This window comes from Eretmochelys imbricata, chromosome 5, assembly GCF_965152235.1.
Source record: "Eretmochelys imbricata isolate rEreImb1 chromosome 5, rEreImb1.hap1, whole genome shotgun sequence".
Taxonomy (NCBI): domain Eukaryota; kingdom Metazoa; phylum Chordata; order Testudines; family Cheloniidae; genus Eretmochelys; species Eretmochelys imbricata.
Genome location: NC_135576.1, coordinates 57,679,038 through 57,801,775, shown reverse-complemented (window position 1 = coordinate 57,801,775; position 122,738 = coordinate 57,679,038). Strand labels below are relative to the sequence as shown.

The 122,738-nt window shown below is 41.3% G+C and overlaps 3 protein-coding genes, 1 long non-coding RNA gene and 1 pseudogene across 5 annotated transcripts; 3 read left to right on the top strand and 2 right to left on the bottom strand.

The window, feature by feature from the left end:
- Nucleotides 1–2,585: 2,585 nt before the first annotated feature.
- POLR3G (RNA polymerase III subunit G) lies at nucleotides 2,586–17,769 on the bottom strand. The gene is made up of 7 exons (XM_077816329.1): nucleotides 17,650–17,769; nucleotides 16,584–16,713; nucleotides 12,019–12,081; nucleotides 9,566–9,616; nucleotides 5,280–5,350; nucleotides 3,463–3,594; nucleotides 2,586–2,672 (listed from the first exon to the last, which is right to left on the bottom strand). Exons 1-7 carry the CDS (start codon nucleotides 17,767–17,769, stop codon nucleotides 2,586–2,588), a joined length of 654 nt encoding a protein of 217 aa, XP_077672455.1.
- A 334-nt stretch (nucleotides 17,770–18,103) lies between these two features.
- MBLAC2 (metallo-beta-lactamase domain containing 2) lies at nucleotides 18,104–27,960 on the top strand. The gene is made up of 2 exons (XM_077817180.1): nucleotides 18,104–18,615; nucleotides 25,257–27,960. The coding sequence occupies exons 1-2, from the start codon at nucleotides 18,153–18,155 to the stop codon at nucleotides 25,640–25,642; spliced, it is 849 nt and encodes a 282-aa protein (XP_077673306.1). The 5' UTR covers nucleotides 18,104–18,152; the 3' UTR covers nucleotides 25,643–27,960.
- An 887-nt stretch (nucleotides 27,961–28,847) lies between these two features.
- Nucleotides 28,848–44,334, bottom strand: LOC144265039 (uncharacterized). Of its 2 annotated transcripts, XR_013346157.1 has the most exons (4): nucleotides 44,007–44,334; nucleotides 39,582–39,675; nucleotides 30,365–30,446; nucleotides 28,848–29,930 (listed from the first exon to the last, which is right to left on the bottom strand). It is a non-coding gene; the product is annotated as an uncharacterized LOC144265039 (long non-coding RNA). The 2 variants fall into 2 exon arrangements; XR_013346156.1 differs by having other exon boundaries at nucleotides 28,848–30,446.
- Nucleotides 44,335–44,692: 358 nt separating this feature from the next.
- CETN3 (centrin 3) lies at nucleotides 44,693–70,914 on the top strand. The gene is made up of 5 exons (XM_077817179.1): nucleotides 44,693–44,848; nucleotides 51,037–51,172; nucleotides 52,901–53,015; nucleotides 56,408–56,599; nucleotides 70,493–70,914. The coding sequence occupies exons 1-5, from the start codon at nucleotides 44,832–44,834 to the stop codon at nucleotides 70,534–70,536; spliced, it is 504 nt and encodes a 167-aa protein (XP_077673305.1). The 5' UTR covers nucleotides 44,693–44,831; the 3' UTR covers nucleotides 70,537–70,914.
- Nucleotides 70,915–86,013: 15,099 nt separating this feature from the next.
- LOC144264632 (uncharacterized) lies at nucleotides 86,014–87,965 on the top strand (annotated as a pseudogene).
- The last annotated feature ends 34,773 nt before the right edge of the window (nucleotides 87,966–122,738 follow it).

Sequence of the window (122,738 nt, the reverse complement as noted above, 5' to 3'; positions counted from 1 at the left end):
CTTCTCTCTTCCTGAGTTGGAGCAGGAGCCCACATGCAAGGATGGGCAGAGAAATAACTGGACATGCTATGGCCATGTAGAGGCAGCCTATTTGCATAAATGCAGTTTGGGTGCACGCCATACTATAAAAAAATTTAAAACCCACAAACTTTAGTCCTAAACTCTTCATTATTAGTTATAAAAAAATTAACTTCAACACAAAGTCCTAATTAGTGACCAGAGTAAATTTCTGTTGCAATATAGCATAGTATTTAATACAGAAATAAGTTGTTTTACATTGTTTTGCTGTATCTTCCTACATAGCAATTTAACATTTAAAAATAATCAAGTTAAAATATACATTTAAAGTGTGCCCTGTATTGCATTTAGTTTTCTCATCCTTTGGAATTGCTTCACATTTTGTTTATCAGAGCATTTTAATTAACACAGGGAAAAAAAATACAGCCAGGCCTCAAGTTATACAATCATTAGTATATGTAAATAGTTTTTTGTTGATTTTATCTCTCTATTGTTTCAGAGTTAGCACTGAGGTAAAGTATTGTTTGGCAAACGTGTTCCCCAACCATCGAGAAACAAACTTTAAAAGCTTATAAGATTTAAAAAAAAAACAAATAACCAGTTTCTCACTAGATGAGAACACATTTTTTAGTTCTCAACAGCTAAAGAGCGAAAAGAAAGAGGACCAATCTGATCAACTAACACAGGTTCCAATTTGTGCAGAGGAACAACAAAAGCATAGGTTAGAGCCTTTTAGTGACATTTCTGAGCTTAATAATTCTAGAGGAAAAAGTTTATTTTCAATTTTTCATTCATTTTTATTAAATTTTAAATTAAATTTAAAAATCTGAAGCCCCCCACAATCCTCAAGTCAGCTAAAATGGTTTCTATTGATTTTGCTTTAAATTTATCCTCAGCATCTCCGTCTTTGAGAGTAGTTATGGGTCCAGCTGGGAATACTTCAGAGAAAAACAGCAGCATAAAGGAAACAAAAAACAATAAGAAGAATAAGCTTTAAGTTTCCTTGAAGATTGTCAGAAAGGAAATTTAAAGCCTATTCTATAAAACCACATGCTTCTCCTTTTATGAAGACAGCTCCTGTGGCTACTTCAAAAAGACATCTAAGGCCATAATTGAAACAGTGACATTTCAGATGATGCTGAGATTTTAGGATCCAGTGCTTTCTATTCATTTTGAGTGAATTTAAGCAAAACAAACAGTTTTTAAAAAAATAAGACCTATTTTAAATTGCTTAGAAACACAAAAATATTAGAGATACATTTGAATGTTGTACCTACCAACTATTGTTATAAATAACTCCTAGGATTACTGTAATAGAAAGATTAGAGTCACAATATATTCAGCCACAAATATAGAATATTTATAGCATTTACGGTATTGTTTTCACCACCCTCACAGTTTACCATAGCATATTACTCTTTTAGTATATGTACCTTTATTTTACAGTCTGATTTTTTGGCTGTGCTGGGAAGTAAATTAAATAAAAACAATATTTCACATTTATATAGCTAGTATTTTTTTACAAACATCAACTCTCACAACAGTACTATGAGGTAGGAAGTAGTATTTTCCCCATTTAACAGCTGGAGAAACTGATGCAGAGATGTTGAGGACTTGTCCAAGGCCACAGAGAAGAGCCAAACCGAGAAATCAGGATTTCCTGGTTTCCCACTGCCTTGCTCAAACCTCAGCCACAAACCCTCTCTAAATGAAACTACTAATTAGCCCCAGACCTCACTTCCAGTAAACAGGAATTCATAAAACACAATCTAATCTCATTTATTAAGTCTCCTTACACCCAACAAGCACTGGTTTGAAAGATGCTCCCTATTCGTCAAAGTGCTGAATTATGAAAGTCTGTTGATTAGAATGCAAGAGCCTTTCAAAATTATCTCCTTACTTTTTAGTCCACAGTACCAAAGTACTTTTAGGCTACTTTGTTCACGAAAGTGCTCAGTGTTCAGTTAGATTTCAATCCCCTGATTACAGAAATTATATAAATTCCTTTAAAATGTCAGCAGCTAAGTAAGAACAGCTTGTGTTCAGAAAGGACCAAATCCTGGTTCGCTTAAGTTAATACAAGCTTTGCTACTGACTTCAGTATCCTCTGAAATATGACTTCACATCCGGAACAGGATTTGATCCCTCCCATGCATAGAGAAGTGCAAATGCTTAGGCACAATTCAGTCAAAATGTATATTCTTTTCCAGTGCAGCAGAAGCAATACAAAGGCATATATGTTCTTCCCAAATGCTTTGAAGACAGATATTTATCACTGCAAGGTTCTCTAGAACTCCCAGATACAGAGTTCTAGAGAACCTTGCAGTGATAAATATCTGTCTTCAAAGCATTTGGGAAGAACAGTAATATGGCAGCTAGGTCTCCCATTTTTCAACTCAGTTAAATAAACCAGAAAAAAATGCCCTTTCATCTGAGGGTGAACTCAGCGCTCCAACTTCAAGTAGCTGCATCAAGAGTTGCGGGTGCTCAGCCCATCTACAACTGGGTCCAAATGGTTTAGTGGATGTCTTAGAAAGCCAGGATAGGACACAATCTAATATAAATAACTAATAGGTTGCTTCATCCATATTGTCATCACTGCCAGCACCAAAGTCATCGCCATCTTCAAAATATGAAGCAATATAGTCGTTTTCCTAAATGAAAATACATTATAGATCAAAATACTTTAAGTTACTGATGTAGATGAAACAATTAAATGCACCGTTATTAAACGAGGCACATTGCCTCATAATCCTAATCAGGAGAATACAGTATGATTTTGAAAGAAGAATATACAGGGATACATCCTCCTTTCCTAGTTTGATGAGAGAGGAAAAGACCTACATTTTGGGATGTTTAAAGTTTGATTGTCTATACATGGACACACTCATGGTGCCTTGAATGCTTTCTTTGCTGGAGGAGCTACAGTTACCTAAGGTCATGAGCCATTTGGATCACACTCCAATGCAGCCTGAGATATAATCTGGATCTTTTTTTTTTTTCTTTTTTTTAAAATCTTCTGTTGTTTTCAGATGCCAACAGCCACCATAACATTGGGGAACTAAGACAAATAGTTTGAAAGCATGTTATGAAAAACTGTCTTAGATCTTTGTAAAAGTATCACTATAAACTTGCTGCACTTTATCAGTGATACAAATAAATAATGACATCCACTCTTAGTGCCAGGACTCACTTCTAACTGCTGAAACAAGATTTTGGTGATACTAACATATCTAACAGAACCTCTTAAAATCAATCACGGCACTAAGCAGCATAATGTGCAGCTAGTCCACGTAATAGTGCCTTTCTCATACCAACTTTTCCTCTAATGCAGAACAGCTAACAACTTTGTTGGTACACGTGGTTTCAGTCATCATTCCTGTCACCATATTTACCTCTAACAAATAGGGTCTGTTTTGTTAGAGCTAGAAAAGGAACCAGTACCTCTTCATGTTCCTCTTCATCATATTCTTCTTGTTCATTTGCTGCTGCTTCTTCTTCCTCTTCACCCTCTTTGCCTTTTTCTTTCTCCTTTTCCTCATCAGATTTTTCTTCGTCACCTTTCTTTTCCAACTCCTGTCACAAGTTAGAACATGTTAAGGAGTCTATCAACAACATATCCTCCACGCTATCAAAATGCAGAGTTTAGTTTTGTTGTATTGCAACTAATAATAATAATAATAATGCAACTAACCAAACAATGGTGTAAAAATAACAGGCAATTATGTTGCTTACCAAAATGCCAGGATTTTCCTAGGACTTATTAGATCGAATACTAGCCATTATGTTTTTAGCACATTTGGTGTAGTACTCCAGTGCTGAATTCCCTTCCCCGTTATCTTAGGATAAAGTAGTAATTATTTGTGCAGGCACACATGGTGCTTTATAAGACAAAGAACACCACATAACATCTGCTCCAATATGCGTACGTACTAAATCAGACAAAGACACACAGGGCAACTCTGCCTCTCAACCTCTTAATACCATTGTGTGCAACACATACGTCTACAATTATGATCAAAATTTCCTCCCAATTTGCCTAGCCATTGCCTCCAAATGTCCCCTTCTCACTCCCTCTCTTCTCAACTCACTACATGGGTTTATTTGCAACACTGGTAGGTTGAGAGGGCACTGATAGATCTCTCCTTCCCATGTCTTCAGACACCATACAGTCATGTGTCACCAAGGCACGGCAAAACAAGACCAGACCTGACCAGAGAAATGGCTAAAATGTGAGAAGTCCCACCCAATGTAGGATGATTGAGATGTAACAGCTATTGAATTCTCTTTCTGCAGCTTTATTCCTGGGGGAATTCTGTGTCACTGCACATGCACACAATTCATGTCCCTCGCAGATTTCTTTGCTTCCCTGCAGCAAAATGACTTCCAATGGGGAAGCAAAGGGAAGCCACACCTCTCCAGAGCGGTGCAGGGAGGTCAGTTCAGGCACCTGGAGCAGCCACTAGAGACGTAAATCACCTCTGGGAGCAGGGCGGGATCTGGCCAGTCATGAGTGTGAGAGTGGCACACTGTCCCTCTTGCTTGCTATTGCGCCATGCTCAGTGTGGAGGGGCAGGGCTTTGGGGTGTTTCTGAGGAGGTAAGCATGGGGCAGACTCTCTCTACTCAGGCAGAGCAGAATGTAGCAGCCTGCCTGCTTAGTGAATTGTTGCCATTGTCCTGTGAATTCCCCCAGGAGTATAAAAGAAGTGTAAAAGTTGTAAGGCTCCTTTACATTGCCAGACTGGTGTAAAGGACAATATGGCTTATAAATGCTTATGGTGCTTTAGTGATTAGAACTGGTGTAAATGGACTGAAAAAATTTCCTATTAAAATGTGCTCCATGAACTGTTTATTACTGACCTTTCTGGAGTTTGATTCCCCAGCTTCACTTGCTCTTTAGTTGCCTATGATGTAACACTGAGCATATGACTGCATATATTTGTTGACTAATAACTAGAAATAAAGGATCAAACTTAGCTGCATTACTATTAGGCAAGGGGGGTTGGGGATTTTCTTCAATGCTCCCCACGCCAAATCTCCATCCATGGTATTGTAGTTTAAATAAATTGCCTAAATAATTGAAACCAGAGTGTTTATATTGCATTATTTTGACAAATAAAACATGCAGAATTTTAAAATTTTAAAATACTGTGCACAGCATTTTTTATTTTTGGTGCAGAATTCCCCCGGGAGTAAGCATGTATTGCACAACGGAGGCTATACAGAGAAACTGCATCTTTTGCATCAAGTATGTCTTACCTCAATTTTTTTCAACACATCCACATGACTTGTGGGTGTGGCAACTTTTGCCTTTTTCGTTTTTTCACCTGCTGAAGTAAAATAATAAGTTACTTAATTTACCTTCTTAATTCCTACATGGAAAATACACATTACTCACTGTTAGAGATTACAGCACTGTTAACATCTGTCATGGCAAATTAATGTAATGTCTGTGCTATATCCTTGCTTTACAGTTGCAAATCCTTTACCCTGCACTGAATTGCAATAGCCCAATTTATGTAAATGCTGCACTTTTCCCTAATTCGGGCAGATCTGAAACTCAACTTTGAATAGGCATTTGTCCAAATTGTGATATTAAGCTTCAGTCAAATAATTTTCAAACATATATTCAAAGCTGAATACAGTACAGAAGAAAATACGTATTATTGTCATTTTCCATCATCTTAAATATATTAGAAACCCCCTGAATATCATTTTAATTCTTGTTCAGCATATGTAGGTTCAAGATCATAGTAGGTGTTTGTAGTAGGCTGGCAGTCCTCACTTTCAAACATCCTGCCATCTTAACAGCTGTTGATCCAGCTGAGAAAGGGCTAAGTTGCTTCTGCTGACTCCAGGTTGCTTATTACATGGATGTAAGTGAAGTAGATCTATCTCTTCAGGGAGAAATAACCTAGGGTGTTGGCTAAGCAATCTTGACATCCTGTAGAATCCTGTAGAAAAGCAATCCTGTAGAAAAGGCTTGAGATGAGCTTTACTTTATTTCATTCTTTGTTAATAAAACCAAACCCCACAAAGGAATGAGCTTTTAATTTTACGTAGGTACGTGCACTTTGTTTAAAACCACGCTATTTAAGGGTCTTGCCTACAGTATAACTGTAAAATAATGACTCCCAAGAGGCAGCTCCATTTTTGGAATGACAAAGTAGACACCGAGCACTTTAGGCCCTAATTTTCAAAAATGTCAAGTCCCATCTGACTATCAAAAAGTAATAAGTCGTCAATGGAAAAGCCAAGAATAGAACTCAGATCTTTAGATCCCAAGTCCTCTACTTTACCCACTAGACAAGGATTTCTCAAATGGGGATATAGCATTTATGTGATAACCTATAAACTGCAAAATTATAGAGATGGCAGTCATAATGCCATAGTAGAAAAGGAGCTGAGATTTGCACTTGTAGTTGGGATTCAACTTCTTTGTCTTGTAAGAAGAATGCAACATAACCTCCCTAGAATTACAAGACTTACTCTTCACTTATTGAACAATGAGGATAGGAACTTATAGAAAGTGTTGGAAGCTGTGTGCAGCTACACTAGAACACAACCTAATTGTGTTTTATCTGGACTAGCTTTTGAGAAAAGACTAAAGACTGACAGAAAGATATAGATTCTACTATGCAGGAAGCATTTGTTATTGACAGTGTTGATGTTCACTTGAATATTTTATCTAGATAGGGATGCTGTGGCAACGAGGAAATATTTTTAGCATACGTCTAACAATCCAACACAGTACATCTTTGATGCAAGTGGAGCTACTATGTAATAATTTATTAACTGTATGTTGACCTGATTGTGAGGATGCTTGTTTCTGAATATACTGGTTTAGTTTTATAGAGAGCTATAAGGAAAGCAAACAGGAAGGAAACAGAATGGCTTAAGATAAGCCACTTCTCCAAAAACATTTGAGGGTTGTTAAAAAACAATGTCACTAAGGAAAAGGCCTGGGAAGCAGAAGATATATAGCAGTTTAAAAAGAAACTCTCAGGAGAGGGTTGGGTTTTTTTTTTTGTTTTTTTGGAGGTGGGTGGGGGAGAAGAGTTGTTCAGGAGAACCAGGTTGATATACAGACACTTAATGGGGGGGGAGGGGAACGGGGGGCGGACGGGTGGTCTGAAGCAGTTAGGCCTTCCTAGGTCACCATCACAGGACGGCAGGGTTTTAGGCATGTAAAACTATTATCTTACAATCCTTTTTCTCTAAACACTTTGTTCTTTCTGTTAAAATAAATAATATGTTGGTTCTAAGGCGACTGGTCACTACATACACCTGGTCAGTTTCTCGAAGGGCAGAACCAAAGATGCCAAACACAGTTGCACCTGCTGGGTACGCATGGTTGAAATACATCATGATGTAGCGAAGGGCATGGTCTCAGAGAGGCAGAACTGCAGAATTCCACCCCTGGGAGGTAAAGGCATGAATCCTAAAACATGACGGGGTGCACTCAGAGACCAGAAAATAGACAGAGGTGCAACTAGCCCTTTAACCATGGCAATGTCATTATCCAGAAGTAAAAGTCACTCTCAGCAACATATATAGTTAGAATGGGCAAAGCAAGTTGGGTTGGATTCCAAGATAGAAAAACTGACTTGCGCTAAGAGGGGAAAACCCAAAACTCACCCTCTTCTAAAAACACACACATTTGACTTGATTATAATGTGTTATCTAGATAAGTGAGGCTCAAACAGGTGTCCTTACTCCAGCAGATCCGTGAGTCATGTCCGGGGGGGCCTCCACCCTCGCTGATCAACTCCTCCCCTTTCCCTCCTAGTGCCTCTTGCACATCACAGAACAGCCGTTCAGTGGCGTACAGGAGGGGCTGGGAGGGGGAGCAGGGACAGGGTGCGCTCAGGGAAGGAAAGAGGCGGGGTAGAGGAATGGCAGGAAGAGGTGGGGCCTTGGGAAAGCAGTGGAGTGGGGGAAGGGCCTGGGGCAGAGCAGGGGCTGAGCACCCCTATGGAAAATTAGAAGCTGGCTTGTGGGTCCGCAAAACTTTTTAAATCAAAATGGGGGTCCTGCTGAAGTCTGAGAACCACTGATCTAGATTATTGTTCTCAGAGTACGCCAGAATGATGTAATGGCCACCTTTCTACAAACCTCTGCAGACTATGTTTTCTGAAAGGCTTATATACATATATTTTGTAAAGGAATCTGTATCTTTCTTATGTTCACAGAAGTTAAACTGTTCAGTTGATTTTTGTTGTTGATATTAAAGAGAAAAATGGTCACTTTTGGTGTGAGATCAAATTAATAAAAATATATCTTAAAGGCAGTGACTTTGAGCCTATGTTTATGGTCATCATTTAATGTCACTCGAGCAAAGGGACAAATCAGCAGCTGATTTTCTTAGGATCTGGGAGAGCCAATTACTGGCTCAAAGTCTGTGTAAATACAGCACTAATTACACTTTTGAACAACAGCTATATACTGGTTATTCTTCTTTGGCGATCTTGACAATAAGAATTTAATTTCCAGGAGAATACTTGCACTCTACTTTTAGTACCATGCTTCTCAGTGAGGCTCTTAAAAGGAACAAAGCTTCCAGATGAGCCAGTCTCCATGACTACTGCACATTCACTTTTCTGTGTTCTATTTTATCCTTGAACTGAAAGATGACTCACTACAGACTTGGACAAGGGGTAATGAAAGTAAATAATTATACGTAACAGACATCTAGGTATCAGTCAAAGGGTTGCTTCACATCAACAAAACAATAGTTCTCCAGAGAAAATCGGAATAACGGTCATGCATGCTGGGGAACACTGAAAAATAAATACATTTTATGACATTTTGTAGTGAAAATTAAACTGCTTTCTCTTTCAGAGCAACCAATACCAGCTCTAACTGCTGTTGAAGGATCTGGTTCACAATTCTGTCAAAGAGAGCTGAAAATAAACAGAAAAAGGAAAAATAGGGAAAAGCAGAAGTTACATTTATTCACACACAAAAACTAAAACAAACAGAAGAGCCAACCAAATCACAAGCAGGAACACAAATCATGGAGTATGGGAAAACAGCGGTTAAAGATGTTTGCAAACTTCTGAAAGCAACAGCAAAAGAATACAAGTATTTTTTAAATAACTCAGTGCTACCCCATCAGCATTCAAAGACATATTGGTATGCAAAGCAGGAAATGCAGATACACCAGCTCCAATAACAGGTTTCAGAGTAACAGCCGTGTTAGTCTGTATTCACAAAAAGAAAAGGAGTACTTGTGGCACCCTAGAGACTAACCAATTTATTTGAGCATAAGCTTTCGTGAGCTACAGCTCACTTCATCCGATGCAACAATAAGCTCCAATAAGTTCACTATTATTTTCTTTAAAATATCAAAATTTAGTTTTTGGTAGTTCTGAAAACATCCTATAAAACAATAAACAGACCAGTCAAATAACGTTTAAAAAAAAATCCTAGTCAAAATGTTTCAAAAATTATTACCACTGTTTTATTTTCAACCGGCTCTAACAATTGTCTCTCTCACATATAATTGCTAGGCACTGAATGCTCCTTAAAACTACAACAGCTACCTTTTTTGGTCTTTTTCCTTGGCTTCATCTCTCTTGGGAGCCTTCTCCAATCTGCATAAGAAATAATTTTAATATATAGGAACTATTATTTATTTGTATTACATTAGTGCCCAAAGGACCCAAGGAGGGTTGGGGTCCTATTGTTCTCGGTGCAGTACAAATACAGACCCTGATACTGAAAACAGGCTCAAATTTTTGGTATCCAACTAGTCCCACTAAAGTAAACACAGTACCTGAAGTGTACTTGAAGTTTAGCCCTAGTATAAAGATTTACAGAATCAGGCCCATAGAACAAAAAAGAGTTTCTTCCCCAAAGAAGCAACCGAAGTTCAGACATAAGTGAACCTAATAACCTTTAATTTACATGTAATAATGAGCAGTAGTGAAGCTATATAGATAAAGCTGAGGCGGCCTTTCCATTCCAAACCCCAAATCTTCAGATCACTGACACCACAAATTTTCATTGATTAAATTTCTCATGTTAATCCTCAGCTCAAGCTTGAATTTTTTGGGGAAAATGTGATGCAAGTCTGAGACACTAAGTTGCAAGCAAAGGTGGAAAAAATCAGATTTATTTTTTCAGGCAGCTCAAATACAGGTTTGTCAAGTTTGCAGTGGTAAAACATGTGTCTGCACCTCCACAAGGAATACACGATTTAGAAAGGTTGCAAATGCCATTTGACTGGCATTGTTTTAAAATGGAGAAACTGGGTGTGACGCATGACCATTCTTTGCAGTTCACCCTAATTGAGTGACCTCAGTTGGCTCTCCTGGGACTCTGGTCACAGTGGCGTAGTCTGTCTTGGATACACATTGCCACAGGTTAATTGGGTTTCTGGATCAGAACCACACGCTTGTCAAAAATTAATTTTGATATTGGAGAGTTTAAGGATTAAAAATCAGTTACAAAGAGTGAGCCATGATCATATGAAGATCTTGACAGAAAAACCCTTGAAGAATTGTGCTTACAGAGGGGGCTGGGAGCTGTGCTGATTCAGGATGGGGAAGTGGGTAAAAGGCATCCCATTGCATATCTAAGAGAAAAATTGACACCCACTGAACAACACTATGCTATGCTGTGCAACTGTGTGAGCAGTAAAGCAACTCAAACCCTATTTGTATAACAAGATGTTTACCATGTTCAGTGATCATGCTCCCTTGGTGTGGTTACACAAAGCAAAAGAAACCAATTCTAGGTTACTCCGTTGCAGGAGTTTGATATGGACATAATTCATATCAAAGGAAACAGAATCTTGTGGCTGATGCCTTGTCAAGGTTGGGAGATCCTTGAGGTTTATGCAGGAGCTCTAATTAGCTCTCTTCGACATCAATCTCGCATTGGGGCATGACCAGAAAGCGATAAGAATCCTACAAGATAAATGACTCAAATTCAACCTTTAAAAACATATAGGTGGATAATGTTTGTGTTTTTACATATATATTGGTAGAGATCAACAATATAATCAGAGTCCCTGTCTATGCTGTATTCTGTTAATTCAGAGATCAAAAGAACATCTTAACATTTAAATGAACTGTAAACATAGGATATCACTGTATTCATCTCTCTTTGAAACGTATAGCAAATCATCTGTGAATGGTGGAAAAACAGGCAATTGCCTTACGTTAATCTGTGTGAATAATTACCGGTAATGCTTAGGAAATGGGTCCACTTCAAAGTCCACATGAGTGTCTATTGTTTGCCAAAGAACTACAAGCTGTCACAAGAAGGCCTGAAACTGTATAAAGATGTTTGGGTTCCAATCCTTTTTATCTCAGATCTGCCTGAGGCTTCATGCAGGGGAAGCCTGAGCCATAAGAACTGAGATCCCAGTCCTGACTAGACCACCCTGAATATAAACATTAGACTATAACCTATGAACTATTTCTGAAAGAACTCTTTGCATCTACAAAGCTCACCATCTCTGCTATGAATCTGAATCTTAAGATTGACTCATGTCTTTATGTATACTGATCTCTTAACCAATCCTCTCTCTTTTCTTTTTAAATAAATTGTAGGTTAGTTAATAAGAATTGGCTGTAAGCATGTATTTGGGTAAGATCTGGAATATTTATTAACCTGGGAGGTAATGTGTCCGATCCTTTGGGATTGGTAGAACTTTTTTATATGATGAATAAGATTTTCAGTAATCCTTGTCATATTTGACTTGCGTGTCTGGGTGGAGGCCTAAGGCTGAGTTACTTCAAGGGAACTGTGTTGTTGGCTTCTGGTAACCAGTGAGGTATTATAGAAGCTGTTTTGTGCTGGCTTGTTAAATCTAAGTAGTGGAATATCCATCACCTTTGGGGATTGCCTGCCCCATTCTTTGCAGTTCACCCTAATTGAATGACCTCAGTAGACTTCCCTTGGACTCTGGTCACACTGGGCATTTAAGAAAACTGGCAGATTACTCAAGATCCATGCAGAATTTCACTGTTGTAATTTACATTATTACCTGGGGTCCATTCCATGGATTCTTTTTTCATCTGCAGGTACTTTTTACTATATTTTTCAATTCCTAGAGAACAAGAAAAACCTGCAGTTATTGAATTCTATTTCATTTACATGCTATTAACCAAGGCAATCCAAACACTGTATTATATGCTTCCCTTGACCCAAATATACATACACACACACACACACACCCCTTCCTTTTATACAGATGCACTTTCCATTGTGGTGATGATGAACATGTTTAACTGTACTACTGTGAGCAGTTCCCTTGAAATCAATGGGACTACTAACATGCATAAAGACTTGTCTACACTTAAACCGCTACAGCAGCACAACTGCACCCTGGTAGCACATCCGTGAAGACACTACCTACACCGATGGGAAGGTTCTCCCATTGGCGTAGGTAATCCACCTTCCCGAGAGACAGTAGCTAAGTCGACGAGAGAATTCTCCCGTCAACCTAGCGCAGTCTACACTGGGGGTTAGGTCAGTTTAACAGCATCACTCAAGTGTGGGGATTTTTCACTGAATACTTACCTACTTTCCTTGTATAGACCAGGCCCCAGCGTAGATGAGGATTTAGTCAGTTAGACCTTACCTACATGGGAAAGTTTTACCATTTATACTGATCTAGTATACAGGTTGGCAAAAGCTCTACTGTCGACACAGTTATACGAGCAAAAAAAGTCCTTTTGCCAGTATAGCTTATTTTATTTAGGGAACCAGTATAAGCTATATCTACATTATGCCTCCATTAAGAAGGTTTGCTGGTATATTTATACTATGACCCCTGTCTAGTGTAGACAAAGTCTTATTCTGGTATGTGGCTTTTTTCAGTATGGCTTAATCCCTTTCCCAAGCAACATAAACTTAACTGAAAAAATGCACTCATATTGAAAAAAAAAAGAGTGTCTACATGAAGAGTTATACCATTTTAAATCCACACCTTAGATTATAATGAAAAACCTTCCCATGTAGACAAGCCATCCCTCAGTAAAAAAAAACACTGAGACTGGAACTTAGGCATTCTTGAGTGTTAGTCCTTCTTTATTACTATAAACCATAATGCCTCAAAACAAAAAAAAATAAATAAAATTACAAAATTATTAATTTCTACTGCAGTAATGCCTAATGATTCCCAAAAAGGAAGAGGGCCCCTGTATACTAGGCACTGTACTAACAAACCACCCCAGAGAGCTCAGAGTCTAAGATTTACACAAGACACAGAGTAAAATAATGAGACAAATTAGGATGATGGGAGGTGGAAAGGTAACAGTACATTCAACTCTAAATCAATTACATATATGACTCCTCATCACTTGGGCTTCCAGTCTGTTACCAGGGCAAATGTAAGCACAAGAGCCAAGAATATAGTGGAACAAAAGCTTATGTTTAAAACGATGGTGCCTCAAGGGCACCTAAAGTAACTGGTGTTGGGTGTTTTTTGTATGAACTGTCAATGTCAGGAGAGGAAAAACCAGTGGCTTTGATTTCAAGATGAAGCCCATTATGGAGGAACATTATTGCAACTGCTAACATCAGGGTAGATTTGATTTAAAACACTAGTCAGGAAGACTTGATTTAATCATGGTTTTCTACATAAAAGTGCATTCTTGTTGGTTGTTATAACCTTAATACATATTTTTTACAACTCAGAGATAGATGTAGGTTTCGTTTTTAGAAGGTACACACTATACATTTTTAAACAGTGATTTATTTTGAAAACTTTTCAGATTACTTTTACAGCTATATCAGAAAATGAATGATTGTTTGTTTTTTTCATTTACTAAAGGTAACTGAAGCAGATATATGAAGTCATTGGGAGGTGAACTATCTCCAATTTAACAGGTTAATCATTAATATTTGGAGGATTTTCTTGCCATGCTGTATTAGGAGGAGAACATCACCAGACAGACATTTAAATTGTTTTATTTAACTAAAACAACAACGTTAAGTATTCTGGATATTTTTCTTCAACTGCAAACATATAATATTTTAACAAAACAAGCATATGTTCCTTGCTTCTCACATTTATCTCCAGACTTCTTCTCCTTGTCCAGATCTATTCCGCCCCCAACAATCTTCTGTTCATTGAACTTTTTGAAACTTTGCACTTTTAGAGAGAGGTAAGGGATTGACTCTGTGTACACAAATTTGCAGAGGGACAACAGAGTTGAGGTCTGTTATTTCTCACCTCTGTATATTATTTATTTATTTAAAAACATTTTTGCCGTTAACAAGCATGTTACCTCTGGAGACACAAATCCATAGTTTGAGAACTGCAAAACTAAGCATATCTGATGGTATCTTCTAGACTGAGCACTGAGTTCCATTGGGTAGATAGAAAGATTAACCTAAATAATCTACACAGAAGCCTGTGGAACCCATAAAATTGGGTCCTTAATCCATGAACTATTGGAGCTCATTTACAAAACTTTGCTTAAACATTACATGAATATATTGTCTCATACTACAGAATTAGAATTTATAATCCCTATTCCATGATAAGATATCTTTGAGCTATAATGTATCTTTGTATAGGTTTTTTCCTCAAAAAGCATTTTATCAAAAAAGTCCAATTTTATTTTTTTAAATCATTGATTTTTATCCACCCTGGCTAACATATGTAGTAAAATCTGTGTGCAACAGTAACTGATCTTAATCAACCATAGGTACCCGGCAAATCCAAACCCAGCAGCACAGCTTCTCTTATGCCACTGTAGCATAGACACTTACTACAGTGATGAAAGGGGATTTTCCATTATTGTAGTAATCCACCCCCACAAGAGGCAGTAGGTAGGTCAATGGGGTTTGGGTTGGCTTAACTACTGTTTTTCATATCTCTGAGCAACCTAGTTAGGTTGACCTAAGTTTTAGCTGTAGACCAGGCCTTCATAGTTTGTAAAGGCACCTCTCTTCAAGCTAATTAAAATGTTTCAAAAGTTATCATTCATTTTCATTCAGGAGAAAGCAGGATGGACAATATTTTTCAGCATGACTGATAGTAACGATAAGTAGCAGGCAACAGAATACACTTGTGTTTAAATAATATCTTCTCAGTTCAGTTGATGGATGTTACCCCAGTACCCACACATAATTTCCCACCATATCCCAAATAATCAAGAATTAAAATTAAGCTCCTGAATCCAACAGATCAAATCATGTATTCCACAGCCTAAAATGTATATTAACATTATAAAAAATAAAAATCATACTACAAAATATTATCCACGAGTGATATTGCCAAGATGCAATATTCTCTCCCACATCTTTCTTTTGCCACCTTTGCCATTTTAAAGCATTTCATAAGAGCATTTGGTCATTTTAATCCAAGAAAACAAAAAAGGAGTGAAATACTTCTTTCACCAGTTGACTACTTAATGACTGTGTATTTGATAATCAGGGTCAGGTGTGCTGATGGGTCTAACTTCTGGAAGGAGAAACAGAGATTAGATCATCTGCTACTGCAGGATTCTTATAGCTTTGTCTATCTGGTGCTGGCCACCATCAGACACAGGATACTAAACTAAATGGACCTTCGGTCTGATTGAGTATGGTAATTTCTGTGTTCCTTACAGTCCCCAACCAACATCATTTACCATACCTGGCAGTCAGGCTAGGCTCACAGGAAGATGGTGGAATTGACAAAAAAGGTTGAATAGGGAAAAAATCCACTCTGAATAATGACAGCCTTCTGTGATTGCTAGATTTTTGATACTCCTGCAGTGAAGCTGGGAGGTACTTGGATCCTTTGTTTTCCCCACTGCAATTTTCAAAGACTTGAAAGCTTTGATTTAAACAACGCTTATCAACAAACTAATGAAAAGGTAAAACATATGTATTGGCTGTCAAATACAATATGTCAGCCAACACTGAGAAAGACAACAAATATTTTCAAAATTAAATTGCAGTTTTATACAGGTTTAAAAAAAGGGGGACAGATACTATGGTCTAGGTGAAACACGCAGAAGGCTGGCAGTCAGGAATTCCTGATTTCTAATTCCACCTCCACCACTGATTCAAGCATTGGTAAATCTCTTCACCTCTGTCCTTCTCAGCTTTGCCATCAGTAAAACTACTTATCATACCTACCTGTCTATCAGGGATGTTGTGAAGTTTACAATGGAGCACTGACTAATTTGGGCCGTGATAGAGTAACCTTCAACTGATTATTTTTAATTGGTATATAATATTTTAAAATAATCTGGCTACAGTTTAAAGGGTCCTTATTGGAACCTGGGCTTTTTAAAAATATATTTATATAGAGAATTCTGTGCTCCACTGTTAATGATTATAAAGGCATTTTCAGCAAGGAAGAAACTGACTGACTAAACAGAGTTGTCAAATACACAAACAAAACAAATTGAGAAGAACAGACTTCTCCCAAACCCATATACTACTTTTTAGTTACAGCAAATGTAGGCATTACTTGTAATTCTCCTAGGTGCAAAAGTTTCACTATTCAGTGTCAGTACTACAGCTTGAACATATAAAGTGCTAATTATTACATTTTTCACACACAAATACATTTTGCTGTTCTAAAAATTACATTTATGCAGAACAAACCTTGATTTTCATCTTCATTTCGCATAAAATAAGGCATTTTTTTCATACTTCCTCTAAATTCTTGCTTTAAGGCCAACATATAATCCTCTTCCTCTCCCATTTTCAGAGGCACTGGCTTAAAATCTGTTGGCTGTGTAAATTATTAAGGTGCATTATTATGCTAATATCCAACACATTCAGCAACACAAAAAGCTGCAGAAAAAATGTGCTAGTTATAGAGGGGTGCGATTCTGTATTATGCTAATTTGCAAATGTATTGAATTGTATTTTGACAATATGTTCAGAACTTTATAAAGCATATTTTTCAGTTAAATTATAAAAAGGATTTATTTCTTTTTAATGTATCCATCCATGAAAATCTCTATTAGGAAAGAAAGAAAGAAAACAAGTATCTAAAACATTTTCTTGACTATTAAAAAACATAAAATTCTAATTCAACTGACTTTAGATCAGTGCAGCAAGGTGAAAATCATCATCCACCCCACTAGCCCTCCAAATGTAGTGCCTCAGGCTGACTTAACCTGCTCTGAACCTCTTGCTGCTATCTTAAGTCAAAGAACAACTTCAGCAATACCTCTTCCCAAAATACAGTTGGATCTGTGCTAAACATGATTAATCTAAACAATGGGTTCTGATTTTTTTTTTAAATCATGCTAGTTACCTCATGGACAGTCTAATACAATTTAACAAATCTGCTGTCAAGAACAAAAAAGTCTCTTCCCACTGTGGCCTTGTCTACATTAGAGACATGGGATCTGTAAGTCTCTCACAGTGCAGCTCCATTGATGATAGCAACAGTGAGGTTGTAGCATAAACAAGACTCAGACTGTTTATACTATCATCAGACAACAGTGTAAAACACCTGAATCCTGCCTATATAGTCTCTGCTGTTAAGGTTTCTATCACTGGGAGCACATGGTTACATGGACTAGTTACTTTCAAAACTGACTGATAGTGTTTAGGATTTTTCCACATGTTTAACAGTTCACCTCATTACCTGAATATGAATATGAAACACAGTACACAGACATGCAACATGCTCTTAAAATTATGCTTCTGTACTTACAGGAAACAGTGGACGGGGCTTGAATGCTACTTCAGGTAGCGTTTCACCTTTGGCAAAGCCAATAGCCTCGATGTTAAAAGTAAATGCAGCACGTCCTCTTCCTTTCCCTGACCCAGCCATTTGGAGTTACTGGAAATATTACACCCTTTGTTAGATTCTAGTTGTATCACAAAAAATAAAGCCAAAATTAAGATGGAAAAAAGTCAAAGACTAAAAAAATGGTATTTTTCAATTGCATGACTCAGATCAATTATGATCTCCAGCTTGGAAAAAAGTTACTTCTGTGTGGAAATCAAACTGGACTCAAGACTCCATTTTTCGTTTTTAATCAAAACTGAGTCTGTTTTAAAACTGAGAACTTAAAAAAGATGGGAACACGTGTCAACCAGCCCCGCCCCCGGCTCTGCTGCCGCAGCCCGCAGTGGGTAGCGGCGCCGCGCAGGCCCCGCCCCGGGGCGGCGGCGGCGGCGGCGGCCTCAGTGCGGGGCTGTGTGCGGCCCGGCATGTCGGCGCTGGAGTGGTTCGCCCACAAGCCCCTGGGCGGCGGCATCTACTGGATCCAGGAGCGGTTCTACGAGTCCGGCAACCGAGCCAACATCTGGCTGGTGCGGGGCTCGCAGCGCGACGTGGTGATCGACACCGGCCTGGGGCTGCGTAGCCTGCCCGACTACCTCCACTCGGCCGGGCTGCTGCGGCCGGGCGGCGGGCCCGGGGAGGCGGAGGGCGGGGACAGGAGGCCCCTGCTGGCCGTGGCCACCCACGTACACTTCGATCACGCGGGCGGGCTGCACCAGTTCGACGAGGTGGCGGTGCACAGCGCCGAGGCGGGCGCGCTGCTCCGCGGGGACAACTACGAGACCGTCACCTGGCTGTCGGACAGCGAGGTGGTGCGGCCGCCCAGCCCGGGCTGGAGCGCCCGGCAGTTCCGAGTGCAGCCCGTGCAGCCCACGCACGTCCTGCAGGAGGGTAAGGGACAGGCGGGCCGCCCCGCGCCGCCCGGCCGGCTCAGCCGCGGGGCGGGATGTGCGTGTGTGCGAGGAGTGGGAGCGAGGGAAACAGAGACAGCTCCTTGGGGCGCTTGCGCAGGGGTCTTTACAGGGGTTTGTGTAAGGCGGGTGTGTTGTGTGTGTTCTGTTGGGCATGTATGCGTGCGTTTGCTGGCACACACGTAGAGGTTGGGCTGGGCACTTCTGTAGGTCAGGAGCGCCTACGTGTGTGTGTCTGTGTGTAAGTGAAATGGGGCTAAGATGCTGAGTTGTGCATCTCTGTAAGGCAACGGGGTTTAGATACAACACACAGTGATGCACTATCCGTATAGTACATCTACACGGATACCCAGCATCTGTATGCCTGGAGAGTTGGGGGGAGGTTCATCTGCATGTGCGTGCCTTACTCTGTATGTTTTTGGGGGATAAGAAAGTACATCTGTGTAAGACTGTATGCACTACTGTTTGTGGGAGGTGTGCATATGCTGCGTTTGTGTCTTTAATTTACATCCATGTGTTCACATCTGTTGTATACTTGCATCAGTTCACCTGTGTTTAGTGCTTCTAGATTAAATATCAGCTTATATACAGTGCATCGTGTTTATATGTATCTAAATATATACCTCACGTTTATAGTGTTAGTATATTGTATGACACTCAAATATAAAACATTTTTTTATATAAAGGGCATCAGTGGATATGATATGCTGTATCTGTGGTGTATTCATATATGTTTGTACTACATGTAGTAATCAGTCAATTTATATGAAGTGAATCATACATAATGCATCAGGATGTATGTTTATGGTGCATGTCTGTATAGTGCCTATGCATCAGTGTACCTCAGGTATCAGCTAAAGGGCTTGATTATCTGCAGCCTTGGCTTTGTCAGTCTTCTATACCTCTGCAAAGAAGGTGTAAAATGCTACTAGCAATATAAGTATGAGAGAATTCTGATTTTTGGTATTGTTTTACACCCACTTTTCACTAATGTGAATGACTGCACAGGGTGCAGGGTAGTGGAGAATTAGGTCTTTGGTTTACTAATGGAAATAATTTTTATCAACTAAATAAGGCAAAAATTATTCTTCCACGTCTGTTATAATTCTGACTTTCCTGCAAGACCTCTGGGGAACAGAGGAAAAAAATTATAATGCTCCTCTTTGATCTAGCTAGATAAAAACAGACTAAGTATTTTCCTCTCCAATGGGAAGCAGGCAAATCAGCAGCAGACAACACTGCCAGGAATGGTGTCACCCCTCCCTTTTGTCTCTTCTGTTACAGGAAGACTTTTCACTGAGGGTGAACAGAATCTGGATCTAAGGCGAGAATTGTCTCAGTCACCAATAATTTGGAGATGTGATGATGCATTCTCCCATCATGTAGAGCAGGGGTAGTCAAAAGACAGCCAGGGGAGAAAACTGGACTGTCAGATGCTTTTGAACAAATTGCAAAATCTTTTTATTTTCATTGCTGGTTTTGTATTATTTTCTCTGGACCTTGACTATACCTTGACCAAGAAATTTGGACCTTGACAAGAAATAATTGATTAACTCTGATGTACAGTTTCATGATGGAAGTAATAATTCAACATTATCTGTTGTTAATATGAATATTTCATGGTGAATTTTCTTTCAGAATCTCTTTTGACCTGTGTTAGCTTTTATGTTTGGAGTTGTGTTTTTTTTCATTGGATGGGCATTGGAAGGAACTGTCTTACAGATAAGAGTGGGGAAGAGTTGAGATTCCAAAGCCTCCACTTCCCCTCAATTATTTTATACTGAGAAATCTCCCTCTGTCGTATTCACAAAATGAATAAGAGGTATACCTATATTTTGCCCCCATTGATTTCAGAGCAAAGGAAGCAAATTTAGTTTTTTTCCTTCCCCAACAGCAAATAAAACTGGTAGAGAATGTGCAGTGAAAAATAAGGTTTCAAATCTGTTATAAACTATATCACAGATGATTATCAGTTAGGACTGTCCTCCTGATGAGGCTTGTTTGGGCTGCAGCCTTCATTTTGAAAGAAAATGGAATCTCCCCAGATAAAAACAAGGAGCTGGTAAATATCTGAAACCGCGGGGGGCTTTTGAGTTGCATACTTCAGCCTACTGAGTATAACTATTTTTCATTTCTGCAAGTAGTATTTAGTTACTGTGATATGATAATTCTTTCAAAATGCTAATAGCAAATGTCTAATGAAATAGATTGCCTAGTTTTGTAAAAATTTAAGCAGATTGGAGATCTAATTGGATTTAATTCCCAGACTGTTCTTGAACATAATAAAAGGAACTGTGGTATGCAATGTTGTTGTATTTTAACTATGAAGATTTCTGTAAAGGAAAAAATAATATCCAGCCTTCTCCTCAGGTGACTGTAATCTGTCCCCTTTTTAATACTGTATAAAAACATATTTGTGGTAAAATGTTAAATAAAGAAGATTATATAGACCAATCTGGAATAGTTGTAGCAATAAAACATTTTAAAATTATTTGATTCTTCCACTGGGTGAAGTAGGGCAGTATGTTTCATTTAATAAAACAAAAATACCCCCCTTCCCACAATGTATTTAGGTGCAAATGATGTATTTGTTTGTAGAGTTAAAATATCCCTATTGACCTTAGAGAACATTACTAGTTTTCCTCCTTTTGAATACTTTATAGCAGAGAGGGAGAGATGTTGGGTGAGTAATGTCTCTGCATAGTTTGATAAGAGAACTTGTTATAAAACAAGTGTGTATATGAAAATAATTAAAACTGGGGATTGATTTCTCCATATTGGAAGTAATAGTTTAAAATTTTTGAAGAGTTAAAATTGTAATAAATTATGTTTAGTTGGATTGTTGTGCTGCCCCCTCCACTCTAGCAATACAAAACCTTTATTTCTTGAAAGTGGTGAGTGGTACAAGTTGGGGAAGTCAACTTTTAGCTGTGTAATCACCTGTTGACTACACTGTCTAGCCTTTTCTTATTCTATACCTATTTAAAATCCCACTTAGTTATTCAGTTGTTATTCAGTTTCAACTGTTTTTCCTTATCTTGTCTGAATTTGTTGTTAAAGTGTGAATGCTTCTCTTCTCCCTCTATTTGAATCATTTTAGTTTTAATAGGCACCGTTCTCTTTTTAAGAAACCAGTACCACGGTATTTGGATTATTTGAACTCCTTGGCCCTAGAACCGTTTGTGATAACCTCCATGCTGATATTGTACCTTATGAAGAGTTGTTTTTTGTTTGTTTGCAAGAGCTGAATTGCAGATTTAAAAAAAAAAACAAACAAAAAACTAAAAACATCAGAAGCACTCTGCAAAGTTTATTACACTTCATACAGATACGAGAGTAGAGTAAGGCAAATTAAGAGTCTCATCAGCTCTGAAAATGTTGACAGAGTCTCAGGGCACTTAAAACATTGCAGCAGTTGGAAACCTTAACTCTGATTTTTCTGAAACAGCATCAATTTAGCCATTTTCCATGTATTTGTACTATTTTTTTATTGATGTTTGTATGTGTAAAATAGCAATGTTGGATAACAAATTGTATACCATAATATACAAGGTATGCAACAAGCCACAGTTAACGTTCTGTTAGAAACTTTAGCTCTGAATTTTGTGACCGATGTAATTTATCAGCCCTAACAATTAATTGAGTTTAGTTTTTCCATTTACATTAGTCATATCTAATCTCTCAGACTACTAATGCCACTTTAATTTATTTATCCTGTCTAAAATCTCACTGAATTTTTAGCCTAAATTGTCTTTGTTTTATCCTTGCATTTTTTGTTCCTACACTCCTGGTGTACTTCATTTTCTTCACGCCATTCTGATGATTGTGCCTTAATTCTGCAAGTGCTTTCCCCCTCTTTGAATTTGGGCTGTTACATGCTGTCCATTTCTCTACCCTCTTCTTTCATTTTTTTTTTCCTAGTATGATGTTACTTTGGGTCTGGGAAGCCCGTTGGAGCACTTCACAGCTCCAACTTCCTCATCGCCACTACCATCTGGTTCACCACTTTGGACATTCTGTATCTTTTATATAAAATCATCAGCGTTCATGCTATTAAACTATTATCTAGGCCTTCCATGCATAGTCAAACTCCCTTTTGAGGATAACACCAATAGCCCCCCAAATAACTTGAAACTAACTAACTTGGCAGCAAATTTTCAGGTAGAGACAATACTGTTTCCCTGTGCTATGCACAGGGTAGTCAAATCTGCTTCAAGTTTTAATGTTGTGATAATGGTGAGATCTCAAACTTTTGGCCTGGCATAGGAGCACTGATAAGTAGGGCCCTACCAAATTCACGGCCATGAAAATCTAGTCTCCCCCAGAAAATCTGGTTATTGTAAAGGTGTCACGGTATTGCCACCCTTACTTTTGTGCTGCCTTCAGAGATGAATTGCCAGAGCGTGGCGACTACAGGCCAGGAGCCCGGCTCTGAAGGCAGCACCACTGCCAGCAACAGCGCAGAAGTAAGGGTGGCAACACCATGCCACCCTCACTTCTTTGCTGCCATCAGAGCTGGGTACCTGGCCAGCTCTCTGTTTGCCCAGCTGTGAAGAAGTAAGGGTGGTAATGCCCATGCCCCCCACACAAACACAATAGCTTTGTGACACCTTTAGGGTCAGGACCCCCGGTTTGAGAAACGCTGATTTAAGGGCTTTACATGTTTACAAAACATGAATATGTATTTAAAAGTATAATTACACCATAAACTTTAAGATTTAAATATCTGAAACAGTGAAATTCATGCTTTTTAAAATGTAATGGCTGAAATTTACCAAAATGTACCATGAATTTGGTAGGGCCTTAGTAATAAGTGTAACCCAAACACCTACAACACAGATGCAAAATGCTGTCATTTTAGGGCCTGACTTTCAGAGGTGTTATGTGCCTCTAATCAAGCCTATAACTTCCGTAGTGCTGACTAGATTTCTCTTGTGCTAGCCGGTTATCAGAGCCAGAGTTGAACCAGTATTTATTTTGGTTCAGTTCATGTTTGGGTTCATTTGCATTCGGTGTGTCTGGGTTTGGTTCCAGGTCAAGCCACCAAACAAAAATAACAGTTCAATTACTGGTTTGAGCCAGTTCAAATCAAATTTTAGTCTCAGTGGAAGTATGCCTTCTGGTATGCCTATTTACTATTTTGTTGTCTTGTTTTATAAAGTAAGATCACAATAGTTTTTAAAATAGTAAGCCTAAAAAAAAGTGAAACATTTATTTTAACTAGAAACCCAAATAATTTATTTTAAAGTTCAGGTTCAGTAGGTAGGACAAATTTATGGTTCAGATTTGTTTCTAGTTTAAGTAAAAATACTGGTATGAACTGGTTCTTCGGTTTCAATTCACTTCTCTGACTAGGACTAGATGTTTTGTAATTTCTCCTTAGTTTTTGGACTACCTAGTGCAGAGGTTCTCAACTCTGGTCCACCGCTTCTTCAGAGAGAGCCCCTGGCGGGCCGGGCCAGTTTGTTTACCTGCTGCGTCCGCAAGTTCAGCCGATTGCGGCTCCAGGCCAGTGGGGGCCGCAGAAAGCGGTGCGGGCCGAGGGATGTGATGGCTGCCCTTCCTGCAGACCCCATTGGCCTAGAGCGGCAAATCGCGGCCAGTGGGAGCCGCGATCGGCCAAACCTGCAGACGCGGCAGGTAAACAAACTGGCCTGGCATGCCAGGGGCTTTCCCTGAACAAGCAGTGGACCAGAGTTGAGAACCTCTGACCAAGTGCATGATGGCGTGTTAAAAATCCTTCTTATTTTAAATTAGCTTCACCACAGTCATTATGAAGGTCCTGTATCATGATTGCCATCCTTTAGGTTGTGGAAGATGATGAAATTTCCTTTAGAATTAGTTAATATCACTCTTTAATCAGCAGTTTGTATGGAGGTACTTGGTGAAATAAGTCATATCTGTCCCTCCTCTCATAGTCTAGGCTTTGAAGTTGTAAATCTTACTTTTAACCACTTCTTTTAAGTTATTCATTTTTTAAAAAAATCTCTAGAATATCAACTTGCAAATGCTGAATTAGCTATACTGTCTAGCCAGTTCTACATCATCAACCTGAGCTTCTGCTGAAACTATCAATGCAATGGCTATTTCACTAAAAAAACATTCATAGCTGTGGTGATAGTGAAACAGTTCTTAAAAATCTGTTCTGAATATGAACTAAAATATGACTACAACTTTCCTTTAATTTCGTATATCTTAGTCAATACTGGTATTCTGAAAAGTAGTATATTTGGGAGCCAATCTTGCTTCCATTGTAATCATTTACATTGTTCTGTCACTGAAGATCTCAAAATAACTGTGTTGGAGTCCAGAGAGAGAGCTAAATAACAATAAATTTTTATAGACCATAAAAAGCTCGGTATTAAAAATGCAGGAAAAACCGAAGTTGGGAAATCAGTAGATTTTTAGAATGTGTATTTCTTTCTGCCCAAATTTCTTTATAGTTCAGATCACCTGATTAAAAATTAAGTCCCATTCCACGTTTACTTTACAATGTTTGGTCTTTTTAGAGGATATATAATTTGCTTATTTCATAGACCGCTGTATACACTTTGGTTTTGGCTTACAATGCATAATAAATGATATTTATATATTATCCCTTTAATATATTTAAATCTGTAGGGGACGTGATCAACCTTGGTGACCGACAACTGACTGTCATGCATATGCCTGGTCATTCAAGAGGAAGTATTTGCTTACACGACAGAGATCGGAAGATATTGTTCAGTGGAGATGTTGTTTATGATGGATCGATGATTGACTGGCTTCCCTACAGCAAGATAAGTGATTATGTCACAACTTGTGAGCGTCTTATAGAATTAGTGGACAGAGGCCTTGTGGAGAAGGTACTTCCAGGGCATTTTAACACCTTTGGAGCTGAAAGGCTGTATCGTTTAGCTTCCAACTACATTTCAAAAGCTGGAGTTTGTCACAAAATTTCTACCTGTGCCATGAGGTCCATTGCAAGTTTAGCTCTTCGTGTGACAAATTCTAGAGTCACTTCTTAGTGTCAGTTCATTTTGTTAATATCAGCTGTTGTAAAACCAAATGGCTTCTGAGCTAGTGTTGATAAAAAGCAAACAAAAGCAGTGCGTTATTAAAGAAAAGGCAGACTGATAATGAATGATCCATAAAGATTTTTATTTTTGCTTATTTTATTTTTATTTTATAAAATTAACACAGGCTATACCTATGTGAATTATCTTTTCTTTCTGTTTTTCAAGGCATGTTTGCACATGGATTATGAATGCCGTTAGACTGCGGTTGGAAATATATTGTTTTATTTTTGATATTATTCTAATGAATACATATGATATGCCAAAATGAAAAGTTTGACATTCGTGCCTGAAACTTAACTTTTTTTTTTTTGTGTTGTGTTAGGTTAAAGGCTCAATTTGTGTTTAAAGTGTACTTTAAAAATGGCTGAAATGTAATTTAGCTATTAGTGCTATATTTGAAAAGATAGTTGTAACATTCCATTGTCCTATAGTACTGAATTCAACATCCAGTACACTTAGTTTATTACTTTTAAAGTGAATGTAACTTGAACTGTTTACTATTTGTTTATAAAGTGTTTCAGTACATATTTGTTGCTTTTTGAAGAAGTGCATTGCATTTGAGTCTCTGTTCCTAAAATAGATTAAATGCATCCATGAAAATTGCTAAGATATATCATCATTTCTTCATTAAAATTGACGTGTTTGTTGTTTTAAATGATGTTAAACAAGTTAGTTTATATGTGCATAATTATTTAACAATTTAAATATAGATACTATTTTAAATGGACACTGTCTGATTATTTTTATATATATTTTATCTTCCTAACAAGTTTGACAGTGTTTAGTTTTCAAATTTTGTTTTTCCAGTTTAGCAAATTTCTTTTATCCACTATGTTTAAGAGGAGTTTAAAAATTAACCTACTTCTTTGTTTGCAATTGACTTTATGCGAAGAGATGGTTTTATGTGATCATACCAAACTATATTTTGGGCTCTATTCAGAAGAAAATATGGCATTTCTGACCTAACATAAATTTTGGGCGAAAGAATGGTCTGCCATGGAAACTAATCACAAATTAATAAGCACTCTTGCCCAGAAGTTATGGAAGTGAAGATCTTATGTAAATCATCTCTCCTCTCATGGCTATTTACTTCATATATTCTTCACCAAAAGCAGCACTGCATATAGAATTTAATAAAGGCATGACACATTTATTTAGATTTTAACAGTGCCTAATTAATGTATGCTGGAGCAAAACTGTAAGTGGGCAGAACAGATCCACCAGACCGTGGCTAGTCAGAGGACAAGTTAGCAATTATATGTTCTGGTTTTCGTTTGTGTAAGAAATCTAAATTCCTTTATATGATAGCTTCATTTCTGAGGTTAGTTCAGGAAGAACTATTTAACCCAGTTGCTACTTTCTTTAATACCAGAGATGAAAGGCAAAAAAATGGGCCTGAAAAGAAAGTTACTCAGTGAAGGGCCACAAAACAAACTTCAGATCACGGCCTCTCTTCTTTTCAGTTGACTGACATTTGCTCTTATCTGTATATGCTCATTCCAGTCTAAATATTATTCTGAAAAGCAGGCAGGTTGGCAGTTTGAGAACTGTTGTGGGAAGTAGAAAATTCAGAATGCCTGAAGAAGCATATTGTAGCTACCAAAGAAACTTGGGTTTACATTGAATTGTCTGGGTGACTTGCAGCAGCTGTTGTGGACCCCTTGATTCAGTAACTGCCAAGAAAGGATGTTTTGTACGGTTTTAAACACAGAATTTGTGTTCCAGCATCAACTATGTCATACTACAGAGTCCTTAAATTCTGACTTCACTGGGTGTTTTGCCAGCATCAAAGAGCAGTAATTATCAATAATATCAGTAATTGTCAGATTTCTTCCTCCACTAAGTTTTGCCTAAATCAGTAGTTGACCCAGTATAAACACAGTCTTGGAATGGTGTTTAATAGTATACTGCTTGCTCCAGATACACAGAAAATCCTAGTGTTATGGGTCTTAAAATAGCAACTATTTTTATATTATAAGAAATAACTTGTTAGGCAAGTAATATCCTCTCTGTAAAATATTTGGAGGCCTTCCCCCTCAGACTGTATTTTTTTTGTCAGATTTTGATCTTAAGAGTTTAACACTGTCCCTTTCACATTATTTGATTAAATATATTTAAAATCGGTTAAGTTTAAGTATTGCAAAATTTGGGGTGTTTAGAATTGTTTGTAAAAAGTCTGAAGCACTGTCTGTGTTAATTAAGTTTGCTGTTTTCAGTATAGTGGAGGTTTTATGGAAAAATTAAACTTGGTCTGTCTTCAATCAAAATTTTATTGATGTTGGCTGTCTGTTTTCTAGGAAACTGTATTGCATCTTATTTTGCAATGGATACTGATAAAAAAAACTGTTATAATAGTGTCCAGTTATAATTTTCATATGTCTTAGAATCATAGAAATATAGGGCTGGAAGGGATCGCAAGAAGTCACCCAGTCCAGCCCACCACACTGTGGCAGGACCAAGTATATATCTAAGGTGTTTGTCTAAGTCTCCCTTGCTGTAGATTAAGCCAATTACTTTTTGTCCTACCTTCAATGGACAAGCCCATTGTCTTTACAACCGCCCTTAATCGGTTTGAAGACTGTTATCAAGTTACACACGTACTGTTTTCTCAAGACTAAACATGCCTGGTATTTTTAACCTTTTCTCATAAGTCATGTTTTCTAAACTGACTATCATTTTTGTTGCTCTTCTCTGGACTCTCTCCAATTTATCCACATCTTTTGTAAAGTGTCACCTAAAACAGAACACAGTACTCCAGCTGAGGCCTTACCTGTGCAGAGTAGAATAGAATAACTAGATCCTGTGCCTTAATATATTTTTCTATATGTTTTAAATGGAATATTTTTATTTAATAACAGAAAAATTAAGATCTTTGTTTAAATGGAAGAGGATATTAGAAATGTAAATTTTGTAATCACATTTCTATCCTAATAATGTAAACTGCACTGTAAACTTACTCATGATGGACAGATGCTGCAAGACCTGATTTTGGTCCTTTCTTTAGTAATGTGTTTGTACCAAAAAAAACCAAAAAACCTTAAATTTCTTTCAGCAAAATCCACACAAATGAACATTGTATTATATAATTCCCTTCTTTTATTAGACTGCTGGCAGGAAGCATCCCCAAAAAATAGGAAGTACAATTTTGCACAAACAAAAGGATGTGGAGGATGTGTTACTCTAAATTTTAGGTGCCAATTAAATTAGCCTACAATAGCGCTTCTAATTTAACAAAAGGGTAACAAGGTTGTGGCCCGCCTGAAAGGAATTGCCAGTGTGTTACCAGGGGGCTTGTGTCCAACCTGCAGAGGACTCCCCAGAACAAACTAGTCTTGCTAACCCCTGAAAGGACACGGATACAGCCTTCCGCTCAAGGATTGATGCAAGCAGAAATTCTTTTAAATCTAAATTATTTGTTTAACAATTTTTTTTTAAAAAGAAGTTTAATAAAGCAAGAAAAGATACATAGGATTTAATAAAACACAATAGAGTTATATTTAACAATTACACAATAAAACAGTACAGCAAAATAAAAGACAGACTGCATAAAATACCTAACACCTATAGAGCAGAGGTTCTCAAACTGTGGTCCGTGAGCTCCATTCAGGTGGTCCACGGCTAATTCCCTCTAAGGTGCGTGCCTGGGCGCACACAAGAGAATGAAGGGCCACCCACCTAATTAGTGGAGCCGCACAGGTGTGGTTCCACTAATTAGGTGCCCGTATCCTGGAGAAGACTCACATATAAGATGAGGTGGTGGCCTTGTGGGGAATAGGGATAGGTAGGAGGGGACAGTGGGGTGAGAAGAGGGGGTGGGGGGAATTTGGGACGTGCAGGGCTGCGGTGGCCAGAGAAAGAGGTGACTTTCCCCATCTTCAGGACTGCAGCTGCCGGGGAGAGACAGCCCTCCTTCCCAGCCCCAGCTCAGGGGCTACTGCGGCAGCACAGTGGCTTCCCAGCCTAGTGACTGCTGTGGCAGGGGAGACCCCTCCCCTCCTTCCCAGCCCCAGCTTGGGGGCTGCCACAGCAGGAAAGAGAGGGCACATCCATCACATTAGAAAGGTAAGACTACTGATATTAAAATAAGTTATGTGCTTTTATTTGTAGAACAAAAATAAAGGTTTTTTTATATAGCACTTTTATCCAAAGCAGTTTGCAATAGTTAGCTAACAGTACAAACAACATTTGGAAAGATGAATAAGTGGGCTGTTGACACCCTCAGCAATTTTCAGGTTGTCTGCAAAAAAAAAAAAAAAAAAAAAAACACAACAAACTTTGAGAACCACTGATATAGAGAATACAGTAGTTTCAATGTAACATGCATATAAAGATCCCACATTCAAAGGCTTTTAGTCTTAGTGTTAGTCTAATCCTGTACTTAATACAGTGGCAGGTTCTCAAACTGTGGTCCGTGAGCTCCATTCAGGGTTTTGTTTTAAATGGAATATTTTTATTCCATGGCCTCTATATACGCATATGAAAAAGTCATCATATTCACAGATTTAAAAAGAAAACATTTACTTAACACTAACACTTAATATTTAAACATACATCCTGTGAGCACTGGCCAAGCGGTCAGTGGGCAGGGGAGAGCTCATCATTCAGAAACAGGCATCAAACTTTATTAACACACCCACCGAGACACTCAAAGAAAATAATTTATAAAATTACTGTTACGCTTTCACACCAAAATCCCTCTGACTCATCTTAGGTCCTTCTGCTCTGTCAGTATAAAAGATGAAGATGTCTGCACCTGGAAGAAAGGATCTAGCTGATAATGACATTTTCCTCTGTCTTTATTTAAATGTATATCATAAGGCTGAATTGCACTGTTATTACAAATATATCCAATTCCCTGTTCTTCCATACAAGCCTCAAGTTCAACGATTTTCCATGTCTGATTTTGTTTTATGGCCCAGAGTTTGTGTTCTATTGGTTGCATCACACTGGTGTTGACATTTAACCCAAGTGATACAATAGGAGATATCCATTCAGTTTGGGCATCAGACATCATATATGCAGTTGCTTGGTTCAACTGAGCATTGTATGTGAAGTTTACCATCTTCCACCAAGAATTAAGGGTTTTTTTCAGCCTCAGTGGCATATTTCCACATTATGTTTCTTATTTCTAGAGGTAAAATTCAACTCATTCCATCTCCTATAATGTCTTGAAAACATTTTCCTCTTTCAACTACCAACATTTCAGTCTTCGGGCTTCTCTACATGTGAAAATTAATCCAGAATGCAGGAGGGTGTGAATGGAAAGCAGATTAACTATTTCTGATTAATTCTATGTGTGGAGGTTTCTATCCCAGAATAAGAGAGCCTTATTCCAAATTACATAAATCCAGTAAATTAACCTAATTTGGAATAAGAAATTCTTATTTTGGAATAAGTGTCTCCACCCATGGAGCTAGTCTGGAATAATTCCCCATGTAGACAAGTTTGAGCAAGCTGTCTTTGTCATGGAGCCAGTGTGTCATGTTAGTGGGGATAGCAGTTGAATCTGTAAACAATCAGAAATAAAGCTGGGTGTCTTGTGTATTTTTGGCAATGAAACCAACGTGTCACAGCACCTCTCCAGGTGGTCTCCTGGATTCTGAAGAGGAGGGGGAACAGGATAGTTCCTTGTGGGAGCCCACAAGTGAAGACTTTTCTGGAAGAGGAACAGTTTCCCATCATTCCTCTAAGCCTGTTGGAAAAGAACGGTTGGAGCGCTATTGCTGTGATGTCTGGTTCAGTGATGTCTTGTAAGTGGTCAGCAATACCTTGCAGTTGACAGTCAAAAGTTGTGGAGAGGTCAGGTATTATGAGATTGGCCTCTCTTCATCCCTTAGTATTACTGGGGCTGTGTCCATGCCATGCCCTGGTCTGAAGTTGAATTGCAGGGCATCCAAGATGTCAGCAAAAGTCAGACCTAGTTGAAACATGGCTACCAGTACTTTCTGAATGGTTTTGCATAAGCATTGGAGATTTTCCTCAGTCAAATGCTGGCTTTCTGAGAATCATGAACATTGTCACAATTTTCAGTAGGATTTTCATTGACAATTACCGTTAGGAGTAGGAACAGTTTTCTTTATTGCCATTCCTCATCCCAGAGAGTTTCACCTGTTTCGCAGGTGATGTGTCAAATATTTCTCAGCATTTCTTCATTTTCATTGTGTACCAAACACACACAAGTGGCAGGGTTGGTAATGTCATCTGATCTGCTATATAGTTTCCTTCCTATGTGCATTCATCTCATCTCTTTTGTGAAGCAGGAGGAAAGCTCAGTGGTTTGGTCCAATGTCAGGAGCTTCAGGTGCACAGTACCTCTTAAAAACAGGAACATAATTTTTTCCCCATATTTTTCAAAATCAATTTTATTTCATTTGCTTTCTGGGTTTGTACATTTTTATGTACAGAAATTTTAGATGCTTGTATGAGCAGTGTTCTACATTCAAATTGTATTGTTTTGTTATATCAAACTAAATCTTGTGTTCTGTAACTTCACAGCAGAAACTGTATTATGTTGCAGCAGTCCTCAGTCAATGACCATGGAGTCTCTCTAATTTTTTTAATTGGCAAATAAAATGTAATCTTTTCAGTTACTTCTGGTATCTTAGCTTCTCTTTATCTCGAACACTGCTGTCATCAGGGAACATCTCTTCCTCTGCAAGAGAATTGTGCTGGAAAAATAGGAAATCTCACTGCTAAGGATGAAATAAGGCATCTGCAGTGCTGGGTCCTGAACATGTACTACTAGAGATCAGAATAAACCTTAGTCCAACTGCTCTTTGAACTGAAAAATAGCTGCAATCATAGGAAATGAAAAATCAAGATGTAGGAGAGAAAGAAAGGGTATAGGCAGGGAATTATGGGTGAAGGAAAATAAAACAATTTTCCCAAGTTAAATTAAGGACTAGTTTTGTATGTTTTTTAATTATTGTACTTAATGCCTAAGTACTACAGTGATTTTAGTAATATCTCTCATGTCTGAAAAATTGTACTGAATATCATACAAAAACAAGTAACCTGTGTGGTATTTCAGCATTTCACTTCCAAATGGAACCAGGAAGTGCAGAAGCATGGAGAACTGAAAAATAATTAGAAAACAGTAACTACACCTTATTTGAACTTCAACTGATGTTTGGTTCAAGTTATGGTGATGGTTTGGTCAGTTCATATTTTATGTAAATCAGTTAATACAGCCTTAAAGAAAATACAACCAAATTATAGTATCTTGTCACTGCTATTCCTTGCCTATCTTCCTATATAAACACAGTCATTTAGTGTTCATTAGCTATAAGCCTATTTGTTCACTCATTAAGATTCACCAGTCATTTGAAAAATAAGTGACAGATACATGCCATCTGGTGGTTTACCTGCATATGTACAGTTTAGAGTTCTACCATCATGCTCCTTTATTTTAGGAAATCTTTTCCCAGTGTTGTCGCTTTGATAACTAGCAGAACAATAGTAACATTTAAAAAGATGCTGAAAGGGAGCAAGCAGATCCCTCTGAAGAATGCATCAAAATAACATGAAAATGAAACTACATATGAAGTTAGAAATGTTGAGATTTGGCTAAATAGCTACAGAATGCATCTCTTTATTTTCAAACCATCTTATCACTCTGGTATCCAAGAGCATTTTCAATTATTTGTTCTGAAAAATGAATATATGGTTCCTCAAGCTGCTCTTATTCATTGGCTGCCAACAACATGCTGGGGCTATTCCAGTAGTTTAGAGGTTAGCTTCCATACTGTGTGTAAGATTGCATGAGTAAGGGGGAAAATATTAAACAAGGTAGTAGAGAGTAAGGAAAAGGAGGAAAAAAAAATAGGAGAGGGCACAGAAAAGGCCATATTCTGCAGGGAGGGAAGCCTGCAGTTGAGGGCAAAAAAAGCAAAGCGGGGAACAATATGACAGACCACAAAATAGAAATGGGATAGGAGCAGGATTTACCTACCAAAGGGAAGGGAGGCAAAATGATTAATAAAAAATTATTCTGGTCTGTCGTCTGATTTCTGGACTCCTGCCCATCCTCAATGCATGTGCAACAATTTTAGGAGTTCAGAAATCAGACGATAGACCAGAATCATTTTTTATATTCATGATTTTTGGAGTCTGGTTCATGATTTTTAAACTTTTGAGGTCGGCAACAGTGATTAGTGTTGCTAAGTCTCACAATTTTATAGTGACAAAGACCATTTTAGTCCCCATTGTCAGAGCTTTTGCTAGAGGACCCAACTAAAATCAAGGCCCCATATGCAAGGCACTCTTCAGCCACATAATAAGAGAGGCTTGGTTTACATGGGGAGTTTAAACGGGACTAAATTGAGTTAATCTGATTTGAAAACACTTGTGTACACAGGCTGCAATTCATTATAGTGCACTGACCCTGCATTTATCACAAATTCTGGAGTCCTCTTTTGAAGTTATTAACTTTGCTACAAATCAAGTTAATTCAGTCTATTGTTCATGTGTAGGCAATGCTGCTGAAAACTGCTTTGACAGTCTTCCAATTCTTATCCTACCCTACTTTTCAGGTGATCATTATTGGCCTCTCTGTTTACCTACATGCCCTCTACTGTTCTGGGGTCAAGTTGACCAGATGTTCCTTCCCCTGTTTATAAGCTGGAGCACAGCCAGATTTTGTCTATTGGCTCCTGGATTCCATTTTATCACAATAGCTATGGAAATATCCCAAAAGCTCACAATATGTCTTGAGCAGCTTCTTGGAACTGTGTTGAGACCCTGACCAAGACTGAGTAGGCAGATCCTATGAAGGGAATCTTGGCATGTAAGTTTTTTTTATAATTTAACATTTATATTTTAATGTATTATGTTATAGGGTTGTACTAGCTTCCGTTCGAGGTGCCCTATGGCTGCAGCCACTCTAAAGCGTTGTGAGCTAGAAGATTTTCTGAGTCCCAGGTCCCTGCCTTGCTCCCTCTATCAGCCTATGCTATCTATTTGTCCCTTGGTCTTCCACACACCTTTTCAAAATGGTGGATACTCTGGCCAAGTAATTGGCCTCTATCTCATGATGAAGCCCAGTTAGTGACCTTTTTCAGGACCACACTCTAGAAGGCACATGCCTATGTATCTATTTTTACTTCCCCTTCCCTTTGCTTGGTAAATGATATCTTCCCCTCCCCCATTTGCCACCTCAAAATGGTGGCTGGCAGCAAACAGTTGCAGTTTTTATGCCCTCCCTCCCTGAGGGGATTCAAATAAGAAAAACATTCTTTTGTGACAAGTGTAATGTTTACTGAGGCAGTGGTTACAGAAAAAGAGTTTGGTTAGTGTTCTCACTTTTCAGGAGGTAGACATTGCATGCCTGTAAAAGCGACAAAGAGTACTGATCCCTTACAAATGCCCTGTAATGCTCATTCTAACAGACTGGTAACAGTGAATGCTTCGGGCAATCATTGCAGAACCCTATCCATTTTTCTCTGCACATTCAACATGTCTGTAGGGGAGATAAAGCAAAAGGTAAGGCTGAAAAATTGTTCAGAGATTATGAGGAAGAGCTGCATGGCCACCCACCCCCCTCTCCAGGGAAAGCTTGCAGTCAGAAGCTCCTCCTTCCACTCCTCGAGCACTTCTGGAGGAATCATCATGGTGAATAACTTCACAGCATCTCTCACTGGTCTGTCCTTTGCCTTTTTAAAAAAGGTCACACTTTGCCTCCTACTCACCCGCCTCAGGGTAATGACAGCCTAAATGTTGGAGGGAGTACTATAGAACTCACCCCTAGATTCACCCCACTCGCTTTTCTTATATTATATATCAGAGGTGGGCAAACTACGACCCACGGGCCACATCCGGCCCACAGGACTGTCCTGCCTGGCCCTTGAGCCCCTAGCCCCTCCCCCCACTGTACCCCCTGTCATAAATATAAAGGGAAGGGTAAACCCCTTTGAAATCCCTCCTGGCAGGGGAAAGCTCCTCTCACCTGTAAAGGGTTAAGAAGCTAAAGGTAACCTCCCTGGCACCTGACCAAAATGACCAATGAGGAGACAAGATACTTTCAAAAGCTGGGAGGAGGGAGAGAAACAAAGGGTCTGTGGGTCTGTCTATATGCTGGTTTCTGCCAGGGATAGACCAGGAATGGAGTCTTAGAACTTTTAGTAAGTAATCTAGCTAGGTATGTGTTAGATTATGATTTCTTTAAATGGCTGAGAAAAGAACTGTGCTGAATAGAATAACTATTTCTGTCTGTGTATCTTTTTTGTAACTTAAGGTTTTGCCTAGAGGGGTTCTCTATGTTTTTGAATCTAATTACCCTGTAAGATATCTACCATCCTGATTTTACAGGGGGGATTTCTTTATTTCTATTTACTTCTATTTTTATTAATAGTCTTCTTGTAAGAAAACTGAATGCTTTTTCATTGTTCTCAGATCCAAGGGTTTGGGTCTGTGGTCACTTATGCAAATTGGTGAGGCTTTTTATCCAACATTTCCCAGGAAAGGGGGGGGTGCAAGTATTGGGAGGATTGTTCATTGTTCTTAAAATCCAAGGGTCTGGGTCTGTAGTCACCTAGGCAAATTGGTGAGGCTTTTTACCAAACCTTGTCCAGGAAGTGGGGTGCAAGGTTTTGGGAAGTATTTTGGGGGGAAAGACGCGTCCAAACAGCTCTTCCCCAGTAACCAGTATTAGTTTGGTGGTGGTAGCGGCCAATCCAAGGACAAAGGGTGGAATATTTTGTACCTTGGGGAAGTTTTGACCTAAGCTGGTAAAGATAAGCTTAGGAGGTTTTTCATGCAGGTCCCCACATCTGTACCCTAGAGTTCAGAGTGGGGGAGGAACCTTGACACCTCCTCTCCCACAGCCATGCCACTGCACGGGCAGCACAGCTTGCACCCGCCCACCTCCCAGACTTTCCAATAAGCTAGTCCTGCTGCTCTGAGCAGCATGGTAAGGGGGCGGGGAGAGCAGGGAGCAGTTGGGTAAGGGGAAGGAGGTCGCGGGGGGGCGGGGGGACAGTCGGGGGGCGGCTGGATGGGGCAGAGTTTTGGGGCTGGGAAGTCAGGGGATGGGGGGCAGGGGGGTTGGATGGGGGTGGGGTCCTGGGTTGTGGTTAGGGGCAGGAGGTACTGGGAGGGGGCAGTCAGGGGACAAGGAGCAGGGGGGGTTGGATGGGTTTGGGGTTCTGAGGGGGGCAGGAAGTGGGAAGGGGTAGATAGGGGCAGGGCCCAGGCTGTTCGGAGAGGCAGACTTCCCTATCCAGCCCTCCATACAGTTTCACAATCTCGATTTGGCCCTCGGGCCAAAAAGTTTGCCCATCCCTGCTATATAAGCACCTCCAAGGCACAGGAAAACTGTGAAGGCAGACCAGGAACATATATCCCCTCCCCCCAAATCTCCAAGGTACAACTACAAAGCCAAACAGCACATACCGAATGGATAAAAATCCCAATTCACATACCACTTACCATCTCTGAGGTTCCCCCCCAGGCTGAGAAGAATCTCAAGGACGTAAAACCAGAAATTCATTTAAAAATATGCTATCAAAGCCACCCCCAAAATATGAACAACAACTGTCTTTTTGTTAATACCCCGTCACTGCGGCACCTGTACTGGCCAGACCATTGAGGTCAGGGACTTTGTCAGTGACTGAGTAGCTGGAGAGAAAACAGAAAAGTCATGATGAAATGTTCACAGGCATCATTACACAGTGCCCACTCAAAACAAATAAAAAAAAATGCAGAGGTGGAGGCAGTATCTGAGGACAGAGAGGCAATCTGACAAAGAGCTTTCCCGGGAAATCATTACAGTGGAAAAGGACAGCGTGACAGTTGCCAGAGAAAGCATTGTCATGGCCAAAGACAGTATGAGAAAAGACAGGAAGATGCAGAGGCAACTCCTGGTGGCAATACAAAGCCAAAATGCCCTACAAGTTCCTATTAGGGCAGAAGGCAATGCAGTACTGCAAACCAACACCCAGTCACATTATCCAGCTCCTGGACAATATAGGCTACTGGGAACAACAACTCCTCCCAGCTGTACCTGCAGGATTGCTCTCAGAGGCAGTTTCCCTCAGACTCCAGCTCAGGACACTGAGAACAGTGGCACATGGAACCCCAGCTTTTTTGAGCCCTCTATTGCCCCTGGTGACTTCAAGCCTTGCTACTGTGACTTCAAGACCCTCTCCACCACTTGCACTGTGCCCTTCTGGATCATTTGTCTTAGCTTTGCATGTAATTCCCCAAATATTTTCCCAAAAGAGGCAACTGAATTGCAAGAATTTGTCTGGGTTCTAAGTCTCTTTTCAGAGGAATTTGTAGCAAAGGCTAAAATTGCCATGAGGTTTAGGTTATGTACACACTACCACTTACTGCAGTATAATTTATGTCGCTCAGGGGTGTGAATAAGCCACCCCACTGTGTGACATAAATTACACTGACCTAAGTGCCAGCGTGAACAGCGCTATGTCAGCGGGAGGGAGAAACTCTCCTACCGACCACTGCTCGTGGGGGCTGGAGTAATTATGTCAATATAAGAGCTCTCCCCATCAGAGAATGTCTGAACTACAGCACCAGTGCAGCTGTGCCACTGTAAGTTCTGTAGTATAGCCATTGCATAAGAGAATTTGCTTGACCTTGTTGGTGATTCCATTTTGAGAGACAAGTTTAAAGTTATGCTTCTTGATCAGTTCTGGTTCTCAGTTAGAAAAGTGTTCCCTAAATTGTCCCAAACAATTGTTGAAATACTTGTTCACTTTGCCTCAACATATCTGTTAGGGATGGAAATAACGTGTAAAAAACAGTAACTGTGTAACCAATTCAAATACTATCTGTTACACAGTTAAACGTTTACCCAGGGAACAATGGGTACGGGGGTGTTGCAGCACCCCCACATTTTACGCAGGGCTTCCTGCACCCGGGGTGCATCCCAGCCTCCAGCCCTATGCCTGAGGCTCTGCTGCCACCTGACATCCCAGCTGCCGCCATGCCTGAAGCTCTGCTACCACCCGTGAACTCTGTGACAAATACAGAGCTTTAACCATGATCAGTACGGATATGCTGCCCGTAAGTACCATTGAGGGTACAGGTTTTCGTGCATTGATGAGTTTTGCAGTACCTGAATACCGTGTGTCTGTGAGACAGACTATATCCTCAAGACTAGAGAACTGCTATGAAGACTGTGTGAAGTCTGTCCAGGAAAAATTGGAAAACACTGTTTAAATAGCTTTCACCACTGACTGCTGGACAGCATTAACTACAGAAAGCTACATGACTGTCACTTGCCATTATATTGAAAATTGGGAGCTTTGATCTGCAGTTCTACAAACCGAAAGTATGGCAGAACAACATACAGTAAACCTTGCTGAAAAATTAAATTTTTGGAAAGATGGGGTCTGGCAGGCCGTGTCTCGGCGTGCATACACGATAATGCAAGCAACATTGTGCTCGCCAACACACCGAGGTATGTTGCATGGGAATCTGTCAGTTGTTTTGCCCATACTTTGCAGCTAGCCATTAATGATGGGTTTTCTTCAAGTAGTGTGGATCGGCTATTGCAGCTGCAAGTAGACTAGTTGCACATTTCCACCACAGCACTGTGACTGCAAAAGCACTCGAAAGAAAACAAACACAGCTTCAGGTTAAGCAACACCGTCTGATCCAATTGTGTAAAACTCGCTGAAATTCGGTATATGACATGTTTTCAAGACTCAGTGAGCAAAGGTGGACTATAACAGCTGTGCTTTCAGATAGCTCGGCAACAAAACAATCTGATGACTGAACGCTTCAGCTGCAAGATGAGCACTGGCAATTCATAGAGGATATCTTACCAGTACTTTCCACTTTAAAATGCACTACACCTGTCATGTCTGCTGAACAGTCAGTGTCAATTTCAAATATTTATCCAATTTGCAACAGTCTTCTCCAAACTCACCTCAGAAGCAAAGCTCCTGTCGAAAATGGAAAAGTTGCTGATTTCAAGGCTGCTGTTCGTCACTCTCTGGAGCATCAGATGAAAGCCAATGATCCTGCCAGGGCCGAAAAAAATGCATGAAACTCAGAAGAGTGCTGTAGTGATGCTTTTAGGTGAAGGTTACACCAAAAAGGAGAATGCAATAGAAAATGAACTGGAAAATTACTTCGGGGAGCCTTGTCCTTCATTGGAATGCAGTCCATTGGAGTGGTGGAAGGCTAATGCACAGTGTTTTCCAAGGCTTGGAAAACTGGCAAACAGTTACCTGTGCATTCCAGGAACATCTGTGCCTGCAGAATGTGTGTTTTTCAATGCTGGCCTTACTGTTAATCTGCTGTGCACAAGACTGAAACCAGAGCATGTAAACATGATAATTTTTCTTAACAAAATATCAGCAGTAGAGTTGAAATTCTAATCTGTTTTTTTGTATTTTTGGACGTCTCATGGATATTATGTAAAAAGTTAAACCAAAAAGTGGGTTTTAGTTTTACACATAAGACTGGCTGGTTTTGTTGTTAATAAAAGCACTTGACAAAGGTAATATATATGTGTGGTAGATTCACTGTGAACCAGTGACACAGGAACATTTTTTAACAGTGGTGGTGCTGAAAGCCAGCCCCCTCCTTACCCCTGCCCACCCCCCACCCGTTTCCGGAAGGGGGGACATGGACAGGGGCCAAGAGCGCAGGGTTAGATGTCTAATTGCAGTGATTCTTATATCCATAGTATTGACTGCTTACTGTATTTGGAGCAGGAAAACAAAGATATATTGGTAGGACCTTTGGAGTATTTTCACCATCTAAAAGAAGAGTAACCAGAGATCACAAGATCAATTTCCTGCCATTACAAGATGAAGACTCTGGTCACTTGTGCTTCTTGGTTTCTCTAAAATCCCCGCAAGTTAGGATCCCATAGAATAGAATAGAATAGAATAGAATCATAGAATAGAATAGAATATCAGGGTTGGAAGGGACCCCTGAAGGTCATCTAGTCCAACCCCCTGCTCGAAGCAGGACCAATTCCCAGTTAAATCATCCCAGCCAGGGCTTTGTCAAGCCTGACCTTAAAAACTTCCAAGGAAGGAGATTCCACCACCTCCCTAGGCAACGCATTCCAGTGTTTCACCACCCTCTTAGTGAAAAAGTTTTTCCTAATATCCAATCTAAACCTCCCCCACTGCAACTTGAAGCCATTACTCCTCGTTCTGTCATCTGCTACCATTGAGAACAGTCTAGAGCCATCCTCTTTGGAACCCCCTTTCAGGTAGTTGAAAGCAGCTATCAAATCCCCCCTCATTCTTCTCTTCTGCAGGCTAAACAATCCCAGCTCCCTCAGCCTCTCCTCATAAGTCATGTGTTCTAGACCCCTAATCATTTTTGTTGCCCTTCGCTGGACTCTCTCCAATTTATCCACATCCTTCTTGTAGTGTGGGGCCCAAAACTGGACACAGTACTCCAGATGAGGCCTCACCAATGTCGAATAGAGGGGGACGATCACGTCCCTCGATCTGCTCGCTATGCCCCTACGTATACATCCCAAAATGCCATTGGCCTTCTTGGCAACAAGGGCACACTGCTGACTCATATCCAGCTTCTCGTCCACTGTCACCCCTAGGTCCTTTTCCGCAGAACTGCTGCCTAGCCATTCGGTCCCTAGTCTGTAGCGGTGCATTGGATTCTTCCGTCCTAAGTGCAGCACCCTGCACTTATCCTTATTGAACCTCATCAGATTTCTTTTGGCCCAATCCTCCAATTTGTCTAGGTCCTTCTGTATCCTATCCCTCCCCTCCAGCGTATCTACCACTCCTCCCAGTTTAGTATCGTCCGCAAATTTGCTGAGAGTGCAATCCACACCATCCTCCAGATCATTTATGAAGATATTGAACAAAACCGGCCCCAGGACCGACCCCTGGGGCACTCCACTTGACACCGGCTGCCAACTAGACATGGAGCCATTGATCACTACCCGTTGAGCCCGACAATCTAGCCAGCTTTCTACCCACCCTATAGTGCATTCATCCAGCCCATACTTCCTTAACTTGCTGACAAGAATACTGTGGGAGACCGTGTCAAAAGCTTTGCTAAAGTCAAGAAACAATACATCCACTGCTTTCCCTTCATCCACAGAACCAGTAATCTCATGATAAAAGGCGATTAGATTAGTCAGGCATGACCTTCCCTTGGTGAATCCATGCTGGCTGTTCCTGATCACTTTCCTTTCATGCAAGTACTTCAAGATTGATTCTTTGAGGACCTGCTCCATGATTTTTCCAGGGACTGAGGTGAGGCTGACTGGCCTGTAGTTCCCAGGATCCTCCTTCTTCCCTTTTTTAAAGATTGGCACTACATTAGCCTTTTTCCAGTCATCCGGGACTTCCCCGGTTCGCCACGAGTTTTCAAAGATAATGGCCAATGGCTCTGCAATCACAGCCGCCAATTCCTTCAGCACTCTCGGATGCAACTCGTCCAGCCCCATGGACTTGTGCACGTCCAGCTTTTCTAAATAGTCCCTAACCACCTCTATCTCCACAGAGGGCTGGCCATCTCTTCCCCATTTTGTGATGCCCAGCGTAGCAGTCTGGGAGCTGTCCTTGTTAGTGAAAACAGAGGCAAAAAAAGCATTGAGTACATTAGCTTTTTCCACATCCTCTGTCACTAGGTTGCCTCCCTCATTCAGTAAGGGTCCCACACTTTCCTTGGCTTTCTTCTTGTTGCCAACATACCTGAAGAAACCCTTCTTGTTACTCTTGACATCTCTCGCTAGCTGCAGCTCCAGGTGCGATTTGGCCCTCCTGATTTCATTCCTACATGCCCGAGCAATATTTTTATACTCTTCCCTGGTCATATGTCCAACCTTCCACTTCTTGTAAGCTTCTTTTTTATGTTTAAGATCCGCTAGGATTTCACCGTTAAGCCAAGCCGGACGCCTGCCATATTTACTATTCTTTCGACTCATCGGGATGGTTTGTCCCTGTAACCTCAACAGGGATTCCTTGAAATACAGCCAGCTCTCCTGGACTCCTTTCCCCTTCAAGTTAGTCCCCCAGGGGATCCTGGCCATCCGTTCCCTGAGGGAGTCGAAGTCTGCTTTCCTGAAGTCCAGGGTCCGTATCCTGCTGCTTACCTTTCTTCCCTGCGTCAGGATCCTGAACTCAACCAACTCATGGTCACTGCCTCCCAGATTCCCATCCACTTTTGCTTCCCCCACTAATTCTACCTGGTTTGTGAGCAGCAGGTCAAGAAAAGCGCCCCCCCTAGTTGGCTCCTCTAGCACTTGCACCAGGAAATTGTCCCCTACGCTTTCCAAAAACTTCCTGGATTGTCTATGCACCGCAGTATTGCTCTCCCAGCAGATATCAGGAAAATTAAAGTCACCCATGAGAATCAGGGCATGCGATCTAGTAGCTTCCGTGAGCTGCCAGAAGAAAGCCTCATCTACCTCATCCCCCTGGTCCGGTGGTCTATAGCAGACTCCCACCACTACATCACTCTTGTTGCACCCATAATCTTCACCAATAAGTAATATATCTGAATTGACAAAATATATGACATATAATGGATCCGATAGGGCAGGCAGCAGAGCGTGGGGCCCGGGTGGCAATGGGGCTGGCAGTTGGGAGGAAACTGGGAGCGAGGCCAGTAGCCAGGATGCTTGGTGCACTGGTATGCCAGGCGGCAGTAGAGGCCCAGGTGCAGCAGCAGCAGAGCCCCGCTGGGGCAGGCAGCCAGGATGGACACCGGGTGGCAGCAGGTCGGAAGCCGGGACAGATCCCAGGCCACACCAGGATGCTGGGTGGCAGCAGGGAGGGTGGTGCAGGGCTGGCAGCCAGGACCCTGGGTGGAGTTTAATCATTAACCAGTTAAACTCTTACATCTCTAATCTGTGTGGTTTGTGGGTTTTGGTTTTTTTTTTGACTTGATTACTGTACACTGATCTGCAGTTGAAAATCTCCGAGATCAAACCAAGGAACCAGAAATTGTGTGCTAGCAAATAGGCTCACCCTACTCCCCTAGACAAAGGTGAGTCAATATGTGTTCTTTATGTTCAATTTCATTCAATAGTAGAGTGGTACTACTCTACTACTGTGCTATGTATGTTGCTTTTTGTCATAAGCAATACGTCATGTTGACAAAGAACAAAAATTCTCTTGTTCTGTGCAAAAGTACTCTTTCTTAGAAAGAGGAGGGCCCATACGGGGCATGAATCTCCAAAGGTAGGTGCATCAAAAAAAAAAAAAAGTTTAGTAATTTTAAATATATACTTGTTACAAAAAATAAATTGGAAAGTGCTCAAAAGTTGGCAAATGGCATAACTAACGCTAGCTGTGCAGCCTTAATTCCGAACCCTTGTATGAAACATAAGCATTATGATACTATTTTTAATTACCTGCTCACCCCCATCGATCTTCAGCCGGGTTTGAACCCAGGACTTTTACTAGCAGTTGTCTTCCACGGGCCCCAGCCAGTAAAGGACAGTGAGAGCCCATGGGCTATGCAACTCTTTACTAGTCGCGGCAGCGGATTCCGGTGGCTGGGGCAGTGTTCTGCGCCCATCTCTGCCCGCGGCCACCGGGCCTATCTCTCGGGGACGGTGCGAGCCCTGATGGGGCAACGGGGTGGGGGGAGTTCAAACGGTGCCTAACCGGCTCCCATCCAGTCACGGTCCTGAGCGCCGTGCCCCAGCTCCCTTCCTGGCTCCACAAGGACCTGCCCACCTCAGTGTTCCCCCTCCTGACTGAGAAGACTCCGCCTCTCCCGGCAGGCTCCTGAGCGTCACAGGCTGGCCCGCCCCAAACCCCGGGCAGGGGTGGCCCGACGCCAACAGGAGGGAGGAGCCTCAAAGCCGCGTCCAGCATTCTCACCCACCTTCCCGCCGCTTTTGAAAGTTAACCGCCGCTTCCCCAATGCAAAGCCTGAGCCATGAGGTATTCTGGGTAAAATCGGCAGCCGCACACGTCAACCAAACTACGTAGAAGGCGGGGACTCCCCTGTGGTTGGCAAGCATTTCAACCAATAAGAGAGTAACTCAGGGAGGTGGATGGGAGGAAGTTGTTGCTCAACCACTTAAATTAGCGGTAGCGAGAAGCCTGGCGATTGGTGCCTGGATTGTATCGCGTTTCCAAGGGGAAGCTGGAGCGGCGGCGGCGCCGGGGACAGCCGGGGAAGTCCAGTGCGGCTCAGCCCGGTCCGTCCGGGGGTTGGGGACGCGACCATGAGTTTGGCCTTGAGGTCGGTATGGATGGAGCGAGGCGCCGGGGTCTGAACCTAGGCTGTGACCCCGCGGGGACCGAGCGTGCTTGCCGAGGCCGCTCCCTTCAAGGGCTACTACCCCAGAGGGCGGGCCCGGGCTTGGGGCCGGGGCAGAGAAGGTGGGGGCGGGGAGGAAGGTCCGGCGTTGCTCAGTGGCTGGGGCGGCTCGGGGCCCCCGCCCAGCGCTGGGGCTTTGGAGGCAGCTTGGGGCCCATGTATCCCAGCTCTTCGCTTTGCCGCCAGTAGCTGCCTGCCGCAACCTACCCTTGTGTCAGGGCCCTTCCCCTCCGGCAAGACACGGGTTTAGCACTTAGCAGGACTCCTGCCCGTTTCGAGGAAGCAAAAAGGCCCGGTGTCCTGCTGGATGCCGAGCGGAGGCGCGAGGCCCTGGGGAGCGTCTGGCACAGAGCATCGCAGCAGCCCCTCGGTGACCTACAGCCCTCCTGCACGCTGACTGTGTCCGTCTCCCCGGTCTACATGTGACGGGAGCCCTCACCGAGCAATAGTCATTAGGATTAGCTAAAGTATTTAGCCGCTCTGGGTGATCCTTCCACAGGCTCAGTGCGGACCCCTTGGACAGATGGGGCTTTAACGCTTTGGTTAATCTGTACTGACTGTTCTTTAGTAAGGGCTGTTGCCATGTGTATGTGCGAGACCCATAAAGTTCAGGGGTTTTTTTGGATCAGTTTTACTTCAGAAATGTCATTGTTAAAACAGACCTTTAGTTTTAAATAATCATAACTTTGCAATAGCTTTCAATAAGTTTGTTTTGCTTGTGAGAGCAGCTAGAGCATCAAAAATAAATAAGATTTCAGAATCTAGTGTTAAGGTATCATCTTTCCTGTTGCATGTTGCATACTATCAGTACAGTAAATAATGGTATACGTGTGACCAGAGCTTTGTAAAGCACATATCTGGCCAAATCCTGCTTTCTGTCTGTATAAACTAATACATTGAAAACCAAGTGCATCAATCTTCAGATATACTGACAAGTTTCAGAGTAGCAGCTGTGTTAGTCTGTACCCGCATAAAGAAAAGGAGTACTTTTCGCAACTTAGAGACTAACCAATTTATCTGTGCATAAGCTTTCGTGAGCTACAGCTCACTTCATCAAAAGCTTATGCTCAAATAAATTGGTTCGTCTCTAAGGTGCCACAAGTACTCCTTTTCTTTTTGTCAGATATACTGAGTATGTACTTGGTGCACCTGCAGAATGGGAGGGGAAGGTGGCTCTAGTAATTTATTATTTGCATTTCAGTATTGTACTAAGGCCCTTTTCAGGATCAAATTTCCATTGTGCTAAGCATTAAACAAACACTTGGGTAGACACAGTACTGTCTCCAAAGAGCTTAAAAGGTATCTAATTAATTTAAGATTTTTTTAAAATGTGAACTTCATCCCTACAGCTGAAGAATTGGGTGAAGTTGGAACAATTTCTCAAGATTCATGGTGGATATTTCATCACTGACAAACTTTAAATCAAGTGTGGATCTAAGAATTACTTTGTGAAAGTTCTATGGCTTGTGATAATGCAAGATATCAGACTAAATGATCACAGTGGTCCCTTTTGGTCTAAGAGTAGAATCTATGAAGGGTGGATCTAAACTACTTTTCCAAGTCCCCATTCTGTAGCTAACTAAGGGCTGTTTTAGCCCTTTCATAAATTACAGAGGCTAGAATACACATAATTTCAATGGCTGGAGTGGTCCCCTACATAAACTCTTCACCAGCTAGTGATAACAAGAGTGCAAGGTGGGTTCAGCTGGTGCAAGCCTTAGTTTTTCTTTTATACACTTTGTTTGCACTGGTACAGCTACGCCACTGGCTGGTTGCTGATGATTGAGTCCCAAGTATAAATGCTTTGAGTTAGGGACTTCTTGGCATTGTACAACAGCACAAACCCAATGGGATTCTGGTGCGTAATGGGCTCCTAGATATTACTGCAATACATGTAATACATAATTATAATAGAAGAGGTCTAGCGTTTCGGTGAGAGTATAAGGTCACCATGGAAGAAAGCATGGAGATGTTTGTGTGAGAAGCAAAGAGTTGTCTAGGCTGGTGTTACTGACAAAGTAAATGGGGTGAGGAAAGATGAAGGCAAGCAATTTCTGATAGGGTACTCTGTCATCCATCAGAATTTTCTGCCCTTTTTCCAGGGGATGAAGAGAAGCAATTTATGTAAGAGTATGCAGTAAACAAATACCCAGTAAACACCCATCACAGACAACTGTCCACCTACTCATTCAGTAACAGTCCTCTATCACAAGGGTTCTCAAACTGGGGGTCAGGACCTCTTAGGGGGCCGTGAGGTTATTACATGGGGAGTCACGAGCTGTCAGCCTCCACCCAAACCCCACTTTGCATCCAGCATTTATAATGGTGTTAAAAATATTAATAAGTGTTTTTAATTTATAAACGCGGGGGGGGGGTCACACTCAGAGGCTTGCTATGTGAAAGGGGCAGTAGTACAAAAGTTTGAGAACCACTGCTCTAGCATCATGTCGGTAGCCCTCCTTGAGCAACCACCAATGCATGCACACGCATGCATCCCAACACCAGCCAGTCCTCACAGCCAACTCCCCCTGTAAAGAAACACCTCACATGCAGCAACAACCTGAGTGAATACTCTCATCTGCAATCCAGCACTCTTACTGCAAGCTAACACCTTTATCCTGAACAAACACCTTCAATGCACATCCATGTCTCCAATAACACCCCAGTGAGTTTGTGTATATACAGAGAATAACAATATCTTATAGCTTGAAGACTGCCAAAGCAAACATCCCTGTGCACAACCTGACATTCCCACTCTAAACAGATACCCTCCAAGTAAATTTCCCTGGGGTCATTCATCAATATCTTCAAACTGCACTCAGTTCCCCTTAGCAAACAATCCTCTATATCTAAACACCTGCACCCCTTATCCTGAATCAACACCTCTTCCCTTTAACAAATATTCTTGTGAACGCACTATACGATAATCACTAGGGATCTATCTACACACTCCCATAATCCTTTATCATCCAAATAGCCTTACTACTCTAGCACACACATCCCCAGCATACAACAACCACTCCTTGCACATGCACCATCTGACCCTTTATGCACATCTTGTGTGCACATGCTTCCAGTTCCACGCTATTGATGCTTCAGCAATAGCCACCAGCCACTATCATGTTCACAACATCCACGCAGCTCTCACTCCCTACATGCATGCCATACAATGTATTGTATTCATATTTCTCAAGAACTTCATCTTGTCTCACATGCCAAGAGAAAGAGAGATGTACTTGCACAATATTTGCAAATATTTTCTTTAAAAATGTGCAGGGGAGCAGAAAAAGCCTTAATGTGTGAGTTTTAAAGGTTTTTTTTAAAATAAATCTTTTGTACATGTTATTTATCTAAAGAGTACTCTATTAGAAATTTGAATTTATAGATACTAACTACTAGCATTCTCACCCCTGGACCTCAGCTTGCTAGTGCAAGGCCTTGTTTACAATAAAATATATTTCCTAAAATTTCCCACCATTGTTAATGGCACCATCATCTCGGCTCTGTATGTGGTAGTGATTTGGGGAGAAGTCATGTAGTCAAAGCGCTGATAACTGCCTGCACTGCTGTCTAAACTTGTGCTCCCATCATTGCTACCTCTTAGGGAACTGAACAGAAGGTAGCAACAGTGGAAAATATTTAGGAACAATTTTCTAGCATAAGCAGGGCTTGAAGGTTTTTGGCCATTAAGGATAGCTCTAGTGGCCAGAGGTTGTATGCTGTTTGAGCCTACATTTGCAGCCCATCAAAATGTTCCAATCACTTCATTTTTGACCACAGTTAGCAAATAAGCTTTCCTCATGGGCTGCATCATTTCAGTTGCCACTCCATCTCTCCACTTCAATTCATTTGTGTGTTGTTTCAGGAATCTTTTTATTTCTGTTTTTTCTTTTCTGTGATTTTCATCATATAGTGGCTTTCTCCTGATGTTTGCAGGAGTGTTTGTATGTTCAGAAAAAGGGGTGCTTTTTTTGCAAGTTTTTGGAGTTTTTGGTCATGCTTAGAAGCTACCTTAATTTACTTTGAGACTTTGGCCGCCTTGATTTTTTTTTTCTAGGATGTCCTCAGCACTGTGTCTAAAGATATCTTTTTGGCATTATTATTTATAGTGCAGTAGGATCTTAGATGCTCCAGCTAAGATAGGGGTCCCGTTGTGCTGGGCACTGTACAACCGTGTACATAGAGAGAGAGCACTCATCCCTGCTTTGGAGGGAAATGACAGACAAAAGGTGGGAGGAAAAAATGCACACAAAGATAGTGACTTGTTGAGCTTACACAGCAGGTTAATAGTTAGAGGCAGGATTTGAATCTGGGTTTTCTGATAGTCAGGCCACTGCCCTATCACCTAGACCAAATGCTGCCTCTATGCTTTGATTTTACATAAGGTACCTTAAAAGCATTATGATCCTTCAGCAACTTTACTTGAGGTCCCTTAGTACTCTGTTAGCAGCTTTTAGGTGCAGCAGTTAGGTGCATTGTCTTGTTTTCAGCTATTGCTTAACGCCATTTGGGCTTTCTGTTTTGAGGAGTCCGAGTGGTACTGTATCATATAGACTCTGTCAGCTGCTTTTGATGCCATTGACCATGAGATATTGACCAGTTTGTGAACCCTAGCTGGAGGGAGTGGGGATGGAGTCTCTCTGGATAGGCTCCAGTCTTTTCTTGTGAGACATCTCGGCTGATAGTTTTGAGAAATTGCTTGTATTACTTGTAGGGGCACATAAGAATGTCATCCCTTTTTTCACGTGGCTTTGAGACTACAAGGATTGGTGAGTAGCGATGGGCTATGCTGATGAGATCCACCTCTGTGTATCCTTATGCCCTTTCCTTATGCCTGTATAGTGGAACAAATAACCCATTTTCTTCTTGAGTTGAAGCTTTAACAAGACCTAACTGGCTGAAAACAGGAAAGTTTGAAGTAACATTGGAAAGTTGGGGGTTACAACCTGAAGAGTTTAAAGAGCATTTTTTGGTTTTGTTTGGTCTGCATCCTTATTTGAGCGAATGGGCTGCCTTTGGTAATGTATTTGTAGTTCAGGCATCTTAGTTCCTGGCCTTCTCCCAGATATTTAGGAAGTAACTGTGGCTCGTAGTTGTTTGTTTTTTTTCCCCACGTTGGCTGCTTTTGTCACCACAAGACTATACTACTGTAATACACTCTACTAGCTATTGAAACCATTACAAAGCTGAAGCTAATGCAGAATGGGTTTGATCTGCATATAGTTTTTCAGCTTGCGCTTATGAAACATGCTCCATTTTCACTATCTGCTTGTTGCCTTTCCAGCAGAGTTTAGGATTTTAAAGTTTTAACCTGTAAATTGCTAAATTTATGCATTTCTGTGGAGCATTATTTGCTGTTGTGGAGCATTGTACAAGTGAAGTTTTATGGCACTTTGTTTACAATGATATTGTAATTTTAATAGCTGTAAGGGCACCCAGAGTGTAGAGTAGGTATCTTTTATAAATCTAAATAAATAAAAGAATTGGTTTGAGATCTTGTTACCTGAGAAACTGCCCCTCCAGCTGTGTGAAAACACATTTATGATCACGTGAGGCACTCCTGGTTTAAATGGGAGGGGCTACCGACAGGGCATTTTCCACGAGGGGTATTCCGATCTGGAGTTCACTGTCCCACTTGGTTTGCCAGATTTATCAGTACTCCAGACACTTAGTGAAACCTTCCTGGTTTATTTCTCTTGGGCATTTGGGGAGGAGTTGAAATGAGGGATTTGGGGTGGTCAGATGTGGAGTGACTATGATTATTATTGTGTTGGTGGGAAAAGTTATATGGAGCTGTATGGGCAAATCATTAGATATGTGGATTTTGATACTGTGTGTATTTAATTAAGGTTAGCATGCCTAGAGGTATGTCTTATATACTATATTACAACTCTGTATAAATAAATAATCCTGGCTGTGCCACGGAGTCCCTCTTTGGATTTGGGCAAGTCACCTGAACCTTTCTTCCTCATTTTTCTTCTTGTGCAAAATGGGTAGAATATCTACCTACCTCCCAGATATGTTGTTGTATTGTTTACATTTGTAAAGTGCTTTGAAGATGATAAATCCTATTATCGTTATTATTATGAGCTTATTTTCTTAACTTGTAGGAATGATCTTGCAGTAGACAAAACCAAAAGGAAGAAAAGAAGAGAATTGACTGAAGAACAGAAGCAAGAAATTAAAGATGCTTTTGAGTTGTTTGACACAGACAAAGATAAAGCAATAGATTATCACGAATTAAAGGTAACTTTTGTTTTTTCACTTAACTTTTGATCGGCTGTATTTCTAAAAGAGCTCAGCCCACATTTAGACACGTAAATAAATTGGCCTTATTTTCAGGAGTGTTCAGCATCCAAGAGCTCCTGCATTGGTGAAGGAGTGGTTATATTTCAAAAGTGGCAGGAGTTTGAATCGGAGTCCCAAATATTCATGCACAAAACCCACCCGTATGAGTGGTATAGTAACATCTGCATTCTGGGTACCAGGGGTCTGAGCTCCAACCTTTTCACTGACAACTGAAGCACTAAGGGTGGCAGAGTTGAGATTTCCCCCTCAGCAGGGACTGTTGCAGTACAGTTGCAGATCTGGGCTCTCCAGTTTGAGTAGAACAGGAAGTGGGAGAGGCTATTGAAAAGCACCCTGATTTCCATAATCACACAATACATTGAAAGCTTTGGCTGTGTTGTGGAAATCCATTGATTTTGAGGAACTTTTTTACATAAAAGATGAAAATTAAATTTATTAAACTGTGGACTAGGGAACTAGGATTTACTAACTGGTACCTCTTAACAGGGAACCTGTTGACCTATGGGACTCAAATTTGGTGTTCCAAACTTATGTAAGGGTCTTTGGAATCTCTCTCTATTCCCCGTTTTGCTGCAGGCCTCCATCCTGATGGTCATCACTTCAACCAGGAGAGGCTTGGAGTTGCAGCCTCCCAGCCAGTCCCCCTTGCTGGAGATCTATAGGGCTGATACATGGAGCTTGGTGCACATCTCTGTGAATCAGTATTCTCTTGATACTGCATCATGTTTTCTGGAGGGCAGTGCTTCTCTCATTATGTAACTAGTAAGGCTTCTCTGGGAGGAAATAGCTGGCCTCATACAGTGGCTTTGTGAAGGCAATGCTAGAAGGAAGAAAAGAGGGTTATTTATTTTGTGACTCCTGTTCTATAAATGTCTTACCTCTGTAGAGCCATGCTAACTCCCTCCAACCATTTGTTTCAAAACTCAGCTACTTTAGGTCTTCTGAAGGTGGAGGAGAACTGGGGACTTTTGGGGGAGGAGGGCAGGGAGGACGTTTTTATACCTTTGGCCAGTATAGTTGCATCCCCATCTGTCATTATTGTATAAAAGGTTCAGTAGCTGTATGATTAAGTATGTGACTCCTACACTGTGGTTCTGAGGATGAGACAGTTGGAGAACAGAGGCATATAAGACAGAGTAACTCCCTTTCCTGTATAACCTTATCTGCAGTGGAATTTGGATGTATATAGTGGGAATGGATTTGACAAGTGTGATTTAGAGTGAATGCCAAGGTTCTTAATTTAGCTGTAGAAGGGTAACTACAAATGTTCACAGTTGAAATAAAGAACACAGTTCCCCTGTAAAATTTATATCTTTATGTAACATTTCCCTTTTAAAAGGATTAAGAGTTGTTTTTTGTAAATTAAGGAAAAAATCTGCTTGCCCGCTAGAAGTATTTGGCACATCTTATAAAATCTTGGAAAGCATTAAATTTTACATGTCTTGACTTCACTTTGTGGCCTTTTTATAAGTGCTGTTCTACTTTTGAGACAACTCTTTGTAACCAAAGATGGTTTATTCATGATTGTATGTATTAAAGTGTTCCTTTCTCCAGTTACCAACATTTTATCTTGGATAATAAGGTACTAACTTAGGTAAAAAGAGAAGCTATCTGATCTATATTTTGAAGGTGGTATATTGTTGTACTTCTGTTTTATTCCAAAAGGTGGCAATGAGAGCCTTGGGTTTTGATGTAAAAAAAGCTGATGTGCTAAAAATACTTAAAGATTATGATAGAGATGCAACAGGCAAAATCACCTTTGAAGATTTTAATGAAGTTGGTATGTATATGATTTTAAGTACATATTGAAAGGTTGGGGTTTTTTTCGTCTGCTGCTGCCTGATTGCGTACTTTTAGTTCCAAATGAGGTGTGTGGTTGACCAGTCAGTTTGTAACTCTTGTGTTCAGTGCTATCATTGCAGTTGATTCGAGACGGGTGGAAAGAGATCTTAACAGAAGATGTTCGGTTTAATAGACTTTGACCCTAGGTTCCCCCATCTACCAAAAGGAAATGTTAAAAAAACACTTTGTTGTGCGGGTGCATACTTTCTCTCTCCCTCCCTCCTCTCTCTGCTATGGTTTTGGGGCTTTTTGCATTTTTCTTAACTTAGCTAAATTGATTCAGGCCTCCCTACTCTTTATACTGTATCTACCTATGAGAAGTGATTTTTCTGGAGGAAGTACTTTTTGTCTGATTGACAGGTGCTGCTTCTGGTGAGATGGAATTTCTCTTTTCTTATGTATATGCTTTCTGTTTTTCCCCTCTTATCCCTTATGTTCAACCAATTTCTATTCTTCTATCCCTATTCCTGCTTTGAGTGGCCATGAGGCAGCTCAGCTGGACAGAAACACATACAAAGTAGGAAGGTGATACTCTTGTCTGAACTCCTCTCCAAACTTTGAGTCAGTTTCAGCTCTGGTGAAAATGACTTGGCTCTTTCTCCTTTACTGGTGTGGGATACTTCATCTAGCTGAACGAACTGGAATGACTGGAGGAATGTGAGATACAGGAATATACAGCACAGTAAAATTACTTGAGCCACATTTTGTTTTCTTTGATCTAAATCAGAAGGGAAGAAATACACTTCACTACTATACCACAAGTTGTTTATTAGCTTAAACATAGGAATGAACCACATAAAAACAAAATGAATAAACTATTATATATTTTGTTTTGGTTTATAAAGTCAAGAACCCTCTTCGAAATTTACATATATTTTGCATCTTCCGTCTTTTAGGATATGTTTCAATTAGCTTTTTGGAGTGCTCTTTGGATAAGTAAATCTAAATTTGGTATGGTCAAAGGACAACTAAGATGATTTAAATAATGTAATGCCTCTATACATACATAATTATTTTAAAGCTAAATCAATAACCTCAAATTTTGCAGCAGAGCCCCAATAAATTTGTGAGCTTAGATCTAACTTTTTCCTGTCAAGTTCACAAAACCAGACAGTTCATTCCACCTACAAACAATAGCAAGTTCTAAATGGTTCTGTAAGCCCTAGCAGCGGGGAAGTATTTATAATGGCTTGTTGAAGTTATAAATAGCAAGTCCTGTAATACAAGACTTAGCAGGTACAAAGAGCATGAAGATATTTTCTCTCTTGGTTCCAGAAATAGGTGAAGCAATTACTAGCAAAATATTTTGATGCAACAGATTATTTTGTCTTGCTTTCCTCTGCTATAGGACTGACAAATGGATGTGATAAAAAGAATAATCAAGATTGATTAAGCCTTCCTGGATTAGTGTCTTGCTTTATATAGTAAAAGCCTCTTCAATGCCCTGGGAGGTCGGGGCTTTTTTCGTAGATTACAAAGCCATAAGGGACCATTGTGATCATCTGGTCTGACCTTGTATATAACACAGGCCACAGGACTTCCCTGACTTTATTCCTGTTTGAACTAGAGCATATCTTTTAGAAAAACATCAAATCTTCATTTAAAAATTTCCAGTGATGGAAGTACCCTAACCTGTGGTAACTTGTTCAAATGGTTAATTATCCTCACTGTTTTATTCTTGTTGCAGTTTGTATCATACCTCTCTTTTAAATACCCATGCTTTTTAGTGCCCAACTGCTTCTCTCTCAGTATCAAGAGGATTCCACAAAATTTAGAAGCAACAGAGTCACATCTATACATCCTATATAGTAGAGCTTTTCCCAGAGCACCAATTTGAAAGAGGCTATGGCTGTGTACACTTAGCCTCCTACAGACTGGTGCTGTGGGAAAGGTCTATGTATCAAAGCACAAATGAGGTAAACTGCTTTTCGATCTCTATTGTAGTTGGACATGCCACAAACAGATATACAAGGGAAATAGAAGGAAATAAGATAAACAAATAAATAAATGAGGCATAAGCATATTGAATTGAACTGAACTAGAAAAATGCAGGAGTGAAAGTGTAAAATGCTATTAAAAAGTATATGTCCAATGACTCTCCATCTTCAACTTTTATATTTCTATTTATATTGTCTTCCTGAGTTTACAGCTCTTCTTCACTCCCTGAATATTTATAAGCATATAAATAAGAAAATCACTGTGGATCATTCTTGTCTATCTAAGCTAGGTATTTATACCATGCTCCTCGTGTTGGTGTCTGAGCATCTTCTTAATAGCTGGATTTTTCCTGAACTGTTGATACTTCTAGGTCAGGGGCTTCCTCTAGTCCAGAAGTTCTCAAACTGTGGGTCGGGACCCCAAAGTGGGTCCCAACCCCATTCTCATGGGTTCAGCAAGGCTGACTTAGACATGCTGGGGCCCAGGGCTGAAGCCCTTGGCGGTGGGGCTCCAGTCACAGGCCACCCCACCTGGAGCAGTGGGGCTCGGGATTTGCCCCACCAGCACCACCTGGGGCAGTGGGGCTTGGGCGGCTCCAGCATCAGTCCCCGCTTCTGGGGTCATGTAGTAATTTTTATTGTCGGAAGGGGGTCACGGTGCAATGACGTTTGAAAAGCCCTGCTCTAGTCTATAAAATATGTCCTGAAAATGTAGGTATTGGGAAGTGACAATGATTAGCCACTTTTGCTAGAAAAAGTAGAAAGAGAGGCATATTCAGAGTGGTTCCCTGAAGCATCCTTTCTAAGAATGTACCATGTCAGTTGTTGTCAAATCTGAAGTGCACAATGCTGAAGAGACTTGGCTTAGCTGTCCTCTGAAACTATTGGCTAAGTTTCCTCTTCCAAACTGATCCTTTTTTTTTTTTTTTTTTTTGCTTTGAAATAATGCTGCACTAGCCATGCAGTGCCCCAACTGGTGCCTTTGATTGTAATACAGCAAACATTTAACATCCAAATCAGACATCTTGTCTTCACAGGAGATGGTGTTTGAAGATTGCCTTCCTTTCTGGCCCAATCCTAAAATTTAGTGTTGATGCTAAAACTGAATGGAAGACATGAAACAAAGATGAGTCTGGGGTATTCAACAGATCTTAACTTAGTTTTTGTGCTGTTGCACAGTTCCTATTATAACTAACTAGAAATACCAATGTTTAAGACTTTAATAGTCAATTAAAAGTGCCTGATTGAAAGCTAAGAGGAATCTGAACAGGTGAAATAACTTTAGAAACCAGAAGCTTAGGAAAAAAGGACTAACTGAACTTAGAAAGTAGAGCTGGGACACTGTGAAATTGCCATGTTTGAAATAAATGGTATCTTATTTTCCCTATATTAGTGACAGACTGGATATTGGACCGAGATCCACAAGAAGAGATACTCAAAGCATTCAAATTATTTGATGATGATGACTCAGGTAAAATAAGCTTGAGAAACCTGCGCCGTGTTGCTAGAGAACTAGGTGAAAACATGTCTGATGAAGAACTACGGGCTATGATTGAAGAATTTGATAAAGATGGAGATGGAGAAAGTAAGTATTGAACTGAAGAAAACAAAACTCATCTTGCCTTGTTTTAATTTGTCTTGTTGTTTTTGTCCCAATCTTAACTTAAAATGTGGTTCTGGTCTGAGAAGTGACTGTAAAATGGTCAGTGTTAAATTCTTTGTTTGCCTTTTAATGACTTTCAGAACAAATTTGCTCAATTGACAAAATAAGAGATTGATTAGTATTATTTATTTAATCATTTCTAACTCAGCAAACACATCTTGGGACCTGAAAGTTAAGTTGGGTTCTTTCTTGTTTGAATATGATTACTGGTAACTCCAATACAACTAAGGTATATTAGAGTCTAGTTAAGGTACAGTTGAAGCTGAAAGTAATTGAGTCAAACATGGCACTTCATTATGCCATTTCTAGAATTGAACTACACTGCAGTCATTTCCACACAAATCAAGAAATACTTAATTGAATTATTGAATATGGTGAAATTGATAAATCCCAAAGGAAAACCACAAAGGATGTCCCTGAAGAGACCATCCATAGTATTAATTGCTATATCTATTAGCAACTAAGGAGTTAGTGAAGGACTGTTAGTTAACTATCTCAGTCCTAAACAGGCCATATGTGAACATATCACATGGCTACCACTGCTAGGAAACAAGTGATGATGATGGTAGGTAGTTTTCATCATCAGTTAGAATGCTTGGTATTCTAATCAGATACTTTCTTTTGGGAAGATCTTCATCTTTAAACAGGGTGACTAATAAAAAAAAAATCCTTTGAGGTCCTTCAAGTTTAAGTGAATTTGGTATTCAAAAATTGCTACATTAATAGGGCTGTAAGCTGAAATCCTCAAATTACCTATTCTGAGGATACAGCACACACAGCTGTAAGTGCAAGCCTCCTTCTTTCTTCCTCTCCCCCTCCCTCCCCCTGCATCTTCACTGTTGACCTCAATGTTCTTTTGAAAAGAGGATTTCTAAGGTTGAGAGAGTAGTTCAGTCTGCAAGCATATTAAGTCCTTGACCTCTTTGCTGACATTGCCAACAAGGGTGCCAGTTGTGATGGTAACTTTTGTTATGTGGACACCTTGTAAGTAGGAATTGAATAGAGACCACCAATTTATTTCACAAAGATTACTGAGTTGCAACTACTTTGGGTCACTGCTGACATTTCTGAATTCAAAACAATGACCAAGCAGTGAAAGTCTCCATTTCCTATTATCCACAGACCCATACATTCTTCTCATTAGATATTCAAGTACAGGAATGTATGTGGGAGATTGACAGCATAATATTTATCTATGACATTGTTTATCTCTAAGGTTTTATGTTTCTTCCATTCTCTAAAGCAAACTGATGCTGTTTCTTGCACTTAGATTTTTATTTTTTAAGAATTAATCTTTATGAATCGTTGTTCTGTTTAGCTCCAAACATCTGGGCTGTATAACAAAATCTTTGTCTTCTTTACTGCAACTCTCCCTGCTGAAATATATCTAAAACTGACAACTAGTATCATTTTAAAAATATACTATAAATATAGAAATAACACCTCTTGTTCTAGCACAAAACAATACCTTTTTTACATAACTTCTTGTAAAAAAAGGTATTGTTTTGTGCTAGAACAAAGGTCCACTTACAGCAAGAGCTAGTTTGTCCCCTTTCCCGTCCATTAGCAGAGGCTACCCAAATCTACTGGTTCTGTCCTTGGAGAGCAGAAATGGCAGTTGAAGTGCAGCTCCAGGACATCATTCTCTCCTCTCTAACAGCTTCTGTGCTGGAGCTTCATGAGATCAGGTTTCTGTGGTATTTTGGGACCATGAGTGGAACAGCATATGAAACCCACGACTTCTAACTACACTAAATCACAACTTAATACTGCTTCAAGCAGCATTCGGTCTCCTGTAGCCTCTCAGTGGTTTCTAGTGCACAAACACGTTTAATATTAATGTGCTGAGCATAAGCTCCAGCAGAGAAGTAAAAGAGAAAATTCTCCATACGTTTGCCTCTGCATCCGCTTCAGCCCCAGGAAAGGGGTGTGTAACTTTAGCCCCGTTGCTCAGGGCTGAAGCCCTTGGGCTTGGGCTTTGGCCCTGGGCCCCAGCAAGTCTAAGCCAGCTGTGGTGACACCATTAAAATGGGGTTGCGACCCCCCCTTTGGGGTCTCAACCCACAGTTTGAGAACCGCTACCCTAGTGACTGAGCTGCACAGACACACTTTGATATCGGGCAATGAGGTAGAAGCTGGTAAGACTGAAAAGAAGGCTAAGTCCTAGCTATTTGATGATCTACTGCAGGGGTGGGGAACCTTTTTTCTATCAGGGGTCATTGACTTAGAGAAAAAAATCAATCGTGGGCCACACACAGCCCCCAGGGGGTGAAAGCGGAGTGCAGAGGCTCAGGGCTTCCCCCTGCAGCGGGGCAAGCCAGCACTTGCGGCTTCAGCCCCGCGGAGTGGCGCGGAGGTCTGTGGCTTCCCCTAGGGTTGCCAACTTTCTAATTGCACAAAACCGAACATCCTTACCCCGTCCACTGCCCTGCCCCTTCCTTCCATGAGGTTAGGTTAGGTTCCTTCTCTGAGGCCCTGCCCCGCACTCACTCCAGCCCCACTCCCTCCCTCAGTTGCTTGCTCTCCCCCACCCTCACTCATTTTCACTGGGCTGGGGCAGGGGGTTGGAGTGTGGGCTCCACCTAGGGGTGCAGGCTCCAGGGTGGGGCCAGAAATGAGGGGTTCAGGGTGCAGGATAGGGCAGGGGGTTGGGGTATCAGAGGGGGTGCAGGCTCCGCTGGAGGTGTGGGGTGGGGCCGGGGATGAAGCACTTGAGGTTCAGGCTGGGGCCAAGGGGTTTGGAGTGCAGGAGTGGGCTAAGGGCTGGTGTGGGTTCCGGCTAGGGGTGTGGGCTCTGGGGTGGGACCAGGGATGAGGGGTTTAAGGTACAGGAGGGGGCTCTAGGCTGGGGTAGGGGGTTGGGGTGCATGAGGGCGTGTGGGCTCTGGCAGGGAGTTCCAACCTGGGGCACGGGGTTTGGGGTGCAGAGTCTGGGAGGGTATTTGGGTGCAGGAGGGGGTTCCAACCTGGGGCAGGGAGTTTGGGGTGCTAAGGCAGGTTCCCTGGCTCTGCACTGCTCCTGGAAGCAGTCGCCATGTCTGGCCCCCTTGGTGGAGACGCGGCCAGGCGGCTCTGAGCGTTGCACTGCCTCCCTCTTCTCCCCCCCCTCCCCCGCCAATGTGAGCTGCGGAGTCGGGGGCTGGAACAGCATGCGGAGCTTTCCTGATCACCCCTGCACCTAGGGGCTGGGCATGCCGGCCACTTCTGGGAAGCTGCGCAAAGCCGACCACACTTTTAACGGCCTGGCAACCGTAGCTCCCACCACAGCAGGGCGAGCCAGCGCTCGTGGCTCCAGCCCCATATGGGGGCACCAAGGCTCGGGGCTTCCAGCCCATGGCATGGAGACTTGCCGTAGGCCAGATGAAATTAAGTAATGGGCTGGATGCAGTTCCCCAACCCTGATCTATGGGTCTACCACCAAAAATCATGACTGTGATGTACAACCTGTCTAGGCCAAAGGGTGCCAGGCTGGGACTCTGCTGGGGGTCAAGAGTGATGTACTGGAAAACTGGCTTATTTGAGTCCCACTGTGTGAACACCTCTTGAAAAACAGATTATGCACTTAAAATTGTAATCTAGCTATTACGTGGTGACATACGGCAAAACACAGGTCATGTTTTTTCAGTAACTTTTCACACATTTCAGTGGCTTATGTCCTATGTTGGCAGAGTTGTTGCTTGGGGGGTAAGCATATGGCACAAAAAATATAATGCTGTACCAGTATGGGCTAATTCTTGTTGTCTGAAGGATTCTGTAGATATATTCTGCGTATCGTATTTTTCTCTCTACAAAATAATAAAAATGCACTGAACAGCAGTACACTAGTAGCACAATTTGAGACTCAGTTGGTCTTTGACCTGGGCTTTCAGATGTTGAGAGCTCCTGAAGAGGCAGTGTACTTCCCATGTGGGAGAATTTTACATTATTCTGCAGTGACCTTTTGGTCAAATTCAGGATAAACGTTGCTGGGCTGTGAAGGGAGACTAGACCTCCTTGATTGGCAACCTCAGCCTGATGATTGTTTCAGAAAAGGTTTAACTTAATCACGTGAGTTCTTTTGGAGTTTTGTGAACATGTAGGGGAAAATGTGTCTTAATTTCTTTATAGACCCTTTTAGGGTTGGATAACACAAAATGTTTAAAAAACAAACTTAACATTTGCTATGGTGACTCAGTGCGAAGTGCTTTTGACACATTCAAAGAGATTGTTAGTAAATTAAAAGAAACTCATTCTCTAAATATAGTATTAAATGGCTTATATTTTCCATGTTTATGTTCAAAACATAGTCTTATCAGTATTCATTGCAAAGTCACAATTAATGCTAGATAGAGCCTAATTTTTAGTAAAGATGGGGAAAATCCAAAATCAAGTAATAAAAAAACAGGGTTTTTGCAGTATAAAGTAGTAATGTCTTACCCAAGCAAACACCTGTTCTAGGTACTCTGACATCTTGTCTCCTTTGGGACATATCAATGTATTGGCATTTTTATGTTCTAGTTCTGTGCAACTAATTTCAGGTGGCTTACGTAGCAAGCATTATGTCGCAATAGTAGCCTAAAGCCTATATTTCTCTGCTCTATTTATGACTTCCATTGCCATAATATCAGTACCAACTACAATTATTTAAAATTAAAAATAACAATGGATCTTTCTTGCTTCCTGTAAGAGGAATAGCTTGATTAAGTTATAGGGACTGGTGTGCAAGTGGGCGTATTGTATATCTGTATGTACTGAAAAATTAGAGAGAAAGCTAAGCAGAAATCAGCTAAATAAGCCCCTTTTCTGTTTGAATCTGTTTTAATGAAGATGAAGGCCTGATCCACTCTACAGAGTTGGGTCAGTGCAAGGCAGCTTACGTTGACCTAACTTAGTAAGCGCCTACACTAAAATGTTGCTCCTGCCAGTGTGACTCACCCGCTATGCCAACCTAACTCCACCACCGCGAGAGGCATAACACTTCGGTCGACGTAGTTGGGTCGACACAGTGTCAGTGTAGATACTGTGTTATTTATGTTGACTTTAGTGGCATCCAGGAGATGTGCCACAATGCTCTATGGTGACCACTCTGGTCGTCATTTTGAACTCTGCTGCCCAGTGGCCAGGTATACAGGTGTACACCTGTCCCCTCTAAAGTCCTGTGAATTTTTGAAATACCATTTCCTGTTTGCTCGGGGTGGAGAGCTCACTTAGCGACTGCCTAACTGACCATGCTGGAGACATGATCCTGCCTGGAATACACAGGAGTGGTGGATCCCCTGGATCTGTGGGGAGAAGAGGCTGTGCAGGCACAGCTCTGATCCAGCTGTAGAAACATTGATATCTACAAACAGATTGCTCAGGGATTGTGGGGGCTAGGGCTACAAGAGGGGCCCGCAGCAGTGCAGTGTGAAACACAAGAAGCTGCGGCAGGCATACCAGAAGGCAAAGGAGTCTAACAGTCACTTTGGTGCAGAGCTGCAGACATGCCGCTTTTACAAAGAGCTGCAGTCCCCAGACCCCACAATCATCTCCAAGAGCCCCATGGATACTTTGGAGGAGCTGGAGTTACAGGTCCCTGGAGTGAACAGTGAGGAGGAATATGGGAGACAAGCGATCTGGGGATCCAGTGGTTCAGCGAGCCAGGATCTGTTTTTTTACTCTAAAGCAGTCGAGCAAGTCTCTGCAGTCCAGCATGGACGAGCCTGATGCAGGGGAAGGAACCACTGATAAGTATGCAGTTTGCTTTGATATTGCAGTGACATATCCATTTACTTTATTTAATCATGCTAGAAGAGAGTTAAATATCCAATAGAGGTAGAGTTGCTATTGGCTTCTCATTCCCATGTACAGTTAGGCAGAGGGAGCCCTGCAGAACAGTTTGTGCACCGGGATGTCCCGTGAATCTTCCATAGAGATCTAGAGGAAACTTTCCTGAAAGTCGTCTGCAATCCTCTGCTGCAGGTTTCTGGGGAGGGCTGCCTTTTTTCTTCTGCCACGGTAGGACACTCTCCCATGCCACTCAGCAGTTACTTCAGCAGGCACTGTTGCAACACACAGGGTAACAACATATGGCCCCAGTCTGTAGCTGGAAGTGTGCAAGAACTGTTCCCTTTCAGCCTCTGTTACCCTCCAGAGTGAGAGATCTCTGCTGAAATCAACACCGCCTGTGGAAAATGGTGCCTGTATTCTGTTCAACTGCCCTATTTGCATGGCTGTGAGCTACCTCCCCCTTATTGTCCAAACTCCACACGCATCCCATCCCCGGTCTGTAGTCACCAGGGCTGGGACTCCTGCCGTGCTTTATGAATCCCCAGAAGCAGTGAGAATGTAGTGCTTGCAACTTGTGTGGATTGAAGGTAGTGAGTTCATTATATGAAGTTTCCGTTTATTTTGTGAATATATTCACAATAGAACTTCTGCACGTTGCTGCTGGAAATGTGGCCTTCAGAGTCTCTCCATGCATGCCAGCAGAGTAACTCAGCCAGATAAGAGGAAGAGGACGTAGGATGGCATGTTCCAAAAGTCCCTGCAAACCTCTGGTGTTTCAGATACTCAGCACAGGTCTTGAAGGATCGCCTTGGCGGACAGAGTGGACAAGGATATTACTACACACACACAGCACTCATTACAAGGTTGATATTGGGGTACAGAAAACAATGGCAGATCACGCTACAGCAACATGCATTACTGTGGCCCACTATTGAAATGGTCTTTCAAAGCCTCCCTGAGTGATATAGCTCCCTGTTGAGCTCTTCTTATAGCTGACAGCCTTTCCACCTTCACCCCACTGGAAACTTTTCCTTCTTTGCTTCACAGATATTTTGAAGCACACAGCAGGCAGCTATAACCATTGGGATATTTTTTTCACTGAGGTCTAATCTCGTGAGTAGACTGTGCCAGTAGCCTTTCAAATGGCCAAAGGCACATTCAGCTGAGCCTGTAATTGAAGTGCTCCTTGCTACTGTCGAGGTGGTCGGTTTATGGCTTCATGGGCCACGGGAGAAAGGGGTAGACTGGGTTTCTAAGGATCAGCATGGTAATCCTCTGGTCTGGAAAGAAAAGTCCCTGCTTGCAGCTTTCTGAACAGGCCCGTATTCTTAAAGTGTCATGTGCCTTCCCTGACCATCCCACACTGATGTCAGTAAAACGTCACCAGTGATCTACCACCGCTTGCAGTACCATGGAAAAGTAGCCCTTTATGTTGATGTACTCTGGCACCAGACCACATTGCCACAAAATAGGGATATGTGTGCCATCTATTGCCCCACTGCAGTTCTGGAACCCCATTGCTGCAGAACCATCCATTATGTCCTGCACATTGCTCAGAGTCACAGTCCTTCACAGTAGGACGCAGTTAATGGCCCTGCATGCTTGCATCACAGCAATCCCTACTGTGGATTTCCCAACTCCAAATTGATTGCTACTGATCATTCGGGAATCTGGCATTGCAAGTTTCCATGCAGTGATTGCCACTCACTTCTCCACTGTCAGTGCAGCTCTTATTTTGGTGTCACTTTGCTGGAGAGGTGGGGCAAGCTCTGCACACAAATCTAGGAATGTGGCCTTGTGCATCATCCTATACCTGCAGAACACTGCAATCTCACCAATCAGTGCTTGTATCTCAGGCCCAGAACTGGCATCCCACCATCTGCAGCTGCTCTGTGAATGCCAACAACAACCTTGAATTGTTTCTTTTTATGTCCCACAGCAAGCTAACCTCTAAAGAATCATCACGGACCCTGCAGGTCCTCTAGTGGCTCTGCAAATACTGCAGGATCAGGTGCCCTGTGCTCACTACTCTCATCACAATAGTGCAGAGCTGTGCAGGATCCATGCTTTTCACACAGAGTGGATGTGCGGGTTTGTGGGACTTTTGAAAAGAGGCATGGAACATTATGGGATGGAGAAAAGGGCATCATGAGACATTGAAACCATGTTCCCCATCACCCCTGTGCAACTCATTTACCTCTGAGACATTGCTCACCCTTACCAAAACACCCTGTGTTCGGAGATAGCAAGTTTTACAGTGGGATAGCTAGCTATGGTGCACAGCTCTCTGCGTCGATGCAGGCGCTAGTAGTGAGGACATGCACCACTGACACAAGGAGCATAGTGTGGACACGCAAATGTGATTTAATTACTGAGGTGGCTGTACGTTGTTGTAACTTTAAGTTAACTTAATTTTGTATCGTATACTTGCCTGTAGCTCCTTCAACCTGGTTCCAAATGATGGGCACTATTAAAGGCATACAAGTAGACTTTCTCCTTCACAATAGTGGATGGAAGATGCAATTAAATTTCTATGACAGATGGTGAATAAAGCTTTCTGAACATAGTTACTGATGCTGTCCCTATGTGTTTGCACAATGCTTAGCACAGTGGGGTCTAATCCTGATTGGAACCAATATGGTCTGACAGAAAACAAATAAGTAATACTACTGTCTCTGACATTACCACCTTTCATCTTCTAATTCTTAATGTTTATGCTAGACATCTGAAGTACATGCAGATTATTCTGTTATATATTAGGAATGTGGGCAGAATTTGCAGGCCACTTTGGTAACTTGCTAGGTGTGTAGGGCTACACCCAATGTCTTTTTCTGAGAACAAAATTGATCGATTTAAAGTCAAATTCTGATCCCTGAATGTACATTCCGTGTGACTTGGTAAAAAGCCACTGTGGATCCGAAAACTAACTATGTAAAGAAGGGGTGTGCAAACTATAGCCCACAAGCCAAATCTGGCCCGCGAGCCGCACCATGTGGTTTGGCCCCGCTCCAGCTGGGGCACTGGGTCGGGGGCCGCACCACACGGCTCGGCCCTCCTCTAGCTAGGACGCTGTGTGCCGGAGCAGGGCCGAGCCACATGGTGCGGCCAGGGCTCTGGGTTGGGGGCTGCCCCACGCCGGCCGGAGCACTGGGTCGGGGGCCACACCACGCGGCTCCCGGAATCCGCAGCATGCCCCCGCTCCGGCTCCTACACACTCCAGTGGGAGCTGCAGGGGGGTGCCTGCAGAATGGGCAGTGTTCAGAGCTGCCTGGCTGCGCCTCTGCCTAGGAGCTGGGTAAGGGATATGCCATTGCTTCCGGGAGCCGCTTGAGGTAAGCACCACTTGGAGCCTGCATTCCCTGAGCCTCTCCACACACCCCAACCGCCTGCCCCAGCCCTGATCCCCCTCCTGCTCTCCAAACCCCTCGCTCCCAGCCCAGAGCACCCTCCGGCACCCCCAACCTCTCATCCCCAACCCCACCCCAGAGCCTGCACCCCTTTCCACAGCCCTGATCCTCCTCCTGTCCGCCGAACCCTTCGGTCCCAACCCAGAGCACCCTTGTACACCCCAAACTCCTCATCCCCAGAGCCCGCACCCCCTCATGCACCCCAACCCCAATTTTGTGAGTGTTCATGGCCCACCATACAATTTCTATTCCCCATTGTGGCCCTCGGGCCAAAAAGTTTGTCCACCCCAATGTAAAGCAATAACATGTATGCAGGTACAATATGTCTCTCTTATCCCAATGCTTACCTAGAGAAGTGAAAAAGGCATTAATACAGTTTCTAAGTAATTTTTTCGTGCAGTTTACTTACTTTAATTTGTGGCAGCATCTCCCTTCTCTCTCTCCCCTCCCCCCAATATTAAAAATGTAACTTATAAATTTCTTAGTCAGTTTGTAATTTCAGCAGGACAAAATACTGTGTGCCATGATGCACATTGATACTTGTTTATCATATGTCTACTAGTAAAAGTGAAGCATATCCATATTTTAAAAACATGTATCCATGTTTTACTACTAAAAATTTAATACATTACTACATAGCTTGGAAAATAAGCTTCTGTGCTTGCATGCATTACACAGCAGCTGATTTTTACATGATATACATCAAGTATTGAACTGTAACTGACTATATGTTGATGTTATCGAGACCAAGTAGATTGGCATGCATCCTCTCTTTTGGTTTCTTAAACCTGTCTTTTTGCTTTTCACTATGTCCTTCAGCCTCCACCTTTTCTAGAAACCAACAAACTTTATCTTGTACTCATTTATACCCTATATATTGTATACATCTACTCCAGTAATGTATTCCATATGTCTTTATTTTTAATATTAAATGTTCTGATCTGTGTTGCCTATTTATTCCTAGTTTCTAATTGGTGGGATTATCCTTTAGTACTTGAACACTTAATCAGCATATAAATTTTTTTGTAACCTTAATCCTAGTTATAATTTTGACCAGTCTCTGTTCAGTCATCATTTACTATTACATCTAAGACAAAACTACATTAAAATGGATTTAATGTGGAGAGTAAATATCAGTAAGTTAAGGGTGGGAGGGAATAACAGGGTTTAAAAGAAATCCAAACACTTTGATCTGTGGAAATGCACAGTTAGGTCATCCATTCAACCTTAACTCTGTCCTGTAGCATGTGATTATGAGTAAGACATTTCAATGTTTTGCTCACAGATTATATTAAAGTGATTGTTAAAGACTTATTGATATTTTTCCCTTTATCTTGTCATGACAGGTTAGAACGAAGATCTTTTGGGTGCTTTAACTATATGAATATCCACTGCTTAACACGTTTGGCTTTCATTAACATGTAAATTTAACTCTGGAGTTTGCAGTGCTTAGTTGGGGATATTAAGTACAACATCTCTGTAACTTTCACTCTTAAGGTAATGACATGAACTCTTAACTTAAATTGTTTTTTCCTTTTTGGTCTTGGAATTTTCTTGGTTTTGAAAACTTCCAAATAGAACAAGTTTTGCATAAAAACTAAGCAAGAAACCCAGAAAGAATGCTTCCATGCAATATTTATTAGATTTGAATATATGTAATATCAGCCTTTAACAATTTGTGTGCAGATTAGCTTCAGTGGAAGTATAGTGATTGGTGGAGTTACCTCTGATGTCAAAATGGCTCTTCAAGAATTACTTCAGCTCTAGGCCTGAACCTTTATGTAGCACAGGGATTCTCAAACTGTGGGTCACGACCCCATTTTAATGGGGTCTCCACGGTTGGTGTTGGCCCTGGGCCCCAGCAAGTCTCAAGCCCAAGCCCCACCGCCCAGGGCTAAGGTTACATGCCCCCTGCCCAGGGCAGAAGCCCTTGGACTTCAGCTTTGGCCCCTCCCTCCCTACCTACCCAGGGCAATGCGGCTCAGTCTTCGGTCCCCCACTCCTGGGGTCGTGTAGTAATTTTTGTTGTCAGAGGGAGTCACGGTGCAATGAAGTTTGAGAACTGATGTAGCCTATAGAACCATAATGATTGGATACAACAATCAGTAATAACTTCACTTTGTTACAGCCTAATTTCTTCAAATTTAGCTTGTGTATAAGATTTCAATTAATTTTAACCATATGGAAAGTTTGAAACATGGTTGTTTTGACGTTTCACTCCATGTTCTTTATGAAAGTATGCTTCTAATGTGGATATGGCATAACAGATATACTTTATGCAAGATGGGTCTTGTAAGATATCATTGAAAGGTTATTATTTACAAAATGTGATTATCCAATTTGTATGCATGTATCATTTCTGTATCTAAAATTAGGAATATGGACTATAACAATTACAACTGGGGGTGTATTGGGAAGACACCCACCAGATGACGGGCCATCAGATTTGATGGGCCATCAGGAAGGAACAACAAGACCATGAAGATACTAAACTCTCTCCCTCCTGGGAGGAATCCCGGATGTAACTGTGACACTACTAGGTCAGGTGGTCTTGTCACCTGATACTAAATGTTATCTGGCACTTCTTGTAACTTTCCACTGAAAGGGAAGGGGAGTCAAGTTTGGGAAACAAAGGATTCCCACCTTATGTCTTATTTAAGGGTGGAGAGGGAGGCAAACGGGACTCCTCCTCTCCGTGTCCTGTCTGCCCAAGAAGAAAGACTGCTAAAGACACCTGAAGGGAAGGCAAGGAGATTGCGGGGGAGGGAGGGGAGTCCAGACTGAGACAGGAGTCCAATCTGAAAAGAAATATAACTGGAACTCTAAATCACAAAAACTTTGCAACTTGCCTAAAATAATATTTAGGGTAAGAAATTGTGTTTTTTAACCTGTTTCTTAAGTATATTGAACTTAGCTTTTGTATTATTTGCTCAGTAATCTGCTTTGTTCTTTTATATTCACTTAAAATTAACTTTTTATAGTTAATGAAATTATTTCTTGTCTATAATATAAACCTATTTGTACAATTCACAATGGGCATGGGGGGGGGGGTTGGTGGTAAGAGGCTGTGCATACCTTCCTCCACATTGAGGGAGGAGGCAGATTTCATAATATACCTTTGGGTCTGAACTCCAAGGAAGGTGGACACCTGAGTGCTGGGGTCAAATCCCTTCAGCTGATCCTTCCCAGAACTGATATTCATGTCTCTTTCGTTCTGCAGTTGGGTGTGGCCCTGCCTCTGTGTGTGTTGGAGGAGGCTTAATAGCTTGGCTTAGCAAGACAGGTAAAAAGGGTGCCCAGGCTAGCATAACAGGCAGGCTCAGTGGTATCTCAGCACATCAGGTGGTGCTTAGTAGGCAGGATAGTGTGCACAGCTTATTGCCCTGAAATACTGGTGGTGATTTTAAGTGGGGTGACTAGAGAACAGACAAAGTGGTTACTGGTTTGTTATTTTCGGGAAGGGAAGTAGAGGCAGAAAAGCAGCAAAATGACTAAAGTGAAGTTACCAAAATGTTGGCGCTCTACGGATTGGAAGTAGAAGAAAGCAAAAAAAAATGCATGAGATGGAAATGGATGAGCAAAGAACTGCACATCAGAGAGCCCTGGAACTGAGGCAGCTAGAGGCAGATTTCATAATATAACTTTGCGTCTGCACTCCAAGGGAGGTGGATACCTCAGTGCTAGGGCAAGTCCCTTAAGCTGAGCCTTCCCAGAACTGATCTCAGTGTCTGTTTTGTACTGCAATTGTGTGTGGCCCTGCCTGTGTGTGTGCTGGAGAAGGCTTAATAGCTTGGCTCAGCAAGACAGGTAAAAAGGGTGCTCAGGCTGGCATAGCAGGCAGGCTCAGCAGTATCTCAGCACATCAGGTGATGTCCTAAGGGGGGCAACCCGTCACTTGTTGTTGTTGTTGTTCCATTATTAAAATGATTCGGGGCAAAGGAAACACTGTAACAGAAGCTAAATTTCTTAAGGCTCCAGTTTAATTTTAACTCAAACTAATTAACAAATTTACTTGTAAATTCATTGTAAGTACTATAATTTTGGGGAAGATATATATGAAAAATACGCTAACAAAGCAGTTGAATCCCTGTTTTAAATGCAAACTGAAATTCAGCCATAACCATGGAGAGACACTAACACATCCACAATGAAAGATTTTTTCCGGTGATGAAATGTTGAATACATTTAACATTTCCTTATAACTTCTCTGTTTCTGTATAAGAGTGATCAGAACTGTGCACAATATTCCAAACTGGACTATTACAGTCTCTCTTTAATAGTTTCTTTTAAAATTACTTTTTATAATAGGTAAATAGAACTATTGCTATGGCAAGATAATATTGGTGTGCACTGAGCTTCTGGCTTCAGTGACTTCTTTAGTAATGCCTAAATACTGAACTTTTGGCTTATGTTTTTAAAAATTGTGAAAACAGTGTTGTGAATACATTTTGTTTAATGAAGAGTCTTAGCTTGTTATAAATTGGAAGCAAAAAATCCAGACCTGCGTTTATTAACTTCAATGTGCATTGGATCAGTGTCTAAGAATACAAAAGGGGAAGCTTTAAAATAAAATGTGCAACATGTACATAAAATATTCTCCTGTCATTATTATAGACCTCTACTGTGTTTGTCTAATTACCTTCTCTCTCTCTTACCACAGTCAACCAGGAGGAGTTCATTGCTATTATGACCGGAGATGTTTAAAGTTACAAGAAAATGAACTCAACAACAAAAAGGGAGGATTATTGGCTGTTAACATTTTAATTGCCATCTTATGGTTCTGTTTATTTCTGTAGCTGGACCCATGCAAAAAAATTATTTTCCTCAAAGGACCAAAATAAACATATGTTTTATGTACTGATACTTCAGTAATTTGTAACATTAATTTTTAGAGTAAGCAGTGTTAAGTTTCTAAAATGTTTGAGTATTCATTTGTAAAATAGCTTTGTATGAGATTTCTAAATTAAATCATATTCTAAAAATCTTTTGAAGTTTACTTTAACAGTAGCTGTGGCCTTAGTTTTGATATATAAAGTTTTAACAAACTTCCATTTTTAATAAAATGTTCTTTTATTATTGGTATTTGAAAGTCTTGTTGTTGGTTTTTTGTGTTGAATCCAAAACTGAATTGTACTGTAACTTAAATTGTTAGTCTTAAATATGCTTTATTTTTCAAAAGTAACAGTGGATTCTTTTGTTCGGTATTTATAGTTGCACCTCCATTGTGTGTCATGACTTATTAAATGAGCAAGCATTCTTCACAGTTACATAGATGAATTCTTCTAGTTTTGCATCACCCACATACCCTGGTTTTCTGTGTGATGGTAAACCGTATCAGAAAATGTGAGTAATTCTGAAGTCTTTTTTTTTTCTTTTTCTGTTTTTGTTTAAAAGGAACTAAAGTGCTCTTAAGGAGGCACAAATTTTTTCCTACAAAGTGCCTGCTAAAATAGCCACTGGAATTTTAAGCTTGTTTAATCTTTGGAATTCTTAGCCTCTGGAAACTGGTTCATTTTTTGTTCTGTATAGATACCAATTTTAGGTAGATTGACGTGTTCTCCAGTGCCTCAGCATAGTGCAGTGCTTTTTCAGCAATAGATGAGGAAAAAGTTTCAGCTATCTTACCAAAAAAGACCTGTGCTCACTTGCTCAGGCATTCTGAATGATCAGTTCTATTCCTTCTGACTGTAAGGTGATACAATTAGTAAGAGGCCAGTGTTTTGCTGTTGATTCCAAAATTTCAGGCAACATTCTAGGATCTAGGCAGAACCCTATGGATTTTGGGAAAAATCAGAAAACCAAAAGGGGAAAAATGGGGGACACATGGTGCCTCTGATATGTTTAGCAGAGCCAGGACTTGAAGTACCTCTTCAATTTTCTATAGATCAAACACCTGGTTGATGGCACCAATGAACACCTTTCAGCATAATCACACCCCTCATCCCTGCCCATCCTCCCAATAGAGTTTAACATGCTGACACTCCTGAATGATTTACAGTAGAACCTCAGTTACGAATACCTCAGCAATGGAGGTTGTTCATAACTCTGACATGTTTGTAACACCAAACAAAACACTGATCGTTCTTTTAAAGTTTACAACTGATCATTGACTTTGCTTTCAAACTTTACTCTGCACAAGAAAAATGCTGCTTTTAACCATCTTAATTAAAATGAAACAAGCACAGAAACACTTTCCTTACTTTGTCAAAAAAGAAATTACTTTCCCTTTATTTTTATTAGTAGTTCATTTAACACAGTACTGTACTGTATTTGCTTTTTTTTTTTTTTTTTCTTTGCTGCTGCCTGATGTGTACTTCTGGTTCCAAATGAGGTGTGTGATTGACTGATCTGTTTGTAACTCCGGCATTTCTAACTCTGAGGAGCTCCTCAATCTCCCGGTCAGACAGAAGGGAAATAATTGCTTTCCTTCTGGTAGCCACCTAGCAGGGGGGGTGGTAGGGAATGTTCAGCCAGCAGGAGAAGCCAGAGGGAGGGAAGAGAGGAGGGCTGGAGGGTTCAGCCATTCCTTCCTCCCTCCTACCACACTACCTTCTCAAAACCTGCTCCTTGGTGGGGGACACCAGCTGTCTGCTTTCCCTTCCATGCAGGGAGGAAGAAAGGTACTGGGCATTAGTGAGGAATAGGGGAGAGAGACAGTTCTTGGCATGGGAAGCAGGGGAGGAAGGAGTGAGAGGGAACAGAGCCCCTGGTATGGGGGGGACGGGGAACAGGGAACCCTGGTAAGGGGGAATGGGAGTACACACAGTTCCTGGCTTTGGAGAGAATAGGGTAGCCTGATATGGGAGAAGGGCAAATTGGGGGCAGAGGGAAAGATTGGTGGATGCTGGAATGGGGGGCACACAGAGGCTTTGGGTTGGGAGAGAGAATGAGACCCTGGTATGGGGATATCAGAATCAGGGTACTCCCACGCAGAACCCTGATATGGGGGAAAGGGGAGCCATCTGGAGCTACTGGCATGGAGGAGGAGGATGGGGGAAGGGGACATAGAGCCCCTGGCATGTGGCAGAGGAGGAAATTGGGAATACACAGAATCCCAAGCATGAGGGATGGGGTGAGGGAAGTTGCGTGGAGTGCCTGAAATAGAGGAGGATGGGAGGGTGACACACAGGGGACTTATGCTGATGGGGCCAAGTAGAGGGAGGCAAGGAGCCCCTAGTGTGTGAAGTGGGCATGGCCTACAGAAGCTACAAAGTGTACGACCCCCTAGTTGTTGTTTTTATTACTGTTGCACCTATGAGCTCTGGTCATTGACCTGGACCCCATTGTGCTCGGTACAAAAAGATGCTCCCTGTTCCAAAGAGTTTACAATCTAAGAATAAGAGAAGAGATAACAGCTTGATGCTGATAGATGGGGGAGTGCAAAAGAACAAATGATACAGTGATATCATGACACTTTGGTACCTGTTTTGTTTCAATATTTCAGGACCTGGTTTTGGTGCTTTCATTCCAGCACCACAAGTGTTTGTTACCTGACATCATTTAAATGCTTCCCTACTTGTCTTTCTCAACTTTAAAACTTTTCTCTGTGCCTTGGTGTTGCTGGTTCATTTTCTGCTGTTTTTTCTTGGTGCTCTAGTACTACCATTGCTCTCAGCTGACACTAATGCCAAAGGTTTTTAGCACTTCCACATTTGCTGTATTGTTTCTGTTTTAGGGGGGCTGATACCTCTTCGTCCTTGCTTGTCTGTTGGCCTAGTGTTTCAATACACTAGCATTCTTTTTTCCCCCCTTTGCTTCATATCAACAGAGGAAGAAAGACCTCTTAGCAAGTCCAAATCATGTCAGCGTGGCAGAACAGTATCAAAGATGGATCAGCATCATGGTAACAGCTGCCTGAAAGTCTACCACATTGGCATTTCTGCACAGTTATGCTTGCAAATGTAAAACCTAGCATCTAAGAAATAGGATGCAATTCTAAGCCCTTCTTCAGTTACCCTAAAAAACTCTTGTAAGCATGGCATTAATCAGGTTTCAAATTATAAACCTACAAAGCAAAAGCTTAAGTCAAAAAAACCATGCAGGCCTGGATCCACAAAGGGACTTTGAAGTTCTAAAGCCTGATTTTTAGGCACCTAGCCACTCAGTGGCATTCGTAAATCCTGAGTTAGGTACCTAGGTTCCCTACACAATGCCTGGGGAGAGAGAGGCATATGAGAATGGGATCTACGTAAGCCAGCAAGCTAGGTGGAGACCCACCTCACCTAGCCAGTACCAAAAAGAGAAGTGTGTCCTAAACCCTGCCTCTCAGAGCTGGGGGCAGTGCTTGCAATCCACAGCTTGGAACCCTCTCCTGGAGGGGAGGCATCTTAGGCACCTAAGCCAGCCATTTCTTGGAAGAACAGTGGCAGTGCACACCTAACTCCACAAAAACTGGCCTGAGGGGTGGAGGATAAGCCCTAACCTGTAGGCTTTGGGAGATTCTGAAGTGAATCTCTCGCAAACTCTCCTTTTGAAGTTGTGCATAAATTATTAAATTTGTATTGGACCACGGAGCATGGTCTGTTAGTCCAGTGGTTAGGGCACACACCTGAGAGTTTATCAAATCCCTTATCGGCTTAGGAACTTGAACTGGACTTGCCCACGTCCCAGCTGAGTAATCTTTACCACAGTGACAGTTGGGAAACTTCTTCCCTCCCCGCCAGGATGTTTTATGTGCAGTTAAGTTAGCTCTGAATGCACCTACTAAAGTGGCCTACCCAGTTTCACCTGGTTTGAGGATCATGCCTGGGGGCAGGGTTTAGGGGTGTGATAAGCATCCAGGCACCAGCCTGGGACAGCAGTGGGCATGCCTAGAGGCAGAATCTTAGGGACCTAGGCAACTTGTACAGTATAAATTTAGGCACCTACAGGATTAGGTGGCCACTGAATGAGGATTTTGTGGATCACAGTAACACCTAAATCCAGGCTTTAGGGCCCAGATTTTTAAAGGTATACAGGTGTTGTTGCACTCAGTGTTGCACCACCTAACTGGTTTAGGAGCCTCAATCTCATTTTCAAAAGGAATGTAGACAGTCTAAATCCCATCAGTTGATAGAATTCAGACTCCTAAGTGCCTAAATCACTTTTGAAAACGAGATTGAGGCTCCACACCGGTTAGGGGTTATGATGCTGAGTGCAACAACACCTAAATATCTTTTACAATCTGTGTCTTAGTGCTTAAGTCCCTTTGTGGAAATGGGCTTCAGTGCTGGGAATCAATGCCAGCATTGCCCACTTTGGCACAGACCTAAGTTCTCCCTGTTGAGCCCAGCAGGGCCTCTCTCGCGTGTCTAGCACTATCAAAGCCAAAGCTTCTGCCAAATGTCTGCTCCCCCCCAGAGCATCCAGGACCTTGGTACAAGAGACCCTAGATATGGGGTGCAGAAGAAAGACCCAAAAGTTTCCCAACACGCTTGTCAAAGCACCTACCTTCATGTAACTGTAGAGAGGCCTCCAAATTTTCCTATGCTGTTTCTGTGTACTGAAATCAAAGAGGAAAAGGTGAATGTGCTGCAGGGTAAGGCTGCCATAAAGCCCATAGTTTCAGATTTCAGGCATTTTCCTCATCTTGTGTTTTCTGGGGCATCAAGAAAAATGTCCAGTATCACGAGACTCATGATAAAATCGCAAGAGTTGGCAAGAGTGAAGTGCAGAAGCTTCTGGTATGAATATAACCTATATAATTCTCCGTGTTTATTTCTATTTAGTATAGGGAAATCCTTGTAGTTTGGTACTACAGCATGGTATCTCCTATATTAGACTTTTAATGGTGACCGCTGTATAGGTAAATGCAACTTCCCTTACTCCAAAATCAGCCATATCTAAAGCAAGAGCTACATTTTTCCTTTGTACTTGTTCATTAGGGCAGGAGTTCTATCAGTTAGTGGCTGTCACAAGCAAAACTTTTCCAGAGGTCGTGTTCTGTACCACTCTTGCTGGGAGATAATTGCCATTGAAGTAAGTCTGCAGGGATGTTGAGAAGGTTTTCATCATTGAGTAACAAAAGGGAAATGATCCCCCAGAGAAAAAAGAGAGGTCAATGTTTCAAGTTCTTCTAGCATTCCCAAGTTATATCAAGGGGAAATCTGTACAGATTCCATTGGAATTTCACTACACTAGTGTAGATGAATAGGAAGGCACTAGAAGCCTCAGAAATGCTTAAAGAATAAGAAAATGTCTTACTCTTTTACCCAAAGCACCAAAGGTCACCAATGGGGAAACTCAGTTGCAAAGCAAATTGATCACATTGGCAATTAATCAGCTGAAGGACGTGATAATTCTCAGAACATATATCAAACAGTAAGTGGAGACCCATCTTACATGCATCCATTTGGAATGCCACGTGCTGTTTCTACTTCTCTCTCCTCCCCCCACTTTTGCTGTAGGGGTGCAAGGGCCATGGCCTAGAAATAGATACTTCCTAACTTACACATCTCTACTCTCATGTTCTTGTTTGCAAGAAATTCAAAGCCAAGATGGTAGAACATAACTATTATCCTGAAAGCCATAGAATTACTGTGATTCTAGCAGTACAGCAGTCTCTGCCTTATTGGTAGACAGAAGGTTAGTTCTGCCACTGTTTATTCCTCACAGACAAGCTTTATTTACAGGAATATTTAGAGAATAGGTTTAGTAGGAAAGGACTACTCTTAACGGGTGATGAATTCCCTGTTAGTAGCTAGAAAAAACAGTTCAAAATAAGATTGACTGTTCTGTTTTCCAGAAGTGTTTGTTCTGACATTTGGGTAAAGGTCATTATCTCAGTGTTCAGTTGTCGTATCAGCATTGGACTTAGAAAATTAGTTTTTGAGAGGGTCTTGAGTTCTATACGTTTGTGTGACAAGACCAAATGAGTTCTACGAGCAGAAAGTGCCTGCATTACCATTTAGCAATCTGAGTTTGAGTAAGTCTTGGGTAGGCAGGGACTCCAAGCACTTTATGTTGCATTCCACAGCTTTCTCTGGATTAGGTGTAGTGTTGTCAGATCTTGACAGAAGTCATTTCTAGCCTCTGCTGGAAGGAGGGTTGCTGCAACAAAAGGCTCAAGGATGTTCTGATTGTTCTAGACTGTTCTCAGTGGTAGCAGATGACAGAACAAGGACTAATGGTCTCAAGTTGCAGTGGGGGAGGTTTAGGTTGGATATTAGGAAAAACTTTTTCACTAGGAGGGTAGTGAAGCACTGGAATGCGTTACCTAGGGAGGTGGTGGAATCTCCTTCCTTAGAAGTTTTTAAGGTCAGGCTTGACAAAGCCCAGGCTGGGATGATTTAGTTGGGGATTGGTCCTGCTTTGAGCACGGGGTTGGACTAGATGACCTCCTGAGGTCCCTTCCAACCCTAATATTCTATGGTTGTGTTAGGGAAGGTAAACAGAGTTGAGAAAGAAGGTTATTTAAGAGGCCCTCCATGACAACCAAAATGTACATGTGCCAATTGTCTTTGTTATCATAGACTAAGTAGTGACAATTTTATTTGAAACATGGTGATAAAATGCTAAAACTGTTTTGCTGTTTATTGAGGCATATAAGGAGCAAAACAGGTTGAAATCATATAAAAAGCTGCCAGATCAATGAATGGGAAAAGTATGGAACAAAACACCTGTTGGATATAGGCAATGAAGAAATGTGTGGGTGCTAGGTTTGAAAATTCCCACAAATTAGTTAAAAACTTCTAGTTAATGTAGTTCAGCCTTATTTGGTTTACAGGAGGTTTGAAAAACCAGAGAAAACAGGGCACATCTGTAGACCACAATGATGTGGGATAAGGCTCTATTCCAGAGCTTGGATTCATATTGAATGCTGTCCATGCACAAGGTGAGAAATGGTAGTATTAGAAATTCTGTCCATGAGATGAGGCACTAAACTCAGATCACTTTCTTGGTACCTATCCTGGTGGAAGTCAAATAGCCCCTTTTAGAAAAGCTGAAGATAACTCCCAATCTCTTGGTCAAGATTTCCTCACCTAATAAAACAGGTTCTAATGTGTGTGAACTAATTATAGCTATATATAGTGGCCACCACATTTCCCAAATGCAGTCACTGCATTACCAGTGTGTAATTCATTACTACATGAAGTGCCTTGAATATCATGACTCTGAAAAGTGCGATTCAAAACTCAATTGTGAAGTCTTGACTCATTTTTGCAGAAGCATAATACATGTCTATCACACCAATATCTATCTATCACATATCTATCACACCAATCAGGACCAAAACACCAGTAAAATTATTTTATCTTTTGATAAATATTTTTTGGTAATTGATGTTATGTGTTTACTAGGTAGTTTCATCACTGTCTTAGATACTGCACTGGGGTGATGACATGATTGCTTAATAGGCCAGTTCAATAAAAAGTACATATCACTTACAAAATGCTTTACACTTTCAAAGAGCTGTGCAAGTATTAATAAAACATTTCCCTCCATTCATTTGTCCAAGTGGGAAAGAGAGGGCTTTGACTTGATAATCAAGACTGGTACAGTGGCAAGAAGAAATTTTCAAGCAAAACAAAATTTACTATCTCCTTTATCCACTAGGGGGACCTATTGTTATGACTTAAAAAATGGTATCTGAAGTTATAACAACAAAATCAAATATCTGGCTGAAGTTTTATAACTGAATCTTTTAACCCTAACCAACTCTGCACACATCTTAAATCCTAATGTGCCTGTTCCAACCATGGAATAGTTATTTTCCAACTAAGATCTGACTTCTATACTGCACAAATAAAATCTAAACATTCTAAATGCACGGATAGCTCACATTTCTATGTTGAATCATCTTGGCAGCATTACTGTCAAATAGAAATAAAAAGAAAAGGAAAACAAAGATTCATTGTTTGTGATTTATAATAATTCCTTAGAAAATATGTACTGATTCATAGATGTGGGGGAAGAAAAGAGAAACAACTATCCCTTTCTCTTTGTCTCGACAGCCAAATGGCTTACCCCTGTCCTGATCATTTCCTGTCTCAAGTAAGCAAATTCCTCCTCCTGAGACCAGTCTATTCAAGATGCTGCTGCCAAAATCATCTTTATGGCCTATGTCACCCACTTGTTTAAGTCATTTCACTGTCTTGCCATTGTGCTGCGCCTCAAATTTAAATATCTTTTTCTTGCTTTTAAGGCCCTATATCACTCAGTCGTTTGCTCATCTCTCTGACCTAGTCTCCTTTCATATATCGTCATGACCTGACTGCTGTGCCAGTTAAGCCAATCTCGATATACCTTTCATCTCCTTCTCTCATAAATATCTCTGTGCCTTCTTCCATAATGTTCCTCATGTGTGGAATACCACCCCACACCCCAACTTCTTTACCATGGTACATCCCTCATTCATTCAAATCCATCCAAAAAAATTATTTCCACTATGAAAAGTTAGAGGGAGGTAAAGTTAGCCAAAAAGCACAGCAAAAAACATTAAATGTTTACATGCCTCTGCTTGATTAATATCCGTGTTATCCTGTTATTGTCACACTGCTTCTCCCTCTCCCATTCTTTCTTTCTGCCTTTTTGTCTTTTTATACTGCCCACTTGTGTCGTGTTGCATTTAGATTGCATGCTTTGCAGAGTCTTTACAGGCTGTGTCTTTGCTTATTTTGGTGACATGCCTAATTCCCTTTTGAGCATTCAGAAATAATGAGTTAAATCTTATTTGCTCACAGCGGATCCTTTTCACTGTTGCTCCCATTGCTATCAACAAATATGTAAGCCCTGAGAACATTTTGCCTTTCCTCAGAAAGAATATTGGTTTGATCAATTCCTCTTATTTCACACATTTCAATATGTTAAAATAAAGTACTTGGACTGTTTAAAATTTGCAGTGGATAACCTGGGCAGGGTAAAAATTAAGATTATTTAAAAAGGTAATTGAAAGATTCATGTTTAAATCATGTATGTCAATAGAGTTTTCTCCCAAAATATGTAATATTAATTATTGTATTACCTGACCATGTAATATGAATGCTGTAGTGAACCAAATATTAACTCCTTTTAGCTGGATCTCTTCCAATGTACTTGTGTATTTAGAGATTAGAGGCATAAATTTAGAGGTACAAATTAGGGGCCTATGCTCACTTTTCAAAAGTGACTCCTGGGACTTAGGCTTCTAAGTCACTTTAGGGTTTTTTTGAAAATTTTATCCCAACATCTAGTGCTTGGAATGTGGATATGTTTCATATGGCAGCCTTCCAAGCACTTTTTAAAATGTATTTATTATTTACATGTATTTTAACAGGTGAAAAAATGGAACTGAAGTCATTTTTACAAGGCCATGATTTGACCAAGAGGTAACCTTTCTATCTACTTCCACTATGACAAAATTAAACAGCAATCAAGAATGAATTTGTGGCAGGGCTCAATTCTATGTTTCATGTGTGCCCCAAACTCCCATTAATCTCAGTTGTGGGTGTGAAAGGAATACAGGATTGTTCTTATAATTTGGTGAAATGAAATGATGAAACACAGTAATAAATTCTTGATTAAATAATGGAAGGGAACCTGCCAGAGAACTGGAGGAGGTGGTTTGAAAACTTCACATTTCTCTGGAAGCAAGTGGTACAGCACAGAAATCTGAGAGGATGAAATTCTGCACACTGCTGCACGTAGCTGGCCCAGAAGCGCTGAAGATCTACAATACATTGCAGTGGGAGCACCAAGAAAACTATACACTGCTAGACAAAATCGTTCCAAAATGTCAAGAATACTGTAATCCATGCAAGAATGTCACCAGGAAAAGGTACATTTTCTTTACAAGAAATCAGCCGCATGGTGAGATCACTGACTATTATGACAGGTTTCAGAGTAGCAGCCGTGTTAGTCTGTATTCGCAAAAAGAAAAGGAGTACTTGTGGCACCTTAGCGACTAACAAATTTATTTGAGCATAAGCTTTTGTGAGCTACAGCTCACTTCATCGGATGCATTCAGTGGAAAATACAGTGGGGAGATTTATATACACAGAGAACATGAAACAATGGGTGTTACCATACACACTGTAATGAGAGTGATCACTTAAGGTGAGCTATTACCAGCAGAAGGGTGGGGGGGGGGCCTTTTGTAGTGACTGGGAGTGGATGGGTCATTACACAAAGTAAAACTATTTCCCCATGTTTATTCCCCTCCCCACCACTATTCCTCAAGATGTTCTTTCGGGGAGGGATAGCTCAGTGGTTTGAGCATTGGCCTCCTAAACCCAGGGTTGTGAGTTCAATCCTTGTAGGGGGCCATTTAGGGATCTGGGGCAAAAATTGGGGATTGGTCCTGCTTTGAGCAGGGGGTTGGACTAGATGACCTCCTGAGGTCCCTTCCAACCCTTATATTATATGATCTGAACTGCTGGAAATGGCCCACCTTGATTATCACTACAAAATCACCCCCCAGCCCCCCTGCTCTCCTGCTGGTAATAGCTCACCTTAGGTGATCACTCTCGTTACAGTGTGTATGGTTACACCCATTGTTTCATGTTCTCTACGTATATAAATCTCCCCACTGTATTTTCCACTGAATGCATCCGTTGAAGTGAGCTGTAGCTCACGAAAGCTTATGCTCAAATAAATTTGTTAGTCTCTAAGGTGCCATAAGTACTCCTTTTCTTTTTACTGACCATTATGTTACAGACCTATCTAATAAAGTCAAGCCATGTGAACTTGAGCAGTTAAGAGATGGATTAATTAGAGGCTGAATTATTTATGGGATCCCTTTGTACTCTACCTTCCACATCAAATTTAGATCCTTGGGCAAGATTCTCCTCACAGCTCCTGCCCTTTTACACTGGGTAAGAGGTCAGAGCAGCACAGAGAGGCTCTAAAAGCCAAAGTTCTGGCTGTGGGAGAATCTCCCTGGCTCACCAGCCATACGGCTGATTTCTGAGGACCCCCTTGCCAGCTCAGATATAGAGGAGGCATTGGGGGCAGAAATCCCCCAGTGATGTCTCAGTTATGGTGGGGCTGCAATGCAGCTAGGGTTGCCACTTAGCTGGTGTTTGCACTGCCAGTGAAAAGATTTAATATGCTGTGTTTTTTTTCACTTGGGGCCAAAGTTCCCTGTAAACTGCACACTTGCGAGGCTGCCCAGTAACTACCGCACACGTCACATGGCTGGGAGCGTGGCCAGCTCTCAGGTACTGCTCCGGAGGCGGGGATCTCAACCTGCTGAAACTATGGCTGTTCTCAGCGCCGAGGGACTGGGAAGTGGGATGGACCTAAGGATTGTCAGCAAGGAGGATAAGGAGTGGGGTGGAGTTGGCTGGGCCTCCTGAAAGGGAACAGTAGGTCCTTGAGGTCTGAGATGGGGTTAATTTGTAATGAAAGAGGTGCTGGGGCTCAAGTTTTTTTTTTTTTTTTACTTTCATAAGTGATGTGTCAAGCCCAGAGGTTCTGGGGCTATGAACTGCCAAGCATGGAGGTACTGGGGCTCAGTCCTGGCAAGCCCCGGCACAAATTAAGCACTGAATGCAGCCCAGGACTGGGAAGGTGCAAAGGTTGATTAAAACTGCCTTTGCCCTTAGAGGCACAGCACCAAATCTCATTCCTTGTATTCAGAATTCTGCAAAATCTATGTCTCTTCTCTTGTCTCCTTTTGCCCCATGCATGCCTTTGCATGCACCCATTCACCACATTTTGTATGGAGGTTTCTTTGGTTTTTATTTTAGTAAGCTCAAAGCACTCGTTTAGAAATGCTACACTCCATATGCATGCTCTGTAGGTGCCTATGAACTGAGGCAAAGGCTCCATACGATGAGGCAAATGCAATCTTAACTTTGGCATTTTGATCCTTTTTGGCATTTTGATTCCTTAACCATGCCACCTACATGTTCCCTGAACAGATTTTTTTTTTTTCATGGAATAAATAATAAGAATTTTCACTTCGAAGTAGTTTGGTGTTAAAAAAAGACTGCTCTAAATAAAATAGAAAAATATGTAAAATTTGGCAGACAGAATGGAAATTTTTTTTTAATTATTCTTTGCATTTCAGTAGCCCCTTGATGTTAGGAGAAAACAGAATTAAAGGGGGGGTACTGAAGGACCCCTGCTAATGATGGAAGTTCGGATTATCCCTGATTTAGGGTCTGTCACCTATGGTCTCAGTGAAACAGGAAGACAAGATTAAAGGTGAATGAAAAGACAGTTTATTAGGTACAGGTAAGTAAAGAACACTTGGTGTTTTGGAATCAAGGGCGTGAAGCCCAGGCCCTCTAGCCCTTACAGATGTTATGGATTAACAGTCAAGAAATCTGTACTTTACAGACGAGACGTCAGTCATGGAGGGGGTCGTGTCTGACCCAATTGCCTCAGCTCAGGTTGTGCGATGGGCAACCCGGACCTTCTACTGTGCCTGGTGATGGTGATGTACACAGGAGGAACATGGATCAAATCAGCTGCTGGACCAGAATCCCTCAATCTCAAGTAAGTAGGAGTGAGTTGATGTGTTGCCTCTCAGAGACTGCTCACGATGACCAATGTGGAGACAGGCTGCCACCATGATGGACAGCATCCAATAGCCTGTGAGAGAAGCTTATATATTCTTTTGTTTCCAGGCAGAATTGCGGAATCATGTGACTGATCTTTTCCCACTTTACAGAAAAAGGGCGCCAAAAGCCCAACAAGAAGGGAGACCAAAATGGCTCCCAAACAACTTTACAGAATTCAAAATGGCGATTGCGAACAAATTTTTAAAATGATACCATAACACATTAGTTAGAATACATAATGTAACAGTTTTCCCTCAACTAGGGCCTCAACTAAGATCAGGTCTGTACAGATACACAGCCCAGCTGTACACACAAAGTTGCACTGGTTTAACTAAAGGAGTGATGTTAACCAATATAGTCTCACTGGTACAACTTTGTGCTGTTGGTTTAAACCAGTTTTAGTTTAAATGACAATCTTCTATGGGATTTGGAGAATTCTATAATCTATTGCATCTCCATCTGTATCCACAGAGAAATCCATCCGATCAACTGCAGAGAGGCTACTCAGGCGCTAAAACAGGAAATGAAATAGCCATTGTTTATAAATATTGTAGTCTTGTGTTCCCTCTGCTGCTTCCTCAGCGGCAGTCTTATAATTAACTTTATACAGCTGTACTGAGATCATCAGTGACGTTGGAATGCACATGAAAATTCAAACAAAAATGTTATATTTCTAACTCTGTTCAAAAAAAGGATCAAAAATATGATAAAGGAGAAAATGACAACATGGATAGTTCGTATTTAAGTTTCTGTGAAGGTAATATAAACAATAACAGTTAAATATATATGTGTAACTGCAAAAATGTACACAATCTTATTTTAATTCATCACAAAGTAGTAAGATTTCAGCCACTTATTTAAGCCTGATTTCTACATGACCATCTAAAAATGTACATCTTGATTGACATTTATATCAAATTTCTGCTGTAATAATTGAAAAGTTTATTATTTGCATTGGCTGATCTATAAATAGAATTTACTTAAATGTACTGTTAACCTGCTTTGATTGCAGTCTTTAATGCGTGCTTTTAAAAATGACTGATTTTGTGCTATTTTTCTTTGGAAAGTGGGAGTTTACATGCAAGGACAATGACGTTAAAATTAATAAATTAGGAATCTTTGCTCAAGAAGGACCATAGGATACTCGTATTTAAATCAACTGTAATACACACATTATCTCTGGGTAGAACTGAGAGCATGCAAAGAGAGTAGTGGCAACTCATGCAGAAGTATTTTTTGTTTGCTTGTTTTTGCTTTTTTAAAATACATAAAGTCATAAATAAATAATATGTCTTAAATTCAAGCATGGCCAGGTCTGCTTTAATGTTTGCTCAAGCAACTATGTAAAGACAAGACTAGAGAGAACAAGAAAATAATTATTGTGCGCTCTTGCTTCTTTATATATAAAATATTTTTGCTGCTTGACAGTGTTTTACACTAGCACTTCATTGCTGAAAAGTATATTAATGGAGTTCAAAAATCCTTTATGAATTATTGTAATATCCTCCACATTTTTAAACAATACAAAGTTTCAGAAATTGTACATATTGGATTTTGCTTGTTCACTAGCACTTCCTTTTCATGCTCATTAAAAGTAAGTGTGGTGAATACATATGATTTTCTCGAACCCGGGGCTCAGTCCAGTGGTATTTGATGGATTCTACATATATCCTTCTTTCCTTTAGTTGCATTTTAAAACCCTTTCTTTACACTTTGCAGAGTTCCATTTTTTAAAAACAATTTCAGTAGATAGTACAAATGTTTATTTTTATTAATTTAAATTTTCATGTTGTGGTAAATTATGGGAGGTTCAGCCAATAATTATTTAATGACAGTCGACATTGAGATTCAATAAATTAAAGCTTTACACCCGTAAAACACAAATTTGTCAACATTGCATAAAACATAGAAAGTAAATATCCTTAAATCAAATTCTAATAAATTCTCAAGCAGCAGTTTTCTTAATTTCGCTGTCTATAAATTTAGATATTCATCGATGGAATTTTTTTTTTTGCCTGTTTGTGTGTGTACAGTAAAATCAACATTTACCAACATTTATCCAAAAAACTCTAATCCTTCCAAGTCTACCTATCTCATAAAATAAAAACTAATTTAAAAGGAGGAAAATCAGTAAAGGAATCCACAAAATCCACCAGACTCTAAGTTGAAATTTCACGGCTCATCTACACTACACAGTTAGGTCAACATAAAGCAGTATGTCAGTGTCTACACTACAGACTTCCTCTCGCCAGTGTAAGGCCTTGTCTACACTACGAAATTAGGTCGAATTTATAGAAGTCGGTTTTGTAGAAAGCGTTTTTATACAGTCGATTGTGTGTGTCCCCACACAAATGCTCTAAGGCCTGGTCTACACTACGAGTTTGTGGGATTTAGCAGCATTAAATCCAAATTAACCCTGCACCCGTCCACACAATGAAGCCATTTTTTCAACATAAAGGGCTCTTAAAACCGATTTCTGTACTCCTCCCCAACAAGGGGATTAGCACTGAAATCAACATCGCCGTTTCGAATTAGGGTTAGTGTGGACGCAATTCTAAGGTATTGGCCTCTGGGAGCTATCCCACAGTGCACCATTGTGACCGCTCTGGACAGCACTCTGAATGCAGATGCACTGGCCAGGTGTACAGGAAAAGCCCCGGGAACTTTTGAATCTCATTTCCTGTTTGGCCAGGCGAGCTCATCAGCACAGGTGACCATGCAGTCCCAGAATTGAAAAAGAGCTCCAGCATGGACTGAACGGGAGGTACTCAATCTGATCGCTGTATGGGGAGAGGAATCTGTGCTATCAGAACTATGTTCCAAAAGACGAAATGCCAAAACGTTTCAAAAAATCTCAGAGGCCAAGAGGGACAGAGGCTACATCAGAGACGCAACACAGTGTTGCGTGAAACTAAAGGAGCTCAGACAAGCGTATCAGAAAACCAAAGGATCAAACGGACGCTCCAGGACAGAGCCCCAGACATGCTGCTTCTACACTGAGCTGCATGCAATTCTAGGGGGGGCTGCCACCACTACCCCACCCCTGTCCGTGGACTTTGATGATGTGGTACTCTCTGCCATGGCTGAGGATTTTGCAGACGGGGAAGATGGGGAGGACAACGACGACGAGCTTGGGGAGAGCACCCAGCACACCGTTCTCCCCGACAGCCAGTATCTTTTTATCACCCTGACTGAAATACCCTCCCAACCCAATGAAGCCAGAGAAGGGACCTCTGGTGAGTGTACCTTTATTAAATATAATACACATTATAAAAGCAAGTGTTTAATGATTAAGTAGCCCTGAGGACTTGGGATGCATTCGTGGCCAGTACAGGTATTGGAAAAGTCTGTTAAAGTGTCTGGGGAAATCCTCCAGAGACATCTCCATGAAGCTCTCCCGAAGGTACTCTAAAAGCCTTTGCAGAAGGTTTCTGGGGAGAGCAGCCTTATTCCGTCCTCCATGGTAGGACACTTTACCACGCCATGCTAGTAGCAAGCAATCTGGTATCATTGCATGACAAAGCCTGCCAGTGTATGGTCCCGGTGTTTGCTGGCATTCGAGAAACATCCGTTCTTTATCTCTCTGTGTCATCCTCAGGAGAGTGATATCATTCATGGTAACCTGGTTGAAATAGGGGAATTTGATTAAGGGGACTTTCAGAGGTGCCCGTTCCTACTGGGCTGTTTGCCTGTGGCTGAAAAGAAATCCTCCCCGCAATTAGCCATGCGGTGGGAGGGATGGCCATTGGCGCTGAGCTGTTTGCGTTTGGCTAGCAGGAATCTTCCCTGATACCAGCCAGGCTGGGGGCGGGGGAGGGGAAAAGCAATTGGATGAGGGGAGGGGGTTAGTTTGGATTCTGCTGCTGCATGTTAACAGGAAAACGGCAGCACTAAATGGCCAACTCAACGGGCTTTGCTTGGTATGGGAAAGGAGGGGGCTGCTGTTATGAAGGTTGCAGAAGACGAAAGGCTATGGCTTACCACGGCCGCCTGCAAGCCGAATTCTGTTGCCCGGCCCTGCGTGTGGGATCTCTAACACCAAAGCCGCAGGCACTCAATATAAGATGCAAAATGCGACCTTGTACCAAAATCACATGAGCTATGTGAATAGTATTGTTCACTGTGAAAGAGTATAGTCATTGTTCTGTAAAATGTATCTTTTTAATACTTCACTCCCTTTTTTTCCTCCAGCAGCTGCAAATGTTTCAAGCCTCCCTCCTCCGTCCCAAAGGCTATCTCAGATAAGGTGGCGAAAAAAACGCATGCGCGATGAAATGTTCTCTGAGCTCATGCAGTCGTCCGGCACTGACAGAGCTGTGTGGAGGGACACAATAGCAGAGTACAGGATGGTGGCCGATGAATGTGAGGAGAGGTGGTGGCAGGAAGATCAGAGGAGGCATGAAGAAACGTTGGGGCTACTGCGGGAGCAAACGGACATGCTCCGGCGTCTGGTGGAGGTTCATGAATGGCAGCAGGATCACAGACTGCCACTGCAGCCCCTTCTTAACCACCCACCCTCCTCCCCAAGTTCCATAGCCTCCTCACCCAGATGCCCAAGAACAGGGGGTGGGAGGCTCCAGGTACCCAACCACTCCACCCCAGTGGACAGCCCAAGTAACAGAAGGCTGGCATTCAACAAGTTTTAAAGTGGCCTTTTCTTCCCTCCTACCCTCTTCCCACATCCCACATGGGCTACCTTGTGAGTTATCTCCCTATTTTTATAATCAATTAATAAAGAATACATGTTTTTTAAATGATAGTGACTTTATTTCCTTTGCAAGCAAGCTGTGATTGAAGGTGGGAGGGCGGGTGGTTTACAGGGAATCAAAGTCAAACAAGGGGACGGGTTTTCATCAAGGAGAAACAAACAGAAGTATCACACAGTACCCTGGCCAGTCATGAAACTGGTTTTCAAAGCTTCTCTGATGCGCACTGCTTCCTGCTGTGCTCTTCTAACTGCCCTGGTGTCTGGCTGCGCGTATTCAGCAGCCAGACGATTTGCATCAACCTCCCATCCCGCCATAAACATCTCCCCCTTACTCTCACAGAGATTGTGGAGCACACAACAAGTAGCAATAACAATGGGAATATTGGTTTTGCTGAGGTCTGAGCGAGTCAATAAACTGCGCCAGCAACCCTTTAAACGTCCAAATGCACACTCTACCACCATTCTGCACTTGCTCAGCCTATAGTTGAACAGCTCCTGACTACCGTCTAGGGTGCCCGTGTACGGCTTCATGAGCCAGGGCATTAAGGGGTAGGCTGGGTCCACAAGGATAACTATAGGCATTTCAACATCCCCAACAGTTATTTTCTGGTCTGGGAAGTAAATCCCTTCCTGCAGCCATTTAAACAGACAAGAGTTCCTGAAGACGCAAGCGTCATGAACCTTTCCCGGTCATCCCACGTTGATGTTGGTGAAACGTCCCTTGTGATCCACCAGTGCTTGCAGCACCATTGAAAAGTACCCCTTGCAGTTTATGTACTGGCTGCCCTGGTGGTCCAGTCCCAAGATAGGGATATGCTTTCCATCCATAGCTCCACCACAGTTAGGGAATCCCATTGCAGCAAAGCCATTTAGTATGACCTGCACATTTCCCAGAGTCACTACCTTTGATAGCAGCAGCTCAATGATTGCATTGGCTACTTGCATCACAGCAGCCCCCACAGTAGATTTGCCCACTCCAAATTGATTACCAACTGACCGGTAGCTGTCTGGTGTTGCAAGCTTCCACAGGGCTATTGCCACTTGCTTGTGAACTGTGAGGGCTGCTCTCATATTGGTATTCTTGTGCTTCAGGGCAGGGGAAAGCAAGTCACAAAGTTCCATGAAAGGGCCCTTACGCATGCAAAAGTTTTGGAGCCACCTGCAACACTATGCGGTCCCACCACTCTGTGCTTGTTTCCTGGGCCCAGAATCGGCATTCCACGGCACAAGCCTGCCCCATTAACATCATGATCTCCAAATTGTGGGGGAATGTGGTTTTAGAGAAAAGTGTGTTCATGTCCTCATCACCGCGCTGCCATCGCCTCCTCACCTGGTTTTTCAGGTGCTGGTTCTGCATACACTGCATGATAATGCATGAGGTGTTTACAGTGGTCATAACTACTGTGGTGAGCTGAACGGGCTCCATGCTTGCTGTGCGATGGCGTCTGCTCCTGCTTGGGCAATCCAGGGAAAAGGGTGCGAAATGATTGTTTGCTGTTGCTCTGGCAGAGGGAGGGGCGACCGACGACATGGCTTACAGGGTTGGCTTACAGGGAATTAAAGTCAACTAAGGGGGTGGCTTTGTGAGAAACAGAATGGCCCCCTCAAGGATAGAACTCAAAACTGGGTTTAGCAGGCCCGTTGATTTCAAGGAGGGAGGGAAGAGAAAATGAATACGAAACAAATCTGGTCTATTTCTTGTTTTGATCCACTTCATATATCTTTATACATCTTGCTGGTAGCAGACTGTGCAGTACAACCACTAGCTATTGTCATCTCCTGGGTGCTTGGCAGAAGACGGTGCAGTATGACTGCTGGCCATCGTCTTCTGCTGGCTGCAGATTAAAAGACAGTGCACTGCCAGTCGGACTGAACTGCCATGAGACGAAACTTAAAAGGGAAATGACCTGGCTGAGTCACTCCCAGGTTTGCCCAGGCGCCCCTGACCTCATCGACGTTGGTTAAAAGAGCACCCTGGACTACGTCGACGACGGCTACCAGTCATACTGCACTGTCTGCTGCCAAAAGACAATAAACTGCTGCTGTGTAGCAATGCAGTACCACGTCTGCCAGCACCCAGGAGACATACGGTGACTGTTAGCTGAGCGGGTTCCATGCTTGCTGTGGTATGGCATCTGCACAGGTAACTCAAGAAAAAAGGTGCAAAATGATTGTCTGCCCTTGCTTTCACGGAGGGAGGAAGGGAAGGGGGTCCTGACGATATGTAACCAGAACCAACCATAACAATGTTTTAGCCCCATCAGGCTCTGGGATTTCTACTCAGAATTCAAATGGGCGGCGGAGACTGCGGGAACTGTGGGATAGCTACCCACAGTGCAACGCTCCGGAAGTCGACAGTTGCCTCGGTACTGTGGACACACTCCGCCGACTACATGCACAAGTGCTCTACTACACTGACATAATAACTTCACCTCCACAAGAGGCGTAAGGCTTATGTCAGTGTAGTTAGGGCTTATATCTGCTGTTGTTAGCTGTCTTGTCAATTTCAGGGCAGGAGCTGTGAAACTGAGAAGAAAGATGGACAGCTAGAGCCCAGCTGCCCCCTGCCTCCCCAGAGAGCTGGATGGCTGGACCCGCTCTTGGCTGGGAGCCGGGGGGAGAATGTATGGCAGTTGTACCAATGGTATACATATGTGTTGCACTGCATCTTGAACAGAAACATAATTTTAAAAAAATAGTGTAAAGTATGATTGTATTTTGAAAAGTGAATCTGTGAATGCAGCATCTTGTTCATTGTCTTAACTGCCAAATTACAGGCCTGATTTACACACATATCACCAGCACATTGACTTCTGATTGGTAGATACATTTGTTTATTCTAAGTGCAAACCCCACACACGAAAATGGGGCTCGGAAAGTCCAGTTATGTTCAGAGTCCTGAAATTACTGTGATTAGACAACTATGCAAATGGTCGCATAATATAACTTCTTATCAAATCTCAACGTAAATCCATATTTGTGGTACATAAATCCATGAAAATGCTACTGTCTTCTGCTAAGGTTCTCAACTCACCATTTTGTTTTCCAGTTTTTCTCTCTTCTGTTTCTTTACTCTGTGTTTTCTCCCACAAAGAGGAGTTCATTGAAATTCCTGGCCTGCTCTCACACTGCTAGCCTTGAAAAGACAGAGTGGAAAATAACAAAGGAGTCAAGAAAAGGAAGAGTAGTTCTCTACAAACTTAAGGCCAGATTGTGATATATTTACTCAGTGTGAGTAATACTTTACTCCTCAAGAATAGTATCTCACTCCAGTAGGACTCAATGTGAAAAGTACAATTCAATATGATAAAGAATATCACAGTCTAGCCCCTAGAAAGGTGAGGGTTTGGTATAGTTGGAGATTTGGGTGAACAGAGTCTGATTCTTCCCATAGCCAAACTAGTTATTCCATCCCTAATTAAAATACAAGAGAAGACTGTATGAGCTATTGTAGGTCTATAATGATTTTTCTGCTCCAGCTCTGAAGTGAAGACTGATACTTTAAGAATTGGCATCCTTATTTGGTATTCTTTGTAGAAATGTGAAGGAATGAATTGGCACTGAAAATGAACTATAATTTCATGCCAAGAGATAGTCTCTTGAGATTAGTTTTAGGCCAAAAAATGGGATGGAGTGCAGAAGACTCAGATTTTAAAAGAAGGAGGAGGATTGACCTGCATAATACAGGCCATAGAATTTCATCCAGTGATTCCTGAATTGAGTCCAGTAACTTGTCATTGAATCAGACCACCTCTTTAAGAAAGACATCCAACCCTGATTTCAAAAGACTTCAAGTTGTGAAGAATGTACCATATCCCTTGGTAATCCATTCCAATGGTTAATTACCCTAACTCTTAAACATTTGCATCTTATTTCCAGTTTAAAATTTCCCTCCTGCCATTGGATCTTATTTTGCCTTTGCCTGCTAGATAAAAAAGCCCTCTAGTATAAGATATAGTCTCTCTCTGCAGGTATGTATAGACAGTGATCAAGTCACCTCTTAACTTTCTCTTCAATATTCTAAATAAGGTTGAGCTCCTTAAGTTTATTACAATAAGTTGTGCTTTCCAGACCAAAAACTTTCTTATAACTCTTTTCTGAACCCTCCCCAGATTTTCCATAATCTTTTTTAAAATATAGTCCCCAAAACTGGGCATAGTATTCCAACAGTGATTTAAATCAATGCAGTATACAAAAAGAGTATTATGTCCCTATTGTTACTCAGTATTCCCATTTTCCACTGCTTGCATGGCATCTGGTCTCTGAAGAACCAGGTTGTTCATTTAACACCTTTCTCAAATATTAAAATTGTTTATTTTTTTAAAAATAAGGATTTTGATAGAAATCAATATCTCAGAGTGGAGCTGTGACAGCTTTAAAATTTCCCACATTTTTTTCTATCTCAGAGAGATGTCTGATGATACATTGAGAAAGAGTAATAGTCTTCACAGTAATTTGCCAGAAACTGAGACTATAACTCCTATAAAAATAATGATCCTACATATAGTGTTGGGCTACACAACTGCATCTTCTAATATGTCCTGTACCCCACTATGTAAACAAATATCTTCCCTGGGTACTTCTGCTCTACACCCTTACTTATCTTTGTGGAAATAGCCTTCTGATTAGGGATGTGGAACTGCTGTCCAATCTAGTTGTCTTCCATTTGCAAAACATTTTGGTGGGGTTATGATTAAATTGAACCCCTGGTTTGGTGGTGTAAAACCAGAACACATCTAACCACCTACGTAACATATATGCGAAAATCATGTCCCAAAGATTAACGTGGGAAAAAATTGGTATAGTATAATTGGAAGCACAGAGCCAATTCGCTGCTAGCATAAGTTCAATAGATTTATTCCAGGAAAGAATCTGGCCTTTTATTTTGCAATACTTTTTGTGAAATGTATAGTCAATGAAGTCTGCTTCTCAACAGGTGAATAGTCAGATGTCTGCTTTATTGATAGCCCACGATGTCATGCCTATGTGCCCATTATATGTATTAGACCACATTGTTATACGGTTTGTGCAGAGTCTTTCAAAGAAGGGATGCAGGGGTTGAAATTGCTCACTCTAATTCTGGCTGCCATAAGGACACTATCCTACAGGTTCTCCATAACAGGATCCTTTAAGGCATGTTTATGAGTCAGCCCTCTGACTGTACATTCTCATACTTGATAATGGCCTTTGTGCAGACACCTCCATCCATGACTAACTTTTATGTGGTTGTTGCCCATCAGAGTACTGAACCCCCAACCAAACCTAAGATCCTATTAAAACAAGACACTCCTCTGCACATACTTCTCCCCTTGGAGAGAGGATAAGAGAACAAACAACATGACAGATATGAGTCACATTGCTTAATGTACTACTAGACAGTGCTCAAATACTACAGTGATGAGTACCAAATGAATAGAATGTGGTTGGAAGTTAATATGTGCACCTCTAGGAGTTCTCCACACATGTTGGGGCAAAATATGGCACAATAATTTGCAAGAGGTACACTATTCTGAAATCCTGGCAATATTTAAGTCATGTGGGGTCGAGTAAGAATAAAGTGGCAGCCTCAACTCTAAATGTTCTTGCTATTGGCAATTTTGATCTGGATATAAACATTCACATTTTTAAAATAAATGTGTATTTAATAATATGAACTCGTGGTACCTCAGCATAGTGTACATGGCATCTTTTGGCTTGGATCACTAGGAGTCAGGTATCAGTAATTCTACAAAGTAACTTGGTGAATGTTCGGTCTAATGCCTATATAAGCTACTTTCATATTGTGACAGATTAGCTTGCATTTATGGAAGGATTTTTTAATACTTTTTTTGGAGCTCTGAAAAAAACAAAGAGAAATTAAGCTGTTGCTGAAAAACCAAGCAGGCTGCCATCTCTTTTTCTTTTCTGGGCTAAAGTCCAATTTGCACAGCAGTTGCAAAGAAAAAGCAAACGCATCACTAGATTCAGTGAGAAATATTGTAACAGTATGTAATCTCTGTCAAGATAAAATTGCTTTGTGATTTACATTACAATAAATTCTGACCTTTAAGTGCTGCAGACTAAGCTAATCTGTGAAGTACTTTATTCTATCACTGAATCAGTGTGCAAAGCTGAAGTAAAGTGACTATATTAGTCCCACCATGGAAGAGTATGTATAGAGGCAGATTACGGTGCCTTGTTCTATGTGTACTATAAGTGGCATAACTGAAACATTTAGTCTGTTTCTCCATTGTGGATTAATAGAATAAATTTTCACCTGTTTTGTTTACCTATTGTATGAAGTACAAATTAATACATTTATAAACTATAAGGGTCACACTTAAATTGACAAAAGTGAGGAAATTCAAAGTTAAAGTTAAAAATCTGGACTGACATTCTAGCCTTAATTCACTCTGTTGTGCCTTCCCCCGCTCTGTGGTTGGTTTGTTTCTTCTTCTTCTTCTTTTTTTTTTTTTTGCAGAACAGCCAACGTGTCAGCCTGGATATCTCAGCCTTAGCTTTACATTTTTGGCCTTTGTCTCTTTAAGTGAGACTTAAAGCTTTGTTTAAGCGTAGCCTTTTGTAGCTGAATGGCCTTTGCATTCTTAAATTAGTACTTTGTTGTTGCTGAAAAAATTACCTAGAGTGAATATTTCAATAATCCTTTAATTATGTATTTACCCAGTAGTCCTTACCAGCAAACACATAATGATCACTAGATTGGGTAAGTATGTAATCAATTAGTTATTAAAACAGGGATTCTTGACACATTATCCCATAACAGAGCTGTTAAGGTTTATTGTGTCAAGGTCTACCTGGAACATTTTTATCTTATATATTTATATGGGCACTTACGGGCACTTACAGGCACTCTTATGATTATAAAGCACTTAGGGACATTCAACCAATCAGGTGTCTGGTGTAGCAGAATACTTTTAACTCTATAATTTTGCATAGAGAGTACCTCATGCTGTGGAACTAACTGCTCTTCGGGGCTTTTATTGTTACTATTACACCACATCATTTAAAATCACATTGAAAAACAGGAAGAATTGTAATTTTAATCAAAAAGTTTACTTTATTTCTTCAGTTATTTGTGTTACATCACATTTTAACTCTTTATTTTAAATGCATATGGTGTCATGAGACCACATGTAGTTGCATCATCCTCTCAGTAGTTGCAATCTCTGTGTAAGCTTTTCAGGGCAGTGCCCATGACTTTGTACAGTGCCTAACACATTTGGGGTGCTATCAGAATCAGCTTTGTCCCCGGATCTGATAGCCTGGAAGCAGTGGGAGAGAAGGATAATTGGAAATTGAGGCTGAAGGCAACAAAGGAAAAAGATGCACTGTGATGTCTGATAGGAAGAAAAGAGAAAAAGAGGAGTGAAGTTAGAAAGAGGAAAAGTGGTATAATACAAGTGAGAGAAGTGGAGTAAGCTAAAGGTTTTAAAATGTGATAAACATGAATTTGATTGACAAGGAAATGTTTCTTATTACCACTAGATGCTGTGTACGTCAGTACACAACTGTTTGACTTCTTCAAAATGTGGTCAGAATATCTTTGTAGAGCAGGGCAGTAGTGTTCAGCCTGGCTAGGAACTTAGATTTTGGCCTGTACATTTTTCAAGCCTCAGCATTATTGTGCTGATCGCCCTTAAATGCATCTCTCATTTGAAAATGACTGCTTGGCACGATAACATTTAGATAATAATGTTTGTAAGTCTGAGAATACGCGTGTGGGGAGGCATAATAGCAAGACTCAAGGCCTGTTCACACATGAACTGAGAGTCCACTGCATTAGTCTAGATGCAATTATCATTCAGCTTTGCTCTTTAGCCAGCATTTGAAATACAACTGGAATGAAATCAAGAAAGATTTTCCAGATGGTTGGAGTTGCTGCTGAGGTGTATTTGAAGAGGTGATGACACACCTGCCATGGGGCACAGGGTCAGGAAAGTGGTCGACTGAGAATTGAGAGGTTTGGTAGCCAGATCATTACGCATAATGTTATCTTGTGTGACTGACCCTGCCATCCATTGTTCAGATATCAGTCGTGATATCTTTTAACCTGAATCTCCAGAACAGACTGGATGGCTGGTTGATAGATAAAGGGGTAGAGGAGGATAGTTGAGCTGATGGCTAGTGGTGTCTATAGTGAGCTTAGATAAATTTCCTTGAGAGATAATCTAATGAAGTTACAGCCTTTTCCTAGCTATGTTAAACAAACAGTGAGCTTGTGTCATCATTTGAACCTGGCAGCAACAAGGTTGAGAAAAAGATATGTAACAAAACCTTTCTGGACAAGTGGTCACACCTGTTGATTTACAGAGAGTGTTTAGAGGCACTTGTCGTGAGACGTCCTCCATACCCATAATTCAATATGACCTTAAATATGGTTTCAGGGCTCAGAATATAGGACTCTTACTCCTTTCCCCATCATGTTTGCATTTTGTTCTCCATTCATTTATTATTTTTTCATTCCACTTCTGTACCTCTACCTTACTTATATTTAAAAAGAGTAAATTATAACATTCGCTTCCTCCCAGACATGGATCAGTTCGTGTGGCTGTCATTCCTGGATGCAATCCTCAAAAGTAACTGATATATCTGTATAAAAAGTGTGTGTGTGTGTTGGGGGAGGGTCCACAGAGGATCATTAAGCCTCCCTAGTCTGAAGAACCCAACTGCATATTCCTCTCAACCTTAGTGATCAGTTTGCACAGGTTCACAAGGAAAAGGGCAAGACAGACTTTTCAAAAAAGATTAAAACAGATATTCTCTTTTAAAAGGAACAAAGGCCAGCTCTCTTAACAAGGGACTTGCATGAGCAGTTATGAGCTCCCTTCAGAAGTAAACAAGAAGTTTATGTAGTATAATTATGATTTCACCCTAGATCAGGGTAGTGGAAGTTTAAATCATATGGGCTGGGTTGCAAATTAAGTTGACTTGTAATTTTCATTTACTAGGCCAAGGCAGTCTACATCTGTCACAAACAGTAAGACAGCAGCTTGTGAAAGCAGCTTTTTGCATGCCCTACAGGCAGAGGAAGAAATGCTGGGTAGCATTTATTTGTTAGAGTTAGCAGAATTTGGAATTAAAACAGTGAGTAAAAAATAAATACAATCTGTCTCAGACCATTAGGTATACAGATCAGTATAAAAAGGAGTAAAAGCAACTAGTAGCTTGTAATTTGCTACCATATTTGAGACCTTAGATTGTTTATTAACAATAATACATTTATAGTGCTCTTTTCATACCAAAAGATCTGAAAGCTCTTTACAGCTGTATTCACACTGGACCACAAACATGCAATGGCTGGGGGAGGGGGAAAACCAACCAACCGCTGCAAAGCATGCTTTACAACAATGCAGGGACAGGCAAGCACATTAGGGCAAATTTACTGTCATGGAATATCCAGAGCCAGATCTGGGGAAAAAATGGGTACAAATTATGCACACAAAGTTTTGTGCTTTTGCAGTCCTGTATTTGCAACTCCAGCCCCTACAACAGTGTACTAAAATTATATAGTTGTGCAATAGGATTTTTATACCTCTACCAGTTATGCAATTGCTTTCTTGCATAGTTAGGTATCTATATACCTATTTGTATCTACAAGTGTCCCATTTGCACACACAATTGCACAAATTGTGTAGGCCTGCAAATACACCCACATCATTGTGAATGGACTTCAGGCTTCTCTTGAAAAAATAAAAATCTGCCCCTTACTGCCATACAGAGCTAAGACTACTTCTGTTGTTAAGGTCTCATCCAATTTGTTTTATTGGAGTTGTTGAAAATGAAGTTTCTATTTGAGGCTTGTTTGTACCATCTACTTTTCCCTTCTGCTATTTGCCAGATATAATAAAAGGGGGCAAACTTCTAGGTTCAAAATGTTGGTGACACCGAAGGATTTGTTTTCCCAACATATTTACAGTCACTAGTGACCTTTAATGTAGAAAATGTGAGACTGTCCCTGGTGCCACATTAGTGAAATAGTGCTAAGTAGTGGAAATCAAATTCAGGGGTATCATAAATAGGACAATTCATGTGTGTTAAGTGAATCATTTGCAAAAAGTAATTGCAAGATGGAGGCTTTATTTGTAAACATTTTGGGCTAGGAACTATGGCCCAGATCCTCCAAGCTATTTAGGCACCTGACTCCCATTGATATCAATCAGTAGTTACCTGTGAAGATCTGGGCCTACATCTTTACTTACTACATAAAGTATCAGGCATAACTATGGTGCTCTACACAAATGTTGCATTATGCTATAAAGAAATACTATCTTTCAACCTTCTCATGTTGGTTACTTTTCCTGCTACAACCTCATCCATCTGCCTTCTTAGTATGTAAATGATAGAAACTTACATTCACCCTGCCTAAACAATATACCATGTAGAGCAGTGGTTCTCAAACTTCAGTACTTATGCCCCTTTCACATAGCAAGCCTCTGAGAGTGACCCCCCTAATAAATTAAAAACACTTTTAAATATATTTAACACCATTATAAATGCTGGAGGAAAAGCAGGGTCTGGGGTGGAGGCTGACAGCTCATGTCCCCCCCCCCCCCCCACGGGGTCCCAAACCCCAGTTTAAGAGCCCCTGATGTAGAGTACCAGTTGAGTTTGTTTTTCTGAATTTGGCTCAATACACATTTGTAAACTGTCCCTAGTCTTGAGGGACATCATTCATCTTAATCCCAAAGTCACCCATGTTCCACACAGATTGTATCACCTTAATTTTTTTTTAAAAGAAGATCATTCACAACAGAAATAAAAGATCATGAAACTGAGGTCATAGAAAGAACCACTTCTGTTAAAGGAATGAACCCCAGATAATTTTAAGTCTGCAGGAATATATTTTAGGTTTCCCTGTAATAAGGTACCCTCTTCTGCCTGGAGAGTTTTCCTGTGGCAGACTAAATAGCAGCAAAATAGGTGTGCCTGTTTTAGTTTGCACTTAAGGTGCACTTAAGGGTACATCAACAGAGCAGTTAGACAGCCATGGCTGGCTAGGGTCAGCTGACTCAGGATTGGGCTTGTGGGGCTGTAAAATTGCTGTGTAGACATTCAGGGTCAGGCTGGAGCCTAGGCCCAAACATCTATACAGCTATTTTAGCCCCATAGCCTGACCCAATGAGCTCAAGTCAGTGACCTGGGCCAGCCTCAGCTAGGCCGTAGATCTTTTATTCTAGTGGAGACATACTGTTAGAGTCCCTAGATGTCACCTAAATAGTATATATCTGAATGTATATATCCCTTACACGGTTAATTACCCAAGAAAGTCCCATACACAAACCATAATAAAACAAGTCCCACACCAGAACCATAGTCCAGACAGTAGATGAAGTAGAGCCCTAGTGATCCTCACCATGCCACACTTCCAGCTCTCTGTGGTTCAGAGAGCCAGCAGGCACATCCCTCTGCCTCTCTCAGTCTTCAGCCCTCTCCAGCTCAGGCTCAAGCAGGTCAGTAGGCTAGCCTCTCTACTGGTTTCCAAGCCCTCAGCTCTTTTTAGTCTCCCACCACTAGTTTTGATTCAGGATGGTCATCAGGCTTGTCTCTTTGCTGGCTGCTCAATAATGCCTACCTTTTTTCAAGAAAAGCTTGCAGAGACCATCTTCTGATTCCCACATCCCACCTAGTTTTCCTTCTCTTAGGAGTCTCTCATGTCCTTTATAGTTCCCATATGCTGCCCTGTCCTCTTAACTGGCCAACTGAGAATACCTGTTCTAGTACAGATGCTCTGGACCTGCTTCATTTATAGGCGCCAGCCATCCTATGACACTCCTTCATTGTGGGTCTTTGCTCCATATTGCACTACAAATTCAAGACTCGGCAAGTTCAGAGAGATGAATACATGGTCTCTGCTACCACAGAGAAGAAAAAAGCAGCAAATAAGTGATAGAAGAACACAAATTAAAAATAAATGTTAACATTTCTTGATACATGGTATACAGGTTGAGATGAATTAGCTTTGTTTAAACCACATACTGCAACAAACAAATAGCAAACCCCTCATTTCTTACTTAGCTGGATACACATTTTTGAATGACATCTTATTTAATGAAGGTAGAAAAATAGCATTAAGACACATAGAAAAATAAATATTTATTCTAGGCTGATTCTATCCCTTAGCAGCCTGGATATGTTGGTAGCTAGTGGAAAACAAGGCAAATGTTTGAGCTGTGGAAAGTGGTTTCCTATCTGGAACTTCCTGAATGGTACCATAGTTGGATTTTCAAATTGGTTTTTGTGGTCCACAACTACACAGAGCAGATGAAATTGTAGGCATCTCTTAGGCTGCAAAGGTATTTTTAGATGTTTTGTGGGTTGTGTATCAGTTACTTTGTAACATAGAGTTAGAAAAGAATGTACAAAATATATTTAGCACTCTTTGAGAGTATTTTAAGAGCATTTGATTCGGACACGTGCTATGTAATTTACAGTGATGCAAGTTACATCATTACAAAACTACATATTGGAGAAAGCTACTGAAAAAAAAAATCCTTTGAACTGTGGCTGAGGTATCCACCCTGGAAAAAAGAGTGGTGGTTTTTGCCAAAGATTCTTTGCTTCCTAGTCAAGGGCAGCTTTTGGAGGATTTATATGAAAAAAAAAAGATTGTTGTTATAGATTATTGAACCCAACTATATCCATGTTAATTGCATTGCTGACTGAAAGATCCTTGCTGGTACAAGGCCATAGGCTGCCATTGCTAGACTCCCCCTCCTCATTCCTGCTGGTCCGTAGTGAGAAGAGGAAGGAGGAAAGGAGAACTACACTTCTCTATTGCCATTATCTTATATTTGTTGTAATATGAGGCGTGGAGGAACATCACTGAGTTAAAAAGCTTTGGTGTTGTTGCAGTTTCAGTAGCGAATTAACAGAATGTTTGGAATTTAATTTCCTTGGTTTTAAAAAAAAACAAAACAGAAGAAAAAGAAGTGGCCTGTACTTAATGATATGAACAGCTGATTGACTGCAGCCAGGCTTTGATGTTCTCCCATACTGCACTGAGGAGAATAGAGTGAAAGAAGGGGATGTCCAATCTTTGCTGCTACTTTTGTATTTGGCTGGAGATTTCATTGGGATGGCTGTATCTTCACAACAGAATTAACAAAAAACATTTTTAATGAAAATTTTCAGAGAAGGGTTAGACAACCCAATAGTAGAAGTATCTGGGCCCAGTTTATGTTAGCATTTCTATCATTGCTAGTACCAATGGCCAATTGCTGATCCATTTTTTTCTAGCGTAGATTAATCCTAACTGGCCTGACCAGGGTATTCAGGCAGAGTGAAGGACTGGTTACTACGGAGTTGCTATGAGTCACATTCAGCAGAATTCTGCAAAACCCTCAACCAACCTGCCTTAATTTCTGGAACAGGAATCTTGAACGTAGAAATAGTTAAGCCTGTGATTTTGGAATTTTTGCACTTTTGACTGACTTCTGGAACTTCTACTAAAAAGACTCTTCTATGTATTCCACTGTGCAGATGCAGACATCATAATGAAAATCAAATGAAAATTCTCTTGTCAATCAAAAATAGCATCTCTGCGCAGGGCTGGGTGACACAATGGTAAAAGCTCTGGAGGCCTCTCTACACTAATTTCACTTCCACCATTTTCACCATCAACAGAGCATTGCAGGTTGTGAATTGTAGGTTTGAATTTGAATAGTGTAGACATAGCCTCAGAGAGACTGTGCAGTGATGTCACAAAAGGGGTGTGGCTTTAGTAGTCTCTGCTACAAATCTTGCATATACTTAAAAAAATCTTCGGTAATCTGATCAAAGACACCACTTTACAACAGGGCTATCTCCATTCTAAGCCTCAGACGTAAGCATTTTTTGTTCTGGGCAGCCTTGTCTAAAACCAAATTCTCAGTGTTTGTTTTTTTGGTTTGTTTGGGTTTTAGAATACTTTTCCCACCTACCTCCATGAAGCTCAAAAACAGCTGAAGAACTTTTACTCATGCTTTTAAAAAAATCAGTTTCAGGCAGATACTAAGATAGGGCTTGTCTGTGTGGAGACTTACTGGATGGCAAGCTGGGGTGTAAATCTATAGTGCATTAGTCTGCCACACACTAAGTGTCTATGTGGATCCTGCTACAGTGCACAAGAAGTTCCATAGTGCGCTTTGACATACAAACAGCAGTACATCAAAATGCACTATGGACAGGGCTGGCCATACCATGAGGTGAACTGAGGTGGCCACCTCAGGTGCCAGACTGTGGGAAGGTGCCACTAGGACCCAGAGTTTCAAAGTTTTGGCTCAAGTGAGGGGGTTATGGGGGCGTCATTTGAGCTCCCTGCCTCAGGTGCCAAAATGTTGTAGACCGGCCCTGGCTATAAAAGGGGTAAAAATAGAGTTGACGTCATGTTAGGGGGTCTAATATGGACCACCAAATCATGAGAGGAGGTGGATGAGGCATTTCCAGAACAAATAACAGACTTTATCAGACTCAGAACTGGTAGGTAAGGTCCCATGGGGAGAAAAACTAAGGGACAAAAGAAAATCAGGAGATCTGGTAGTTTCTCAAGGAGATAATATGAAAGACACAACTGAAAACTATTTTGATGGGAAGGAAAGAGAAGAATAGTAAGACACCATTATGGCTCCATGAGGAGCTCTTTAATACCTGAAAATCAAAAACAAATCCTACAAAAAGTTGTCATATGGACCAATTGCTAAGGAAAAGTATAAAAGAATAACACAAGCATGTACGGGAAAAATCTGAAAGGCTAAGGCTCAAAATGAGTTACACCTAACAAGGGATATAAAAGGGAATAAGAAGATGTTCTTGAAATATATTAGGAGGAAGAGAAAAATGAAGAAAAGTGTAGGCCCTTTACTGAGTGGGGAAGGAGAGCTAATAACTGATTACATCAATAAGGGTGAGGTGTTTAATGTCCATTTTGCATCAGTCTTCATTAAAAAGATTCATGGTGACCACATACTCAACACAATTAATATTAACACCAGGGGAGAAGGAACACAAGCTAAAATAGGGACAGAACGGGATAAAGAACATTTAGATAAATTAGATGTATTCAAGTCAGCAGGGTCTCATGAAATTCATCCTAGGATACTTAAGGTACTTAAATCCTAGCTGAACTGTTAGCAATTATCTTTGAGAACTCATGTTCCATAGGACTGAAGGAGGGCAAACATAGTACCTAAGTTTAAAAAGGGGAACAAAGAGGACATAGGAAATGATAGACCATTTAGCCTAACTTTGATATCTGGAAAGATATTGAAACAAATGATTAAACAATGAATTCCTAACCACTTAGAGGATAATAAGGTTACAAGGAATAGCCAGCATGGATTTGTCAAAAACTAATCATGCCAAACCAAACTAATTTCCTTCTTTGATGGGGTTACTGGTCGTGTGGCTAAGGGGAATAAGTGGAAGTGATATATATTGATTTCAGTAAGGCTTTTGATACAGTCCCACATGATATAGTCATAAGCAAACTAGGAAAATGTGGTCTAGATGAAATTACTATAATGTGGGTGTACAGCTCGTTGAAAGACCGTACTCATAGTTATCAATGATTTGATGTCAAACTGAGAGAGCGTATCCTGTGGGGTCCTGTAGGGGTCAGTCCTGGGTCTATTACTATTTAATATTTTCATGAATGACTTGGCTAATGGAGTGGAGAGTATGCTCATAAAATCTGCAGATGACACCAAACTGGGAAGGGATGCAAGTGCTTTGGATTGTGGGATTAGAATTCAAAACATCTGTGGCAAATTCGAAAACTGTTCTGAAATCAACAAGATGATATTAAATAAAACACTACACTTAGGAAGGAAAAATCAAATGCACAATTACAAAATGGGGAATAACTGGCTATGTGGTAGTACCCCTGAAAAGGATCTGTGGGCTATAGTGGATCACAACTTGAATATGAGTCAAGAGTGTAATACAGTTGTGAAAAAACACTAATATCATTCTGGGGTATATTAACAAGAATGTGGTATGTAAGGCAAGGCAGTTAATTGTCTCACTCTACTCAGTGCTGGTGAGGCCTCAGCTGGAGTATGGTGCCCTATTCTGGGCACCACCCTTTAAGAAAATGTGGACAAATTGGAGATAGTCCAGAGGAGAGCATCAAAAATGCTAAAAAGTTTAGAAAATTTGACCTATGAGGAAAGCTTAAAGAAATGGGCATGTTTAGTCTTGAGAAAAGGTGAGTAAGGGGAGACTTGATAACCATTTTCAAGTAGATTAAGAGCTGTTATAAAGAGGATGGTTATCAGTTGTTCTCCTTGTCCCTGAAGATAGGACAAGAAGCAGTGGACTTAATCTGCAGCGAGGGAGATTTAGGTTAGATATTAGGGAAAGTTTTCTAACTATAAGGGTAATTAAGCTCTGGAGTAGGCTTCCGGGAAGGTGCTGTGCAATCCCCATCACTGGAAGTTTTTAAGAACAGGTTAGAAAAACACCTGTCAGGGATGGTCTAGGTTTCCTTTGTCCTGCCTCAGCATAGGGGGCTGAACTTGATGACCTCTCAAGGTCCCTTCCAGCCCTACATTTCTGTGATTACCATTGTGTTTGAGCATCTCACTATTTATGAATTTTTTATCCTCACAACATTCCTCTGAGGTAGGGCAGTACTATTATCAGCATGCTACAAATGTAGAACAGAGGCATAACAAGGCTAAAGCACAGATCACAAAGGGACTTAGGTGCTATGATGCTGAGTGTCACAACACCTAACTTTTAGGTGCCTAGAAAATCACAGGAAAAATACTGCAATCCACAAAGCCTGAGTTGGGCCTTGAGGGTCTCTATACAAACAAATGAGGAGAGAGAGATGCCTTACAGTGCATTCCACAAAAGCCAACACTATAGGCTGGGAGCTGCCTAAGTTAGCCAATGGGAGATGCTGACCAGAGAGGTGTGTCCTAAGCCCCACACTTCTCACAGAGATAGGCACCTAAGTGCAGGCTGCCGGGAGGTGCCCACTGTGCTTGTGATGAATCCATCTCCTGGATGGGAATCCTGTGTGGGAATCCATGTCCTGGAGCCAGGCAGCTTCAGCACCTAGGTTGTTTCTTGTGAGAATGAGTTAGTCTCCTGTCTCAGTTGGAGGAGGTGGTGCCCACCTTATAGCTGGGTGAGCACAATAGCCTGGCATATTGCCTCCATGTCCTCTGAGAGCTCCCCCACATTGGGAGAATCCCCAGCTGGTTTAAACTATTAGGTTTTCTTCATATGTAAAATATAACCATTTTGGTAAGGAAATAATTGTATGTATGGGTGCTTTGGGCTTCTTCCTCTGTCAGGACTGAGGATGGACTGTCTAAAAGAAGCATTAGAGAGACCAGGTAGATGAGGTAATACCTTTTATTGGACAAATGTCTGTTGGTGAAAGAGACAAGTTTTCAAGCTACACAGAGCTCTTCTTCAGGTCTGGGACCAATATGGCTACAACAATACTGCCCACAATAAAAGAAGCATTATCCTGTATCTTCATCGAAAACCCAGACTAAACCTCTTGGAGGTTTGAAAGACTGGAAAGCTTTAAACACAAACAATCCCTTCACCCATCCCATCATTTGACATTTTGTGGTTCCATTTGGAACTGGAGATTACAAAATAACCCAAGAAAAGTTGTTTCCAACCATAAGCAGGAACTGCTAGAAATCTCATGAGAGTCAAACTGGTTGGAAAATTTTCAGTTACACATTTTTAACAAAAAAGTTTGATTCCCTCCGTACAGCTTGATTTTCAATCCAGGTCTAATTGATGGTGTCTATTCCCATACAATGTCCATTCCAATTTGCAGATGTAAGAGGTTTAGATGAGCACCCAAATTTGGATACTAATATGAACCAAAATACTGTAACTGACTGCAGAGCACTGCTGTGAATGCTGTGGTACACCAATCCCCTAGATGTCTGGTAGCATGCCGGGTGTACCATACGCTCATAGGCAAGCACTGTAGGCACTCCAAGCACTTAGGCCCTTGGTGGATTTCCCAAAATACAGACTTCAAATAAGAGGATTATTTTACTAGCGCTGCCAGAAATAAAAGTCACAATTACCCTAAGCACAGTGGATTTAAGTTACAAGATAGAGATTAAAATGACATTTCCTAACTCAGCCCCGGGGCAGTCCAGTCCAGTGGTTTAAAAGAATAAAGTCCCAGTTCCCAAGCTCTCCAGTTCAAATCTATCTCTTTGGCCCTGCAGTTCCACCTCCCAGCTGCCTGCAATTCAGTCCTCTCTTTGCAGGTGCCTGCAACTAGGTTCCTGCTCATATGCAGTTTCTGGCTGCCTCCTGAGCATGCTCACCTCTGGATATTACCTCTTTTTCCTGTTATTTTGAGTTTATGGAGCCCTCTACTAGCTGGATGTTGAGCTGGGTGGCAACAATGCCTAGTAATGAGCTAGCTGGTTCACCACTATACCTTTTGCCTACCACATCCAATTTCCTGTGGACTATTGGATTTTGCTTTTGCTGTGCTTTTGGTCATCCAAAGCGTTGTTCTAGTGCATGCAGGAATAATTTAGATTGATTTCCTGAATCTCATAAATATACAGTTTGAAAGATAAATGATCTTCCCTCAGTGTTTTTATTAATTAAAAAATACAGCTTTGCATTAGTTGCCTAGTTGTTAGCAGTGCGTTGTTTGTGTGACCCAATTAAGTAACAAAAACAATACAAAACTAGGTGCATTTTAAGGGCTACATTTTTCAAAGGTTGCTGTAATTAATGCCTGTAAAAGTTTTGCTCGGGTCCGCTGCTTTCACAAATGCAAATTTGCACATGAAGAATGAATAGGCAATTGCCTGTGCAAATGGATATCTATGTATTCAGTTACTGACTTTGCACACGCAGACACTGTTTTTGTGCGCTCAGTTGTGTGTGCAACTGATCTCACAACATTTGATGATTTAGTCCCAAGTCTCCTGGAAATGATTCCTGTCTTTAAATAACTGAATGTAGCTACTTGGTGAGAAGCAGAATATTTCACTGAATCTTAAAACAACACTTTTTCATATAATATTAGTCCAGTGGAGAATCTACAATTTTGCATTAAATTTGGCTTGGGGTTAGGACTAAAGAATTTGCTCCTGAGATAAATCACTGTCATCATCTTACAATTCCTATAGCCATAGAACATTTTGAAAGAGAGTAATTTAGGTACACTTTAGAACTGTTGTCTCTCCATCTATTATCCTCTGAAATATTGTATAAATATTGCCCACATGCTCAGGGTTTAGCTGATAGCCATATTTGGGGTCGGGAAGGAATTTTTCTCCAGGGCAGATTGGCAGAGGCCCTGGGGGTTTTTTGCCTTCCTCTGCAGCGTGGGGCCTGGGTCACTTGCTGGAGGATCCTCTGCACCTTGAGGACCTCAATAGCTCAGACATAGGTTAGAGGTTTGTTACAGGAGTGGATGGGTGAGATTCTGTGGCCTGCGTTGTGCAGGAGGTCAGACTAGACGATCATAATGGTCCCTTCTGACCTTAAAGTCTATGATTCTATGATAGCAGAGGATTGTGTCTCAAAGATGTGCAATACATTTTGCCTCTCCTGAAGAGCCATCATTGTCATCTCTACTGAAGTTTGCAGAGATCGTAGCAAAGCTTTTCCACCATGTAGCACCTACCGTTTATCTTCACGGGGAATTCTGGTGTTCAAAGTGCAGATTTCAGTGAAATATTTCCTTCCGGCACCAGGTCACATTCCCACCCATCCTTCTACTTTCCTGTTTTTGTAAAGAATTAATCTTAGGGAAAGGTGCCAGAACATATACATCACAGTCAGTAACAGCATAAGCTTCTCCATCAAAATGTATTAACTATATTCTAGAGTGACCACCTTTAGGGGTGAGAATTAGAACTGTTTAAAAAATAGTTAAACAGAGGGAATTTTTGTAAAAAAAAAAGGCTTTTTTCCAAATTTGCTGAAATTTGATTAAATTGTTTGGGGTTTTAGTAGAAAAGCAAAAGATACATTTCAATGAACAGTCAAAATTTGAAAAACACTGAGTATTTGTTGCGTGCAGAATGACGGTGTCGATGACAAATATATAGTATGGTTATCCACCAAAATACATTTTCAGGTATGAGAAGTTTTGTTTTACTCAATCTAATAGGAAGGCAAAGATTCAGTCTTGTGGTCTGAGGCAAGTAGGAGGTAGGACCAAGATTGTCTAAGTCTGAGGATGGCAGTTTTCCAGTAGTTGTGCCATGAGGGCCAGCTTCATTGTTCTCCCATTAGACAAACCACCCATGAGAAGCAACTAATGTGCAGGAGTACTGAAACAGGCAAATCAGCTTTATAGTTCCTAAGGGCAGCGTATTTCAATTCACATTGAGGACTGAGGCAGGAGCAAGACAAATATGCATAGAACGGGCAGTTAGATATCACTGTCATCATGAAAGGTAACTTGGACTCAATCCAGGCACAACAATGTCTTACGTAAAGATAGAATTATTAAACAGCCTGCAAAGCTGTGTGGTCAGTGCTTTTAGGCAAGACATACAAAAGCAATATTTTTCTCTAAATTCCAGTTTGACAGTTTGCTGGAATAAAATACTACAATAATTCTAAATCTACTGGAATGTTGAGAAAAAAGTGCTGTTTCTGTATTGATCGTTACACTGGTTGTTAACAGATGGGCAATGATCAGTATTGTAAACAAAACACTGTATCTCTGTCAAAGCTCAGTTCAAATTATTTTTCAACACATCAAAATGGCAATTACTTATTTTTTTCTACAATTTCATATTTTTGCTATTTGTACAGTAACAGCAATAAAGACCTCTGGGTCAGGCATTCTCTGGTAGTTAACTCCAGTCTTTAACCCCTCTAGCCAGTTAGGTATGATGTTCTCCCTGGCAATCATTATTGCTTAAGGTTTGGATCCTGGCTGCTCAGGAACAGATGCACAAAGCAGGTAGATGGTGCATTGGACCCTTGTGCACCTGCACAGCTAGAGTCCTGCTTGTAGACCCTGAGCGTAAATGCAGAGTGTGAGCACTGCCTGCAGCATTAGACATCACAGGGAGTAGAGCCACTAGCAGTTGGAGGCTGGTGCTGAGGGCTGACCCAGGATTCGCTCCCCAAGACCCCAAGCTGCTCCTGTTTGCCTCTGCCCTTTGTAAGCATGATGACATTGTGAACTGCCACTCTACCCTGCACTTCCTGTGCCACCTCCTTCCTCCCCTTAACAGGGCTGCAGCTCTGAAAGCTATGGTATCATCCATTAGGTAATGGAAATGTTTCCCTTTCTGCGGCATGTAGGAGATAGTTCCACTTTTCCCATGTTTTCAGAGTGGTATGTTAAGGATTCTAGAGTTTGTAGAAGGAGCTGAAGGATATTTAGGGCCAGTTTCCTTTTTAATGATTGGGGCGGAGGGTAGGGAGGCAAATGGCTCTAATATACTTTGTTTACAGTAAGCTCCTAGACTCCCACACCAGCTGTGTACCTCTCCTGACTATGACATCCATATGAGTAATTCTCAAAGAACCAGTTACTATGGTAACCTCTTGATCCAAATACAGACCATTTCTCCCACCAACCTCTCCAGTTCTCCTGTAGCTGCTTCTCAAATGTTTCATTCTGTGGATCACTAGAAAGGATAAGTCTTGGCCCATGGCCCATAGTTTAAGATCCACTGCATAGAATTTGAGGTTTTAATTCTACCTCACACAATAATAATTTATGCTGCAAAGTCCCTAGATCTAGTTCTGCCTGATTTTCAGTCCTCTTAGGTTTGATGCATAACAAAATACTCCAATGGGTGGTCAGATTATTTAAGATATTTTCTTACTGCTGAGAGCTAGTTGAAATGAGAACGCAAGATACATGATAGATATTAGTCATATCACTTAAACCATTAATGGAAGGTGCTCAGAACCTGCATAGAATAGAATAGCTGCATGATTTCAGCCTTCACACCCCTCTGTCTTGTTAGTCAAAGAGTGAAGATAATTGCAAGACAAAGGTCTTCACTTACATGGCCCACAGCTGTGGAATAGTGCCATGTTTGTACTTTTTTTTACATTTGTAATTAGCATTTATCCACTGAATGTAATTGCACATGTAATGCTTTTAGCTGATTTATCCATTGTTTTCTCTGCATGCTTGTAATATGTTTTAAATTAAAATAGCATTGGTTAATATCTCATTTAATGGAGCTTGTAAAAATAATAAGTATTTTCTTAAAGGTTCCTTTTCCATTTGAGAAATAATAAAATAGGCAGGACTGTATTTAGCCATCTATACATTTCACCATATCACATTGGGGCCCATCTGTATTTTTTGTTAAAAACAATTTAATTATTCCAAAGAAAAAAGACAAAGAATAAAAGAGGGATATTGTTTCAATAATTATATGCGCATGTATTAACATTCGTTTTCTTCTGTGGTACAGTAACTCCTCACTTAACGTTGTAGTTATGTTCCTGAAAAATGTTACTTTAAGGAAAATGATGTAGAGCGAATCCAATTTCCCCATAAGAATTAATGTAAATAGGAGGGTTAGGGATCTGGGGAAATTTTTTTGCCAGACAAAAGACATTATATACATATGCAGTATAAGTTTTAAATAATTTTAAACAAACAATTTAATACTGTACTCAACAATGATGATTGTGAAGCTTGTTGAGGCGGGGCGGTTTGTTCCGCTCTGCCCGCCCAGTGTTCCAGCCCGGGAGTGGGGTCAGGGCGTGGGGACTTGCCCTGTTCCGCCCACCCAGTGTTCCTGCTGGGGAGCAGGGTCGGGGGCTTGCCTGCCTCTCAGCTGGAATGCTGGGTGGGCAGAATGGGGCAAATCCCTGCACCCCCACCCTGCTCCTCGGCAGAAGCGCTGGGTGGGCGGGCGGGTGAGTGCAGTGGGGCAAGCCAAACAACCTTATAACAGAACACTGCACGACTTTAAACGAGTATGTTCTCTAATAGATCAGCAACCTAATAACGAAACAATGTTAACGAGGGCGACTTTAAATGAGGAGCTACTGGTGAATGGTCCCGTGATTAAGACCCTGGACTGGGACTCAGGAGATCTGGATTAAATTCCTGCTTCTGCAACAGACGTCTTGTGAGTCCTTCTGCAAGTAAGGTAACATTTTCAACAGTGAAAGTCAATAGAACTTATACTTCTAAGTCACTTAATTTTGAAAACTTTACCCTTGACCCTATGCCTCAGCTCCGCATAGGTACAGTGGAGATGACACTACTTTTCTCCAACCCTTTGTCTTGTCTATTTTGCGTGTGAGCTCCTTGGGTTAGGGACTGTATCTTACTCTGTTCTCAGAGAATGCCTAGGACAAAGGGAATCTGATCTTGGCTGGGGCCTCTAGGTATGCCCATAATACAAATAATTACTAACAATAGTGACTAGGACATTGGACCCAGGTTATAACATTGGTCCAGCCAGGCTGTAGTTATCCCTGGGGTGACACTTCCATTTCTAAGCTTGTTTCCTGAGATTTATTGTCTTTTACTTCCCAACAGCACTACAGTATGAAACCCTATATTATCTCTCTCTTCAATAGTTTTGTGCTCTTTGGTGTATATTTTCACTTGGCATCCTATGTCCTGCATATGAATGGATCGGCCATCTTCTGAACCATATAATTCACAGAATCCCTGGCTACATTCTCATGTTTCTTTGGGGACCTCCATATTTTTGCTATGCGTAACTTGAATGTGACTGTGTACTATATATTTGATAACCTATCTGGTATGCCTACATGTAGACTATTGCTTCACTATCTGTACTATAACTACAGCAATGCATTTTGGCTAAATGAACAGTTGAATTAATTTCTTGTGCAAGGGATTGATATGATAGCACTTATTATTTGTTTAGGAAAGCCAAAGTTATTAATAGCCAGCTCAGGTCTCTTTACACTGAGAAAAGCTTTACTAAGTACAGGCTTGGATAGTAGAGTGTTCCTAGAGTGAAGACATTTGAAAGATATTTTAATTCGGTGGCACCATGCAGAGGGCATTAATCTTTCTTGTGATTTCCTCTTATTGGAACAATGGAAAAGACTTTTAATGTGCAAACCTCCTTAAATCAACCATCCTTGGGAATTCAGATGCACAGTGTGATAAAGGCAACAACTTTCAATACCTAGAGGCAATTTTTTCCCTTATGTTTTGGATGTTGGGATTGAGGAAAAATAAGTATTTTTAATAGAGTTTTGGTCTATTTAAAAATTTATTTTTTTAATTTAATGGTGCCATACTTTGCTTGAAAAACAATTTTAACACCCCCAGTAATATGCAAATAATCAATGCAGTAAAATGATAATTAACATGTATTGTGTAAACTTGCATCCATGCCATAACCAGAATCTCTTAAGAGGGAATGGTTTAAAGCATTTATTACATGGTGAGAAATCCAATATAAAGTAGAAGTATAATGCATGATATTGAATGGAAGACTACTGTTTTTATAAACATCCCTAAATGTAATGAAATTTAAGATATTATGTAAAATATCAGATTTGCACAGTGCTTCTGATTTAGCAAGACATCATTATTTATAACATGTCTATATAATCTAAAAAAGCTGGGATTGCGTTCTCTATTTTGAAAAAGTCAATGATCGTGTCATTTTGCATCACAAAGAGCTGGCTGACTCTGACTAATCCTCAGGCATTTGTCAAGCCTAGGCTTCCCATGGGAGAAGATTTTTACTAAGCACCATAGCTTTGAGAGCGAACTAGGACATCTAATGTGTTTCCACATGGATAACAGCGTTACATGACATCTAAGTAAACTTACATTATCTATTAATTGACAGCTTAGATCTGCCTGGCTCAAGGGAAACTGACAACTGTGTGAAGACTGAGGTAGGGTTAGAGGACAAAATGTCAGTTGTCACTGGGTTATGTCTCATGAGACAACTAACAGCCCAGTAATGTAGAATGGATTAAACTTTTTTATCATGATTTTTCCATTCTCTTTTTTTATTTTTAGTGATTATTACAAATAGAAAATATCATACACATATTCAAACAAGGCAATCATTTCTAAGTTTGTGGCTAACACTAAGTCACAAATATGATTTCTGAAGCTTTTAAGAAAACAGTTAAAATGATTTGATGGGTGCAGTGTTATCAAGCCTCTCTCAGAATATATTGTGCCTCCAAACATTATGCATTCCATGTACAATGGAGAAGAAGCTCAAGAAGCTTAGAGTTTCTCCGCTGTATATTCAGCCCACGGAAGGCAGACACATCAGCCAAAGTTTTTCAAAAGTGACTAGTGACTTTGGGTGCCCACCTACTGAAAATTGACCCCACTTATGGTGTTTCAAGCTGGGCACCCAACATCACTAAAGTGGGTTCAATTTTCAGTAGGTGGGCACCCAAAATCACTAGCCACTCTTTTGCAAATCTTGGCCATCATGTTCAATATCTTAGTTCTAAGTTAAAATTTAACACTCAGGTGTACTTCTTCAGTTTTTTCTGCATCTCTTCATCAAGAATTGTCTCAAGAAAGTTTAAAAAGCAGGGTCTATTATAGTATGAACTTGTGTCTTCTCACAATATTTTGCTATCATGTAACTTTTGGGTGTAAAACAAAACAAACAAATAAATAAACAAATAAAAGGAATTGAATGAGAGAACGGATGGATGACATCATGGCCTGGATGCATAAAAGGAGTTAGGTAGCTAAGTCCCAGTTTTGAGACCATTGCAATGCACAAAGCTCCCGCTGAATGTCTGCAGGTGACTAAACTCACTTGGTGCCTAAATTTTTGTAGTGAAAGCTCCCTAGGCACCTATGTTTTTGCCTTTGAGCATGCGCATTGCTGCCTCCCTATAGGCATACAGATGCCTCTCTGTTGCCTCAGACCCAGAACAAGTCACAAACCAGGGAAGATAGATGTTTAGTTGCATTAAGTCATGTGCAGGGCCTGATCAGATAGGTACACTCTGATCAGGCCCCTCAAGCAAGTTCGCACAAAACAGCTGAGGAGGCAGCAAATGAAGAGGCCCACTTGCATAACTTTTATCCCAGTGGCTAGAACACTCAGGTGAGATGCTGGAGACTCCCAGTTCAAGTCCTCCCTCCACCTGAGGGGGGCAAAGGGAAGATCTGAAAAGGGATCTCCTATCTCTTATGTGAGTGCCCTATCCACTGGGCTCTAGGATAGTATGATGTGGGGCTCCCTCCGTGTCTCCTGTTGAAGTTGTTGCACTAGGGATAAATAACTTAAGAGTCATAGGCTCAGGGGGGACTGGATCCTAAGTTTCCCACATCATGGCTGAGTAAGCTAATCACCAGGCTCTAGAATCATTCTCATGTTTGTGCTCTCTCTCGCTGTAGCAGAAATGACTCTGCAAGTATTTGTTCGGAGTGCAACAGCTTCAACGAGGAAAACGGAGGGATTTCCACATCAGAATATTTCATAGCTCAATGGTTAGTATACACATCTGAGAGAGCAGATCCCTCTTCAAATCCCTTGGCCCCCCTCAAGGGGTGGGGACCTGAACTGGGGGTGTCCCACATCCCAGCAGAGTGCTCTAACCACTGAACCAAAAGTTATGAGGGAGTGCCTCCTTGCTAAACTCTTGTAGATGCCTAAATCCAAGAGAGGGTTCACAGCTGAGAATTGCTAGCAAGAGATAGGCACCTAAATCCAGGCTGCAGGGAGGCACCTATCTCTGTGACAGGGATGATTCTTAGCAGACACTCCTCTGGTTGGCATCTCCCATTGGCTAACTTTAGGCAGCTCCTTGCCCAGCATACTAGATTTTAAGAACTGCAGTTTTAGGGACTGCTCCCTCCCCGTTTATTGTAAAGGGAGCCTAAGTACCTAACTCAAGCTTTCTGAATCCCAGTGATTTTTCTAGGTGCCTAAAAGTTAGGCTCTGTGATGCTCAACATCACACTGCCTAAATCCTATTGTGCATCCAGGCCCCTGAGACTAGAATTCCTGAAAAAGAGATCTATTAATCATGTCACTTTCTTCCCCTCCTCCCCTCAGTCCTTTTGGTCAGAGATAGGACAGAGACGTTGCCTGTTCATCTCTTTTGTTGTTTTAGGAGAAACCTATCCAGTCCTGCTCTGCCTAGGGTTTTATTCATTTTGGTGCTTGCCAATGGTTCCTAATGGAGACAGATCTCATAGGTACAGAGCAGACAAAAGCAGTGCATCCTGCACTCTCAGTGTGACCCAGGCAGCTGAAAGCTGCCTTTGTGCTCCTGTTGTCATGAGCTGGAACGATAACGAGTAAGAGCAATCTCAGTGAATGCTAGCTTACACCAATGGTCACGAGAGACCATTAGGGCAGTTAACGAATGCTGAGTTTTAGGGTCAATCCAAGGATGATTTCTTTCCTGGGACCATGCCAACTACATGGTCACAGGGAAAGTAATGGAGTGGGAGTTGTTATGGCAGTTCTATGGCACTGGTTACAGTGGCTTTAGCGCAGATTGTGTCAGATAATAATACAAGCCTGTCCAAAGCTCTGCCCAGGAGCTGGCCTTATGAGTTTAATGTCAGAATGGTTTTTGACATGTAATTGAACTGGCTTTTATACTGGGGTCATTTTGATTTTTTCCCCGTTGGCAATGAGGCCACCCAACACTAGGATTTAGAGTGGGATTTTCAAAAGCACTTAAATGACTAAGGCTCACAAGTTCCATTGATAATCATGAGGCCTTGTGCTCCTAAATCACTTTTGACAATCCCACTTCTAGGCAGCTGGAAGGCATTTGCCCTTGGGGAACGCATGATGATCACCAGCCATACCAATGCCATTTTGTGCACAAGGTTTTAAATCCTTCTCAAGGATAAGGAACACCATATGCAAAGGCTTTTACAAATGTATCCCTTGTGTAAATGTATGTGAAAGTTTGTCTTAAACTGTTGGTGTTTAATGAGTCTCTTTATAACAGATATTGAATATTTTATTTATCATAGAATTATTCCTCCCAACACTATCAGAAACTCTAAAGAACTGCCCTATTTATGGTATTTATATACATGATGCTTGTTTCTGTGACAAGGCAATGACTTTAACATGGTACAGTTTTGTATATTTTCCCCTGATGGCAACAGATATGAGCCATAGGACTGAGAACTGTCACCTCCTCCTGTTCTATTTTCTGTCAAATTCTGCTACTGTAGTCAGAAGAATTACTCTGGACTTAACACTGGTGTAATTGGGATCAGAACTTTCCCAAGAAATGTGAGCTATGTATGAAATGTATTTCTGCTAGTTGCAGAGTCTGTGTTTACACGGTTATTGAAAACATTTGTAAAACTCCTCCTTAGAAATGATCTCTCCTGCAAGGTAAATCCTGAGCTGCAGTGGAGAAGCACTAAAGTGCCGCTGATGAGGCTGGGGCACACAAAGGTTTTCTTTACCCTCTGATCCTCAGGCTGCGGTGTGGTCTGTAATGGAATGCTAAACTGTATTATACCGTTCAGCCTCTACAAGGTGCTGTGTGTAACATGCCTTATTTAAAGCAAACAACAACCATACCAGACAGAATATTAAAGGATCTTATTGGGAACACAGCCGTTGCATATCTCTGAGAAGGAAGCTCTGTAACCTGTCCATCTCTGCTACAGAAGCCTGACCTGCTCGTAGCAGCCCTGCCACCCTGGTGAACAAGATGTATGTGACATGGTGGTTCCCACGTACAGGTTAGAGCAAGTAGTAGCAGTTCTGACCTACACTAACTGCATCAAGAGGACACTATAACAGTGAGGAATAGCCAAGTCACAGGAGAGTCCCAGCCACACTCCCTGCTCCAGCAATGGGGTGGGGGGGGGGAGAGCAGGAAAGTGGGGCACTGTGCAGGAACCACTAGAGTGGCTCTGTGTCAGTTACAGATCCCTGTACATGGGAGGTGAAAGCCCTCAGGCTTGCGGCTACTTTGAGCAGGTGGAGCAGTGTCAAGTGTTTGAACCACAGCCACGGTTTGGAGCCCCTGTCTGTTGTCAGAAAACTAATTTCTTCTTTGAATGATTACACATGCCCATTGCACTGCAGGTGTGTGTGCACCCACAGCACTGGTAGTGAAGGTTTTTCCCTCAGTGATAGTTGTTGGGGTGGCATACGTGCCCTCTGCTGCCTCATGCTGCTGCATGGTGCTGTAAAGGGCAGAGCCACCCCGAGCCTCATGACAGTTGTTGGAATGTTCTTCCTTGGTACTGTGTGTTTTCCCTTGTTCTTGATGTTGTATATAATTGGTACTCATTTACTAGTTGATAGTTTTATAATTTTAGGTTTCCTTTCACTGGGGTATTTTCTGTACTCTTCAGTTCCCACTGTTTGGGTACCGGTGCCCATTGCAGGGGTCTGCCTTGATCCCCAGGCTCCATGCCTGGCATTGCAAGAAGCTGATGCTGGTTAGCCATCCACACGCCTAGTGCCTGCAGTGTCTAAGAGAAACCCACATCAGAGACGGGTGCCAAATTTCCAGGGACTTTAAGCCGAGAGCTAAAGATAACAGGGATGTCAGCCTAAATCTCCTTCTGTTGGAGACAGCCCTGTGTCCATCACCAGAGCCTCCCACTTCAGGATATGCACCAAGCACGTCTGCTTCAGCTAGGAGCACTCTGCCTGTCTTAGCAGAGTCTTAAATGGATCTCCTTCTCTGGTACCAAAGAAGAATGACATAGAAGGACTTGGTGTCCTCCTGCCTTCTTGGACTTTGCTCTGAAGTGTCCATGGTGGTCTTTGGAGTGGAGGTGGGGTCGCACCCAAGTATCCCGTCCAGCTCTTTGTAGAAACGGCAAGTTGAAGGGGTAGCACCGGAATGGCTGTTTGCCTCGCGGGCTTTGCTGTAGGCATTCCACAGCTCCTTCACTTTAACCCTGCACTGCAGAGCATCCCTGTCATGGCCCCTTTCCATCATGTCCCTTGATATCGAAGGTATCGTAATTCCAATGGGTGGAGTGCAGCTGGGACTGGACAGCTTCTGCCCCCAAAACACCGATGAGATCCAGCACCTTGCCATTGCTCCATACTGGGGATCGCCTGGTGTGTAGAGGCGTGGTCACCTGGAAAGATTAGCTGAGAGCACTCCACGCCTGGCTGAGCAAACAGGAAAGGGATTTTCAAAATTCCTAGAGAATTTAAAGGTCGGGTCTGATGGTTGGTCACCTGAGGCAGGGCAGTAGAATTCAAAAGTGATGACCAGAATGGCTAGAACAGGCATTATGGGACACTTCTGGAGGCTGATCAGAGTGCGCTAACAGACCAGGGCATCCACACTGGTGCCATGGCACTCCAGCGGGGGCGCATCAAAAGTTATTCCACTCGCCGAGGTGGAGTACCAGGAGCACTCTAGCCGCAGAGTCAGAGCGCTCTACGTGCCTTGCCAGTGTGGATGTGTCATGAGTTAGAGCGCACTGGGCTGCTTTAATACGCTCTAACTTGCAAGTGTAGCCATGCCCTTAGTTTGTGGAAAATTACAGCACAAGATGGAGTCCAGGCTCACATGAGCAAATCACTTGTCCTTGCATGTTTTGTTAACTCATAGGAGCAGCCATTACCCATATTCTGGCTAAAGTGTCCACAAGAAGACTTGCTGGGCAGGATGAGTTTCTTTGATGGCCCATTTTGAGAGTTAATTGCCTTTAATGGGCCCTCAATACAAAGCCGCCTGGCTTCAATGTAAGCTTTTACCTGGTGGGTGTTACCCAGGAATACAACATGTATGTAGGATGCCAGTACATAGTCAGGTTTCAGAGTAGCAGCCGTGTTAGTCTGTATTCGCAAAAAGAAAAGGAGGACTTGTGGCACCTTAGAGACTAACAAATTTATTTGAGCATAAGCTTTTCGTGAGCATAAGCTTTTCGGGCAGCATCCGATGAAGTGAGCTGTAGCTCACGAAAGCTTATGCTCAAATAAATTTGTTAATCTCTAAGGTGCCACAAGTACTCCTTTTCTTAGTACATAGTATTTATAAAACTTCAGATACAAAAACGATACATGCATACGAACAGGATAATCATACTCAGCGAATCATAAAACTTTTCCATTGACACCTTACATGTTAGACTTTGGCTTTTGTCTACACTGCCAGTTGAACGACAAAACTTTTGTCATTCACAGGTGCTTAACCCCCCCACCCCAGCCAAAAGACAAAAGTTTTGCCGTGGCAAGTGGCAGTGTAAATGGCTCATTGTTGGCAGGAGTGCTCTCCTGTCGACAATGTAAACCCTGCTTGTAGGGGTGGAAGTATTTTGTTGGCAAAAGTGCTGATAAACAGCGTTTACACTGCCCAACCTTTAGCGACACGGCCATGTCGACACAGCTGTGTCGCTAAAAGCTGTGTAGTGTAGACAAAGCCTTTGTTCAAGTTTTGCTGCAATTGTCTAACAGTGGCAATATTAATGATGTAAATGGTCATGTTTCAATCATACAGCATCACACCTGATCTCACAAGACCATGGTCATCTGCTCCATCCCAGCCTGGAAGCCCTTCACCAGACAGTCTGGTTAACATCTCAGGAGGAAACCTGTTCAAAGGAGGTACAAGACATCCACTTGAATAATGGGAAACCTTCTCCCAGGTATACTTAGCTGGCAAAGTGGAAGAGATTCTCCATCTGGTCCTATCAAAAAAGAATTGCCCTGGTCTGGGCTCCATTACAATATGTGCTGGACTATTTGTTATATCTAAAACAGCAAGTGCTTGCCATTAGTTCCATCAAGGTTCACCCAGCAGCTATCTTGGCTTTCCATGCTCAAATTGAGAAATGATCACTTTTCTCCAATCCCAAGGCATTCAGGTTTTTGAAGGGTTTGGACTGGTTATATACTCAAGTAGAGGATTCTATTCTCCCTTGGGAATTGAACCTGGTATTAACAAACCTAAGGGTTCTCCATCTGAGTTGCTGTTTACCTGTTTGTCGCTCCATCTTTCACTGAAAGTAGCCTTATTGGTGGCCATCCACCTCAGCTGGAAGAATGGGTGAATTATGAGTTCTCGTGTCTGACCTCCATATACAGTCCTCTGCAAGGATAAAGTATACCTATGCCCTCATCTAAAATTTCTCACCAGCGTAGTTTCTTATGTTCACATCAATCAGGCAATATAGTTAACAACTGTTTTCCCTAAACCTCATGCTCATAGGGATGAAGAGAGATTCTACACAGCAGATGTTAGGAGAGTATTAGCGTTTTACTTGGCCAGGACTAAACCATTTAGATCCCTCTTGCTATTGTTCATGGCAGTTGCAGACAGGATGAAGGGCCTTCCGGTCTCCTTAAAGAATTTCTTCATGGATGTCCTCTTGTATAAATTTGTGCTACGACATGGCCTGTGTAATTCCACCGAGGAGGGCACTAGTTCATTCAACCATATCACCTGGAGCCTCTGCAGCCTTTCTAGCCCATGTGCCTATTGTTGACATTTGTAGAGCTGCAACTTTGTAGAGCTGTATTTTGTAGAGCTGTATCTTTGTAGATTTGTAGAGCTGTATCTTTTACATCACATTATGTCATCTCTCAGCAATATAGAGATGATGCCAGATCCAGACATGTGATTCTCCAATCCCTTAATCAGGTAGACTCTGATCCCGCATCCAGATCAAACTGCTTGTGAGTCTCCTGACATGGAAGGGACATATGCAATCTCTCTCTCGAAGAAAGAGTTCCGTAATCTTTGTTCTTTGAAATGTGTTGCACATGTCCATTGCACAATCCATACTCCTTCTCTTTTTTTTTCAGAGTCTTTCTGGTAAGAAGGAACTGAGAGACGTTGGGGTCAGCTCTGCCCTTTATACCATCATGCAGCAGCAGATAGGCACAGGACACGTACTGCGGAGCGAAAAATCTCCCACACTAAGTGTGTGCATGGACATGTGCAACATATCTCAAAGAACAACAGTTACGGAACAGATTTGTAACAGTTTTTTTTTTTTTAATTTTTAGCACTTGGTGTATAAAGTGTATCACAATATGAATAGAAGAGGTCCAGGCCCTGAAGAGCTTAAAATTTTAACATGACACAGTGAAGTAGAGGGAACGGGACTAAGGACCTTTATACTGGTAGAACTATGTCCGTATGAGGGGCTGTACTGGTAGAATTTAAAAAACAAATAAATCAAACCCCCCAAATCACACCACTAAAATAGTTATGCTGGTACAAAATCTGGGTCTAGACCAAGCCTAACAGGAATTCAGTTCAGTTTCTGAACATTTCTGATCTGCAGATTTACTATCACTTATTAACTGAAAAATAAGATAGGACTAATTTTATTAAAGTGAAAGTATGGTTACTCTGTCTAATTTTCTATTCCTTATTTTTTTAATAAATTAATAAAAATTGCAGTTAATATATCACTGCAGTTGCTTCCACTAACATGACAAATAATGGTAAATATTGCAAATCTTTCACAAGGCTCAAATATTAAATGCTATAATGTTTACTTTGAGTTACTAGAGGTACGTTAAATATAATAATTTCTTTCCATGGCTTCTGTTGCTGCATATATTTGAGACTGGGAAAAGTTCTAGTCCATATTTTCTCAAGGTTTATATTGATTAAACAAGACAATTACAATTCAGATGTATAGAATTTCACACACTTCTGGTAATGTAAAACACAACACGGTCTGTATATAGTAAATGGAAGATAAAGAACAAACAAAGTAATTAATACAATGATTAGGTGTAATGAAAACAAAGGAGATGACTTTGTTAGAAAGACAGGGGCTGATAAGCCTGTTATCAAGACAGATACATATAACCCACCAGATAGTAAAAGTGTTCTCTGAGGAAGTTGAAGATCAATAGTTTGGACATAACTAATAAATTAATTTATCATTTCATAAATCCATTTTTGGAAATGCCCTATGTGCATGTGGGTATAAATTAAGTTTCCTGAATGCATTTTGTAACCATTAGGACTTAGAGCTTAATTGGGTCTAATCTTTTTAAAAAAGATCAGAAAATGAGAGAGAAAGCCACTGTCTGAAATTGTGTGTGAAGCTAAATCAAGCACTAGGGGTTTAATTCTCATATATGGCAAGATAGCAAAGGTAGCTCTAAGCACCTTTCTACCTCCCAGCATCGATTAGAGCAACCACGGGGCTATTCTAACATATATCAGCCCCCCCTAGATGTCACTGTAGCAGCAAAGTTTGGCCCAGCCTTAACCCTCATGCCCCATGACAGATGTGGAGCTACTCTGAATATTGTGTGTGGACCTAGTTATTGGGTGTTTTCTGTAGGAATATATTGCTCTAGTTAAATATGGGAGTGTAAGGAAAACCATCAGGAAGTAGAAGAATAGCTTGAGAAAAGCCATCCCTCAGCAAACCTTTGCATGCTGTTACAGGACAATGACAGTGTCATTGGATCTGAGGAGTCTGTCTCAGTCTTGTACAGAGCCTACCAAACTGTTTTTTGGCAAGCAGGTCCAAAAGCCTATGAACTGACAAGAACAAAGGAACTCTGGCAGGATGAAATACAGACGCTTTCCAGCAGGGAAGTGGTTGCTGGAGGACGAGGCTGAAACAGGCACCCACAAGGGTGTCTGAAGAAGCTAGGTCTGCCTTAGCCACTATCGAGGGTGCTGCCTTTGGACAAAAGACATGCATATAGTCCATTTTAAAATCCTTTTTCTCTAAATGCTTTGTTCCCACTGTGGAAATTAAACAATATTCTGGCTTAGAGGGCTGTCTGGTCTATATTCTCTACTTGTCATAGACTCCTGAAGGGAAGAACAGCATGTGTCCAAACCCATTAGAGCCTGCAGGGTAAGAACGGCAATTACACAGGGTATTGTGG

Bases quoted from the DNA above. Each gene is read 5' to 3' on its own strand.
- POLR3G (XM_077816329.1), bottom strand. From the start codon at position 17,769: ATGGCTGGGTCAGGGAAAGGAAGAGGACGTGCTGCATTTACTTTTAAC. The intron at 16,714-17,649 runs GTAAGTACAGAA...TAATTTACACAG, and splicing joins AGCCCCGTCCACTGTTTCCT to CCAACAGATTTTAAGCCAGT. The intron at 12,082-16,583 runs GTTTGTTCTGCA...CTTGTTCTCTAG, and splicing joins AAATGAAGATGAAAATCAAG to GAATTGAAAAATATAGTAAA.
- CETN3 (XM_077817179.1), top strand. The intron at 51,173-52,900 runs GTAACTTTTGTT...TTATTCCAAAAG, and splicing joins TAGATTATCACGAATTAAAG to GTGGCAATGAGAGCCTTGGG. The intron at 56,600-70,492 runs GTAAGTATTGAA...CTCTTACCACAG, and splicing joins TAAAGATGGAGATGGAGAAA to TCAACCAGGAGGAGTTCATT.
- MBLAC2 (XM_077817180.1), top strand. From the start codon at position 18,153: ATGTCGGCGCTGGAGTGGTTCGCCCACAAGCCCCTGGGCGGCGGCATC. The intron at 18,616-25,256 runs GTAAGGGACAGG...TTAAATCTGTAG, and splicing joins CACGCACGTCCTGCAGGAGG to GGGACGTGATCAACCTTGGT.